Source organism: Rhipicephalus sanguineus, chromosome 7 (assembly GCF_013339695.2).
Source record: "Rhipicephalus sanguineus isolate Rsan-2018 chromosome 7, BIME_Rsan_1.4, whole genome shotgun sequence".
Classification (NCBI taxonomy): domain Eukaryota; kingdom Metazoa; phylum Arthropoda; class Arachnida; order Ixodida; family Ixodidae; genus Rhipicephalus; species Rhipicephalus sanguineus.
This window is the reverse complement of record NC_051182.1, coordinates 31,224,535-31,337,444: the sequence shown is the minus strand read 5'-3', so window position 1 is coordinate 31,337,444 and position 112,910 is coordinate 31,224,535. Positions and strand designations below refer to the sequence as shown.

At 49.0% G+C, this 112,910-nt stretch overlaps 2 protein-coding genes across 2 annotated transcripts; one reads left to right on the top strand and one right to left on the bottom strand.

The window, feature by feature from the left end:
* The first annotated feature begins 16,725 nt into the window (after positions 1–16,725).
* LOC119398591 (sodium-dependent nutrient amino acid transporter 1) lies at positions 16,726–67,229 on the top strand. The gene is made up of 18 exons (XM_037665426.1): positions 16,726–16,755; positions 16,799–16,916; positions 20,155–20,286; positions 22,317–22,492; positions 31,603–31,781; positions 35,142–35,274; positions 35,977–36,111; positions 37,926–38,029; positions 38,143–38,270; positions 39,626–39,738; positions 47,733–47,861; positions 48,466–48,565; positions 51,480–51,580; positions 54,600–54,755; positions 57,755–58,003; positions 62,200–62,361; positions 63,055–63,304; positions 66,970–67,229. Exons 1-18 carry the CDS (start codon positions 16,726–16,728, stop codon positions 67,227–67,229), a joined length of 2,655 nt encoding a protein of 884 aa, XP_037521354.1.
* A 10,712-nt stretch (positions 67,230–77,941) lies between these two features.
* On the bottom strand, positions 77,942–96,920 carry LOC125759093 (uncharacterized). Its single transcript, XM_049417357.1, has 3 exons — positions 96,336–96,920; positions 94,712–96,241; positions 77,942–78,445 (listed from the first exon to the last, which is right to left on the bottom strand). Exons 1-3 carry the CDS (start codon positions 96,918–96,920, stop codon positions 77,942–77,944), a joined length of 2,619 nt encoding a protein of 872 aa, XP_049273314.1.
* Positions 96,921–112,910: the final 15,990 nt, after the last annotated feature.

The following is a 112,910-nucleotide window of genomic DNA, read 5'->3' as shown; positions in this document are numbered from 1 at the left end:
CTTCGCCAGGCTGCCTGAATGGGACCTCCATTTAATGAAAATAGCGCGCTCAGCACGTACGCTATGTTTAGCTCGCGTACATCCGGCCAGCCTTGCTGACGTCTCCGACCCGTGAAAATGCTGTGATCCTGTATTAAAAAATGCAGTGGCAGGTAGATCTGTGGCGAATCGATTTTATGTATTAAATGCGAAGCATTTCTTAGCGAACTTCTGCGACTTTGACCGTATCTATCTATCCATCTATCCATCTATCTATCTATCTATCTATCTATCTATCTATCTATCTATCTATCTATCTATCTATCTATCTATCTATCTATCTATCTATCTATCTATCTATCTATCTATCTATCTATCTATCTATCTATCTATCTATCTATCTATCTATCTATCTATCTATCTATCTATCTATCTATCTATCTATCTATCTATCTATCTATCTATCTATCTATCTATCTATCTATCTATCTATCTATCTATCTATCTATCTATCTAGCCGCCTACGACTTCGTGCTCTCCTGGTCGCTTGGTTAATCGAATGTGCACCAAAATTGGTATGGAAAAACATGACTGTATGACGAACATAAATGACAAGTCATAACATGAAAATCATGACACGAATGTCATCTACAGCATGATTTACATGCTACGCTCATGCTGCGCTGGCGGCCGTTTCGCTAGCTTTATATACACCAAAATTGGCATCTTGCGATGTGACCGTGTGACGAACATAAATTACACGAGTTATCATGAAAACCATGACACGCATGTCATGTACAGCATGACTTACGTGCCACGCTCATGGGGCGCTGGCGGCCGTTTCGCTAGATTGATATGCACCGAAATTGGTATCTTGCGACGTGACCGTGTGACGAACATAAATAACACGAGTTAACATGAAAATCATGACACGCATGTCATGTACAGCATGACTTACGTGCCGCGCTCATGGTGCGCTGGCGGCCGTTTCGCTAGCTTGATATACACCAAAACTGGTATCTTGCGACGTGACAGTGTGACGAACATAACACGAGTTAGCATGAAAGTCATGACACGCATGTCATGTACAGCATGACTTACGTGCCACGGTCATGGTGCCCTGGCGGCCGTTTCTCTAGGTTGATCGACCCCCAAGTTGGTATTGCGCGACGTTACTGTGTGACGAACATAAATAATAGGAGTTAACATGAAAAGCATGACACGCATTTTCCTCAATGACATACAAGACGATGTATGCAGCTCTTTGCTGGCTGCTTCGCATTACATCGATTCCCACAATGCGTGGGATCTGCCGGCTTTTTAAGGTTACGGAGTATATATCAAGGAAAAAATGCAATTCACTCTGTTTCTGTACGACAAAAATGTCCTGGAAGACACTAACTGTTTTAATTGTTTCATACATTACTGCGCTTGGCTGCTGACCCGAAAGTCGTGGGTTTGATCCCGGTCGCGGCGGCCGCATTTCAATGGAGGCGAAATGCAAGAACTCCAAACGGTCGAAATTTACGGAGTGCCCCACTCCGGCATGCCTCATAACCATATCATGGTTTTGGCACGTAAAACCCAAAAATTAATTGTAGCGAGGCCGGCAGTCGGGTGAAGAACAACTTTATTGCCGTTTGGTTAGAGCTATATAAAGAGAAGCGTGACGTAACATGTCACGTGATTACAGGTGTTAGGTGACGGCTGCACACCCAGCCGTGCTACATCTTCCTTCAATAGGGAACAAATTAATTATGCCTTTCCGGCTGCGGGTATCGACAGGGCTGGTGGCGAGTTCTGGTGCTTCGGCGTAGCTCTTGAGGAAAGTGGTCTTCTCTGGGGCCATCGTCGCTGTGCGTCGTCCTCTCCCTCAGGTGTTCTCTTGTGCGCCTGAATTCTCGACCATCTTCTGTTCTTATGATTGCTGACCGGGGCGTGTTTGCTGGCCTTAGAAGTACCGCAGGCGACCACGTTCGCTGGAGGGTGTCGTATGTGGACACTGGCTGGCCTGGAGAAAGGGGCGGTAGATCGTTTGTTCCACGGTTGTAATACACCTTCTGGCTTTGACGGATCTCCCGGAGCCTGCTGTGAACGGCTTTGCTTGGAACTGCCTCTGGTTCCAGGTGGCTGGTTGGTACAGGCAATAGGGTCCTGGTCTGCCGTCCCATGAGTCTCTGCACAGGGGACCTCAGAACATCATCTCTGGGGATGTTGCGCCATTCTAGCAACGCCATATAAAAATCAACCCTGCTGCGTGAACATTTCTTTAGAAGCTTTTTTGCCTCTTGTACGGCTCTTTCAGTCATACCATTGGAGCGGGGATGATAAGGGCTTGTCGTAATATGGGTAACGCCTAGTTGTTGCAGGAACTCTTTGAAAAGCTGGCTTTGAATTGCGGGCCGTTATCACTGCAGAGCTGCAACGGTAAGCCATGTGTGGCGAACAATTCTGTGCACCATAATGTCAGAGCACTAGCAGTGCTCTGCCGGAGTTCACGGATTTCAAAAAAGAAAGAATAGTAGTCTACTATTATGGCAAATTCCCGGCCCTCATGGAAAAACAGGTCCATGCCAACAAATTCCCAGGGAAGCTTTGGGATGTCGTGGCTATGAAGAGGCATTTTGGCATTCCGCGGTTGATACTTCTGACAGACCCTGCAGTTTTTGCAAAATTGCTCTATCTCGCGCGACATATTTGGCCAGTACATGATGTCTCTAGCCCGCGCCTTCATCTTTTCAACTCCCGGGTGCGCAGCATGTAGCAGCAACATAATTCCGTGTTTCTGTGAAGTTGGTATAACTACCTTGTTGCTGCGAAAAACAAGACCATCCTGTGTGTGCAGTTCCTCTTTGTAGGACCAGTACTGACGAACACTTTCGGGCACCTCGCTCTTTTCAGGCCAGCTTGTTTCGGCGTAACCTCGAAGCTTGACCAGGGCAGGATCGTCATTCGTTGCCGCACGAAGGTCCCTCAGGCGCTGCTGCGAAGCTGAAATGTATTGAAGCACATTCACGTGAAATTGCTCCGTTTCTTCTTGCATGAGCTGTTTGCTGGGAAACCTAGATAAGGCGTCAGCTAGAAAAAGCTCTTTCCCTGGCTTGTAGATCAAGTTAATGGGATATCGCTGCAAAGTCAAACGCATGCGCTGCAGGCGAAGTGGACATTGATGAAGTGGTTTGCTGAATATCGGCACCAACGGGCGGTGATCGGTCTCAACAAGCACAGTTTCTTGGCCGAAGATATAATCATGAAACTTGACGCAACCATGCACAATGGCTAATGTTTCCTTTTCAATTTGAGCGTAGCGCTGCTGTGCCTCTGTTAGTGAACGTGACGAGAATGCGACGGGACGGCCGTCTTGAATAAGCACAGCGCCAACGCCCATTTGGCTGGCATCAACTGATAGGACGACTGGCTTATTTGCGTCGAAGAAAGCAAGAACTGGTGCATTTGCTAAGCTTTCACGCAACGTTTCATAACCCCGTTGCTGAGCGTCAGTCCAAACCCACGCAATGTCTTTGTGCAACAATGTTCTTAGGGGGGCAGTCACGTCGGACATGTTAGGAATGAAACGTTGTACATAATTCATCATGCCTAAAAAGACTTGGAGTTCCTTACAATTCTTTGGCTCTTCCATTTCCAGTATGTCCTTCACTCGACCTGGGTCCAGGCGGAGGCCTTCAGTGCTAAGAATGTGCCCGAGGTAGCGGACTTCAGGCTGCAAAAAAGTGCATTTCTTTAGATTAAGCTTGAGGTTGTTTTCGCGACAGCGTAATAACAAAAGTGACAGGTTGTGGTCGTGCTCCTCTTTTGTGCGGCCCCAAAGCAGTATGTCGTCCATTATCACGACTACGCACGGCAAGCCTTCCAGAATGCGATGCATAGCTGCTTGAAAGATTTCTGGAGCTGACGCGATGCCGAAGGGCATTCGAAGAAACCGATAGCGCCCATACGGCGTGCTCATCGTGCAGAGTTTTGAGCTTGATTCTGTTAGCTTAATTTGCCAGAAACCTGACGCTGCGTCGAGTGTTGAGAAGTACCTGGCACCAGATATCTGTGAGGCTGCGTCTTCTAGGGTCGGCATTGGGTAATGTTCCCGCAGCAGCACTTTGTTTAGCGCCGTAGGATCCAGGCAAATTCTAACCTTCTCCTTCTTAACGACTGTAACCATATGGCTAGACCACTCGGTTGGCTCCGTTACCTTTGTTATGACGCCTTGGGTTTCCATGCGCTGCAGCTCGGCCTTGACCTTGTCCTGAAGAGCCACGGGGGCTCTCCTCGCTGGAACGACGACGCCCACTGCGCCTGGCTTGAGCTTCATGTCGTACTCGAAGTCTTTTAGCTGCCCGAGTCCTTCGAAGACGTCTGCAAAAGGTTGCACTGGCGGGTACAGTTCTTGCTGTATGTCTCGCATACGGTAGATGAAGCCAAGACTTTCAGCTGCTGCACCACTCAAAGTGGCAGGGACGTCTTCTTCGACAATAAAAAAACATTTGTTCTTTGGTTCTGGCATTGGCCGAAAGTGTCAAGTGAACTTGCGCATGCGCGGCTGTTGTGTGCCCAAAAAATGCTGTGAGCTTAACATTGCAAGCTTGCTGACGTTTATCTGGCAGTTTTGCAACATCGCTTCTTGAAATGACACAACAGTTGGCGCCAGTATCTAGCTTGCATGTGATGGGATGGCCCTCAATGTACACAGTTGCGCTCCAGTCATCAGTAGCTATTGCACCGACAGTCAACGTTTGTAAAAAAAAATCTGTGTCTTCTGCTCGGAGCTCTCGCATTTGTTGGCTGACGTTCCGCGGTGACCTGCATACTCTAGCGAAATGGTTCAGCCGTCCGCACTTTCGGCAGGTTTTTCCTCTTGCTGGACACATGTCACTGCGATGCATTTGAGCCCCACATTTGTAGCAAACATTTTTTTCTCTTGCGACTGCGTTTACAAAGGTGCCTTCACTGGATCCTGTTGCTCCACTTATCTCTCGAAAATGCTCTTTGCCTTGTTCATGCGCACGGCATATGTCGACAGTCTTTTCGTACGTCGGGTTTTCGGCTATCAGCCTTTGCTGCAGGCTCTTATCCGTTGTGCCCAAAATGATTCGGCTGCGCAACATGCGGTCTTCAAGATTCCCAAATTCAAAGTTCTTCGCTAACACACGCAGTTCTGTTAGCCACTCGTTAAACGTTTCGCCTGCCTTTTGGTTTCTTGAACCAAATAGAAATTCTTGAAATGTTAAGTTGGTTGCGGGCCTGTAGTGCTCCTCAAATTTCTTAATTAGAACTTCAACATCATTTCTGTCTTCCGCCTCCTCGAACTTGAAGGTACTGTATGCCTTTCGAGCTTCTTCGCCTATGGTGACTAGCAACGTGGCTGCTTGAACATCCTTTGGCTGATCGTTCAATCTTGTAGCGGTGGAAAAGAGCAGAAACTCACTTTTCCAAGTTTTCCAGGCAACCCAAGGGTCCTGTGACATCTCCATGGGCTTCGGGGGCGGTAGTAGTGCGGACGCCATCGACGCATCCGCTGGGTTTCGCTGCCACCATGTAGCGAGGCCGGCAGTCGGGTGAAGAACAACTTTATTGCCGTTTGGTTAGAGCTATATAAAGAGAAGCGTGACGTAACATGTCACGTGATTACAGGTGTTAGGTGACGGCTGCACACCCAGCCGTGCTACATTAATATTATTACAATACTGCGGACAAATAGGCTAAGCAGGAGATGTACAAAAATATGAAACAGACACAGAGTGACAGATCACACACACATTAGAGCGTAACAAGGATGAAGTTGGTGGTAATCGATTCCGCGCTGAAAAGTTCTCGCGGAAAAAAATGATTCGTATAAGCTCCCGCGAATACAGGCTCGTTGTGATTGCGTTCGTGACGTGAGACTGGCTTTTCGATGGAGACCAAAATGCTTGAGGCCCGTGTAATTAGATTTAGGTGCACGTTAAGGAACCCCAGGTGGTCGAAATTTCCGAATCCCTCCGCTACGGCGTCCCTATATCCCATATCGTGGTTTTGGGACGTTAAACCCCAACAATTATTGATTAGAATATTGTTTAGACAAGGAACGACCGAGTTGCTGCGGACTCCTGCTGACACCATTAGTAGTAGTTATTGACCGTAGTTGAAGGACGTGCAGAAAGCAAGTTCTTGAAGCTTCTTTTGACCTGAACAACCTCACCTCATCGTCTCCTGTACTGGTGACCCGGTTTCTCTGGCTAGCAATTATTCGTAGAGCTGTATTGACCCACAACATACGTGAAATAACCGAAATATTAAACTTTTCGTTCCGGGATTTTTGCTACGAAGAACATTCAGGCTTCATAATAAGCATGTGAAGGATTACCAGCAGGCCCATGAAGCGGCCGCCAGGTATTCTCTGTCAGTCCCAGGGTTGCCAATGGTGGCTACTTTTCGCCAAATTGGCGAATTTGAGAGGCCCGTGGCGACCTAAAATTATGAATGGCGACATGGCGAATTTTTGGCGATTTTCTGCTTATGTCTCCACTGAGTTATGCAACCTAAGCTCAGTGTCTTCCCAACGATTGAGCGGCAACATTCCCTGTATTTTTCTTGGGTTTAGACCCACCAGTAGTATATGCATATTACGCGTCATTCGGTATGTCCGTCCTGTAACTCGTGTGTATCTCCTCAATTCATCTAGATGCAGGAGGTACTGGAACGTCCTCCAGCGACATTCTAGCAAAATGTAAGTGAGCGGACTGCCTTGCGAGCCGCGAGGGGGCAGTGTTTGATTATAAGTTTATGGCTTTAGGTGCTTTAAGCTTCTCTAAAGTTTCGCTTCTGAAGGGGCTATAGACGACAGGTTGGCCGCATGTTCTGACTATTTGTTCCGCCAAAGCCAAAGTGAAGAGGTTTATTGGTCGTTGAAAGACGTGATGGTCGTCAGCGGCAAGCGAGCGAGAAGAAGCGTCCAGAGGCACAGCGGCGATCCGAAACACGAGCCGAGCGAGCCGAGCGTTGGCGATGCTGCTGGATGGAGGCGCATCTTCTTCTTCACAATCGCCCCCGCTGAAAAAGGAGCCATCCTGGCGACCTAAGAAGTTTCAGGTAGAGGCTCATGGTACGGCTTGAGGCGGGAAACATGGACGATGTCACGTCCACGCCGGCGCATGTCATCCGATCGAGAAACTGGCTCGATAAGAAAATTAACTGGAGAGGTTTTCTCCAAGATGGTGTAAGGGCCCTCGTACCTTGGAACGAGCTTCGAGGAGAGTCCCGGAGTCTGGTATGGGACAGAGAGCCATACGAGAGACCCTGGGGCATAGCTAGGGTCTGGAAGTGAAGTGCTGCGGTTTTCTTTCTGTCGCTGCTGCTCTTGCGAGGTAAACGTGCGGGCGAGCTGGCGGCACTCTTCGGCTTGTCGAGCAGCTTCGGAGACAGGTGGACACTCGGAAGCATCAGGACGGTAGGGAAGTAGGGTGTCAATAGTATGTGAAGGCTCGCGTCCGTAAAGGAGAAAGAAAGGCGAAAATCCGGTAGTTGTTTGTATCGCGGTGTTGTATGCGAATGTTACATAAGGGAGAACACGGTCCCAGTTGCTATGGTCAGATGCGACGTACATCGAGAGCATAGCACCCAGGGTGCGGTTAAACCGTTCCGTGAGCCCGTTAGTCTGCGGGTGGTATGCTGTGGTTGTCCGATGAATGACGTGGCATTCCGAGAGCAGAGCTTCGACGACCTCGGAGAGAAAAGCACGGCCTCTGTCACTAAGGAGCTCTCGAGGGGCGCCATGTCGAAGGATAAAGTGACGTAAAATGAAAGAGGCGACATCCCGAGCGGTAGCGCTAGGCAAAGCGGCAGTTTCGGCGTAGCGTGTCAGGTGGTCGACAGCCACGATAATCCACCGGTTGCCATCTGCGGTCATTGGAAGGGGACCGTAGAGGTCAACGCCGACGCGATCAAATGGCTTGGCAGGGCATGGAAGCGGCTGCAATGCGCCGGGCGCACGTAAAGGTGTCGATTTGCGTCGTTGGCAGTCAGGACAGCACTGCACGAATTTCCGCACAAAATTGTACATGCCGCGCCAGTAATAGCGATGGCGAAGGCGCTCGTATGTCTTGAACACCCCGGCATGGCCACATTGCGGATCGTCGTGAAGAGAGGCGCATACTTGTGATCGCAAGCTGCGTGGAATGACCAGTAGCCATCGGCGGCCATCGGCAGCGTAGTTGCGGCGATGAAGCAGTTGATCGCGGATGGTGAAATGGGAAGCTTGACGACGGAGGGATCGAGATACAGGAATGGTGGATGTTCCACATAGATAATCAAGAAGAGAAGCGATCCACGGGTCACGACGTTGTTCGGTGGCAATGGAGTCGAGATCGAGAGATGACAAGGGGTGGACGCATGTGGTTGCGCACGCTGGATCTGGCGGTAAAGGTGAGCGGGAGAGGGCGTCGGCGTCAGAGTGTTTGCGTCCGCAGCGGTATACGACGCGAATGTCGTACTCCTGGATGCGAAGTGCCCATCGCGCTAGGCGGCCAGAAGGGTCCTTCAACGTGGCGAGCCAGCAAAGCGCGTGGTGATCGGTTACTAGATCGAACGGGCGGCCGTATAAGTACGGCCGGAACTTTCCAAGCGCCCACACCAGAGCCAAACACTCTTTTTCAGTCACGCTGTAATTCGTTTCGGCTTTCGTCAGCGTGCGACTAGCGTAGGCGACGACGTATTCGGAATAGCCGGGCTTTCGTTGAGCGAGGACAGCGCCAAGCCCGACCCCGCTGGCGTCTGTGTGTACTTCGGTAGGAGCCGTCGGATCGAAGTGACGAAGAATAGGTGGGGAGGTGAGCAGGCGGCGCAGTGTAGCGAAGGCTACGTCACATGCAGAGGACCAGGAGGAGAGGTTCACGTCGCCGCGAAGAAGCTGGGTTAACGGTGACATGATGGATGCAAAATTGCGAACAAAGCGCCGGAAATAGGAGCATAGACCTACAAAACTTCGAAGTTCCTTCATGGTCGTGGGCTTAGGGAATTCCGCGACTGCACGAAGTTTTGCAGGGTCAGGTAATACGCCCTGTTTGGACACGATGTGGCCTAAGATGACGAGCTCCCGGGCAGCGAAGCGGCATTTCTTGAGGTTAAGCTGAAGGCCAGCGTTGGTCAGACAAGTCAAAACGTGCCTGAGGCGACGGAGGTGTGTAGGGAAATCATGGGAGAAAACCACGACATCGTCGAGGTAACACAGGCACATAGACCACTTTAGACCACGTAGCGTATTATCCATAAGTCGTTCAAACGTAGCAGGCGCATTACAAAGTCCAAAGGGCATGACGTTAAACTCGTATAGGCCATCAGGTGTAATAAACGCAGTCTTCTGGCGATCGGCTTCAGCCATAGGAACTTGCCAATAGCCAGACCGCAAGTCCAGTGACGAGAAGAATTCTGCTCCGTGAAGGGTGTCAATGGCGTCGTCAATGCGCGGCAAAGGATAGACGTCCTTGCGGGTTATCTTATTCAAACGACGGTAGTCCACGCAAAACCGGATAGATCCATCTTTCTTACGCACGAGTACGACAGGAGACGCCCAGGGACTGTGCGATGGTCGAATAACGTCTCTACGAAGCATGTCTTCGACTTGGTTGTTAATGACGCGGCGCTCTTCAGCGGAGACGCGGTATGGTCTTTGACGCAGCGGCTGGTGTAAACCGGTGTCAACGTAATGTTGTACTTGCGACGTGCGGCCCAGTTGAGGTTGCGACACATCGAAAGAATTCCGGAACTCGTGCAGAAGAGCAAGTAGGTCAGCGTGTTCGGCAGGGGTGAGGGTATCGGCGATGGCACTGGAAAATATATCACTGGATGACTCCCCGAGTGCCGACAGGGCATTTGGTGGGTCGCAGCAGTCATCCGGGACGTCAACCAAAGACGAAGAGTCGAGATCTTCCACGCGGCCGAGACATTCGCCTGCAAGCAGCGTGACAGGTGCAGAGAGCGGATTCAAGACGAGTATATTGCTGCTGCCGGCGGCGATGTCAATCGTTGCGAAAGGTAGCGGCAGAGCTCTACGACTCGTGAAGACATCGGACGGCGTGAAAAAGACTGTAGCGTCGGTGTGGGCGTTGCAGGAAACAGGGACCAGTGCGAAAGTGCCAGGCGGAATGTCGGTATCCTCACGAACGAGCAGCTTGGGCGGCTGATGAAGAGCGTCAAGTAATGGGGCGTCACACAATGGGGAAAACTCAACTTCGGCGCGTGCGCAGTCGATGACGGCATTATGGCGGGATAGGAAGTCCCACCCGAGGATGACGTCATGCGAACAGGCAGAAAGGACAATGAACTCAACGATGTACAGATTGCCTTCAATGACCACTCTTGCAGTGCAGGCTGCGAGAGGCGTCACTTGCTGCGCGCTTGCGGTGTGGAGCGACAGTCCCGAAAGCGGCGTCGTTACCTTTCGTAATACACGGCAGAGATTAGCGGCTATGACAGAAACGGCGGCTCCGGTGTCCACAAGGGCAAAAGTACGAACACCTTCAACAGTTATGGCGACCACGATAGTTGGGGAGGAGTGAGGGCTTGGACAGTTCGGAGATGGCGCAGTTCTTGCCTCTTGAACTGCGGCGTTTAGTTTTCCTGGTCGGAGGGTCCGGGCCGGCGACGCATGGGGGACGGCGATCGCCGCCGAGGAGATGGTGAGCGCTGCGGCTGGAAGTCAGGGCGGTGAGTAGGGGCATCGCGCGGTGATGGGCCAGGAACGTATTGGAGGAAGGGCTGGCTTCCGGCTTGCGACGACCGGGCACGGTCGCCGAAAGTTTGGGGGCGACGGCGGCAATAGCGGGCGACGTGTCCAGGAGTGTAGCAGGCGTAGCAAATCGGTCGATTATCTGGCGTCCTCCATGGATTGGCGATTGTCGGTGCTGCCCAAGTGGAAGGATAGACAGGCGGTTGCGTGGGCTGCGAGTGCGTAGTGTAAGGTGGTTGCGGAAGCCTACGCAGAACGTCAGCATACGTGAGGGGCGCGGCTACAGGCTGCACGGCTTGCGCATAGGCGACAGGAGCGGCCACAGGCTCCGATGCACGCGCGTAGTGAACAGGGTTGGATGGAGGCGGCTCGCGGCGCGCAAGGGGAACAGCGTGGGCAACCTCCTCCGAAATAACAGTGCGGAGCGGGGTGGGCAGACGGGTGGTAGGCTCGTGAGTAAAAGGCATTAAGGAAAGTTGGCGGGCAACTTCCTCGCGGACGAAGTCTCGAACCTGCTGAAGCAACGTCGAATGGTCAGGCATGGTGTCGAGACTGCACAGCGACTCGCCACCCCGTGGAGGCTGCCGAGTCAGAGCGCGCTGCTTCTTCAACTCGTCGTAGCTCTGACACAAGCTGACGACTTCTGAAACTGTGCCCGGATTCCTAGCCAAGAGCATTTGGAATGCGCCATCGTCAATGCCCTTCAGGATGTGTTTGATCCTGTCAGCTTCGGGCATGGTGTCGTTGACACGTCGACAAAGGTCGACGACGTCCTCAATATAACTTGTGAAGCTTTCTCCAGTCTGCTGTGAGCGGACGCGCAAGCGTTGCTCTGCGCGCTGCTTGCGGACAGCTGGTCGACCGAATACTTCAGAGCAGGACGTCTTGAAGACGGTCCATGTGGGGATGTTCTGTTTGTGGTTGTTGTACCACAATTCGGCGACGCCAGTCAGATAAAATATGACGTAGCCTAGCTTGTCGGGGTCATCCCACTTATTATGCGCGCTCACCAATTCGTAGTGGTCAAGCCAGTCTTCCACGTCGGTCTCATCTGCACCGCTGAAGACCTTTGGGTCCCGGAGCCGAGGAAGCCCGGTGCAGGTGACGGACAGGGACGAAGGCGCCGGTGGGTTTGCGTGGTCAGTCATGATCGGCGGTAGCGTCCGGCTACGCAGCTCCAGGGTGTAGCGACGGGGATGAACAGCACCCTCCACCAAATGTGAAGAGGTTTATTGGTCGTTGAAAGACGTGATGGTCGTCAGCGGCAAGCGAGCGAGAAGAAGCGTCCAGAGGCACAGCGGCGATCCGAAACACGAGCCGAGCGAGCCGAGCGTTGGCGATGCTGCTGGATGGAGGCGCATCTTCTTCTTCACAATAAGTTTATGGCTTTAGGTGCTTTAAGCTTCTCTAAAGTTTCGCTTCTGAAGGGGCTATAGACGACAGGTTGGCCGCATGTTCTGACTATTTGTTCCGCCAAAGCCCAAACTGTACTGAATAGCTTGGTGACTTATTCACTGTTGCAGTACCCCCAATTCAGCTCGTAAAGACTGTTTTGGAATAGTGAAGAGAGGCGGATACGCGGCTATTTGTGCAGTTAAAAAATATTTATTGAGGCATTGTCCACTGTTCTCGGTGAGCGTGTGCAATGACAACAATTGCTATATAACATTTTACATTGTCTACCTGTTCATTAATAATGTGTCGGATTGACACGCGTAGATATAAGTGACTATAAAAAAGGGTCGGTGGCGTGCTTTATCATATTACACACTTAAAAGGTGTAAGACTCACTAATGATCGGTTCCTGTGAGAATTCTGTCGTGTTACCTTCAATAGACCTCTTAATACTTTTAATTCATATAAAGGTACGTAAAGCTGTCTACAAACAACGCTTTCACGGTTTTCGCCCAAGGTTTACCACACTTTTACCTTTGAAAACGTGCGGACAGGGATGGAAGGATATAATGAGCCTTTCATTCATCCACCCTTGCGCCACCACGCACATCTTGCGGCTAGTCGGCGAAGTAGCACTATGCACTCCCATGGTGAAGCGGGCGAAACGACTGGCATTGAGAAACGTCAACATAATTTCAGGGTCTTGGATCGTACTGTATTCTACGGGGCTATACGTGAGTGGAAACTTTTATTACTAGGTATGCCGCACATATCGAGAATGGCGACTTCTTTGGCGACATTAGTAAAAAAATGGCGACTTTTGTCGACTTTTTGCTCGTCGTTTGGCGACATTTACTCGAAAGTCAGTGGCAACCCTGGTCAGTCCCTACGTGGGAGACGCCCGCTAAGCGAGTCCTGCAGGGCGTAAATAAAGTTTTTCCAATCCAATCCAGTTACCCATAAGGAGGCTCGAAGTTGCACCGCAGCGCCCCCCTCTCCATCCCCCGTAGATCAAGTCTGAAAGATACCAATCTTGGCAATACAGGCTTGAATGAAGATAAAGCGATGACGTGCTTCTTACAACGGCCTGCCTTTGGACCCCGGCTTTTCGGGGATAAAGGTGGGAATGAAATGGTTCTGAGAACGCAACATCAGGTGTCCTCGGCTGCGATTATAATCGAAAACGTGCATGGCCTAGAATAACAGAGAGATGCGATATAGTTGGTAAGTATTCGTTCTAAAAAGACAGGGCCTGCAAACACGGACCCAACAAAGAAGTCACGACAACACAAACGCCGACTAACAACTGAAGAGACGCACAACGGCTGAAAAGAAAGAAGGCACGAAAAGTTATCTGCGCATGCCCATGCAATATAGGCGAACCTATCAATCCGGCACGCGTGGGGGTGTACGTGGAAGATAACTGTTAGTGCATTTGATTTCAGGTTTATGAAAGTTAATCGACGGTTGGCTCACGCATGTGCTACCACTATTCTCGATATGCCATGCCTCAGTCATCAGGCGCGTTTCTTCATTTCTATGCCGGTACAACACTGCGCATTCATCCAATTTTGGCATGCACTTACACTCTCGACAATGTGAAGATAGATGGTGAGAAGATTAGAAGGTGAGCCTACGGTTAGCGATCTCTTATGTTCCAATAATCTCTAAGTAATGCAGCGGCCCGTGTGTCCTACGTAGAAGCGGCCGCAGCTGAAAGGGACCTTATACACCACACTTGTACGGCAATCAGTGAATATGTTGGTGTGTTTTACGAAACAAATATCGGTCCGCTTCTTGTCTTTTGCTTGCTCATTCTTTCTCTGCACAGCGGCACAAATCTTACCTGGCTTACCTAGCTGCTGCATTAACCAGAGATTATTGGAACATAAGAGATCACTAGCTAGCGGCCCACCATGAAGGAAAATGATTAAGCTGAATTCAGTCCGCCTATATTTCTATACGTGCAATAGCGTCTTTGGCAGGCATCGCGATGTTGCTATTAGAGGACGCAGCAAATAAATTGTCTTTACATTGTCGAGAGTGTAAGTGCACGCCAAAGTCCGAAGAATACGCAGTTTTGTGCCGGCATAGGATTGAAGAAACGTGCCTGATGATTGAGGCATGACATATCGAGAATAGTGGTAGCGCATGCGTGAGTCGACCGTCGATTAACTTGCATAAATATGAAATCAAATGCCTTAACAGTTATCTTCCACGTAGACCCCCAAGCGTGCCGGATTGATAGGTTCGCTTATTGCATGGCTATGCGCAGGTAAGTTTTCGTGCCTTGTTAGCCGGCGTTTGTGGTGTCCTGACTTCTTTCTTGTGTCCGTGTTTGCACGCCCTATCTTTTTGAAATGCATGACCATAACTCTACACTTAAAACAATGACAGGACAAGTCTGACTGAATCAATGTAGTGAGCAGACTCGGCGCTCCCTTAAAATGATTATTGGGCCGACTTGTAGGCATTTATTGCAGCAAGAAAAACCATTTTGGAAACACCTTAATGACCTATTGGAATATATTTGTCTGTGCGTGTCATTTTCTCTTTTGTAGCCTCCATTTCAGGGTTTCGCAACACGAATCCTTGCTTTGCAGTGAGGAATTATATTAAAAAAATCACTCGGTTACCTAGATAAACAGCTTACGCTTATCCTTTTGGTGTATGGATAAGCGTTACCTCTTTGGCTTACCTAGCTAAACAGGTTACGGATATCCACATAAAAAAATTCTGGTATTTCTTTATTTCTCTTTTTTGGTATAAGTGTTATGAAGTTGGTTTCTTCTACATTTTATCACGCACTCAAATGTCGTATTGAAGTCGCAATTTGTAGTCTATAAATTGGTGTACATGAATCTGTAAAACGATCTGATTCTTGGCCAACCCCTGACAGTGGGTATGAGCCATGGTGACTCGGTGAACGAGAGCGAAAACGAACGTGCCTCGTGCGCGGCATAGCTCGCGCCATTTCTTCTTCCAAGCAAAACCGGCACAGAAGAAGGTGACGCCCCTCCGACCACACGGCTTTCTTGATCCTCGCCAGAAAGGTTTTCATCGCCCTAGCTGTTACAGGTGAGAGCTTTGACGCAAACTAGGACGCATTAAGCGAATGACAGGATATGACGTAGATCGTTCAGCAGCCTAGCTGACTGGAGATTGCCTCTGATTAACCTCACTGTGTTTCCTCTGCCTTCATTCTTTTATCCATGATCATTTTGTAAACGTATCTATGAGCAATGTCAGTACTGTGACAGGCCATCAGGCACAGTTCTTGTGGACAAGAGCACACGCGCTCTTATAGACGGTGCGGCAGCCTTCGCTGTTATAGGCTTCCCGACGAAAGCTGGCGAAGATTTACACAGAGCATAGTTATCCTACGCGAACTTCCAGAGGCATTCTGCCGAGCAAGTAATAGAGGAGGTGTGGTCTGAAATCTGAGGAGTCTTTACAGGCGCGTTGCTCTCTGGAGCTACAATATCTTACTGTGGCGACTTCTTTCGCAAAGGGCTATGATGCTGCGGAATCCCGCAAGGTGGCGGAAAGATCAAGAAAGGGAAGCTGACGACCACCCGTCTGTAGCACGAAGCCACAAGGAAATCCATACGGAAACACGTATGGATTTCCTCGTGGCTTCGTGCAACAAACCGGTGGTTGTCAATTTCCCCTTCTTAATGCTCTCACTAGAATACTTGGTACAATACGACCCTTTCACAGCTTTTCTCTTATCTGTTCGACGCCACAGGTTTTAGACATCTCTGCGAAACACCAATAGCGCTAAATTCCGGAAGGTAATTTGGTAGAGTCTAAACGACGTGCGAGCAACAGATGTCGTTAGAAACTGAACGTTAGGCATCGACAATGCCTAACAGTCAGTCTTAGCCACGCTTGTTATCAAGCTTAATGCCGAAATACGGTAAACAGCGAGTAAAGCGAGACGTGAATCTTGCCATCAGTAGGGCTGCCCACTCTCCCGTTATAACTAACTGAAGCGAATGCGTATACTGACATTGTGACATTAGACGTACTGGACTGTTAGTTTGTTTCTGCTGCCACGAAGAGATATCGCGTGGTAAAATATTCCTTAATAGTTGAACGTGCTAACTTAAGCTTTCGTTTTCTAGAATATTACGACAGCATTCAGGAGGCAGCTGTCTCAAGTACTGCGCTACCACCTAGTCTACACCTGTTGCGTTCACTTGGGCTTCCTCATTTCTTGCCCGAATCTGCGTCGTCTGGTTATCTGCAAACGATGTCGCTGGCTGTACATGCAATCAAACTGCGGCGCGTAACTTTGGAATTGGTCAACCAACGCATCCGCCGCAGACTCCTATTCCATAAAGTACAGCACTTAAGGCAGCATGGAAGACTATTGCCCGGAGAAGGTCCCCTCTGTAGTGTAGTAATCTAATGCATTGCATCGTGGGCAGAACTCGCTCTCTCGACATAACCTCACGTAACCTAATTCGACCTAGCCCAACTAGAACTAACCTAACCTAACTGAACCTAATCTATAAGCTTTCCCTGGCACAGTTCTACAACTTTGTGGGTCCCAGTATATCGTAGAGATTGTCGCCTGTACGTCTATTGCCTTTGACAGCACCAGCTCGTTACGCGTTTGTTTTCGCGCAAACATGTATGAAAAGCTCCTTATGATGCATTACGTGAGCAACACAATAACTAATCTTGTTCACTTCGTTCACGCAGATGGAGCGCCGCCTCAAGTGGGATCACAAGGCGGACTTTTTCCTGTCAAGCATCGGACTTTCCGCCGGGATCGGCAACTTGTGGCGGTTTCCGTTCCTCGTGTATGACAATGGAGGAGGTAAGACGCGTCCGTTACCTTGAATATTAATGATTTTCAGGGTTTTACGTCCCAAAACCATGACATGATCATGAGACACGCCGTATATGTAGGGCTCCAGAAATTTCGACCACCTGGGGTTCTTTAGCGCACATAAAGCTAAGTAAGCACACAGGCCTCTACTGTTCTGCTTTCATCGAAATGCGGCCGCCGCGCCAGGGATTCGATCCCGCAACCTTCGGGTCAGCAGTCGAGCACCATAAACATTAGAAAACCGCGGCGGGTAGTTAACTTCGGGTGTAACGCCAGCTCGGTTACCTTCGCATATATACAAGTTGTCTTCGGTAATACCTTGAAAAGGCCGTTATATCTCCTTTCTGAAGGTAAAAATATTCCTTCTCAAACGGGAACCGTCAGATGCGGCAGTCGTCGATAATTTTAATTGCCAACATTACGCTAAATGGTCGGTAAACAATGTTAACGAAATAACTTTTTAATGAATTATCGTAAGGTACATATTGCATCTGAATAAATGTAGAAGGAAAGTTTGCAATGTACTACATTCATTTTGAATGAAATGTGAACATGGCGGGGATCTGAAGATTCGCGCCACCGGACTTGCGGTAAGAGTGAACTGTTGTTCAGTTACTTCTTTAATGGAACGTAAATTTGTTCCTCGAAACAAAAAGGTGATTCGAGCGGCCATACATTCCGTCTCCCACTTTTGGAATTAAAATGTCAGGACTGGTATCACCCGGAAAATGTTCAAAGCGAATCCGCCCTGCAATCTCACAGCCTGCAATCACAAATTTAAACATGTGCTGTATAGTAATATTTAAAAAGCCAATTCGTGAATATTTGTTAATGAGCCGATTATTTATTTTGATCTCCCGCGCCAGTAACGTCCGCCACTTGGAGTAACCAGCTCTAGTGCTATAATGACGCCATCCGTCAAATGCGACTAAAAATTCTTTTTGATTAAACAAAAAGAGAAAAAAAAAACACCCGCCTTATAATGCAATCAGCGGGGCTAGCTTTTTTAAGCCTTCCATATCAGCGGAAATAAATAAGTGTACTGCATGATGTGCATTGAATATAGTATCTCCAATATTATGGGAAAAACGCTCAAGCGACGGCATGATTACTATTCACTTGCCTCAGAGGTAGATGTCTGCATTAACTGCCACACTTTTGTGGGCGTTTTTGTTTTATTCATTAAGACACAATATGCCTATTATGTGAAATTATTCTTAACCGACACAAACCACTATGCACAAACCACTATATGCATAATACGTAATATTGTCGCGTGTGTGCCATTGGTAATGGCCATGAAGCAGCGCGAGCGTTCTTGGTCCAGCACAGGGACAAAGAAGACGTTGCTGTCTTTCCAGCGACTGATAAGGTGTAGTTTGTGGCGTTCTGTGTCCTCGTCGATCTCACGTCGTTGCACTGGTGGAGGTGCGGGGTAAGCTTCAAGTTCACCGATGATCGAGCCCGGAATCGCCATCACCTGCCGAAACACCGGTACACCACTTCAGTCGCCGTCTGCTAGGCCTCTCGCCCGAGCTCAACCCCCAGACCAACGGGCTGACAGAACGTCTCAACAGAACACTGGCTGATATGATAAGCATGTACGTAGATGTAGGGCACAAGAACTCGGACGACATTCTGACCGTGTGTCACATTCACTTAAAACGCGGCTCGTCAGGAGACCACTCGTAAGACACCCTTCAGTCTCGTTTATGGCCGTGTAGTTACGACAACGTCAGACGCAACGCTCCCTAGCGAAAATAATGGCAATGAGATGGACGTTGAAGAATCTACACAACGAGCAGAGAAAGCTAGGAAACTTCCAGCCCGGTTGCGAAACAGCGAGCAACAAACATATGACGCCAGACAGTACAGCTTATAGGGGTTCCTTTATGAAACATGAACACAACAAGCCGCGCGTGCGAACCTGTCCCTCGTTTGGATCGCTATCGGAGTGTCAGTCACTCTCGCTAGTACTACATAGCAGCCCTAACAGTCAGAGCTGTGACCCCCCTATACCGCGGTTCACGTTGAGTCGCGACCGCGGCGGGTTTCAGGCCAGTGGGAACAGAGTCTTTTAACTGAAGGTGTTTATTCACCTCAGATGCATAGAGAGAGAGAGAGAGCTATGCGGTGAAGTCGCACTCCAACGAATGGAGTACACACAAAGTTAACAGAACACCTCAGTGGCGGAGTGTTCCGCACTACTGGGGGAAACAACCGTTAACAAATAGCAAGCACACGTTGAGGGAATGATAAATGTTCATCTCACCTCGTGTGGCTTTTGCACTCCGGTCCGGGGCGGTAGTTCGCTCTCCACGGCCAGAGCGCTGCAGGGGTTGATGGCGGCGGCGGTGCTCACGGCTTGGGTCCGATGTGGTCAGTCACACCTCCCAAGACCGAAGACCCCCGAGGCCCCCGAGAAAGCGATGCGCGTTCCTCGGGTTGAGAGGAGGAATCTCCCCCCAAAAGGGGAAGGAGGGAACGGGGCGTCTCGGCTGCAGAATGAGCGCAATGCGCGAAGGACTGCGGGGGTGGCAAAATGCCCCCGTCCAACGCAACCCCCCTCGCCGCTGCGCGCGTAAACAGATCATGAGCCGAGGCGCCGCGTTGAAGACACTGGGTTGCGCGTGCAACCCCACATGCTCCGGCGCAGACCCGTCACATATAACGTGTGCGACAAAGTGTGGGTCTGGACGCCTATTCGTCCTGCGTGGGCTCTCCGAAAAGCTTTTGCGAAGATCTGGCCTGATGTAGTTCTCCAACGCATCAGTCACGTCAATTTCGAAGCTGTTCCGGACGGCTCTCAGTGTTCAAAGCGCAGAAGGCACTCGCCAGAAAATTGATCCCCTGTCAGAATGTTCCAGCAATCGTCCTTCAACCAACATGGCCACTGCGGCTCCATCGCACGTGACACTGCAAAGTCCTATGATTCCTGAGTGCTTTCATGGTGAAGCCTATGAAGACGCCCACGATTACCTGGACCAAGAACACTCGCGCTATTTCGTGGTCGTCGCGACTGGCGCATACGCGCGGCAATGTGCACTTGCTTATATTTGTCACCCGTCAATAGTCGACTCTATAATGTAATGTAAAAAGTTTTATCATTTGAAAGTAATTGCTACTGTCGATCTGCACAGACGCAGCCAGGGCGCTATACCCTCTTCATAGCTGGCTCAAGGAATGTACGAAAAAATCTGCAAAGCGCCTAAAATCTTCGACGCAGGTGCGTTCCTGTTCGTGTACTTCCTAGTAATTGCGTTGGTGGCAAAGCCGCTGTACTACCTCGAGATGTTCGTGGGACAGTTCAGCAGCTCTGGATCCATGTCCGTCTGGGCTGCCTTCCCGCTGGCAAGAGGTTAGTTGTCGTTTTGCTCATCTTTGCTCTCGCTTGTGCCAGGAAGATAAATAAACAAGACATACTACTTTAGTCCCAAATCATAATCATTTTGAAGCACGCGACATGAGGCCGGGAAAATATACCAATTATTACCGTACGGGCGAAAATGAAATTCACAGTCCCTCTATAGCTAACGCTAAGGAGAGAAGAGGTGAAAGCGCATGCTGTTGCGGCGACTCCTAAAATCAGCCCTTTACACTGAAGCTTTTTGCCGCTGCACCACTTCCGGTATCGGCCCACCTGCAACCAAGTGACAGAGTCATTTTAGGACGCGACGCCTAGACGTCATGATGACGTGACAGATTTAGGCATTTCTGATGTCACGATGATGTCATCATGAGGTCATCTATGATGACGTGATAATTCTTGTACTGTTCGTGTTGACGCCGCGGCCTCAGGCGGTCTTGCGAAATATCGCCAGAGCTCGCCAAATCTGTCTCTTGACTCATGAGACATACGAGGTGCTTCGCCTTAACAAAACGAGGTTAATCAGGCACCAGAAATTTAGGGTTATAGGCTGCCCTAATTACTTTCACGGATGCTTTCACTTTGTCGAGATTTCCGGAAATAAGCGCAGAACGCGTCGGGCAGCACGCGTTATGCACATCTTGTGTATGGTCTGCGCCAAATTGCAGACGCTGGACTCGTTCGGTGTTGCTTTCAGGAAATCTAGCGGACGTGAAATGTCGCCGAAAACTATCAGCAAGGGTGCCACTCCTATCCACAACGCAGCTGATCGTGCTCGACGGCCAGTAAAAATGGCATCTCATGCTATTTACCCCAGCTAACATTTGATGCGGAAAACGGTAACGTCGAGTTGTCGATTTCCCTTCGAACACCTTCGAGGCAATGCGTTTCAAGTGTATATTAACGCGATAGCGTTAGAGAGCTCGTGTCGCAGAAATTCCGCCATCGGCGTCGGCACCGTTGGTTGTGAGCGAAAAATCGACCGTGAGCGAAAAATCGAGAAAGCAAATAAAATAAAGAATAAAAATTTCGGTCCCATTGAGGATCGAACTCGGGCCGTTCGCGTGGCAAGCAGGTGTCCTACAACAAAGCCACGATGTAACTTGCAGCTCCTTCGGAAAAAAATACTGCATAAATGCCATGTAGTGGAAGGAGTCTCCTTAACGCATTTTGTTGGACAGATGTCGCGACGAAAACGAGCCCATTCGGCGATTTGTAGGCGCATTTGGGAGGACATCAAACTATGTGAAAAAGGCCGGGATAGTGCAGCCATCGCCGCTAAAAACACACACGAACTTTCACACAGCTCTAAATATGGACAACTATGTCCATCTAGCGCAAAACATATCAACAAGCAAACAGCAAACGCTAGATAATGTGCTGCCATCTGTGAGGCATTGTGAGATTCTTCATGGCCTCCGAGATGGTAAGCGCGCGGCGTGTATCTGGGACGCCATGCGACTCTTGCTTTAGATCAAATACCTGTAGGATTCGCACGCGCGTGCGTGTGTGTGCAACAATACACATTAATAAGTATGCACTTAGTGATTGAAGTGCGCACTAGGGGCCAGATTTCGCTATTGCGTTCAACTCTTAAATGCGAAGCTTAAGGGTCCCCAATTTTTTTAACGTAACGAACCCGGAAGCAGCTAGGAAACGGCAGTGGCCCCCTTCAAAAGAACAAAAGAACCGACTATTCGATCATTCCAGCAACTATAGGCGACGCCGCGGTAGGTCAAAATGGGGGACGAGACGGCGATGAGGCGATCTCGCAAGCGTGCGCGCCTCGAGGAGCAAAGCTCGTCAGGCCCTATAGTTTTGCTGCAGACGATACTTTCTATCGCTAAAGAAACGCAAAGATGCGTGAATGAAGGCGAAGCGACGTTCAACGCCGGTCACATCACCGTGTACCAGATTCGGAGGAGGGCCGCGTGGCGCCACCTGTGTCGCTAGAATGACCAAATATCGACGAAAGCGGTGAGTAACGCGTCCTTTTCCTTCTTCTCTCGTGCCCCCAACAGGAGTCGGTGCCACCATGACGGTGGGGAGTCTCTGCCTGGCGCTGTACTACAACATGTACCTGTCGTACGCGCTGATGTACATGTACTACGCGCTCGGCTCGCACCTGCCGTGGAGCGGCTGCTACAGCTCCTGGGGCGCCAACACGCACGTCTGCTACATACGCAAGCCGAACGTTGTGAGTCTTGCGTACCCACATTATGTCACCAAGAACGCCGTGGGTGCCCCGCGCAGTGCGCTTCCGGTCAGGTAGCTTCATGACCACAGTTTTATCGCTAGAACGCTGCGCATCAACGGAAAACAGACACATGAATACGAAGCAAGCTACTCGAAGATAACTAACGGCTTAATGCGAATAATAGGCTATATACCCTTCAGTTCTCATACTTAGGAATTGACTTAATTTTTTCATTCGTCAGGGGAAGCCAGCCCATTTTACGAGTTCGGATGATTTATGGGGAAGAGGGGGGGATACCTTAGATGACACGTTGTTATCGTTGCGGTACTGGAGTGGCATACAAATACTGATTTAGACTCTGTAGCCGTGTAACACTTCTGATAACCAGATCCATAGCAGCGAATTAGCGAATATCGCCGGGATGGTTGACGTGTCAGTCTGAAAGGACGAAAGAATATACACGCGAAGATAAACACGTGAAGATAAACACGTCCGGGTCATCAGTAACTGTATAGCACCCTGAAGCACGGTGCAGAAAAAAGAGCGGCTTATTAATACGCCTACGCCATTGCTCGAACTACTTCCTTCCCTTAAGCAAACTCCTCAGTTCATGTCGCAAGTGGAGAAGAAAAGTCTGCCATACCAAGTTGAAGGTGTAGTAACGTCTTCTGACGTCACACATTGCGACAAACATTCTTAGATTTTTTTGCAGTACATAAACAAAACGCCGGTCTCACAAACACACAAAAGCGAATGAGTTGGGAGCGTTTCTATAATTCTTCAGTAAAAATAAGAAAAATCGCGATTTCGTACCACGAAATCGCGATTTTTCTCGCGATTTTGCGAAATCGCGAAATTTGCGAATCCAACCTTACTTCGCATCGTATCTGACACAAATTACTAAAGAACAAAGTTGCAGTGACGTGAGTCCATGAATGCCGGCGACGCCAATGCCGGCGACGACAATGCCAGGATGGCATTGTCGTCCTCAATGTTTGAGGGAGTTCGCGGAGCATGGTATCAGTTTCCACGGGCACGTTCACCCCATTCCGACGAACACCGTTTTGTCCGGTATTGGAAAGAAGCCACCGAATCGGCATCAGCGGTATCCTGGAGGATATCATACGCTACACAAGTCTTGCGCTTGGACAAATGAGAACATGGGTGGCGATACGTACAGCCGTCAGCACGCTTAACACGAACGCTCCGCAGTGTGGCCTGGACTGGTTTGACTGATGCCAGCCGCAAAGTGCTGGGCGCTGTTGCCGAGATAATACCTCTGTATGCTTGGATAGTATGTCGGCATGTATTGGTTAACATCTCGGCAACAGAACCCAAAGCTACGCGACGCTGGCGTCAATCAAACCATTTCAGGCCACGCTGCGGAGCGTTCGTGTTAAGCTTGCTGGCGACTGCACATACTTGAAATAATGTGCTTCAATTCTTGATGGCATAAAACACTTTAATGTTAAAACTCGGAGGACGCGTAAGCTTCACTTTTAAGAGTGGAACACGATAGCGTTATCCGCCTCGTGCATCGGTATGGTGGCGCCACCGCTCGCCTCAGGCGGTTGCACCCTCTCCCAAACCCCATAGGATCCCATGCATTTTGGACGAAGTTTGCGATTCCGTTGCGCAAAAACAAACTAGCGCCATCTCTGGACAATATGCCACACCGACGATGCAAGGTCTCTTCTTGCTTCCACCGATATGCCATGCTCCAAGATGACCCCTCTCTCCACTTTCTTTTATTTCTTTCGGTGGCCGTGAGAGCGCGCGGCCGCACGCTGTGCACTGTGCAGTAGCGCACCCAACAAGACCGGCTGGGCTCGTCGCTTTCGTCGCGTCTTCCTTGAACGTTGCTTAGTAACGTGGCGTTTTGGGCATGTTGGTATGTCATACTGAAGATTATAGCGCACGAAAGACACGGACGAAGGAAGACGTGACACACACAGGCGCTATAGCGCCTGTGTGTGTCACGTCTTCCTTCGTCCGTGTCTTTCGTGCGCTATAATCTTCAGTTTGAACGTTGCAACGTTAATATTGTGTTAAGGCGGTGGCCACACCTCGGACGATGAGCCCTGATTTCGTTCAGCTGCGATCTCATCAACGGAAATGTTTCAGACGCCTCAGTTATGGGCTTTTGTCTGTTGGTTGCTGGACAAGATGGCCTCCTGCAAGACCGCGTTTTTCCAAGTCAGCTTTGTGTGTAGTTCTCGGCGTCGTAGCAGTTCGATGACGCGAGGACGTCAACTGGTGCTACATCGTGGGAACCGCTGAAGTGACTGCAAGCTTGACGACATTGTGCCAGAATATTCTAGCGTAGTGTACGCGCACGATTTTGCTACACTTAAAATACCGCGCTTGGCCTCGGGCGTCAACCTGGTACGCCTGTGTGCAACAAGTGTGTTATCGTTGTTGCGTCGGTTAATATTGAATTGCAATTGGAATACCGTTTTTGCAAAGGTAAGTGAAGCTGTAAGTAGTTGCCCTTCTACATGCTCGCTACTCCACGAACATTACTTCTAGAATCGCATTTTATGTTGAGCTGCACGTACCAAAGAGAATCTATCATACAAGATACATTACACGCGTGCGCATTTCCTATATAAGTCTGAGTAATGCCGTGCTGAATTTAAAGCGCATGTGTTATAGGATTGTGGCTTCAATGGTGAAAGTGATTAGATATTACGAAATATGTGATTGCAATGCAATTACAACTTTCTCATATGTTAACACGGTCTGTGAACAAAAAAAAAAATACGCTGTGTGAATGTTTGTTGGTCATTTGCTAAAGTACTTTCACGCATTATTATGCGGCTGTGTGACAGCTGTTAAAACGTTCAGCAAGTTAGATTTTGGTTTTCTTGGCCTAGTTGAGTGCTACGGGTGTTGGGCGAAGATAAAATCGCGTGTCTTTTGTGCGTTTCTTAAGCAGGCATACAGCCGTAATAGTCATTGTTGTTGTACTGTTTGGGGTGTTCAATAAAACAAGAATGCTGTTTTGTACTGCAACAGTTTTTATTTCATCTGTGTTAACAGATCACGCAAACAACTTGGACACATGCACGTAAGAAACGTACGCAGTGCATCGCGCGCACGCATAAAAAAACGGGCCTGTCATTTTAAAACAAATAATATAGAACAATCGACGTAACAAACGGCATGGTTGTCTAGTGGAGCAGCGTCGGCAGTACAAATATCAAACCAGAATGAAAAATGAATAGAAAAACGGCGAGTAACGGGCGCTTTGCCCACGGCTTCTATGAGCCGCGCGTATCCACCTTTCGCCACCGTTCGCGGTTGATGGCGCCACCAGTACAACTCAAAGCAGCAGCGCACGAGGCGGATAGGGCCCAGTTTCAATCGCTTTCTCATTCGTTTCTCGGTGGGCACCTTAGCCGAGCCGTGACTGGCCGAACGCCCGTACGCGTTGCAAGCTCTCCTAGGGCGCCTATCAGAAAGACAGTTGCGAAACAGCCACTATGCTATTCGCCATTTTTCTAGACAGTAAAGCACCCGCAACCCGTGTGTAATGCAATGCGCGTAACTGTGCAGCTGCACATACTGTTCATGCTGTTGCTGATGATCATTATAAACGGGGCTGAACCCGCTTGTAATGGGTGAGAATCTATAAACCACCGACTCGTTGCAAAATTTAGTCTGTGATGCCTGGTGCGATTCTATCCTTGCGCCACGCAATATTACAGCTGTTAAAGGGGTACTGACACGAAAATTTTCAGTTGTCGTTCTTTTGCGTCAAATGAAAGGCCAACCCCTCAAGAGCCTCTAAAGGGTAGTGCTAAGCGCGAGTGCACCCTGAAAAAGTAATTACAGTATGTTTTAAAAGAGAGTTTCGGTTTCTACTTTACCCTGACGTCACAACACGGTATGAGCTTCATGTCACATGCTCGCACAATATATACTGACATTTCCACGGCCGCCCCGCACCGTGGCTCCGTTGGTTACGCACAAGGGGCCATTTTGAATGTTTTGGTGACGCAGAAGTGGCCATCTTGGAAGTTTTGGTAGCAGACGTCATCACAGCTAGCCAGACTGCTGCGTGAAGTCACCAGAATTACTACTGTAGCCTGACGTCAAGCTAGTGTCGATGTCGGTAGGTGCGCCATGGAAAAATTGACTTTAATATAAAAAAAATATCAGTACTTCCTGAGCTTCACACTTGCTAAGAGCCATCTGTGCATTCAGGAGGTTCTTATGGCAGAGTAAACTCGCCTTCGAAAAAAGGTGTCAGTATCCCTTTAACCATGCTCGTCCGACGTGGCGTCTCTACAGGATCTTTTTAAATGCGAAGCATTTCTTAGCGAACCTCAGGCACTTTGGCCGTTTCTATCTACGTATCTATCTATCTATCTATCTATCTATCTAGCCGCCTACGTCTGGGCGCTCTCCTGGTCGTCTCCATAACTTCTGATATACCAAAATTGGCATGGCAGCGGATCAGTGTATGGTGAACGCGATTCACTGGTCATGACATGAATAACGCAAAATACCTGTCGCGTACGTCATGAAACCCTTTCTCTCAGTCACGTGTGGCACATACCCGCATGCCAGAGTTTAAGTTATGCGGGTATGTGCCACAGGTGATACAAAGTCTCAGCCAACACAGTAAACGCGAACACACACATTTACACGCAAGGAAAGTGATAATAATAATCATTGTCGGGGCTTTATATTTGACCAACTGGTATTATTTAACGTGCACCGAGATCGCACAGAACACGGGCATCTAGCGTTTTGCAGTCATCGCAATGCGACCGCCGTGGCCGGGATCGAACCCGTGACCTTCGGGTCAGCAGCCGAGCACCGTAACCGCTACACCACCGTGGCGGACACAAGGAAAGTGAGGAAGCTGAAGACAGAACACTCCTTGAAGACGCTCAACTACCATGCACTCATTCACGTGGTCCGCAACGTGGACCACGTCGATTACGCAAGAACAGGGGTCAATGCTTCCTACAATAAATCTGCCGAGAAAACCAGGCCCCTCATCATTACCGGTGGCTTCAACATTGACTTATCCAGACCCAACAAGCCCTGGTCTTTATACTGCGTGGAAGACGGCTTGGATGTGAACAGGGCATCAAAATACCTCGCTGCCACGTGCAGGACAGGAGGCGTCATAGATCATTTCATCGTAAGAGGCATCCAGAATTTCCACCAGCTGTGCTATACCTCGCACTTCACTACACTTAGACCCCTCGTAGCCGCGATCACGAACGGAACCGATTAACAGGTCCGGCCCAGCTGCTGGTGCTCACTGATCACGGTGATAATGACCTTGTTCAAGAACTGTCAAGAACCCCTTCTACACAAACACTCGGGTTCGTTAAACGTGCGTGCGTTCCCATAATAACAGATGAGTATAAGCATAACAATTAACTGTAACGCAACTGTAACAAATGCAACTTTGACTGTACCGTACGTGCAGTGCGCCTGCGTGTGCCACTCGGCTGTGTGCATATCCAGGGGACCTTTGCTTAATGAAGATTAGTTGCGTGTAACGACTGTCCTGTGCATTTATATTTCTTCTTTGTGCTCTTCGAATTCGCGCTGTCCAGTATTGAAGAATATAAACACTACATATCAGCTTACCGCGTCTGGTGATGGTAACACCCATGTTGCCTTTGGCATCGTTACGTAACTGTAAACAACTGGTTAAATAATACGTATGCGACTCTTCAGCATATGAGTGTGTTTATACCACTTCCACATTTCTCTGGCGTCATTCCGTAACGTTTCGCTCAACATGAAAAATAATGCCACAGTCGCTATTTCACGCATGCTTCGCGTAACATCGATTCCCAGGGTACGTGGGATCTGCCGAATTTTTTCGAAGCAGTTTCATGTAGTAGCATAACTCCATGCTAGAATACCTGATTGACACTCAGAATGACTGGGTTTGACTTCCAGGTCGGGTAATTCGATAAGTTTTAAATGCGAAGCATTTCTTAGCGAACCTCTGGCACTTTGGGCGCTTCTATCTACGTATCTATCTATCTATCTAGCCGCCTACGTCTGGGCGCACTCCTGGTAGTCTCCATAGGTTGTTATATACCAAAATTTGCTCAGCATAGGATGAGTGTATAACGAACACGATTCACTGGTCATGACGTGAATAACGCAAAATACCTGTCGCGTACGTCATGAAATTCTTTCCCTCAGTCACGTGTGGCACATACCCTTATACCAGAGTTCATGTTATGCGGGTATGTGCCTCAGGTGATAACATAGTCTCAATCAACGCAGTAACCGCGAACATACACACTGACAAGGAACGAACATGATAATAGTAGTGATTGCTGGGGTTCTACGTCCCAAAACCACGATACGATTATGAGAGACGCTGTAGTGAAGGGCTCCGGAAATTTCGACCATCTGGTATTGCTTAACGTGCACTGACATGGCACAGTACACGGGCTTCTAGCATTTCGTCCCCGTCGAAATGTGACCGCTACGGCCGGGATCGAACCCGTGACCTTCGGGTCAACAGCCGAGTACCGTAACCACTACACCACAGCGGCGGACGCAAGAAAAGTTAGGGAACTGAAGAAAGAGCACCCCTGGAAGACAATGGGCTACCATCCACTCGTCCACGTGGTCCGCAACGTCGACCACGTGGATTACGCAAAAACCGGGGTCAATGCTTCCTACAATAAATGGGTGGTGCCATCAAATTTCGAGGCTATAACAAGCCTGTTGTGGGTTTCCTCTGTATGCAAGGACACTCCACACGAAGGGTCGGACACAGAAAACGTTTAGAATATATTTTAATTCACTTCCAAAGTGTAGCAAAATGCCCATTCTCCCGATCGAAACCCATTGCTAGCGCGCCAACTCTGTCGTAGATCTGTAGGATGGGCAACGAAAGTTGTAGTGACGTCACACCAGATCTGCTGCAGTGACCTCCGGACCTCCGCCACCTCTGCAACGTACGTGCCGGCTGTAGTGAACTAGAATATATTCTAGTTCACTATAGTACCGGCAAAGCATCAGTTGCTACATCACTCGCCGAGTTTCGATCGCTTCCTTGCTAAGTGCATCACAGCCTTGTGTGGTCACGTGACCAAGCCTCCTACACTTCTACGTCACTGCCCAACCTCGGCGCCCAGAAACCGAAACCGAAAGTTGTCCACATCAAAAGGCGACTTTAAATTACTTAGCGAGAATACATGAATCTTGGTGCGTGCATCATGCTTCCTGGAGCTATAAGAAACGCTTACAGCAAAGAACGCGCAAGCCATAAACATGGTGGCACCACCCCTTTAACCCTGCCGAGAGGACCATGTCCCTCATGATTACCGGTGACTTCAGCATTGATTTATGAAACCCAACAAGGCCTGGTTCTTAGACGGCATAAAAGACGGCTTGTATGTGGACAGGGCATCACAAGACCTCGGTGCCACGTCCAGGACAGGAGGCATCATAGATCATTTCTTCGCAAGAGCCACATGTGGTTTCAACCAGCTTTACTATACCTCGCATTTCACTACACTTAGACCGTTCGTAGCCGTAATGACGAACGGATCCGATAACAAGTCCTGTCCAGCTGTTTGTGCTCCCTGATCACGGTGACGATGACCTTATTCAAGAACTGCCAAGGACTCCTTCCACACATGCGCACAAGTTCGTGAAACGTGCGTGCGTTCTCCGTCATATCGGATAAGTATAAGCATATAACAACCGTAAAACAACTGTAACAACTACAACTGTGACTGTAACGTACGTGCAGTGTGCCTGCTAGTGCCACTCGGCTGTGTATATATCTAGGGAAACTTTTCTTAATAAAGGTTAGTTGCGAGTAGGGCATGTCCTGTGCATCTGTGTTCCTTCATTGTCCTATTCGAATTTGCGCTGCCGAGTACTGAAGAATGTAAACGCTACATATCAGCTTACTGCGTCAGGTGTTGGTAACACCTATGTTGCTGTTGGCATCGTTAAGCATCTGTAAACAACTGGTTATATAACACATGTTCGACCCTTCAAAATATGTGTGGGCGTATACCATTTGCACATTTCTCGAGCGTCATTCCGCAACGTCTCGCTCAATGTGAAAAATTGCGACACAGCCACTTTCGTGCGCGTGCTTCGCATAACATCGATTGCCACGGTAAGTGGGATCTGCCGAATTTTTTTATTATGGCGTTGCTTTGCGCGGACTCAAACCACGACCCCGATTTAACAGATGGGACAAATACGCTGCGCGTAAAAGTGAAATCGATGAAGTATGGCGTAATGATGCTCCAGCGTGGTTGCTGTTTGCGACTGTGCAACTGTTTCTCGAAACAGTTGGACAAATGCACCCATAGTCGTTCTTGTTTGTCTAACGGCTAAATACCTTCTCTCTCAATGTCTTAAATGAATTGCTTTACATGAGAGCGACCGGCACATGAATTGAAGCCGTACCTGAATTTTTCAATTCAGACCACCTTGCGTAATTCAGGCCACTAATTCTGACCACCTTGTAGCCACCGAAAGATTTCCTACCATCTGTTGGAACTATGTTGTCATTAAAAGGCAGCAAAAATTAGAATAAGGCTGACTTTTTGTCGCAATCAGCGATTACACATTACCGACGAAGCACAAGAGTGTTAACCATATAGGGCAGGCCGAACACGCTCAAGTATTTCAAACTGGGTACACCCGTTGACCGCTTTCTACAATCCAACATAACGTGATGTATCGCTACCACTTCCTTCTACAAATAATAGAAAGGGAATTTTATTTTTGGTATTTTATGAAGTTGTCTAACTTTCCCTATACACTCTAAAAAAAGGTGTCGTTTGACTCTTCTTTGCTACATATCTGACTCTCTAATCTATAACCCTCTTTAGAGAGTCACGTTGACTCTCTGTAGGAGAATGGTGGTCCGCACGACTCGCTAAAAGAGAGCTAGCGTGCCTTTTTTAAGGAGAGTCATAGAGAGTCGTGGCTCTCTAACGTGACTCTCTAAAGAGAGTTATACATGGTAGAGCCACATGTGTAGCAAAGCAGAGTCAAACGACACCTTTCTTCTAGAGCGTAACATGAAATTTATCGCTTTTTATTCTGCAGTTAAACTATATGGCGCTTACTTGCTCTTCGCGCAGAGAACGTGCAAGGCTGCCGCGCAGCGCCTGTACCAGCGGTTCAAGAACACCAACATCACCTTCGGCGTGGTCGTCAACACGACCAACAACAACATTGTGTACGTGCCGCACAGGGCGTACTCCGTCGAGATGGCTGGCTGCGTCAACGCCACCATGTCGGCCGCCGAACATTTCTACTGGTGAGCTTTACGAACCACGGTGACTCGACGGGCGTGGACTCGGTCCCAATTCTTAATGCTTTAGAATAGGAGTGTCACAATACAAATGATGATGATGTGTGTGTGTGTGTGTGTGTGTGTGTGTGTGTGTGTGTGTGTATCCTAGCTAAACTTAAGTTAGGGCAAATGACGGTGATACACACATTCTAACCGGAAGCGTAGAATGGAAGCGGGTTAAGTGTAAACCGGAACTAAGTAGGTCGTCTATAAAGCTACACGTTGTTAATCGCAGAACGTCAAGATAGGAAGTGAACGGCGGGCGCACTTGAATCCGAAGATAAGAAGCGGAACTGTCGCTCGTAAGTGGTAATTGGAACTGTACAGTCAAGTCCAAAGTCGGGCCAACAGAAGCCACATGTGTAGCTGGAACCGCTGTAACGGTGGGTTTGACCCGGAAGCCACGTGACGGATGTGAGAGGTGACGTCAAAAAAGGGAAAGATAAATATAATGTGGCGTAAAAAGGTCTAAAATGACCTGCGAACCTATATAAATAGGTGAGACCCACTGCTAACGCATTTCCCCGCAATTACCTCCGAATCCGCACTCCCCTCTCTTTTTCTTCTTCACTCCCCTCATATGCCATAAACTGTTGCCCAAATCTCTGATGTAGGAGACGCGTAACCAAGCTCGGCTCAGAGACCAGTAACGCCGCAAGGGCGAAGCAATGAATGCGACAGCAGCAAATCGAAGAGTTGTACGAAGTAAGGCCAGCGGCTCACTTCATCATCCGACCAAGCGTCACTCAACAAAACGATGGCGTAAAGAAACGCGGCCGCTGCAGTGACGAAGCTCGCTTCGTGCTGTCGATCGCCCCAACGCAAGCTGATAATAGGGACGCAGCACGTACTACACGGGTATGAGCCGTCTGCTTATCCCTGTGAAGATAGTGCGCTCGAGACCGCGCCTGCCAGCTGAAGGTACGCAGTATCTGCCGGGACTACGCAGCCCACCCTCCGGGAACCTCCATGGGCCTTTCGCGCGATTGAAGACGGCCGGCGCGTTTCCTTTCTGCTCGGGCCGCGACCGTCGGCAGCACTCGCACGATTTCACTCGCACATAAAATATACGACGTGCAGGCCGATGGCATCGGCCTTGGACCTTAAACAAAGCTCCAAGGAGGCCTACCCGCCATGGTAGTCTACTGGTGGTGCTCGATTGCTGACCCGCAGGTCGCGAGATCAAATCCCGGCCGCGGCGGCCGCATTTTCGATGGAGGCGAAAATGTTTCAGGCCCGCGTACTTAGATTTAGGTGCACGTTGAAGAACCCCGGTGGTTGAAATTTACCCAGCCCTCCACTACGGCGTCTTTAATAATCATATCGTGGTTTTGGGACGTTGTAGGCCATCAAATATTATTATTATTATCCAAGGCGCCCGCAAAACTGCTCCTGGAGTGTTCATATAATTGATGTCTCAGTAAAAGAAAAGAAAGAGCAGGAAACGACGGGCTCTCGCAGCTCCAATACTCTATAATAACTAGGGCTCCATGTTTTGAATGTTTTTTTTTTAAATTGGAATTCGGAGCGTTTTTTTGGGGTGTTTTTTTTTGGGGGGGGGGGAATTCTATGTTTACCGAAGTTCAATTCTCCTAAATCCCAATTTTCCGAAATTCGGAGTTTAATTCTGCATTATTTTCAATACTAATCTCGAACTCGGTTACAGCGCAACACCAGACAAGGGCGAAAGAAGGAAACGAACAACACGGCGGCGTGTTGTTCATTTCCTTCTTTTTGTCCTTGTCTAGTGTTGCGCTGTAACCGAGTTCAAGATGAATCCCAACCAAACGGCCCGACTTGCCGTCTTGCTGCAGTTTATTTTCAATACTCCAAGGTTAAAAGATATCTGAACACGAAAATCAGAACACACGAAGCGCATTTTAGTTGTCTGGAAGGTCTGAACGCGCGAACACATACACACACAAGCAGAAATACTTGAATACAAAACACCTACGTTTGTGCGTATTACAACGTCAAAGTTTGTTGCAATGGACGCAAGCATACTTTACTAGGTTCGAGAAAAATGTAGACCCCTAAGCACTACCAGCAGTAGAAAGAGGCACGAGAAAACAGCGTGGTGCTTAGGCGTCCTGGTTTTTCCCGAAGTTATGTACCAACTAGCCCAGCAACAAGTTCTGTTAAGACACTTTACGAGGTTGCTGTCGCTGATGGAAGCGCGCTCCATTAGAGTGATGATTCTCAGCTTTGAATCGGAGCACAACACATATGCTACGTCGCGGCTAAGGACTTTCCAATCTTCTGGAGAGCGGTTTCTATCAACATGTCAATTGATACTGAGTCACACTGCTGAACTACTTGCAAGTCTACCATGAGGGTCCTACGTCCAGGAAGCTCGTCCTTGTAGAAGGCTGCAAGTAAAACCACTGCCGTATGTCCGCAGAGTTCCGGCGACTCGTCGATAGTGATGGAAACGAGGCGGTCTTTCATCGAAGAGCTTATCGTCACAATGTCTTTCGCACACTGATCTCATGTAGGTATTTCCGATATAATTGATCATTACTTGGCGTCGTGCGTGCCGCCGGACACGTGATTCGAAAGAGGCTGCCAAGAGGTCCATCAGCCTGGTGCAGTGGAATCCCAGCATGACAGAGTGAACTTAAAAACTGGTGCGCGAGTTTATATCGGCCAAATCGGCCGGTGTATCGATCCCCGCTTAGAGCACTCCCTTTCGATAAAAAACGAAAAAGAGTCACATACGCCGTTAAAATCGCAGTTTATCGTATAAATCCGAATTACCAAAAAATTTACCGGCGAGTGTTTATTGAATTTTTTTCGGATTTATCCGAAAATACGGAGCCCTAATTATAATGTACATGCCTGCTCGCGCGCTGGAAACAGTTCAATGTATAGGGTGACCAGATATATACCCAAACTCACCTTCAACAAAGTTTCGCTAATTTGCTGCTCTGGAAGTCTGATCTACTTATCTACTGATCATAATTACCTAGGTATGAAAGGTGTTACATGGCTACATACCCTATATGCATTTATTATATGCCGATTTGTCACCTTTAGTGAAAAGGAAATCGAGAATGAAATCTATCAATTTAATGCAATACAACGGTTATCGTGGGTAGTCATATGGGCTTGTGCTCCTCAGTGCCTATAACTTTTTTTTTCTGATTGACTGATTGATACATTAGTCGATTAATTAGAAAGGGGAAAACTAATAACTATTCGGTAAGAGAGACGGCGTTCATGGTAATGTCTAACGCATTCGATTATGCAAATATTTAGGCACGCGTAGCGTGAGCCTAAAACTGTTCGTGCGCGAGCCCTTCCATTTCTCGTTCTTTGTCGCAGGGACAAAGTGCTGAAAGTGAGCCGGGGCCTGCACGACGTTCGGCCGATGAACATCGACCTGACGCTCTGCTACTTCCTCGTCTGGCTCAACATATTCGTCATCATCAGCAAGGGCATCAAGTGGTTCGGAAAGGTGAAGCGCGCCCCTACCATTAGAAAATTACGGCCAGTCATCATTCGAGAATCTCGTATGCACTCATAGTCGTACCCACGGAGCTAAATGTCGGTGGCGCTCGAGCAAAACGGTGCACGTTACGCAAGTCCATATCGAACGCCTCCACAATGTAAATGTCATAAATTACGACCTTTACAATGTAAAGGTCGTAAAGGTAAATCCTGAATTGGTACAAAAACTCCCAGGGACCCTGATGCATCTGCCTCAGTCAACTCGAAGGCGAAAACCGTCTTTTACTCGTAAGTCGATGTATTGAACCTCCCGCGCCCCCCTCCGGAAGCTTTCTGCAACTAACGTGGCTTTGCAATGCCTCCAGGATCGGAGACATTGTAAGCTTTCTGCACCTCGCCTTCTTTTGCACTGCCTCCGGGATCGGCTCACCTTTGGCCAAGCAATGATGTCATGTGATGACGTCAACATGTGACGTCACAGTGACGTCATGATGTCACAAATTATGGCGATCTGTGACGTCATCACGTGATGATTTTTTTTTGCAATACTCGTGTTGACGGCGCCGACTGGGGACGCCGATGACGGATGCCGGTCAATTTTCGCGTTTATGAGGCATCTAAGGCTTCCGCCTTAGTAACGTCAGGCTGTTCGTGCCTTAATGCGCAATGCATTTGCGGACAGACCAATGCATTTCTGTGTTTTGTGCAGATCGTGCTAGTAACGGCAACCGTTCCCTACCTGATGCTGTTCGCACTTCTCATGAAAGGAGTATCCCTGGACGGTGCGAACTCTGGCGTCGGCTTAGTGTTCATTCCGGTTTGGCAGCACATTTTCACCTTTAAGGTAAGCGTGACGGCTAAGGTTCAGCGGGCATCACCTCAACTATACTAAAGCGTCCAGAAAATATAGCGACGGGCGCAATCCATATACTTCTGATTAAGTTCAATAAGATGGCACGCGTGATGAGATTACACGCTTTCTAGTTGCTATCGAATAGATAACTAAGTTCGTGGGCTGCTAATACAGCAAGCCATTCTTAGAAGGTTACAGCATGACAGGCACAAATGTGCGAAATTGATAATCCGCAAAAGTGGAACAGCCGAGGCTTCATGCTCCTCCACGCCCGAATTCGTATCTAAATAATAATTGTTGGATTTAACGTCCCAATATTAAGATATGATTATAAGGGACGCCGTAGTGGAGGGCTCCGGAAATTTCGACCACCAAGGTTTCTTGAACGTGCACCTAAATGTAAGTACACGAGCCTCAATCATTTTCGCTTCCATAAAAAATGCGGCCGCTGCTGCCGGGATTCGATCCCGCGACCTTCGGGTCAGCAGTCGAGCCGAATAACGACTAGACCACCGTGGCGGGTTTCGTATCTAAATCTGAAACAGTCAAACCGACTAAAACAATGCTGCGGATATAATGACAAGCTCAATATTTCCGTCACTGAAGTTATCGGTGTATTTGTTAACACACCCCCCCCCCTCCTCCCCCGTGTCAGTCCCCGCATCACCAGCGCTATCGACGTTTTTTGGTGTGAAACGCAGAATAAACAAAGCTTGTTTCGCGCTATAAAATGGGCGCGGACGAGGCAAAAAAAAATGCGGTGTAAGAAACGACCACAGGTGCATTCAATATAGTCGTGGCATGGTATCAGTCAGGGCTGGGCGAAGATACTTTGTAACTGTATCGCGATACGATACGAGATACTCTGGCAAGAAGTACTTTAGATACAGATACAAGACAATACCGGAATTATTGTATTCGATTACGATAATTTCCGATTGTATCTTACGTAAGCTTTATGATTTGAAAAAAAAAATATGAACTGGGATGCACGTGAAGGCCATCTCTGCACATAAGTAGTGTGGTCAGGGGGACACCAAGTGAGCTGGCCGGTAAGCTACGATATAATGAAATTTGTATCGGCTGCACTAATCAGGCATATATATATATATATATATATATATATATATATATATATATATATATATATATATATATATATACTAGAAAGACGGATATGAAACAATAGCAGTGAATAAGTACAGAACCACGATACAGGAGGCACCCCTAATAGCTAGGACAATTAAGCACAAAGTATGGTCAACGTACATGTAAAGGTTAGACAAAAGAAAATTCAGTGACTATGGAAAATAGCATAAAACAGTTCGAACAGACGCTCATGAGAAAATCGGTGTATTTGGTATAACAATGTTTTGAATCCCCTTCGTAACATCTTTAATGGCTCATGATTTCCATATTGTAATTGAAATTGGATTTCGCGAATGCGTAAGAAAAATTTTCGAAGTAGTAAGCAGAATGTCATTGCCTTTAGTTTATCCAGGTGGTTTAGTTGGCTTAGTGGCGACAGTATCAGCTTCAGGATCTGATTTCAACCAACGTTTATTGTGTTCTACGGTAGTGTTGTGATCGCAGTATCTCGTACCTTAAAATACACGATACATTAAGTATCGGAAATGCAGATACCGATACACGTTTCGCGAGACGTATCGGCAGATACAGGATACCGAACGAATATGTAAGAAAGTATGCAAGATAAATGCATATACGATGCTGCTCAGCACGGGTATCAGCAATGGTTTAACTGCCGATCGTATTACCTTTTTCAACTCCTCTCCAAAAACTAGTGCTGGAGAAACGCAATCGAACAAGCTCTCACGTCCCTCTGCATCGCCACCGGCTGTCTGACAGTTCTGGCCAGCTACAACGACTTCTACAACGACATCTTCCAGTAAGCGATCCGATATTTGGTTTTCGAGATCCCGAAGTGCCACACTTGCTCACTGATAGTTGTTATTGAATAGACCTCGGTGTCATATCTTTTTTTTTCTTGATGGCTGACAGGGACACGTGGTTCTTCGCCATATTGAACTTCATTTGGGGCATGCTGTCAAGCACGGCGTTCTTCTCGGCGCTGGGCAGCGAGTCCTTCATGCTCAACGTCACCCTTCCCGAGCTCGTCTTGGACGAAAGTAAGAACAGCAAAACGGACGCAATGCATTTGACGCCGACTCGTGTTCTGGATGGTGCCGTGTGCAGCTTCACCGCATTCGTGCACGAAACAAAGCGCACACTTGATAATGCGTACTTGGTCATGCCCAATGGCGTACCCAGGGGGGGGGGGGTGTACACAGGGCCCGTGCCCCCCCCCCCCCCCCGTAATTTATTTTTTTATTGCTATTGCGTACAGAGCACAAAATGACGCTCGATCACATATGCCTGCCCGACCCCCACTTCAGATCAAGGAAGTGCCCCCCGGCCCACCACCAAAAAAAATTTCTGGCTACGCCTCTGGGCATGCCATGTCAGAGTCGTAACGCGGGGAAAATGTGTTGCTTGGTTCCAAGGCCAACATCCTTATACTTAAGCGTGTACAATACCATTATTGCATACAGTTTAGCTTAAGCTGTACCTGACGCGAGAAGCTGTGATAGGCTTTGTTGATCCTTATAGCAATTCTGTACACCTGGTGCGTGTCCGCATATCTGGCAGAATAGACAGTGGTAACCATTAAATTTATATCGTCGAGTTTTCGCCATTATTCAGTCCTTACTTATTTTAGGCGCAACGACTTTACCCATTAAAAAAGAAAGGTGAACACTTGCACGTTTGGCGCTGCAACGCGAGAAGCGTGCGATATCCTCCATAATCCGCGTTGTCATAAACAGGGAACACAAACATTCCTAAATTTTAAGCCTGTGAAATCTTTTTCGTCGGAACAATTCTTATCATTATTGGTTTTTTCATTTATAGGCATCCAAGAATCGGGATAACCTGAAAAGTTTCACGCGTCTTGGATATCTAAGGGTTACGATGACTTAATCCAAACGAAAAGCATAATCTCTGCCTGGCTTTTCCGCTCTCAAAGCGCTCTATCACATGCCCGGCGCATGCATTATCGTCTTATAACTGTAGGACCCCCGTTAGGGGAAAAAATGCGGGAAGTTTGCACTAAGTTGCGCAAAGCTTGGCACACCGAGGCTGGTTGATCCTCAGCTCGTCGTGCTGCATCACGGGAATAACAAAGCCAGCGGCGATTGCATCCAGCGTGCTTGGCCGAAGAAACTTCAACCAAGAGATGGCGCCGGGCGGATCCGGTATACGCGCAAAGCTTGCCACTCTCAATGTGTTGAAATCGCTGTCCCTGAGCCACGGTGCAGGAAACTGCGGCGGTTGCCATGGCGACGGCTCGGCGGCGGCTAGGCTATTTTTAGCACAGGTGGCGCAGCAGGGGTTTCTTGTTAACGGACGTCTTACTGCCAGCTTTAAGAGCTTCGCTGTTAAAAGATTCATTGCTCAAGGTTTCTTGCCTCGCTTTCTTTTTCAGTGCAAAGCCTGGCCTTCGTCTCCTACATGGAGGCGCTGAGCAACCTGTCCTTCCCGCAGATGTGGAGCGTGCTGTACCTCCTCTGCATGTTCCTGCTGGGACTGAACTCCTCGGTGAGAAGAACGCTAAATAAACTTCCCGAGTTTTTGGGCGAATACGAGTGCGGGAAGCTACGAGCTGCACACTTGCAGGGTATATTGCCACGGGTGTTTCTTATTATCACTTTTGGTTTATTCGTTTCTCGCCCACAAAGACTGTCAGCAACGCTCAGCGCAAACCGCGCCTCATTGTTCGAGAGGCTTCGCGATCATTGTAGATCGTTTTGTTAAGATTGCGCGCAAGACGCGCACACTCGAGCCTATTCTAGGATTTGCACGACAGCCAGCGATAATGCTGGAATATTCGACGGCACATGTTTAAATGCCGACGCGCTTCACCGCTTGTCAGTTGATCGACGGACGACGCCCTGTTCGCCGCTATCATTGTACAGCGTGTATTGCTGTAGTCCTAGTTCTCATTTTCCGGCCACAAGTTCGGCCAAATAAACAGTTTCATCCTGCAAACGCCGCCCGCTGTCTTCGTCGACGTCACGACCACGTGACATCTGGTGGAGGTGCTGGGTAGACCCGGAAAGCTGGCTCGAAGCCTACGACCGAGTCGCCCTTTTCAACGCCTGGACCAGTGAAGACAAGCTACAGCATGTCTACTTCGCCTTGGAGGACGCAGCTAGAACCTGGTTCGAGAACCAAGAGCGAACCCTGACAACATGGGACGTTTTTCGCACCAGGTTCCTGGCAACATTCACCAGCGTCGTCCGCAAGGAGAGGGCAGAGGCTCTGCTCGAAACCCGCGTGCAGCTGCCTAACGAAAACGTGGCACTCTTCACAGAAGAAATGACGAGACTGTTCCGCCACGCAGACCCCGAGATGCCCGAGGAGAAGAAAGTGCGCTTCCTCATGCGAGGAATCAAGCAGGAGCTGTTCGCGGGACTGATCAGAAACCCACCCAAGACCATCCAAGAATTCCTGGCGGAGGCAACAACAATCGAGAAGACGCTCGAGATGCGCACGAGGCAATACAACCGCCGCATGCCGACGACGAACTACGGGGAAGCACATGCGCTGGGCTCCGACGACTTGCGTGAGACGATAAGGGCGGTCGTGCGCGAAGAGCTCCGAAAGATGTTTCCTGCATCTCAACCCCAGGTGCATTCCATAGCCGACGTCGTTCGCGAGGAACTTCAGCATTCGCTGGGAGTTGCTGCACCGCCGCAACCTGAGCCGGAAGCAATGAGCTATGCTGCCGTTGCACGCCATGCTGTCGCCACTCCGCGCTATCACCAACGCCCCGCGCCGTCGCATTTCCGTCGCCAGACACCGCCGCCACCTCCGACGCTATCCCGCCCGCCTGCAAGCCAAAGCTACACCCCCCGAAAGACCGACGTTTGGCGCGCCTCTGACAACCGCCCGCTCTGCTACCACTGCGGGGAGGCCGGCCACACGTACCGCCGCTGCCAATACCGACAGATGGGGCTACGCGGATTCGCCGTCAACGCGCCGCGCCCGCAGCCAGGCGAACGGCCTCGCGACATCGACGACTATCTCACCGGAGCACAGCGGCAAGAACGACGACCTTCCCGCTCGCCGTCGCCCGGCCGTTACATGTCACCGCCCCGCCGGCAGTACACTGGCCCAATCCGGGGCCGGTCGCCTAGCCCGTATCCGGAAAACTAAGGGCAGCAACCGATGGAGGTGCGGTTGCTGAACGACGAAATGCTGAAGATCCTCCGCCGTCGACGACCACGCCGCGACGAAGTTCCGAGCCCCCGCCGCACGCCGAACGACGCCCTGAAGACGAAACTTTGCGACCGGAAGCAGACCTGACGACGCAACGCGGAAGCAGCGGTGCAAACCGACGTAGCCGTGACCCGACGCCGCGACCTAACCGCAACGCAAGACGGCGGACTAGCGACCTCGACGTTCTGATCGACGGCCACAACGTCACTGCTCTCGTCGATACTGGAGCCGACTATTCCGTCATCAGTGGGCCGTTCGCAGCACAGTTGAAGAAAGTTAGGACTGCTTGGGAAGGCCCCGAGATCCGGACCGCTGGAGGCCATCTGATAACGCCGATTGGTGTCTGCACGGCGCGAGTCACCATCAATAACCGGACTTATCCTGCGAGCTTTGTAATCCTACAAAACTGCTCCAGGGATATGATACTTGGAATGGACTTCTTAAGTGACCACGGCGCCGTCATCGACCTGAGGTCTGAGTCGATAACACTGACCTCAGACAAAGCGCTCCCGCCCCACGCGATGCCAGGCAACCATGCATTGAATGTGATAGAAGAGCAGGTGACCATTCCGCCGCGCTCCAGCGTCATTATTTCCGTCGGCACCGAAAAACCTGCGAACCTTGAAGGCGTCATCGAGGGTGATCAGCACCTACTCCTGAACCGTCAAATTTGCGTCGCACGAGGTATAGCCGAGCTGCGTGACGGTAAAGCAAAGGTGGTGCTGACAAACTTCAGCCACGAATATAGGCACCTCAACTTTGGTACGACGGTTGCCTACATCGACGAATGTCTAGCCGCCAGCGATGCTTTCGCCCTCTTCGATGCTGCCGAACCTGCTTCGACGAATAGAGGTCCCGAACCGGATTTTGACGTCAATCCGAGCCTTCCGAAGGCCAAGCAAGACCAGCTGAAAACCCTGCTCCTGCAATACAGGGACTGTTTCTCGTCGTCATCGCGGGTCCGACAAACGCCCCTTGCGAAGCACCGCATTATAACAGAAGAACATTCTCGACCACTCCGTCAGAGCCCCTACAGAGTTTCTACTCGAGAGCGCGACGCGATAAAGAAACAAGTCGACGAAATGCTACGCGACAACATCATCCAGCCGTCCAAGAGTCCGTGGGCGTCACCCGTGGTGTTAGTGAAGAAGAAGGACGGGACACTGCGTTTCTGCGTTGATTATCGGCGCCTGAACAAAATCACGAAGAAGGACGTGTACCCCCTCCCACGAATAGACGACACCCTGGATCGACTTCACAACGCGACGTACTTTTCGTCGATGGACCTCAAGACCGGCTACTGGCAAATCGAAGTCGACGAGAGAGACCGAGAAAAGACTGCCTTTATAACCCCCGACGGCCTCTTTGAGTTCAAGGTCATGCATTTCGGTCTTTGCTCGGCACCTGCGACGTTCCAGCGTGTCATGGACACCGTACTGGCCGGATTGAAGTGGCAGACGTGCCTTGTGTATTTGGACGACGTCGGTGTTTTCCTCAACCTTCGACGAGCATCTCCGGCGGCTTGAGGCAGTACTTCAAGCAATCAAGGCCTCTGGACTGACCCTGAAGCCAGAAAAGTGCCGATTTGCGTACGACGAGCTCTTGTTTCTGGGTCATGTGATCAGCAAGTCTGGAGTGCGCCCAGACCCGCGGAAAACAGCTGCCATCGCCGACTTCGCGCCACCCACTGACAAGAAGGCCGTGCGCCGATTTCTCGGCTTATGCGCCTATTACAGACGCTTCGTCAAAAACTTTTCACGGATCGCCGAACCACTGACGCTTCTCACGAAGAATAACATGGAATTCAGGTGGGAAACGGCGCAAGTGCAAGCCTTTCAAGAACTTAAACGACGCCTGCAGACGCCACCCATACTCGCGCATTTCGACGATTGCGCCGATACGGAAATACACACCGACGCAAGCAGCGTAGGACTCGGTGCCGTCCTTGTGCAAAAGACTGACGGGCTTGAAAGGGTTATCAGTTATGCTAGCCGGTCACTATCAAAGGCGGAAGCAAACTATTCCACAACAGAAAAGGAATGCCTTGCCATCCTCTGGGCTACGTCAAAGTTTCGCCCCTACCTCTATGGCAGGCCCTTCAAAGTTGTCAGTGACCATCACGCCTTATGCTGGCTAGCTAACTTGAAGGACCCTTCAGGTCGTCTCGCACGATGGAGTCTGAGGCTTCAAGAATTCGATATTACCGTCGTGTACAAGTCCGGACGAAAACACTCTGACGCCGACTGCTTGTCTCGTGCCCCCGTCGACGCACCGCCGCAAGACGACGACGATGACTGCTTCCTCGGAACCATAAGTGCCGACGACTTCGCCGAAAGGCAACGGGCCGACGCGGAACTGGGGGGCCTTATTGAGTACCTCGAGTGCAAGACCGCCGTTGTTCCGAAGGTATTCAAGCGAGGACTGCCGTCGTTTTTCTTACGGAACGGCGTTCTCCTGAAGAAGAACTTCTCGCCACTTCGAACTGACTGCCTTCTCGTCGTGCCCTCATCATTGCGACCAGAAGTCTTCCAGGCCCTACACGACGACCCGACGGCTGGACACCTCGGTGTTTCCCGCACGCTCGCCAGAATACAGGAAAAATACTACTGGCCACGCCTTGCTGCCGACGTAGCCCACTACGTTAAGACTTGCCGAGATTGCCAGCGACGGAAGACACCGCCGACTAGGCCAGCGGGACTTCTGCAGCCAATCGAACCACCTCACCGGCCGTTCCAGCAAATCGGGATGGATCTACTGGGGCCGTTCCCCACGTCGACTTCCGGCAACAAGTGGATCGTCGTAGCAACTGACTACCTCACCCGCTACGCCGAGACAAAGGCCTTGCCCAAAGGCAGTGCCGCCGAGGTAGCCAAGTTCTTCGTGGAGAACATCGTCTTGCGTCATGGCGCCCCAGAGGTCCTCATCACAGACAGAGGTACCGCCTTTACTGCGGACTTAACTCAGGCGATCTTCAAATACAGCGAGACGAGCCACCGCCGCACCACCGCCTACCACCCGCAGACCAATGGCCTCACCGAACGTCTAAATAAGACCATCGCCGACATGCTGGCCATGTACGTCGACGTTGAGCACAAGACGTGGGACGCCGTCCTTCCGTACGTGACCTTCGCTTACAACACGGCCGTCCAAGAAACGACGCAGATGACGCCATACAAGTTGGTCTACGGAAGGAGCCCGGCGACGACGCTGGACGCCATGCTACCCAACGTCACCGACGAAGAAAATGTCGACGCCGCCGCTTACTTACAACGTGCCGAAGAAGCTCGACAGCTGGCCCGCCTGCGCATCAAGACCCAGCAGCGCACCGACAGTCGTCGCTACAATCTTCGACGACGCTTCGTGGAGTACCAGCCCGGCGACCGTGTCTGGGTATGGACGCCAATACGCCGACGGGGACTTAGTGAGAAGCTTCTCCGACGATACTTCGGACCGTACAGGGTACTTCGCCGCCTCGGCGCACTCGACTACGAGGTTGTCCCTGACGGCATTACGAACTCTCAGCGGCGCCGTGCACGACCTGAAGTCGTCCATGTCGTGCGCCTCAAACCATATTACACGCGTTAGCGATTGTGAGGACTGTCATTTTGCTTTACTATTGTACTTTCTTGCTTGTGCTTATTGTTTATTGTACTTTGTTGCTTTATTCTTGTTATTGATTGTTGCATGCATTGGACTGTTCTGTTTTAAGCATCGGGACGATGCTTTTTCAGAGGGGGGCATTGCCACGGGTGTTTCTTATTATCACTTTTGGTTTATTCGTTTCTCGCCCACAAAGACTGTCAGCAACGCTCAGCGCAAACCGCGCCTCATTGTTCGAGAGGCTTCGCGATCATTGTAGATCGTTTTGTTAAGATTGCGCGCAAGACGCGCACACTCGAGCCTATTCTAGGATTTGCACGACAGCCAGCGATAATGCTGGAATATTCGACGGCACATGTTTAAATGCCGACGCGCTTCACCGCTTGTCAGTTGATCGACGGACGACGCCCTGTTCGCCGCTATCATTGTACAGCGTGTATTGCTGTAGTCCTAGTTCTCATTTTCCGGCCACAAGTTCGGCCAAATAAACAGTTTCATCCTGCAAACGCCGCCCGCTGTCTTCGTCGACGTCACGACCACGTGACAATATACTGCGTGCCCGAGACGTCACTCTGCAGAGGAAACGGTGCTCTTAATACTTGAGGTTTTAACTTACGATAGTGTAGCCGACGCTACACGAAAGATGCAGGAAACGTCTACAGCTGGACTGAAGACGTGCGGGCGCGCAACGCCGCACAGTAGCGAACACTCTATGAGTAATTGTTTGGGTTAGGCCTAATATACCGGTAATTGCAGCCCGCTGACCCAGCAATGTGCTAGAAATGTTATGTCTTGTACGCCACTCGTTTTGATTGCACTCGGTAATTATTCAACTGAATAAGCCCATCGTTTTACTCACTCTTTCGCGCACAGTTCCCTTTTGGCCATCCAGTAGTAGAACCGGCCGGGGGTCTTACCTGCGTGAAAAGCAAAAACACGTGAGCGTCGCCAGTAGCATACCTTCCACTGTATGTGATAACTACCAATCCTGTCGGAGAAACATTGGCAATGCACGTCTCCAAACAATATGCCTTGGACTAAATGTTCATTGAATACTTTCTCGTTCACGGCAGAATAGGCCAGTTTCGGGTACTCCAGTAAAAGAATTTTTCTACTGCCACAAAATATTATTGATACTATAATATATAGTATGAATTTGTAGAACAAAGAATGCGTTTTCTAATGGTATTAAGTTTAGGCAAACATTTCTAAAGAATTAAAAAAAAAAAAAACTTTAGTAGGAAAGTTTTTACAATAGCGAGAATACTCTCTAAAAACATCAGTGCTGCTTTGCACCAATTTAACACACACACACAAAATCGAAATATATGTATTTTAACCAAACATTCTATATCCAATGTCCCTGCAAATATAAGCACTGTATCTGCAGTCGTTATTATATACAAAAGAAAACGTTAGCCCTAGTGGCTATCGTGCCACGCGCAATGCAGTTACGTGATGCGGTGAAGCAATGGCTTGCGCAGCGTGTTTCGCAGAAAACATTCATTTTCTGTGTTACTTTTTGCTCAAGAGTGTGCAGCATGCATATTTGTTAGTTGTGCTGCACACCTCCACGCTTATTTATCAGGTAAAGAAGCGCGTATTAAGAAATCGTCGGCTCCGACGAAACGCCGCGCGGCACTGCGCTACACTCCGGGTCGTTTTCTCACGCTAAACTCCACTCGTTCAGCAGCCGCCAGCAAGTGGTCCCGTCCAAACGACGTTGACACACCGCAGATAAGAACTGTGACATATTGAACACACCGGACATCTTTCAAACGGAGCGTGGCCGCGATGAGTCGGTTCGGAGATAAAAGCTAAAGTTGCCGGCGGATACCTGTTGACGTTCCGCGGCTGTTTAATGCAGTTTTGTTGTCTGTGCTGAAGGCTGATAAATCATAATCGTCTTCCGATTCTGCGCTGTTGCCAACATGAAAAAATTCTCACTCTGACTCGCCGGATCCACCGAAATTTGCCGTTTCCGAGAGGCAGGGGCGCGCGATGTCGGCGCCATATTGGAAGCTAGAAAGGCTCGGTGCTCTCGGCTTAAGTGGCACTTCAAAGGTCCCTCCACGCCGGAAACAATAAACAAATAAAGGAAACTGGAAAAATAGCTACTGTTTTATATACGATGGATGACGTTAACTGTCCGTAAGCTCTCCTAGCATGGCAAAATTTGAAGTTGAAAACCATCGATAGCGGGTTATCGATTGGTATAGGCGCGGAGAGAAAAGTGTTAAGGTGATGAACGAAATGAGTGAACCGATGTATACCAGCATGAACAATGCGCGGCTCCGAACAACTTCATCTGTTTTCAAAGCTGGGCTTGTCCGTGAATCTGTTCGAATATCAGAGACGTAATGTCAGTCGTACCGTTGGCAACGCCATCTCGCGACGTCCGCTTCAAGCAGAACGAATAAAGCGGTCATTGCAATAAGCGGTTGCGTGTAAGATAGCTTCTAGTACAAGTACTTGGGAACGAATGTAAACCATGAATATATAATCGCTCTTTTACATCGAATAAGGACAGTCGGAGATCTGAATTACAAACGTGTCGCTGTGTGGTTCAACAAAAAGCTGCAGGATATCGACAATATCGCGGCTGCTGCCGCCTTATCTAAGGCGTGTCATGATGCGTACCTTGCACACGGACAGTCTGAAACTCACTAAAGGGTTCTAAATCATTCTGTTCGCTTGTTACTCCACCGCAGGTGTGCCTTATCCACACAGTGCTGATGTCCATCACCGAGCAATTCCCCGGCCTCAAGGAGTTCAGGGTCGAACTGACGCTCCTGTTCTGCATCGGTGCCTTCTTGGCAGGGCTCCCTCTGTGCACGCCCGTAAGTTCACGTTGACCCACTCACGTCGCTTATGAATCTGCAAAGAGAAGCGGACGCATTGAACAAAATGTAATCGGGCGAAGTACTGACAGAGAGAGCAAAGCACTGCAGACAGTGCTGCAAGGTTTACGTACCTACCGGCTCCACAATAAACATTCGATTACTCATTAATTTGACGAGGCGCACTCACGCACGCACAGGCAAATGTAAACGCATATTACTCGATGGCCGCGAACACTGCCATTCACGAAGCTGGCTTAATCAACAGCCCATGCGTAATGAGTAAACTCATCGCGTTGCCTAGAGCGCAGAGGAAGAGCGCACGAAGTGGTCACCCACCTTGGTTGCCTCGCCGCGATGCAAGTATTTACTCGCACCTGCTTTCGTTCTCAGGCAGCTAACTCGGACTTCAGAATCTTGCATTGCCGTTTCACCATTCTTTTTTTTTTGCCGAACTTGAACAATGCGTCCTTCTTAAATTTTAATCATTGGCATTCACTTATCGGCTTCATTCTTCGCACCTTCTGTACGATGACTCCTAGATTCGCATTTATACTGCTCGTCAACCTGGGCATAATGAGCAGTGCCACTTGTGTTTTCACAGACCGGACCTTTCTTCATGAAGATCCTGGAAACACACCTGGGTGGGTCATTCCTGGTGGTCGTTGCGTTCGTCGAGGTCATCTGCTACTCGTGGGGTTATAGTAAGTCTTACACGTTTACTCCTTTCTTTTAGAGTACCACAAATGAGTGCCGGTTTGTAAAAAAATCATTCATGATAAGCGTGTCGAAGTGAAGCCATTTTCATCGAAGCGTAACTATAATGGAATGACTAACGTCGGGCCTCGCAATGAAATGAAAGCGGGGTGTAGCTTGCACTCGAACATTACGAGCCCAAAACTTTCATATCATAGGTCGCCAAACTCGCACATGATTCGACTCACTCAGACTCAGACTTACGCGCCGATATGAGTCTGAATGAGTCCGGTTGAGTAACATTTTGGTGAGTTTGAGCCCGAGTGAGTCTGGTTCAGGAAATTGTTAGTAAGTCTGAGTCCGAGCGAGTGCGCTTGAGGAAAATATTGGCGAGTCCGAGTGAGCCCTAAGCGCATGATATATTTCTTGAGTCTGAGTGGGCTCCACCTTTTATTGGCGACCTATGGTCCTGTCTACTCATGTTCAGCATTGATGTCAGCCTTATATCGGCTTATGTTTGTACTCGTCTGTTCACACATATCTCAACACACTCACGTTCATGCGCCACCTCAATATTTATTGCTCAGAGACGAGAACTGGGAGGGGTGCCATATGACCTCTCTCCGCACTCTTTCACGGAAAGTTCTTAATAAAAATATCTAGTGTGAGTCGGGTATTTCATAAAAATATTCTTACCATGGATTACTGATAACACGTATTTGATGGTATAAGATCAAAAGGTTTATCGTAGAGCGCCGAATATGTGAGATATTGGCTTAAAGAGCATTGACACCACGATCGAAAAAAGGTAGTTTTACGCTCACGGACTTGTGAGTCGACTCATTCAGGCTCACTCAGACTCAAGTCAAGCTGTGAGTCTGAGTGAGTCCGGCTCAGTAATATGTTGGTGAGTTTGAGTCCGAGTGAGTCCGGTTGAGAAAAATTTAGTTAGTATGAGTCCGAGTGAGTCCGGTTGAAGAAACGTTTGGTAAGTCTGAGTCCGGTGAGCCCTGAGAGCAGAATATATTCGTTGAATGAGCTCCAACGTTTGGAGCTCAACGTTGGAGCTCACTCGTTGAGTGAGCTCCAACGTTTTTGCCGACCTATGGTGCTAATATTGAAGGACCCATACGTAAGCACGCATCAGTAGAATGAAAGGTGTTTTAGTCATTCTGTCAATCCTTGCACTGAAGAACTAGAATTAGCGAGCAGAAGACACTCATGGGAGGCAAGGTTAGAAAGTGCCAGTGCTGATCTTTCAAATTTCAATTCGTGAAGAACTTTCCAAAAACATTTCATATTTCGTTGCTTCAGCTACTATATGCCGTGGTAGCTCAGATGGTGAGCTGTCGCGCTGCTTTAATCTCCAGGAGTCGGGCCAAATTTGAGATCGTGGAGGCGCAGCGATTCAATGGGGTGAAAATTGAAATGCAAGTACACCCGCGTACATAGATTTAGATGGGCGTTAAAGACCGCCCAGGTGGCCTTAGTTAACCCGGAGTCTGTCTCTACGCCGTGACTTCGTATTCGTATCGTTGTTTGGCGTGCTGGAAGTTGTTACTATTGCTTGTGTAGTGGACATTTGTAGCAATCTTTTTTATCTGGTATAAAAGGATCGCGCATCCGTTGTGGCTCATGTAGTCACGCCGTGTGCCCCAACTGCTTCCTTTTTCGATGGCTTTTGTTATAGAACTCATTTTTCGCGCACTATAGAGCAGCGGTCTCAGACTCACCTCAGCTAGAGGGCCGAAGTCACGTGTGCGTGTGTGTGTGTGTGGGGGGGGGGGGTAAGCTTGAAGATGACAGCCAACGTTTTCATTTGCCTTTGCCCATTGCATTTCCCATACCTTATATATGGGTCGTTCCTTGGCGGTAGGACTCGAGCAACATATTGACACCGACCTCCAGAATGACAAAAACATCGAAGCCGATCCTGAAATATCGAGTTCTTGTCCAGTGGTTATGTTTGAACTCGCGGTGACCGCATGGGGTGCCCCGCAAAAAAAAAAGAAAAAAAAGAAAAAGAAAACACAGAAACACTTGCAACCAGTCATGCGCGAGTAGGTCAGAAACATACTTACTGAAAAAAAGACAAAAAAAAAACGATGACACTCATGCGCGGGCTGGACAGCTAGTGAAAGCTCCGCCGTCCGCATGCGTCCCCTGGCCGCGTGCTTGAGACCCCTGGTGTAGATAGTCAGGCTCCTTGGTCGTTGCTTATTGTAGCGTTAGCTACACTGGTTGACCTCGATCAGTTTCGCGTGCACGTCCGAGAGCCGTGCAGCGCATGCGCGAAGGGAAGTGACGTCGCACGGCTGGCGCACCGGAGCCGCCACCGCCGCCGCGCGCGCCTAGCCGATCTGCGCATTCCAGGTGAGTGACGTCATAGCTGTGGCAGACATACTGGCATCGGCGTTGGGCCGGGCGTTGGGACCGTGCACGAGACGCTGCTATAGAGACGCTGCCGTCTCCAACGCCGGCGCTGCGCCGTGCGTTGGAGCCATAGAGACGGCAGCGTGCCACCGAGCCGTCTTTGTGGCAATAGAGAAATGGCGTTGAGCAAAAAATAAATATACACGTGTCACATAATGCGTACACCATGTGTGTGTCATTGAAGCAGCAGTAAGCATGATAATCAAGCTAATCCCAGACAACCAGGAGAGCTAAGAATAATCAGCTGAACCTTAGCTCACGCTACGTATATCCTGGCATAGCCGAGCTAGGCCACTACAATTTTTATACACGCAAAGCGCGAGAAAGACCATACAAAAAGGAGTAGTCTAAAAAATTCGTGACTGGGCCATCAACTACTGCACGTCTTATAGGCGTCATCTTTAGCGTTATCTTTAAAGTAGGAAGTTGAAGTAGCAGCATTGAACAACTTAATTTTTTTCTTCTTTTCTCATCAACTATTTGCTTCAGCGGCAAGACGGTTGCTGTTCGACATCGAGTTCATGTACACAGTGCCGTCGTCTATCCTGTACAAAGTACTCTGGAGCTTCCTGGTTCCGCTCATGCTCCTGGTAAGAATGGAGCCCTAAAGAAAAGGTGCTCGCTGTTCATACTCGCACAGACTCCATCTATCGTACACGGCCATGTGTGATAATGACGCAGGCGATGCAGGCGCAGGACACAAAACAGGCAATACAAGTTCTCATTGTCCACGTGCCGTCTTCATTTTTCTTAAACAGTACGGACACGTGCGTGCGAGATCAGGCGTTCACGGCATCTTCTAGTAACCTAAGAAAGTCGCGCAAACGCACAAGCACTCCTTCCTTAAAGGGGCCCTGCAACACGTTTATGAAATATAATGGGATAGTCTCACTATTAGCGCATCACGCTTCACGAGTCACACGCCGCAAAAATCATTAGAATCCGTCAATACGAGCGGAGTCTCCGATTCGTCGCATGCTCCAAGCGCTTCCTCTCTCCTCTCGTACTAGCAAGCGCGCTGAAATCTACGTAGGGAGGGGGATGACAAGAGGGCAAGAAGATGCGTCCCTTCTTCAGCGCGCGTCATGACCTTGAGCACTTTTCTTTTAGATGTGAAGCATCTTATAGCGGAGTTCAATCCGGTGGTGGTGTGCGGCGTGACCACCCTTACTGCGCATGCGCAAACCCTCTCCACTCTCCCTCTCCACTTCTCTTCCCCTCTCTCTCTCTCTCCACTTTCCCCTCTTACCTCCTCCTCTCCACTTCCCATCTCCACTCCCCGTTTGAAACGCAGGCCCTACATGCCGAAACGCTGCTTCGCATCGCCTCATGGTCCCCTTTAGCGGGAGATTGTGTGATTTTTTTTCTTCGAACGCGCGGCTTACTTTCATGTGATCGCATGCGCGCGCGCGGGCACGTGGCGGCATTCCGCAGCGGCCAAGGTAACTACGCAGCTTACGATATGCTCAAACCTGCCAAACGCCGCGGACTTGGGTGTATGGCGCAGAATTTGAGTATATGGCATCATTTGTAGAGAGAAGAGGGAGCGATTTTTAGTTGACTGAGAATTAATTGTAAATTCCCGGCCGCGTGCAGCGCTATAATATTTGGCTCATGCGTTCTCGGGAGCCTCGACTACTGATCGGCAGCGTTTTCTGACCGTACTCAAAAATTGTTGCAGGGCCCCTTTAAGAATTTATCGTTCCCTTCGTGAGTCATGCGTTAAGGATCAATGTGGGAAGAGTTGTCGCAAATATCTTCAGAGTGCGTGCCTTAGCGCAAGATATGGCAGCAATCAAAGTGGTTTTGGGAAGTCCTTCTTTAGTGTTTCCTGCGACCTAAGCCATTCCCGAAACAAATGAAAAAAAAAGTATTTATGGCTTTAAAACTACATGCCTAGTAACAGCCAGCGAACGAAAATCGTAAGCAATGTTCTTTGCTGTTTCACAGGATACTATGTTGCTATAGGTATCTGCAACACTATTTGAACACAGAAGCTGATGATTTGGAGTCAGGGCTCCTGTGAACATATCAAATCAATTTCAATTCAATTTTTATTTACCAGACAAACAATCTGGAGGGACACCTGGGCAAAAAGCTGTCGCAGCAGCTCGACGAAGGCTCAGGGTCTCTTACATGGCAACAGCACACAGATGACAAGTGTCACAAAGTGATTTTACATAGCATTCACATCGAAAGGTTTTATATATAGCAATCAGCATACATCATACATACACATAAAATGTAACATTGACACTTCGTACAGGAATGAAGGGTAATGGGTTGTTATAAAGATAAAAAGTAGTCGCGCAGATGTTCTTTATTTAATGTGGCTGTGTGTTTGTACCGGTTCAGTATGGTTGGAATATTGTGAGTTAATGATTGCAGGCTGTAGTTGTTTCGGGACCAAGGTACCTTCCATACCAGGCGTTACTGCACTGCGCGCAGTAGGGAACTTACAATTTGTCAAAGACGATCAAAATCGCTTGCTTTCTTCGTCGGCAAACTAAGCAGCAGGCGGGATCAAGTGGGCTTCAGAGGTATTGATCGTGTTCATAGAAGGCGCATACGGGGCAGAAACCTGGAGACGAAAATTATTCAACTTAAGTTGACGTCGACGCGGTCCGCCATGGAAAGAAAAATGATGGGCACAACCTTAAGCGACAAGAAGAGAATAGTGTGCGTTAGGGACCAAACGGGTGTTAAGAAATGTTAAGAAATGGCCATGGGCAGGGCATGAAGCGGGAAGGGAAGGTAACTGCTGGCCATTAAGAGTATCATACTGGATCTTAAGAGAAGGGAAGAGCGTGATGGGGAGGCAGAAAGTTAGGTGGGCAGGTGAGATGAACAAGCTTGCCGGAATAACGCGGCCACAGCAAGCACAGGACACATAGGAGAGGCCTTTGTCCCGCAGTGAGCGTAGTTAGGCTGATGATGAAAGGCGCGCCAGCGTACGATCTCGGAGGCCGAGTGCCGTACCATGGCCTCCGAGATTGCGCACCGAGGCCGCACCGTGTAGGTACAACAGCCGTCCACAGGGTTTTGCAACAAGCCACCGCCGCGCTAAAGCTTACCGCTGCGCATATCTGAAGCAGATGTAGCAGTCAATGTGGTCAAAGGACAAAGAGGAGGAAATGCTCGAGGCCAAGACTCGCGGCAAGGCAGCTTTTGGCAATGATCTTTTGGTGAACGCATCACTTTTTCGACCTGCACCTCCTCCGCTTTTCCTGTGGATCCTTTGGGAACTCAAGCTCGACGAAAAAAGACTGCGCTCACTTCATATGATAACTTCGTGTGTTCTTGACGGATTCGAAAAACATCTTGGCGTATGTGATTCGTGAAGCTAGGGAGTTCAACCGTAAGGTATTCAGTGTTCGCTTAGAAACGAAGTGCATGCCCCCTTAAATATATTCGATAGTGTCAACTAAAGCGCACACACGCGCAAGAAAATCGGAAAGGCCGAGTGCGTGTGCTGCTTACGTAGCGTTTACATCTTTTGCATTGGTGACACGGATCAGTTTGGGATATAAATTACCACTGTAAATCGGAACATAGAGCAGGCACTTAAGTCAGTTTCACGAAAATGGCTTCTCTTGGCGCTCTGTGCAGCTGACCTACTTGTCAGGCCTGTTCAGCTCGACACCAGTGGTGCTCAGGGGCTACACGTTTCCCCTGTACGTGGACATCGCGGGCTACATGCTGCTGCTGTTCATCTTCTGCCAGATCCCGCTCTACGGACTCAGCTGGTTCAAGCAACGGGGATACGTGAGCGCTTTTCATACGTTAGCCGGGTCAAGGCGGAAGAAAAGCTATGTGCGTGTGTCCAAACTAGTAACCGGAAGTGAACGTGAAACCGGAAGCTGGAACCGAAAGTGTTATAGCGTCGGTTAGGTATCAGCCGTAATTCACGTGATGAAGGTGGGAGCTGATGAAAAGGGAGAGGGAAGTTTGAAGTGACGTAGCGGAACTCTCGAGGGTAGAGTGGACACGAAGCTGCAGGTGCCGCCTACGTAATTTTCTCTTACATCTATAAGGCTGAATCCTCCCTGAATTTACGGTTTTAGCTTTTTCCACAACTGACTGATCAAAGTAAAAAGTTTGAGAATATTACAGCCGAGACCATCGGAAATACAAAGATATGGTTTTTAACAGCGCAGCCGTTCTGAATCGACCCTTCGCCGTCCGTTGGCGTAACGCGGGAATGTCCTACACAGCAGCAGCGCTTGCAACGCTGCTTGCGAGCGCAGCCGTGACAGCTATACGCGTTTTGGGCGAGTGGCCGGATGGAATGGGCCACGGCCGCACTGAAACGCCACCGTATCATTCTTGCGCGGCCCTGAATGACCATATCGTCGTCCCATAGCTTAACACGGCGTAAAAAAAAAAGAAAAAAAAAGAGAGCAATGATACAACACAGAAATACCTGGAAAAGAATTACAAACCTTAAAAAAATATTGGCCAAGCTTGCACTACGCCGCGCAAGGCTTGAAACAGCGAAACTGGACGATTCCGAAGATTAATCTGGTTGTTTCTAGGCGGTTGCTAGGCTTTAGCTAGGCGATGCTAGGCTGCTTCTACGTTGATTCTCAGCGCAGAGACGTTCGAGTTAAACCACAGACAGTCAAAGACACGACACGGATGTCCAAACTCCAGAGACCGAACCTCGCGCTGAGACCAAGCGTTCGCACCTCTCATAGATCTACGGACACGTCGTCGTCGGTGTATGCCTTCCATCGCTTCGGGGTCTTCTCGCAGCCGCCGTTGCCTTTCCCGTTCCCTAGTATTCTCTCGTTGTACGTACCCGGAGTCTTCGGCTCGCCGCCGTCGCTTCGCAGCCACTTGTTGGGCTAACTGTTGCCTTCTTAATTTTTAGTGGACCAGTGGTGAGTAGTGGGATTTACTTCTGTGGCACACACGCGTTTATGATATCATAGTCTTTTGGTTCGCCGGACAAGGAACAATTCGATAAACAGCTTCGTTGTTTTAAAAGAAAAATCACGGACGATTACGATACTGCCTAATGCGAATTCTGAGAGCTTCTTTGTGTTGGGGCAATGCCAACTATGTGTGAAGTTCAGGCTTTCCGCAGTCGTAGCAATGTCACAGTCGTTACATATTGCCACAGAAGCTGCCAGCGCTCGAGTGCTACACGTTCACTCTCTTTCGTCCTCCTTTCTAGAGCCCGTTCTAAACTCTCTTAAGGATACTAATACAAGTACAGGGGCAAGGTATCCACTACACAATAAGTCATAATTTTTGTGAAGGACAGCACCCAGCACGCTATTGTTCGTCTTTCTGCGGATAAGCGAGTCACCTGCTACACATCTGTAACGTATTATGTGCACTTTGTTGATGCTGCATGTGGCTGCAGATGACGATGAATAATTATGCCTGAGCACGTTGCAGTGGGTGGGAAGCATTAAAGCACACACTCGTTGTGCAATTAGAATTGTATGACGACTGGTTGTTGGTTTACTCTTCTGCCACGCTATGTTACATAGGTTAACGAGTTTCCTTGCCCGACATGACGCCTATATAGGGTCTTTTTGCCAATGAGGTTCAAGCGCCAGCATGGCTCTGTGGTAGAATACTCGACTGCCACGCAGAGTGGCCGGGTTCAAGTCCCTTTCGGTCTTGGGCATTTTTTTTCTCAAGTGAGTTTTTCATGTCTATCGGTTACGCCACCGACGGCGACGGCGCCGCCGTTCAACGCAGGAACAGGCGCTTAAGAGCTGCGCTCTAATACTTAGACGTGCAAGAAAACATAGAAAGGCAATTCCGGGACGAAGTGCGGCATCAGCTTCGCTCTTTCGACGGCTGTCACGTAGTGAAACTGGCTGCATTTTTTTATATCACTAATTACACAATGTAAAGCAAATGTTTTATAGTTTATGGAGTCTACTCTACCCGGGCGCAATGAATAGCTATTCGCCCACATATTCATATCAAGGACTCAATTAACGCGGCAGGAAAACAAGTGTTCGTGAAGTTCGTTGGAAAACATTCAGCTAATTGCTGCCGACTGCTGCCGTCAACCTTGCGCTGTAGGAACGGGTGGCGCCACTACGGTGAGGTTCGGAAAACCGAGTAGGTGCGAAAAGTGACCGGCTATAAATAAAGTCGATCAAAGACTATTTCTATTCCTCATAATTCAGTGTTTGCATAACTGAAATCGGAAACACATATTTAGCTTAGACTATAGTGTTCTTTGAAAACTTTGGTATTATTTTTGTCGGGTATTCTGTATACATAGAAGAGAAAAGCAAAGCGAATGTACCGATTTAAATTTCGCGCCAAAACTCCGGCGCCTGAAATTCATTGCAACGTCACCGGTGTTTCGTTATTTGGCAACGTTACCGCCATGAATGGTACAGAAACTTGCCATCTTAAGCCTCTGGCTCCCTCAAAACGCTGTAATACTTTTATGACCATACATAACTGCACAGGCCGTAGTAGAAGAAAATCGACATTACAGACAGCGAGCTTTTGCAGGACCTATGAAGCGTCGTTGCCCCAACATTGTTTTCTTGTTGCCCATGAATTTTCTGGCTTACGGAGCGGGACGGTGATGAATGCGGTGGCGTGGGTTTGAATACCACCGCCGCCGCATAACATACCGCAGTGCTCGCATCACTGTAAAAGGCGATCGTTTTCGACGTAACTTTTAACAGTATAGGTACACTTATGATATGGAGCGACCTGACCAGCTATGAATGATTTCCGAAGCAACGTGCTCACCACCTGCGCATGGGTCACACGCGCAGAACTGCGACGACGCCATGCTGCCGTCGTACAAGTGGGGTCCGGAGGAGCCGGCGCTGTTCAACGCCTACCAGGCACGGCTGCGCAACCGCGGGCTGGTGCCCATGAGCTCGCGCTTTCCCGTGCGCTTCATCATACCGCACACCGTGCCGGCCGACGCCGTGCTTCCCGTCATGTTCGCAGCCGAGCCGGTCAAGCCGCCCTCGTGGTCGCCCATCAGCTGGCGGCCTGGTGGGGCCGGGCATCATGAGGTGAATGGTCCTATACCTAAAAGCTTCGTATGTACTAGAGATAATAATTAAAGATTCATTATCAACGACGCGCAGCAGGTAAGAAGATACTGGCGCACGTGCTCGTTTGTTCGATGTGGTGGTTTTCTGCCGGCTGAAAACTGTTTATTGTTACTGTTCAGCGCCAGACTCGTCTTCATGCTTCGGAACTTACTAGAATGTCGTCGTTGGCTCTGCATGTACTGGCCAGATTCACTGACTCTCGCAACGGCGTTTTGAGCTAGAATATGTAACCTTGATCACAGTTATCACACGTTGGCAATGTCAGCACAAGGATGGCAGTAAAGGTGACGCGTAACGCCTAGTGGCGAGTGACCACTGACCGCAACCATGCGACAGGATCACGCCGAGCGCTATCGTGGTTTCACTTTTTCCGCAACAGTTCGCCAAAGATGGCTGCATTTTACCGGCATAGAAAATTCGCGTTTAAAGAATCTTCGTCTAATCAGGATTCGAGCTCACCGGTAGTGCCTTCAACTACTCCGTTCTAAAGGCATGATATATCTGCCTATAGTGCCTTCAACTACTCCGTTCTAAAGGCATGATATATCTGCCCATAGTGCCTTCAACTACTCCGTTCTAAAGGCATGATATATCTGCCCATAGTGCCTTCAACTACTCCGTTCTAAAGGCATGATATATCTGCCCATAGTGCCTTCAACTACTCCGTTCTAAAGGCATGATATATCTGCCCATAGTGCCTTCAACTACTCCGTTCTAAAGGCATGATATATCTGCCCATAGTGCCTTCAACTACTCCGTTCTAAAGGCATGATATATCTGCCCATAGTGCCTTCAACTACTCCGTTCTAAAGGCATGATATATCTGCCCATAGTGCCTTCAACTACTCCGTTCTAAAGGCATGATATATCTGCCCATAGTGCCTTCAACTACTCCGTTCTAAAGGCATGATATATCTGCCCATATTAAGCCTATTGAGGGATACAACTTTAGGAGTTCGCGGCATTTCCTCCTCGAACGTGGATACACACAAGCCTGCACGCACTGCACCAATGGGCGCGCACTCCGTCGTGACGTCGTGAGTCGGACGGCCGCTGACCCCGCCTTCAGTCAATATTGCCAAATGCATGAGCGGGACTACTTATTTAGTCGCGGAGGCGATCGGCTGCCACGCTTCGGTCGTCTGCGTGGGGCCTCTCGGGAATTCGGAAGCTGTACACGATTAAGAAACGGCACAACGAAAGGACACGTGTCAGTGACGATGAAGAAGACCGGAAGATAAGCGCCGGGCTGATAGGCGTGCACAGGGCTCCCCTTCATGGGGGTGAAGGTTCATTCCCCCCCCCCCCCCCCCCCCCCACTCCCCGTGCAGGACTCTCTTTGGCAGTACTCTCAACTAATTTAATTCACTTCGACACACACTTTTATACCCACACGTGGTCACACACAGCACAAAAAAAACATGAAGGAGACAAAAAGATATCAGGTTTACCTATTCAAATACAAACTTTTTTTTTGTTCTGCAGGACGATAGATAGAACGATAGAGATCGGTGGTCCAGAAGATGTGCGGTCATAGAATAAAAGTGTGTTACACGAGTAGGCCGGTTGGTGTGCGCAGGTTTTCTGGAACTTGCAGTGAACCGATCATGTGAGAAGTTACTCAGAGTATTAAAGTCTGAGCGGAACGGGGACAAGAAAAGAAAAAGAAAACCTGGAAAGTAACAAGAAATTTGCTGTCGTAGTGTATCTTCATAAATTGTCTCATGGGTTGAAGAACGTAGCAGGCCAGTTTGGTGTCAAAGTAGTTTTTTCGCCACCTAATCAGCTGGGAGGAATTTCCGCACGCGTCAGCGAGAAGGCAAAAGAAAAGAATGAGAGAAAGAAGGTAGGTTGTGGTTGTGAACCACAGAAGCCCATCCACTGACTGTGTCACAGGGGTAGGGTACAACCTCCCCTTTTCGTGTGACTCTGTATACATAGGGCAGACCAGAAGATGCGTCAACGTTAGATTAAAAGAACACGAGGCAAACACTCGCGCTGGTGGCCTATCGCACAGAGCTACGCATTGCAGGGAGTGTGGGTGCGCTCCCCAATTCAGCAAAACTAACATCATCGCCAGAAATCATGTACAGACAACTCGCGAGCAATTTGAGGCTTGGCACATACATAACAAGAATTCATGTATCAGCGTTCCATCTATCGCCCTGCAGAAAAAAGAAAGTTTGTATTTGAATAGGTAAGTTTGATATCTCTTTGTGTCGTTCGTGTGTTCTTTATACTGTGCGTGACCACGTGTGGGTGTAAAAGTTAGTATCGAAGTGAATAAAGAATATTTGAGAGTCCGGCGCTTGTCTTCGCGTCTTCTTCATCGTCACTGTCGCGTGTTCTTTCGTTGCGCCGTTTGTTAATCATGAATCCTTACCAACTCGCCCAACCATCAGTGCTACTTCAGTTGCATCTGAGTATAGGTAGGTGTGTTTGTGCACGTGCCCCACCAAACGAATTTAAACGTTGATCTACCGCCACACCGCGGACAATCGGCCGGGTATATCTTTTTCGAAAGTCGGCGGCCTGTTCCCCGCTGAAGGACTTGTGAGGCGCCCCATATTTTTGTCCAATCGAGTGAAAATCGTGCGATACGGCAAACATTTTTCGTCACGTCGAACGAGAGTGTCGTGCGAGAATCTGACTAGCGGTCATGTCTGTATGGCCAATGAAGTCGAAGGGTCTGCAGGCCCCGTGCGGCTACAACACGCGCGAGATAGAGCGTCCGACGTCTCAAAACGCTCGACCCCGGTGTGTCCTGGGCAATTAACTAACCGATGGTGGCATGAACTAATCGATGGCGGTAGGCCAAAAAGAACGGACAGTAGTGATGTAGAACTATCGATGGTACTACCCATACTTCGGACAGCGGAGTCCCTATCGAGCTATCAATGGTGAAAAAAAAGGAAAGAAAACTACTGATAGCATTGTTGATATTGAATTCGATAGTACTATCGATAGTATAAAATCAACCATGTTAACTCATTGCGCCATAAACTTGTTTCTCGAGTGCGTGGTATAAGGTGGAGCAGGAGGAGCAGACTGGATTATTTAACTAAATTGCTAAATATTGACTTTAGGCAAGAAATGGGATTTGCAAAGTTCGAGAGCGTTTTCACAAACTCCCATTGCAATAAAGAAAGTGTCACGTGTAAGGTCACGAACAATTACATGCTTGTGTGCCTTCTCCAGAACGCTTGGCTGGCGGATGAGAATGAAGGTTATCTGTTCAGCTGTAGCGGAAAGCAAGCCGTTACATGTTGGCGGAACTGTGCGGCTTCACATTTATACTGCATTTCGTGATTTCGAAATAAGAATATCAAGAACTAAGCTTGTTAATTGTAGGGTGTAACTGGCTGCTTTTGATAATTAGTTTATTGATGAACATATTCCAGAATTTCGTAGCAAAAATAATTTATTGCTTTCGCAAGGTAATTGCTCCCGAATTAAGCGAACTGAGTATTACTGATAGGAGGCTATCCCATATGATTTGGCAATATCGCTGGCAAACAACAGCATAATTATTCACAGCACTATCGATAGTATTATTGGTAGTAATAGTACCGATGGTAATATCGACTGTACTATCGTTAATATTATCGATAGTTTTTCGATAGTTTCTTTACGCTATCAATGCTATCAAATACTATCGATGCTATCGATAGCGAATCTACCCATACTTTTGCATAGTAGGCAGGTCTCCTATGAATCTGATAACTGATGTGGACAAAAAAGAAATACGGCAAGGCATCTTGCTAGGCGGTTTTGAATGTCACCGCGATGGCGGAAAGGTAATCTCTTTAAAGGTAATACGAGGCACCGGCGCAGCTGGCGTCCGGAATGTGCAAGACGGGGTTTTCGCGGTCACACCAACGCCAACGACACTTGTGAGGCAATACCACCTTCGCTTGAAAATCTCGCTACTGGCTACTTTTCCAACAGGAAAGATATGTTGCGCTGATAGCACACACACCTTTAGTGACTTGAAATTACCGGGCACACGGCGCTAGGGCACGGAATAGTATACGTAAGCTACATAACTGTCATTGTTCCGCGACAAGAAGACGCCGAGGGTACCACAAATGTGTTTTTAAAGTAGGCCATAGGATGTAAGATTTGATCATTCCTCGTCACGTTCTCTTGTCCAGGGTCATGTGGAGCGGGTGTGGTCCCTGCCACCCAACCTGCCGGCGCTAGACCTCAACAGCCTGGCGGTATCGATGAACAAAGCGGACGGACCTGCGACAGGGCCAGAAGCACCTCGAAGACTCTCGCACGGGATGCCTCACGTACCTCAGGCGTCGCAGCAGGTAGGCGTTCGTCTAGCCCAGGAGTCTCAAGCACGCGGCCCGCGGGCCACATGCGTATAGGCTTGCGCACGAGGGAGGGGGAGAGGGTGCTCCCCCCCTATTGTGAAGGGGGCGCCAAGTCTTTCCCATAGCTTTACTTAGTCAGACCTGTCCCGTTATTGTTTAGCGGGGCGGTGACACGGTCACACAACAGTTTGCGGTCTTCAGCGAAAAATACAAGTAGAGGGTCAGATGTGCCTGTACATATGTGATAATGGCGGCCGAGGACCACTGATGTACTTGCATTCCGAGAGCTGTTTACTTCGCATTTTTACCTCCGAAAGCCGGGGACCAAAAGCAGGCCGTTATGGTGTGGGATGCACGTCATCACTTCATTTTCATTTTTCTATCCACCGCGAAACTTCTTTTCCTTCGAACTAGACCAACGGGAGGGTGGGGGGGGGGTCATTGCGGCAAATTTGAGACTCGTGCTCTAGTCGTACTCTCACAGGGTCCGTCACTAACCTTGTACATTGCAAACTAAGAATCGGGGCTTGTAAGATCGGCTGGTGTCGGATGTGTCAGCAACACGGGGTAAACCTGCCCGTCCCCGAATCAGTAGAATCTTAAAATGCACGCCCTCGATTCTCTCGAAAAGACGCGGTTGGACAGAGCGTGTCTTCTCTTCAGCGTTCCTTTCGAATCTGTTGGCAGGTTCGCAACTTCTTGCCGACGCTGAACCCGAACAGCCTGGGACCTCAGTTCTCTGATTCGCCGATGCGGTTCGGTCTGCTGGGTCGCCTGTTCATCCGACGCCACGAGGGGCACGAGGACGTGCTGCTGCCGGCCATCCCGACGCAGCCGCCCGAGCAGTATCTGAACCCCAAGCTGCCACCCATGACGTACCCCGTGCAGCCCGGCGGACCCATCGCGCCAGCCGTACATGCCTCGACATCGTCGTCTGGTACGCGAACGACTCTGTTTAATGGCTTAGGCACGAGGACATCCTCATGTGGTTCTTACGGTGAACAATGCAGCAATCAAACCGCTAAAGGCTGCAACTCTCTGTTGGGCAAACTTGTGCCCAGTAACCCAAGTAACAATCGCTGTACAGACAGACACTCGGGGTACAATGACGGCGGCGGGTACGGTCATCGATAATGCGATCTTCGGTAAAACAGCTTTTATACGTTTGTCATCATACATTTCCGCGTTATCGCTTGTGCTCACGTGAGTTCCAGAATGAAGTCAAACGCACGCGTCGGGCGCACAGTCTCCCTATAACATTCAAGGAGGTTCCACTGCATTCAGGTGTGGCCTGTGCCAAGCGATACCTTGCGTGAGAGTTCAGGTCAGCAAAAGTATCATCATCATCATCATCATCATCATCATCAGCCTGTCTACGCCCACTGCAGGGCAAAGGACTTTCCCATGTTCCGCCAATCAACCCATTCCTATGCTTTCTGCTGCCACGTTATACCTACAAACTTCTTAATCTCATCTACCCATCAAATTTTTCGTCTCCCCCTCACGCGTTTGCCATCTCTTGGAATCCAGTCAGTTACCCTTAATGACCAGCGGTTATCCTGCCGACGTGCTACGTACTCGGCCCATATCCATTTCTTCTTCTTGATTTCAACTATGATATCCTTAACCCCCGTTTGTTCCCTGACCCACTCTGAGCAAAAGTCTATCACACTGAAAAGAAAACACAAGAACGCGCGTCCGTATGACGCCTTGGGAAGGACGCGGGCCGTTATTTCGACTATTTACCATTACGTAAGTAGTCCAAATAACTGCCCGCGTCCGGAACAGTACTAATTATGAAATAATCGGAAATCGAACTGTACGACAAAACTTGCCGCCGATGGGGACTGAACGAACAACGTTTCCATTACGCTTGCGAGGCGCTATCGAGTGATCTACAGAAGGTTCTTGCCAAGTTCCCTTGCCATGTTCGTACACGCACCGTTCATTCTGTTGATGCTTGCTTGACACGTGACTGCCTTTACTCTTTCTCTTTGACATTTCACCCACTGCCTACATATATATACCTTTAGTTTCACAAGAAAGTTTAGTTGAAAGTTAGCGCTTGTCGGCGTCCCTTCTCGTCCTTTGTGTTGCTTCCGCGCTATCACGATTCTGATCATGGAGCACCCACTAACCCGATCTGCAAGTTGTTCTCCCGTCTGTTTTTTCTTGGGCGTTTCTTTGTGTGTTAACCTGGGAGTGTACGCTAGCCAGCGCGCAATCCAAAGGTTCTGGATTCGGTCCCTACCGGCGGTCAATTAATTTTCTCGTTCGTTTTGTTTTTACATTGTTCTATAACTACTAGTCTTCAGTTAAAAGCTTCAGATAAGGCACGCTACGCTTCTCTTGGGTTCGACATATGTTGGCTTCGTGTGGTTGTCTAGTAAAAACGGGCGTCTCCGTTCATTACCCTTCATCCGGAAGTTCAGCGGGCTCACAGTGACCCTGGTTTGTATTCGCGAACTTAGTTTTTTTAGAAGGAAAGCTAAAGTGAAACAAAACAGACTTATTAGGCTTTGAGAACTCTGGTCTGTTGCAATTCTGACTAGCATCGCAGACAGTCTATGCTTGATAGCTTAAAGGACATCACCGAGTCCCAGTTGTCTGAGTCAAGTGAACGCGTCTGCATGACGTCGTTGTTGCCTGACGCCACTATGCATCGACAAAAAAAAGTGAGGAAAAGATGCATAATTGTTATTCCCTTAACTTATTTTGTTCACCGTTTCATATAATGTAAAATATCGAGCAAGCACCCCCCCCCCCAGCCCACCCACCCGCCCCACGGTAAAAGATAATCCGACAAAATTTGGAGGGGAGGCGCTTGCTCGGTCACAGATCAAAATTCAAGGTGGTGGCGGAAGAGCCGCAAAGAATCAAGAACGCACACCCGTGCTTCTAATGAAAGGCTTTATTGAATACGCACTTATTGAATACGTTTTTATTCGCCGTCGACCGGCGAATAAAAACATGGGAAATGGCGAGAGGGAAGGGGGTGGGGGCGCTGGCGCGGTCATTGGTGAATATTTGAAATCTCCGGAAAAAGGGAGCGAGGCGCTTGCTCGGATAGGAGCACTTGCTCGGGATTTTACGGTATATGAAAAGCCGAACGTGGCTTACATTAAGCGCGGAAGTAAGAGTTTACTTCTGTGCAAACGACCACACCGGCGAGATCCAAGCATTCCGCTAAGCCTCCGTCTTGTTTGGACAGCAGTGCAGTCTGCATTGTACTCGTGCCTCATGTTCTATTTGCGAAGCTATTTCGCCGGCTACGTCGGAAGTGGAATGAGAGTTAAAATGAGCGCTGTCCTTTAGACCGTCTATTTTGCCGTCTACAGCGAGGTTTGGAACACAGCCAGTGTCTTCAGTTTAGTGATTATAACATTAACGATTAAAGAGAAAATGAAGTCGCGTCTTTATATTAAGGCGAAAGCCTTAGATATCTACGTTTCTTTGCCGCGTGATAGAGAAAATATGGTCCAATTGATCTGGCAGATCCTACGCACTGTGGGACTCGATGCAATGCAAAGCAGTCAGCGAGGAACTGCACACACCGCACTGTTAGGCTGTGAGACAAATCAAGGCATTTACGCCATGACATGTGGTGTGTGGTTGGTTGGGTAGGTAGGCAGGTAGGCAGGCAGGTAGGTAGCGGGTGGGTTGGTGTGCGGTTGGGGTGCATACTACATATCGCCGTGGCATCCGGGTATGCTGCACACGTAATTCAGTTTATATCAACCTAGTAACAGCGGAAATGGACATCGACATTTCATAAGACACTTTGCGTGGGTCAAACAAGAAATATGCGTACCGTTTGTCATGGTCGGTGACATTAATGTAGCAGACAAATGCTGCAAAACGTGCTGCAACGACCCTCAGCCGGCAACAACGCGGTTCAACGTGAAGTGGAGTTGCAATGTAGGCTGCCCACTTCATAACAATGTATTGAACATGACATATGTTCCTACGGTTTACCGAGCCATAATCTAGCATTGCTCGTTCCCGGAGGAATACGCCTACTCACGCTGCTTACACTTCGTTTCTATGTGGTGTAATGTGAGCGCCGATGTTACGTCGGACCATTAGCCACCTATTACACGCCATTTCAGTCGACATGTCTGGCAAGCACACGACATACACGCTACTCAATTGAGAAAATCCACCTCGTAAGACTGTTTATCATGAGCCAACACCAACTCGGCCAACTTTTTACCTTACTCGTAAGACTTGGCTCGAAGGCGAAAAATGCGGCACGGGCAGCTATTGGCTGACTTCGTCGCATGAAATCGATTCGCAGAATAGGTGAGATCTGCCGGACTTTTTCATTTTCAGTCTCTTGCTGACCTCGTGTGCGCCCGCACTGTTTTCTTTTTTGCGCTACTTGACAACTCGCAATCTGTCGCCATCTGACGTCGACTTGTTGTGTTATTGTTGATGGATTATGTTCAAGTTAAACTGTAACTTTCCAATCCGCTGTCTCTGCTGCCCCAGCGAGGTAAGGCCTGGTCAGGTGCTTTAAGTCCTCCTTTTCCTTACCTCGCGGGCAAACCCTGTATGTGTTATGCCAAAATAAAGTTTACTGATTTACTTCATATTGCGCAGCTTCGGGCCATTCCTCCCACCCGGACCACGAGCACGGCGGCCCGCACGGCGGCCCGCACGGGGGCCCTCACGGCGGCCCCCCACGGCGGCCCCCACGGCGGCCCCACGGCGGCCCTCACGGCGGCCCTCATGGCGGCCCTCACGGCGGCTCCCACGGCGGCCCGCACGGTGGCCCTCACGGCGGCCCTCACGGCGGCCCGCACGGCGGCCCCCACGGCGGCCCCCACGGCGGCTCGCACGAAGACACACACCACGGCTAGCATGAAGTCAGGGGAATTTTGCGCAAGTGACGCACCGAGAAGTTAATAAAAAGCTACAGAGGCACTTTAGTCTCCCACATAACGCGAAAACAAGGCCTGTCTGTATTTCGATGACAATATCGATATCCATACCATTCTGGAGCCCATGTCACGTCCCATTATCACACGACGTCATGTGATGTCACTTGTTCAGCTCAGTGTTCTTGCCATCGTGTGACAACGCAAACGCTCCCTGGGTGGACACGGGATTTCGCGCGCAATGTGCCTGGCATATGCTGCTTTTGCTATGAAATTGCGATGCTTGGTTAGGTGCACCGAACTTTGGTTGTATAGTCCTATTCTCAGGCGACGTAGAGTACCGGCGAGGAATTCATTCCCATGATTAGTTCCATGCCCATGATTAATTCCCATCATCCTTGCAATGCGCACACACTGTTCTGATCCACAGGCCAGCAGCAAGATGCTCTGCAAGAAGCGGTTGACAGAACAGAAAGATACCTGGAAGCATGTGGACTGACGTGCGCACCAGAAAAGTCTGAGCTCCTAGTGCTAAGAAAGCGCACAAGAGGCCGACAACCGCAGCAGACACGAGACCCGGAAGTGAAGGTAGGAGGCGTCATAATTCCTCAGGTTTCAACGCTTCGTATCCTGGGACTCCTGATTCAAAAGGATGGGGCCGGGGGAGCAGAGTTGGAAAGGGTTCAGAAAACCGTGCTACAAGTTAGCCATCTGATCAAAAGAGTGACTAGCAAAAGTCACGGACTCAAAGAAGAAGATTGCACGAAAATTATACAAGCGCTGATCACAAGCATTATCACGTACGGGACCCCATACGTAGACATGAAGAACAGTCAACGGATTAAAATAAACACTCTAATCAGAAAAGCCCACAAGATTGCCATGGGCCTGTCGCCCTCCACATCCACGGAAAAGCTGCTTAAAATGGGAGTGCACAACACATGGGAAGAGCTCGTGGAAGCGCACAATGTCAACCAGCTGGAGAGACTGAAGCTGACGAATACGGGTAGAGCCCTACTTCAAGATCTAGGTTATCAAGTCGAAGATGGCATGCACGTTCCTCAGCGTATCCCGCACGAGATCAGAAACAACCTGCACATAAGCAATATACCAAGAAACATGCACCCTGAGTACGACAAGGGAAGAAGACACGCTAGGATACAACTGCTAAAGGAAACACTAAAACGCACCAACAGCAATGAAGAAGACGTGAGGTACACGGACGCAGCGGCTTACATTACAAATGACCGTTTTGCAATCAGCGTGGTCGACGAAAACGGTCAAGAACTGACAGCAACATCCATACGTGCCAAGGATGCAAGCACAGCGGAAGAGTTGGGCATAGCCCTAGCCATCGCTACATGCAAGAAGACGCGGGCTACCGTGATCACGGATTCGCAAGAAGCGTGCAGAAGGTACATGAACGGAAGGATCGGAAAGGCAGCACTCCATGTATTAAAGAGCACGAAGGTGGAAGAAACCACCATCCTCTGGACACCGGGACACGAGTCTCTCGCGGGGAACCAGGCGGCGCACGCTGCGGCTCGAGATCATGCACGCCGAGCCATCTCCGACACGCAGAGAACACGTACCGATGGCTGTCACAACGAGGATGAACGCATACCGAAGAAGTATTCAGACATTTTGGCGCATTACAGGAAGCAGAGGAAGCGGTACCCGCCGGCACACAAGAGTCTGAGTAGAGAGCAAGCGGTAACCTGGAGAAGACTCCAGGCCGGAACTTACCCGCACGGAACATTGATGCACGCAATGTATCCAGGGACTTACAGGCGGGACTGCAAGTTTTGCCCACCGGACACGCGCAACACCCTGCGCCACATGGTGCTGGACTGCTCGAACAATCCAGACGTACCACCGTCATCACCCCCAAGCGGAAACGCAGAGGAAGGAGCACACACAGAGAACGAACTAGAAGACCAGTGGGAGGCTCTGCTGGTGACGCAAGACCCTGACAACCAGCTACGATTGGTGAACAGGGCTCGGGCGGCGGCAGCGAGCCATGGCTACCTGGACTGAGGAGGCCACCCACCTTAGGGCTCAAGTACCAAGAGCCTGGTCAAAAATAAAGTTCATTTCTCTCTCTGTTCTGCATAAAAGGTAAGCACGAAAAACCTTGAACAAACTATTGCTTGTCTTCTTAAAGTATGCATTTGTAAAAAAAAAGCAAGGTTCATCCCTCTGTCATAGGAATCGGTATAACACGAAAGTAAAACGTGTCTTCACAGACGTAGTTGAGCGGTTGTTGCGCATTGTTTCGCTCCGAGGGCGAAGGAATGAATGCCATAGCAACAAGTTGTAATGTCACGCGAAGAACGGCAAGCAGCTCGAAACTTCCAACGCGTTCAAGCAGAAAGGACGCACGGAACGAACATACACAGGATGAGCGCGAACTAACAACTGTCACAGCTCGACAGTTAAAGCGCGCTGGTCAAATACAAAGGAGGATGCACGAAACGAACGCACAAGTATACACAGGATGAGCGCGAACTGTCACAGTTGTAACTTATTTGTTTGTGAGCAGCGCGCTCCTTTCGCAAAAGCGGCCGCTGCAGAGAGCGAAATGACCTTCGTGCTCTCTGTAACTTGAACGCAAACTTACGGTGAGAGCGCAAGACGTACAAGATAAGCGCGCGCGCAGGAGCGACCACGCCCTGTAGAGACGCACGCTCATCTTAACGCGGGGGCGACGACATTTAAAGCGCGCTCTTCGAGCCCTTCGCGACATCTCGCTAGTGATAACGAAAACACGCTGATGTACCCTGATCTTTGGGTACTGCCATGGCAAATGGTGTATATAAATAGCACGCCGTTAGTATGACTAAGAACGTGCCGTTTGTGGCGGAGTCGTTTCGCGCTGCGCGCTGGGGATAGAGAGGTCGCGAGTTCGATTCCAGGTGACAGAACTTTTTCTTCCCCGTTTTATCTTTGCCATATGTTAGTCTTTATATTTTAGAACGTCATATCCGTGACGGAAATGCGTCAGTGGAGCCGTGGTGGACCCCGGCATAAAACACTTTCGTGTTAAAAGCGTAGTGAATTATTTCATTTATAGCTTCATTGGTAGCGCAAATATTTACCTACTAATTAGCCTCTTGAAGAAGATATGGGTGGAACCAAAAATTGCAACGCCTGCGCAGAACACGCAGCACAGACGCAGCGTAAGCTAGAGAAGTGGCTCCCTAAAAGACCACCGTAATACGAAGACGTTTACCGCAAACAATTAGCATGGAAAGTAATGGCTGAATATTCACAAATTTATCGCAATATAGTCGGGATCCGGAAAGCACTTTGCGAAGGACGCTTAGACTGACGCTAAATTGACTGTTTATGAACAGCAGTGTCCAAACAAGATTGTTTCAAGATTATGAAAATCAGAGTCAAACGTTGCTGCGCAAGTGTCACAATGCTGGGCGCCTCCCTCCGCTTCCAGTGCGCATGCGGTAAATAGCTGGCGGACACTCTTAGCGCCCCGCGGAGAGCTGTCGCGCGTTCCCGCTAAAGAGTGGAAGACCTTGTGCGCCTACGTAGCTGAACAACCGACTTCTTTCCGGAGTAGGATTCAAGCTCTAGCTAGCGTGCCTTAATGGAGACTCACGAACATTACCTGGGTTCAATCGTGGTGGGCACCAAGATGTCTTTTAACACGAAAGTGTTTTATGACGGAGTCCACCATAACTCATTTCCGTCACGGAAGTGACGTCAGTAAAAATGCACTGGCTCTAATGACAAATAAAAAGCATAAAGAACTTTGTGGAATTGGATGACCTGGGAGTGGAACCCACAACCCCTCGGTCCGGGACGATAGGTGCTGGACGCTCTACCCACTGCGCTACCGACGCGCATGCTGCAAACTACATAAACGTGCCTCGTATCTCTCGCACCACCTCCCTTACACAATGCTCTTGGATGGTGGGGGCAGTGTCGCCGTCTGAGAGCGGTGAAGTACTGCCTCATGACACGAATGAGCGCCGACAGGGAGCGCTTCGGTAGTTTCAGCGCAACGGAGGCTTTTGGTGTAATATTGCATGAAACTCTACGGTAGGCGAATGCGGAGGAAGCTGTGATTCGGTTTGGTGACAACGCAGTTACGTACGTGCTTTGTTTGGCTTTCGCATTGTTTTAGCGTATGACGCGTCGTCGCCTCAGTAGTGCAGCTTCCACATGCAGCAACGGTGGTTTTCTGCCGCCTACTACTTCGAGTGCAATAGCTGCGACTAATAAAACTCCAGCATTAAGCGCCACAGAAAGGCAACGACATCGTTGTACGAATGTCTCGCGGTGAGTGCTTTGATTCAGAAAGACACGCCAGCGGGAAGCGGGACGCCTTCCTGCGTTCGCGACTCAAGCTACGAACTCTGCCTCTAGCGTTTCTTGAGCGCTGTGTGTTTATGGACGAGCACAGGCTTAGATTACCCTATTACTGGGTACCGCACATTTTAGAGTTTTATCCTCAAATGACGATGCTTTGAATGAATACCTATTGAGTACCAGTGTTTGCTATGTTCTTGTTGATGCTATCTTTGCGCAGAATTCACAATATGCTGTTTCCAATATGCTGAACTACTTCAACCTTCAGCTGCCCTAAAGTTTAATCATGACCATGGACGTTAGTCGTCGGTCTGTAGATGTGCCACTTGGCGTCAACGTGGGTGCATCCATGTCAAACATGTGCGTATTGTATCCGAACAAGTGCGTACAGGACAGCGAAGGTGATCGTCGGGAAGATGAAGTGGACAGCGTGGATTTGAGAGCTGCCGTAAGCCTTTCATGCGCTTAATTTCTTATTTCTTTCTATAAATGTTGTCATTTCAGAGCGTAGCTCCTTGGCGCCTCTTCCTCAGTTGAGCGTCCGTTGTAACCGTGTGAATGAGTGCAGCTAGAGATCCCCTAGCTAGCGCGGATCGACGCCGAGAACAACGAAGAGACCAATGGTGGGGTAGGCAATCTCTGCTTCTTACGGACGCCTCATTAGGCCAGCTGCGCAAAGAAGTGTGTCCGAGCCGTCTGCTGATCCCTGCCGAGACAGCACGCGCGCCAGCGCTCGCGACCGCGCTATTTTAATGAAAGTTCACAGTTGCTGCTCGAGCAACACAGCACCCCTTCCCCGACGCCCCTTCACGCTCCTTCAAGACGGGCGGAGCGTTTCCTCTCTGCTTGAGCAGCATTCGACGGCAGGCCTCGCACGCGGGGTGATGTTATCACATGCGCCCTCTGAGCGACGGAGGTGGCCGGCTCGTTGATCTCTGTTTCAGCCGCGTTGATCGCCCCCGCTAGCGCGCTTTTACCCGCGTGTAGAACATACGATGCGCGGGGCGATTTCTTCAATTTGGTCTTTATACGGAACATGACGGCGGCGACAAAACCCTTCGAGTGTGTTCATATGATTGCTATCGGAATAAAAATGCAGGAGCCATTCCCCCATCGGGGAAATGGGGGCAAGCTAAGGTTGGCTTGGGCGTGCGTGACCTACTGCTTTTCTTTCTTTCTTTCTTTCTTTCTTTCTTTCTTTCTTTCTTTCTTTCTTTCTTTCTTTCTTTCTTTCTTTCTTTCTTTCTTTCTTTCTTTCTTTCTTTCTTTCTTTCTTTCTTTCTTATTGCGCAATTCTCTTTCCTAAGCGTTCACTTTTATTATAGGTAGCGCCCGTCCCGGGAACGCTTCTATCGGCGTGGCGTCTTTTATGTTCTTTCCAGCATTCGTCAGCCTGTAGAGCAGTCCAACGAAAGGACCATCACGCGATCATGGAAACGCCGGTTGGGGATCCAATTTTCTCGAAATCCTTAAATGTGCAATTCTTGATACCGACCCTAGGCGTTGTGCAGGAGATGGCTTTTAGTCCGCCAACACGAAATATTCCGAAGAAGCGACGATAGCAAGTGTACTGCTTCACAATTATTTTGTATCATCGGCAGAACGCATTCGTTTGTTCAGTTCAGTTCACTTAACATTGGGCGCGTGGCCTCACCAAAGGGCTGATGGTGAACTGCTTTGTATATTAGATGCCTTGAAACAGTTAAAAGTGCATAAGTAAATGCAGCCAGCATCACTCATGTTGGTGTGTGATGTGTTCGAACGTATGTGTATATCTTGTTTTAACATTGCAATAAAAAAATGGACGCGTGGCCTAGCCGTCAAGGCACTCGCTTTAGGACCGGATGGACTCGGGTTCAAACACGAGCCATGGAAAGAAACTTAGTTTTATTCATTATTTCTTTGGGCCGCACCAGCTGTGGGTGATGAAAGTTTTTGAATAAGCGCATCATGCGTTTTCTTCGCGGCGGTCAGTTTTTTCGAACACCGCCAGCTTCCAGCTTTTCACAGGTCATTCAATAGAAGCTTCGCTTGAAGAATTATGAAGAGTCTTTAAATGTACGTACGGACGTGACTACTGAAATTTTTTACTTCAATATATCGCCATATGAAGATACGCGCCCAGCTGAGCTCACGTTTCTAATTAGGTTAGGGATTATCGTAAACGCTAATTAGACTTTTAAACTGCGAAGCTGTTATATGCGGCCGTCAAATGTTCGTGGTCACCAGGAAACTATCATCATCATGAACGGGTATGTGCCACAGAAATTGGGCAAATCCCACTACTCACCACTGGGTCCACTAAAAATGAAGAAGGCAACAGTTAGAGAAAGAAATGACTGCGAAGCGACGGCGGGGAGTCGAAGACCCCCAGCACGTACAACCGAAGAATTAAACACAGAGGAAGAGATAAATTCTAGGGGCACAAATTTCTTCGAGTGGCGAGAATCGAACCCGCGTACGCACCATCCGAAGGCGAGCGGCTAGCAGAGCACAGCATAACCATACATAGTACAATATAGCAAGGGGTAGGAAAGGGAAGTGAGGCAGAGGAGGACAGACGTGAGGCTGAGGAGGAGGGAAAGCAGGAGAGGAGAGAGAGTAAAACGTACCATAGAAAGAAAGAGAGAAACAGAGAGAACGAAAGGCAGAAAGAAAAAGATGGTGGGAAGGAGAGAGAGAGAGAGAAATGAACTTTATTTTTGACCAGGCTCTTGGTGCTTGAGCCCTAAGGTGGGTGGCCTCCTCAGTCCAGGTAGCCATGGCTCGCTGCCGCCGCCCGAGCCCTGTTCACCAATCGTAGCTGGTTGTCAGGGTCTTGCGTCACCAGCAGAGCTTCCCACTGGTCTTCTAGTTCTTTCTCCATGTCTGCTCCTTCCTCTGCGTTTCCGCTTGGGGGTGATGACGGTGGTACGTCCGGATTGTTCGAGCAGTCGAGCACCATGTGGCGCAGGGTGTTGCGCGTGTCCGGTGGGCAAAACTTGCAGTCCCGCCTGTAAGTCCCTGGATACATTGCGTGCATCAATGTTCCGTGCGGGTAAGTTCCGGCCTGGAGTCTTCTCCAGGTCACCGCTTGCTCTCTACTCAGACTCTTGTGTGCCGGCGGGTACCGCTTCCTCTGCTTCCTGTAATGCGCCAAAATGTCTGAATACTTCTTCGGTATACGTTCATCCTCGTTGTGACAGCCATCGGTACGTGTTCTCTGCGTGTCGGAGATGGCTCGGCGTGCATGATCTCGAGCCGCAGCGTGCGCCGCCTGGTTCCCCGCGAGAGACTCGTGTCCCGGTGTCCAGAGGATGGTGGTTTCTTCCACCTTCGTGCTCTTTAATACATGGAGTGCTGCCTTTCCGATCCTTCCATTCATGCACCTTCTGCACGCTTCTTGCGAATCCGTGATCACGGTAGCCCGCGTCGTCTTGCATGTAGCGATGGCTAGGGCTATGCCCAGCTCTTCCTCTGTGCTTGCATCCTTGGCACGTATGGATGTTGCTGTCAGTTCTTGACCGTTTTCGTCGACCACGCTGATTGCAAAACGGTCATTTGTAATGTAAGCCGCTGCGTCCGTGTACCTCACGTCTTCTTCATTGCTGTTAGTGCGTTTTAGTGTTTCCTTTAGCAGTTGTATCCTAGCGTGTCTTCTTCCCTTGTCGTACTCAGGATGCATGTTTCTTGTTATATTGCTTATGTATAGGTTGTTTCTGATCTCGTGCGGGATACGCTGAGGAACGTGCATGCCATCTTCGACTTGATAACCTAGATCTTGAAGTAGGGCTCCACCCGTATTCGTCAGCTTCAGTCTCTCCAGCTGGTTGACATTGTGCGCTTCCACGAGCTCTTCCCATGTGTTGTGCACTCCCATTTTAAGCAGCTTTTCCGTGGATGTGGCGGGCGACAGGCCTATGGCAATCTTGTGGGCTTTTCTGATTAGAGTGTTTATTTTAATCCGTTGACTGTTCTTCATGTCTACGTATGGGGTCCCGTACGTGATAATGCTTGTGATCAGCGCTTGTATAATTTTCGTGCAATCTTCTTCTTTGAGTCCGTGACTTTTGCTAGTCACTCTTTTGATCAGATGGCTAACTTGTAGCACGGTTTTCTGGATCCTTTCCAACTCTGCTCCTCCGGCCCCATACTTTTGAATCAGGAGTCCCAGGATACGAAGCGTTGAAACCTGAGGAATTATGACGCCTCCTACCTTCACTTCCGGGTCTCGTGTCTGCTGCGGTTGTCGGCCTCTTGTGCGCTTTCTTAGCACTAGGAGCTCAGACTTTTCTGGTGCGCACGTCAGTCCACATGCTTCCAGGTATCTTTCTGTTCTGTCAACCGCTTCTTGCAGAGCATCTTGCTGTTGGCATGTGGATCCTCCCGTAGTCCAGATGGTGAGGTCGTCAGCATATATTGCATGACCAATCCCTTCTATTTCTTTCAGTTCCTTTGGTAAGGAGCTCATCGCCAGATTGAATAACATCGGAGAGATAACGGAGCCCTGTGGCGTACCCCTCGGCGGTATTTCAAACTTCTCGGAGCGCAAGTCGCCTATTCCCACTGTGGCTGTCCTCTCTTTCAGAAAAGCTCTTATGTAGTTATACACCTTTTCTCCGCAGTTATAGACGTTCAGGTGTTGCAGTATGGCTTCGTGCGACACGTTGTCAAAAGCCCCTTTCACGTCTAGTGCGAGGATGGCTCTCTGGGTGTGCGTGTCCAGTTTGTCGATAACTTTTTCCTTGATCTGCAGTAAGACGTCTTGCGTGGACAGGTGAGCTCTAAATCCGAATATGGTTTTTGGGACATGTCCGCTGTCCTCGAGATATTCGATCAGTCGGTTGTGCACCATGTGCTCGTAGAGTTTTCCAGCACACGAGGTGAGAGAAATAGGTCTTAAGTTCTGAACCGTGATGGGCTTGTTGGGTTTAGGAATCATGATTACGTCAGCATGTTTCCATTCCGGTGGGACTTTACCGCTTTCCCAGCAGTCATTGACATACTTTAAGAGAGCGTCTAGAGATGGTCCATCTAGGTTCCGGAGTGTCTTATTGTTTATTCTGTCGTTGCCCGGTGCCGTGTTGCGGGTGAGCTTGCTGAGGGCCCTCTCTATCTCTGCCACCGTGAAGGGTCGATCCAGTTCTGTGTTTGGGTTACCTCGATATTCATCAAAGTGCGAATGTACATTGATGTTCCGCTGCGTACCAAGGAACTTCTCCTTCACTTCTTTGATGATGTCTTGCGCTTCCTCCGGGTGGTTATGTATAAGTCTGTGTACTTTCTGTTTTGCTGCGCTCTTGGTCTCTTTCTTGGCAAGGAGAGTCTTGAGTATCGCCCAGGTACGCTTGGTGCTTAGGGTTCCTTGAAGCTTATTACATGTGTTGTGCCAGTTCTTTCTTTCCAGTTGTTCCGAGTACTCTTGCGCCTCCTCGACCAGCTTGGAGATCCGAACCTTGAGTTTGCGGTTCCACTTGTGCCGTTGCCAGCGTCTCGCGAGTCCCCTCCGCGCCTCCCACAGGTGCAGTAAGTGGGGGTCGACAACGGGGGTGTCTCTCGACAATTGGATTACCCTCGTGTGCTTCTCCGCTCTTTCCACGACTTTTCGGGTCCACATTTCGATGTCGTCTATCGTAGCATCAACAGCGCTCTCGTCTTTGCGAAAGGCTTGCCAGTCCGTTATCTTGGCCTTTCCGATCTTTGTCGCCGATTTGTGGTGTGGGATGATCGTTTCTACTATGAAATGATCGCTGCCCAAATATTCGTCCATACAGCTCCACTCATAATGTTTTAGGCCTTTTACGAACGTGAGGTCAGGACTGGTGTTTCTTGATACACTGTTGCCAATGCGCGTGGGTGTCTGAGGGTCGTTGAGCAGGGTAAGATGGTGGTGTTGCGCCACGTTGTGCATATCTTCTCCTTTTTACTTTGACGCCGTATAACCCCAGGCCACATGGCGAGCGTTAAAATCACCAACCACTATTATTCCGTTGCCCTTGCTCAGCTTTTTCACCTCTCGCATTAGCTTGTCTAGATCCTTTAGGTGGTGCTTTGGCGGGCTGTACACGTTTAACACGAAGAGGCTTTGCTGGTGTTTTTTCTCGGGCACTATTTCCACGAGGGTGTGCTCGATGCGGTGGTGGATGCAGTGTTGCTGAGCGTTGATTGTCTTTTTGGTCAGGATTGCTGTCCTTTTTTTACCGTCGCTGACGTGAGTGAGGTAACCACTCACCTTGAAGTCTTCAGCTTCGGTTTCTTGTAGGGCTATAACGTCTGGGTCCAAGTGCATGCATAATTGTGAAAGGTTACTCCTCTTACTCCGTATAGAATGACAGTTTCCATTGCCAAATTTGAGCTGTGGGTGTTGCTTGTCGTCGACTTTCTTCTTAGTTGGCCTCGCCATCTTTCTTGCTTAAGGTTTGCAGGATCTCAGCTTCTCTCACTGGGTACTTAGGCTTCTTTCGGGCATTCTCTCTTTCTTCCAGCGTGTGAATGCGCTGACTTAAGCTTTCCCCCGATTGCGTCATTTTGGTCTCTAGTGCCCGAATCTGATTCTCCATTTCGCTCTTGAGAGTTTGGAACCCAGTTTGTAGCAGCTGTGTTACCGTGGTCTCTACAACCTGCGATACCTTGGACATGATGTCGTCCATCACGACTGTCATATTGGCGTTGATGCGGTCTTCAAGTACCCTGAGGTCGTTCTGCGTTACCTTTGTTTGATTCGCCAGTGTTGCTGGCTTTGGTTGTGGAGGTGATGATGGGGGTGGAGATGGCGGACGTGATGGTGGTGTTTGAGAATTTTGAGTCTGTTCTCTTCGTAGCTGTTCTATTTCTCGCATAAGGTATTCGAGCTGCTTTTCCGTGCTAGCTTCCTTCTCTTGCGTCTTCTTCTTTTGCAGGAGAGAGAATCAAAGAAAGAGAAATACATAGAGAGCGAGAGAAAGATAGAAAGAGGAAGCGAGAAATACAGAGATGGAGAGAAAGAAATGGAAGATAGAGGAAGAAATAGGGAGGTGAGGAGGAGGGGAACGCCACCAGCTCCGGCGCTACCTCAGTCTTCGCACGACTAGTGCGGAGCTTCCCTACTTTTTTTCTGGCTAAATGTCTCATTAGTGCTTTTTGGGGTGCTTTTATTAAGCTTAAGTGCACCCGATCCCGTCTGCCCCTCTCTTGAGATTGGGGTATGACTGGAAGCCGACAACCACAACAATGATCAATAAAAATTATGTTCGTATATTGTATGCTTTGCCTCAATGTCAACGTAAATATTATTATTGTAAATTATTCCTAAACGTAGTTCAGATATTCTAATATATCAAAAACAATGAAATGAAATAGACGAGCACACCGACGAGGTCAAGGTATCATTGACGGAGCCGCCGCAATGAACATCAATTTATGACACCGTGAGAACTGTCACGCCGGAAAGCCAGATGAACTACGTTTACAGGTGCACCAAACATATATTAACACGAAAGTGTTTTATGCCGGGGTCCACCAAGAATTAAGTGACGTATTTCCGTCACGGAAATGACGTCGAAAAAATATACACAATCAGATGGCAAAGAAAAAAAGGTACCGTCAACGGGCATCGAACCCGCGACTGCTCGGTCCGCAACAGCAGATGCCGGGCACGCTATCGACTGCGCCACGGTCTTTTTTTTTTCTTTATTGTCTTTTTTTGTCTTTATTGCAGGGCTTCAGTTTTCAACCGTGAGAAGAGAGTACATCCTGTCTACAATTGTTTCATGTGCAACAGCAATTCCATGCGAGGTACCCAATGGGGTACATCACAGACTCTGGAGGCTTTACCAACGCGTCTTTTATATCTACCACTTTCCCGGTCGGCTAGGTGGTGTTGACCTCTGGGAGTGATAAGGTAAAGTAATTCGTCATTGCTGTGGCCTCCGCGACTAGCACCTGCAACGCGTTACGCGTCCGCCCCATTCGGCGCGTTTTCAATAGAAGTTCAGTTTTGTCAATGCCTTAACACACCGCGAGGTGGCGACCTTTGCCCAAGCGTCGTAAAAGCGTCGGCTTCGCTCAGCATCACGCTAATACAAAGCAAAAATAGCTCTGCGACGCGCGCCTGCCCAATGCCACCTATATTCTAGAGGGCGCTGGCCTGCCTCACCTGGCTGTAACACCGCGTTCCATGCTCACGCGCTCGCCCCGAGAAAAATCGCGGCAGGGCTACCGGGGCGGCACGACGCGCTTTGCGTTTCCCTCTAGTCCGGCCGTGCGTCCAATATGCGACGCTCTTCTGGCTATCACACCTAGTTCTCTGATTACGCTTTCACCGCTAACTACTACAGGTACCACAAGGGTTTGTTTAATCATTTAGCAGGGACGTTAGTCATCGGGATGGAGATGTACCACCAATCACCAAAGTGGGTGCATACACGTTAAATGGCGCCATTAGCTGCCAGACATCAATATACATTGTGCAAATTTTCTTATATGAATGTACAGTAAGCATTCAGTTATTTCTGTAAGGGCACGCTTTACTTTCGTGTTATTCCGATTCCTATGACGGAGGGATCAACCGTGTTTTTTGTGCAATCGGAGCACTGGTGTTCGCCCTTATTTTGATAAATAGCAGCACCATAGTGAGACAACGCCCTGCACTGTTACAGGAATGTTTGCCGTAAATAATGATGCGCTGAGAACAACGAAGAGACCAATGGTGGGCTCGGCAATCTCTGCTTCTTACGGATGCCTCATTAGGCCTGCTGAACAAAGAAGCGTTGCCGTCATGTGAGTGGTCGGTTTCTTTACACGAGCTCAGTGTAATATAGATCACCTGACCTTTGGAGCTCTGAAGAGGACCAGCTGTGGTCGGTTAGACCTAGTGTTTGCTGCTTGGAAATGCTAGAACAGGTCAATGCTTAAATAGGGCCCAGAAGATTTCCCTCTGGCGGATGTAGTTTTGTTATGTCATTCAGGATGATGTCGGTAATCGTTCTTTGGGTCGTGGTAGGCGCAGACCATGATGGAGGACGGTTGCAGTTGTGCGGCAAACGGCTCAGTAAGTGTATAGCTTCTATTTCACGTAAACATGGACGCCCATTGTTCATAAAGGGACACTAAAGGCAAATAAAAATTTATGTCAGAGTGAAAGGTCAATGTTTGAGAACGTCTAAAACGTCAATATTAATCAATAGCAGTGCTCTAGTAATCGATGAATTAAGGTAAATGAAGGACGCTATATGCGCCACCAGTGGGGCGTTTTGGAACGAGCCCGATGACGACAAGAGTCCCGAGTACATATTATCACTAGTATTCAAGCTACTTACGATAAAACAAGAACATTCAGAGCATAGCAAGACGTAATAAAATGCTGCTTGTGCGTTTCTGTTTGATTCATGGAAAGAATCACTTGAAGTTACAGTGGAGAACGGCGCGGGTTGTGCAAATGTTCCGTTTTCGCAGGGCGGCGCTCCTCTCGCGCGGTCGCGTCTCAGTAGTAGTTTGCTTATCGCGTACTGCTGCGTGTGCCTTGCACGCTGATCAAAGTCGCGCTAACGGAAAGTTCGAAAAAAAAATGTCGTGTTCATGTGATGTTGCGTAATGTGGCCTTCAGAGCAGAAACCACAGCGTCGGCTGCCGGTCAGTAAAAGCGGGCAACATTGGGCAAGGCAACTGCTACGTCAGGAGGCCTTTTCAGGCGCGCGATTTGAAGCGCGCTAACGTTGTACGGACCACTAAAACGTGATTTTCAATGAAAGTATGCATTTTATTGGCATTAAACAAGCACGGCGAGGTTTCTGGAACGCTATTTCAACCATAAACGTCGACTTAACATTTGCCTTTAGTGTCCCTTTAATTGCAAACCACCCAAGATGTGGTATCTACACTCTTGTCCAAGGCGCTCGCACTGAGAGAAGACAGGAGGGGCTATGACTTTCGTTCATGGGGCCGTAAGGGGCTTAGGTGAGATAAGGGCGCTGATTTGGTCGTGTAACCTTTGTGATTCTGCCAACAGAACAGAGAAGCTCATAAATCTTAGCCAAAATGACGACAAAGATCCCTGCAAAGTCAAGCAAAATTCACAACTGTTACTGCTAACGCACTCTTACCGCGGGGCTTATGTTAAAGCCGATCTTGAGCCTTCCTTCTCCCAGAAGACAATTAAAACAAGACGCCGACCACGATAAAAGACGCTGACCACGATGTCTGTTCCTGACCAGACGGGTTTCCGTCCAACCCTCGACTTCCTTCTCCCTGTTCGCAGCATAGCAAATTAGGTATGTGCCACAGAAATTGGGCACACTCCAGTACTCATGTATAGTATTGGCCTCGAGGCCCACCACTGGAAACGCCGGCGCCACCGTCGGCGTGACGTGCTTGGAAGGATCACGTGGTCTCAGCGGCCGCGTCGGCTGCTTGCGCAGCGCTGCCGCGTGCTTTGAAAACGAGTTTCAAGTACCACATGCGCTGCTGTCTGTTCAAATACGGAAGTTTTCTCTCATTTTCTGCTCAACTGACACCATTGTAATAGAGTGGCTGCCTCCGAAGGCGACGAACATTGGGCTCTACCGCTCGTTGCCGCAGTGCCGCGCTTACGCAACGGAGCCCAGTGTCAGCCTGCACCGGTAACCGCAGGACAAGAAACTGCGTTAAGAATGGGTTGTAAAGCTAAGAACCGGCAAGTAGCCATCGGCTATGAGTCTTGTGTGCAAGAAGCACTTCCGCGACGAATACTTTCGTTACTGCGTCGGGCCTGCGATGTTCGGTGAGTAGCAGACAGCGCGCACTGAGGCGATAGCTCGCGCGCGCTTCCCGCCGGCAAATGATGCTTATCTGCCACAGGATGAAAAATGCGCTACCTTGATCGTCGGCCCGGGGCCGACGATCAAGGTATGCGCAAGTCATTGTTTAGATACGTTGAATGAAAAAACTCACAGGGTCGCTCATGCATTCGACAAAGATGACTAGACGGCGAAAGCGATCTTCTTCTTGTCAGTCGATGTATTGATTCTCCCGCGCCCCCCCTCCAAAAGCGTTCTGCACCTAACGCGGTTTCGCACGGCTTCGGTGACCGATTACGGAGGCAATGCAAAGCGACCATGACGTGTGAATACGTCATCATGTGACGTCACGTTATGTGACGTCATAATGACGCTACATGTGTCGGTGACCTGTGACGTCATTATGACGTCATATGGTCACGCCATCACAGGACAATTATTTTTTGCATCACTCGTGTTCACGCCGCCGACGGGCAATCTTCCCGTTTGATGAGGCATCTAGGGCTTTCGCCTTCATAAGCTACATGACGTTTTGCATTGCCTCCGTGATCGGACCACCGATCACGAAGGCAATGCAAAGGGACCATGTCATGTGAATACGTCATCATGTGACATCACGTTATGTCACGTCATGGTGATGTAATAATGAAGTTACAAATTTAGGTCGGTGATGTCATATGGTGACGTCATCACGTGACGATTATTTTTTGCGTTACTCGTCTTCACGCCACCGACGTTCAACCTTCCCGTTTGAAGAGGCATCTAAGGCCTTCGCCTTCATAAGCTACGCGACGTTTGCTGGTGGACGTACATAACGAAAGAGTGAAATGCTGCGGCTGTGTGCTCCATTTCTGTTGGCAATAACATTTTTTCAGTCAAGCTTGCGTTCCCCTGGCGCAAACACTATGGGCTAAAAAGCCCAAATTTATTTGTGCCACTCTCAAACCCACGTTGGGCCTCTCCAACCCCATGCATTTTCGTGGAGCCTCATTTATTTTCCTGGGAAAGATATGCCACCCTGTTGGCGTTAGACACGACTCTGCTGCCAAAATTATGGGGTACTCGCCAAATAACTACTATCCTGTTTTGCGGCTGCTGGTTGCTGCAATAACTTCTATTTTATTCACCGTTATTTCATGCTAACGTAGGTGCTAGTTCACAGCCGACGTTTGCAGAACAAGTCCGGCGAACGTTACTGTATTTTCTTTCTTTTCCTTGGCGTTGCATTTTACTATACATGCTCGGTCTCGTGGACTGCTTCTCCTTCCACCAGCAATCTCGAAGTAGTGAAGCTTTCGTCTATGGATATGTTGATGACAGAGAGTGGCAAGTTCCCTGAAATTCAAAGGGAACGATAATTAAGGAGCATTAAAAAAAGGAGTCGCATTTGGTCATGTTTTGTGTGAGCACGAAACAAAACGAATGCACTGAATAAAGAAACAGAAGCAGTGGCATTTCCCCATTGAGAGGACCGATCAATACTCAGTGCGAGACAACTTATCAAATGACATTGAAACGCACACAAATTTAGACCGAATAGAAAAACACTGAATCGTCGGGACGGCACATCACAAAGTTGCCATGCGCACCGAAGCCGTAGTTGTAACGAAATTGTTTTTGAACTGCTCTGTCCGCGCAGCAGTAGTTGTTTTTGTACCCACAAATTCTCATATTTTGCGGCCTAAACTTCACAGCGCGGTGCCAAAACGCGCTCGTAGCAAAAGCGAAACGATCAGTACGAACATACATGCAGACGTTAATACATGCAGAGGCACCGCCAGTCGTCGCGAGCCCGTGCGATCGCTGGCTTGAGGCTTCTTTCTGTTATGCTCCATTTGGTTATACAGGCAGTCTACTCTACCGAAATATTTCACATAGTTTGCACTCAGCGAGTGACTACCTTTTACGCTAGAAGCCGGTTCAGGGGTCTCCAACGCGGTGACCGCGTGAAGCGGGTGCTCGGTTTTCTGCAAAGAGACAGCGACTGTAGACTATGTTGTGCTTTCAGTTCGTCGAAAATAATTATTTTGACAGTAAAGAACAAAGTGCCTTTCGAAAGTACTTAGAGAAATGCCCTGGAGGGCTTCCGCGAGGTGTTTTTGTAGAGTGCCGATAGCAAAACGTATGGGGAGCGCGCTGGCGGTATCCTACCTAGCACGCAATCGGGGCGCGTCCGATAGAGGGCGACTCCGTAACTCCTCGCCGCCAATAGTGTAGCAAGGCGGTGGGAAAGGAAGTTAGGGTGGAGAGGATGGTGGTAAGGATGAGTAGGAGGGGACAGGGTAAAGCATAGCCATGTATAGTACAGCACAGCTAGGAGGTGGGTGAATGAAGTGAGGGTGAGTCATGTGGGTGTGAGGAGGGAAGGGAGCGGGAAAGGAGGAGGGGAGAAGGTAAATGATAGCATAGCATGCTAGCCATAGCATAGTATAGTAAGGGGTGGGAAAGGGAAGCAAAGGTAAGGAGGAGGGAGGGTGTAGCATAGTATAGCGGAGGCGAGTGGAGTGTGGAGGCCAGTTGGAGCTTGCAGACATGCAGGTGGTCAAGCGGAGAGGAGGTGGAGGTGAGCGGGGATGAGGAGCAGTGGCGCGGATGGTAGGGCGGAGTCGGGCGTGGTGGAAGGTAATGTGCAGCCTTGCCGAGCGCAGGTGGTGTGACGTTAGTGATGGAAGAATAGCTGGCTGTGCGTGTTGGTTCAGCATATTTTGAAATGAAAGGCGTGACGACGACAACGGACAAGAGGGAGAGTCATACACACACGCTCGGAGCACCACTTCCAACAATATGTGTGTGTATGACTGTCCCTTTCGTCCGCTGTCGTCGTCGCTCCTTTCATTAAAAAAAAACAAGTGAGGGATGGCACATAGCTTTGCATTGTTTTGCACCCCTCGCTGATGCTTCCCCTCAGCTCCGCTTCCCTTGGTGTTTACGACGTTAAGTTCCCTTGGTATTTACGACATTAGGTCAGTTAAAAGCACGCATAATTTTTGGATGTTTTTTATAAAAGTGCGCGTCTATCCAAATGCGTTACATACATACCAACTGCAGACAGCGCTTGGATAAACTTTTGTCGGCATTGCAAACGTAGTTGAAGTCCAGGTTGCGCTACAAATAAATTCTGCGCAGCTTCTTTTGTAAAGACGCCACAGGGGAGGGGCAAGTGCCAAGCTATGAGCTCTCGAGCTCCCCACCCCCGGAGACTCCCAATCCTAACGCGAGACACTGAGGACGCTTGCATGCCCTTGTTTGAAACGGTCTTCCAGTTACCGAGGCTGAGGGAAGCGCATCTACGTCAAGTGCAGTGTTTCAAGTAACGCAATGATACCTTCTGTAAGCTCCTTTTATCACGTCCAGATTGCGGCGTATCATCTCCAACCAATCTGATTTAACGGTGCTGTTTCATGATTTCATCTACTCTTGATTACATGAGAGCAAGACATTTTGTTTTACAAATTCGATGTACTGCTTGTAAAGTACACTTGGGCTTAAGGAGCAGTGTTTGGATTCACCTAATAAATGTTTTTCAGGGTTAGGGTCGGAAAAAAATTGCAGCAGCTCAGTAAAGTAGAACATAAAAGCAACAGGAAAATACATAATCGAAACGACAAAAATAGCATAAAATTAATTGTTTTGGAACATTAACTTCATTAGAAGTGCATTAAAAACTAAGTGAGGAATAAGGGCCCCCGACTGCGTAATTCTAGCAATTTTTAATGCTTTCCGGGACCGATTAATCCTGACTATTGCTGGCTAACACGTTCGATAATGTTCGATAGTATTGTCGTAGAGCAGCAAGTCGGGCTAGTTGGTTCAAAGTCATTTTAAAGCTTATTAATTCCGCTAGTAAACACGCACAAAATACAAGGAAAGACAGGTTTCTCTAGTCTTTTGTGCGCGTTTACTAGCGCAGTTAATGGGCTTTAAAGTGAATAGCATTGTCGGTTCCCGCTGTCATAACGTGCTGCTTCCCACGCATGGCAGTTTCCTTCGAAAAAATTTAGTGAGCTATTTATATGCACCATTTACCGCGGCGGTACGCAGTACTCGGAGCTGCTGCAGCGTGTTCACTATCACCCGCCAGATGGCGCGAAGGGCGCGCTTGAAAAGTCGTCGCCCCGCTTGTGTTTCGTCGGAGGCAGGACGTCCGCGCGCCTCCTACCCGTACTTTGACCTACAGGGCGTGGTCGCCTGTTCTCGCGCGCTTATCTCGTGAGGGGGGAGGTTTTTACGTCCTGTGATTTCACCGAAAACTTTGCGTTGAAGCTATAGACCGCACGAAGGTTACTTCGCTCACTGCAGCGGCCGCGCTTGCGAAAGCAGTGAGCTGCTAATTAGAAGAGCCAAAGTAGGGACTAGCTGGTTGTGCATAGTCGATACTTGCAGCGCGCTGCTCAAGCACAAAGAAATAGCAACTGCAACGGTTCTTAGTTCAAACTTGACCTGTTTATACCTGTGTGTTCTTTTCGTGCGTCCTTTGTGTTTGAGGAGCGCGATGCAAGTGTCGAGCTGTGACAGTTGCTGCATCGCGCTCGTCCTGTGTGTGTTCTTTTCGTGCGTCCTTTGTACTTGAGCAGCGCGCTCCGAGTTTCGAGCTGCTTGCCGTTCTTCGTGTGGCATTCCAGTTTGTTGCTATTGCATTCATTGGTTCGCCCTTGCGTCGAAAGTGTGACTTTTTCTACGCATATACGCAAAAACATTGCGAAGCAATTCAGTGTGTAGTAGACATGTGCGCCGGTGTTTCCACCTCCGGCTGCAGCGCGTGAACGGCGCGGGGTTCATCGGACCGGTGGTGGCGTGGCGCGGGGGGGGGGGAGGAAGGGGGGCGAAGCAGTGAATGCGATAAGTACACGCCGTAATGTTACATGAACGAGGGCTAGAAGCCAATGCTTTTTGCTCCGATCTCACTTAACTCTACAAAACGCTGGTGTATGGCAATACGGCCGCTCCCGGGAGAGAAGCGGTTTTCGGTCAGTTTGTCGTATCAGTGGGCCTTCGCGAAGCAGTGAGATCACAGCGTGTAGAAGGTATACGAGCCGTTCGCTGGGGGATGTCTGCCTAAATAGCGCGCGTGCCAGCGCTCTTGACCGCGCCCTTGTCAAATATCACAGTTGCTGCTCGAGTTACGCAGTCCCTCTCGCCAGACACAGGGAGTTTTAGCTTGTACATATACTTCTTTACGTTACCGTGTTACCGGATACCGGATGGACTCCGCGCATGCGCGAACATTTACGGAACGTAAACTACTCGCCTGTTAGGCTTTACGTTTACGGCCATATCTCGCAAATCCACCTTCGTTCGTGGCTACTCGCGATATCCACTTTGCGGAGACTCCAGCCGCCGAGTCAAAATAGGCCGAAGTGCGAGTGCCACTTACGATCACCTTGTTTCAACCGGATTACCGAGGCTATAGGCCTAGTGCGCAGCAGTTTTGACTGAACAAGTGGCGCCGCCCGCGGCGCGGTGCGTTTCTAGTCAGTCGCGGCTGAGAGCGGGTGCGTACGGGCGGAACCATACCAACTCGAAAGGACGAAGCTAATTCGCGGTCAAACAGGAGTGTATCGCTGTCGCAACAGCTACAGAAACGCTGTCGGTAAGCTGCCAAAAATAAAATTATATGGATTTATATGGAAGGCTCACGAGAACGAGCGATGACAGCGTCGTATAAAGGCGGTGCGACCTGCGAGATAAACAGACGCTCTTAATTTTTTAATGCTTTCCTTGTTATAGATGGCTTGCACCGACGTCACGGAAACCCCGTATGTTGGAGCACCAGCATGTTGAGACGCGACGCTATAGCGATGCCACATTAATGCTATCAAAACATCACATGCAAGTTATTTCATTACGCACGCGCAGAAGCGCTCCTGCCACGTCGTTTTCACATTGTCGCAATTTGTTTGTCATCAAAACCAATATCATACCGAATTGTTTGTCATCAAAACCACCATCAAAACCACCTAGAATACCGAAGCCGAAAACGTGAGAGGCCTAAGGCCTCTGACAGGCTGGACATGTGGCGCCATCTAGCGGGGCTTGGGTGAACCAGGCAAGCACAAAATTGTTATTGCACGAACATCGGACATTCTACTCCCAATGTAAATGCCTCGCAGCGGCATAATTACGAATGAGTTGCCTTTTTCACAATTTTTTTCCCTCAAGAACACTAAGCGAAAACAAACGTGGTCATGACTGTGGTTACACGAAGCGTCACAAGATGTCGACACCATCGTCCGGTAACCCGGTATTGATACACCCCTTTGCGTATACCGGGATACTGCAAACGCTAAAAACCTCTTTTATGATTTCGCCACAATAGTAATTCAATATTATCTAAATTAAATGTAGTTGAAATGCAGTTATCATCACCATTTAGTGGTCTGCGCAAACTCAAACGTTTACGTACCGACGTGAAGGTTTACGTTTTTGGTAGCTAAAAACGTTACTAAAACTCGAGTTCCGGTAACACAGTAAACGTAATCCGGTAACACGGTAACGTAAAGAAATATACGTTCAAGCTAAAACTCCCTATCTATTTCTGCTCCTTCGCCTAGCAAATGACGGGTGGGGCGTTTCCTTCTGCTTGAGGAGCAATCGACAGCAGGCCTCGCACACGGGTTGATGTTATTCCGTGTGACAGAGATGGCCATTTTGTTTCATCTCTGCTTTAGCCATGTTTCTTGCCAAAGTTCGCGAGCTTTTACCCGCGGGTAGAACATACAATGCGCGGAGCGATGTTATCGATTTAGAGTTTATACGGAACATGACGGCGTCGGTGAAAATCTGTCCTGAGTGTCCATACAATTGCTGACGCAATAAAAAATATACAAAAAACTGTCGAAGCGGGCTCGCCATTTTCCTGGAAAGCTGCATCGTCTCCGCTGTAAAGAGTGCGTCCGTTGGAAGAATCATATAATCCGACGCCTTTCCCATTGGTTTCGTTCTCGCCTTCGATACCCTTCTTATAGGGACATCTCCTCGCCACTTACTTCTTTATAAAGCACGCGTACAATGTCAGCACTAAGCGTTGAATCTATCATGATTTCGCGCTTGTCGGCTGCAGTCTGTTATCTCTGCATCCGAGGTCGCATACGCACAAAATGGAGCGAAATCAGTTAATCGCACACGATAGTCGTGCGAGAGAAGCAAGAGTGGGTGGGCGGCTGCATAGCAAAGCAGTATGGGAGACAATTCACAACTCGAGAGTATGTACCCTGATGATGTCACGTGAATCACTGTCCTGGCATCACGAAGTGCACCAAAAGACAAGAAACGCCAAGTGAGAGTAACGCGCTCGTTGTTTTTGTTTTTTTGTTGTATTTTCAGTCTGTTAGGGGCCCTTATAAAAACAGGGCGTGCAAACACGGACACAGGAGAGTAGTCAAGACACCAGAAACGCCGCTAACAACTGAAAAATCACATAGCGGCGGAACCGAAGGTAGACACAAATATTTATCTGCGCATTTCCACGTAACAGACCATACCTATCAATCAAGTGCGAGTACTGGTCTACGTGAGAGATAGCTGTTCACTCCCACGAGTTTTCTGTTATGTCCGTGTTTCCACGTCATGTAGTCTTAACATGAATACCTACCAACTAGCTCAGCTATATTCGAAGTTTGCCATTCTCTTTACGTCTGTATTTATTTATCGATTTACTCGAGTACGAATGAAAGGTCAAAGTGTACTAACGCACATATATATATATATATATATATATATATATATATATATATATATATATATATATATATATATATATATATATATCTTACTTATCTATTTTATTTATTTATTCACAGTGTACTACGTCCAAAACTCAAAGAATATGCTATCCAGCGAATTGTGTCGTCGCCCTTTAAGGCTGGAAGACGCGGCAGCGTTAAGGTCAGGCAATACTCGAGATATTTCTGGAGAAGAAAAAGATACTACAACTTCTGGGGAGCTATTCTCGATGCGTTCATCCAAAGGAGGTGTCCACAGTCCATTTCGGCACAGCGCATTAAGTGATTAGAAAAAGCGGTGAGCCGTGATGTCACCTCGCTCTTGACCACGTCGCCGCACCGAACCCGCCAGCACATTCCTAGTGTAAGAAGAGAGTGGACGAAATGCACAATAACAGGAACTTGTCAAGTCTGAATTGGCATATGAATGTGTGTCCCAGATGTTTGAGAACGATGCAGGGAACGCGTACCGACCTTAGTGCTGCGTTAAACGAGGGCCCGCATTTAACCTAAACCAATGGCTAACGCTATCAAAAGAAATGCACCGAAAGTCGGATCTCTGAGGGCTGCGTTCGTTGCATTGAAGTGCATTCCATCCCTATGATGTGTGTCGAGAGTGTTTGAAAGCTTCGTGATGTCATGATGGCGCTGCAGAACAAGAACCGGAAACATGGGGCGCGCTTCTCGCCGAGCTCCCGCTATTCAGCGGACGCTGAGATGGACAGTTCATTAAATGGACACATCGAGAAGAGGTCATCCGGCGAAGTACTGTATTTTATTTCCAGATTCCCCATTCGAATTAAAAGAAAAGAGTAACAGCGGCGCGCCGCAATTATTGCGCGGCGGCGGTGGCGGCGTGGTCTCTCTTGGGACTTCGGCGGCAGCGCAAGCGGCGTGACCATAAACAGGCGGCCGTGGCGGCGGCGCAGCGGCGCACACCTCTGTAGTAATCGAATTAGGAGCTGAAAGAGTATCCCGCAAGTAATTCTGCAGTACGTATCCTGTTCCCTCGCCTCGTCTTCCTCTACTCTGCCTCTTTAGCCGTGAGCACAAGTCACAATGAAATTATTTATTTGCCTGACTTAAATAAATCATTCGTCCTACTGGAGCTATAGTCCCCGTTATCATCAGACCTTGATGATGTCGTACACAACAGCTCGACTAACAAAGGAACTTTGTTCTCATGCTGATCATCTGCTGGAATACGCCCACTGCAGGGCAAGGCTTCTGCTATGATTCTCTGACGAACCCAGTCCAGTGCTTGCTGTGGCGACGTTATCCCCATAAACTTCTTAACCTCATCTGCCCGCCAAACTTTCTGGCTCCACCACGCGGAATCCAGTCTGTTACTCTTGATAACCAGCGGCTATCTTGCCTGATCGCTACATGCCATGCACATGCCCACTTCTTAATTTCGACTAAGATGCCCTGAGCACCCGTTTCTTCTCTGACCCACTCTGCTCTTTTCTTCTCCCTTAAGGTTACACCTATCATTTGTATCTCCATGGAACGCTGCAACCTCGTCAATTATTACCCGGCAACAATTTTAGTGCAACAAAACTGTGTTGTAAAACACAGCTGCCTGTGATATGAAGGGAATGGCAATGAAATGCTTCTTATCTGATTTTTTTATTTAGAAATACAGTGCCCCAGTGTCTACTTTCAGCGTTCTTGTGTATAGAAAATACTATCTGAAATGCATGTGCCATAAATTCGTACGCTTTAGCAAAGAAGTCGAAAAACTATTGTCAGCAGGTTCTTGTTCTTTCGTATTGTTTAGTATCTTCGTATTGTTTAGTACCTTCGTATCTTTGAGCACAATAAATGTAGATATGCGGCCCCATAGCCACAAATGGTGGGGGAGGGGGGGCGGGTAAAATAAAATTTTACGTACACAATAAGTGAGCATCTATTACGTGGACAGTAAAAATGTCTTTCACCCGTTCGTAGAATGGAGCTGCAGAGGAGCCCCCACGCCCCAGACGACTTATTTTTTCGAAAAGAGGCCATATTCCTTGAAGCATAAGTTGTCCTCCTCAGGATATCTGAAAAGAATATATGACGCACCGATGTTCCTCGCAGATGCAAGAGAGTTTTCTCGTGCGATGAGGATCGCCACTGATATGATGCTTGCGTGCAAGGACTACATCATTGCGATTAATCTTAGTCCACTAGTGATCAAGGTAAGTTCACATTTTTATGACTCCTATGAAACGAGCATGACGAAGCAGAAATTATCCAAAGTGCAAGATCAACAAGTGCTCTTTTACCAGAAAGATATACCATAATCCACCCTTCGAAGTGGGAGAAAATATGGGCAGCTTGGGCTAGTGGTGAGAAGTTGGACTAACAGCGGAGCATGTGGCCGACCTCGATTATTAGTAAGGTCTTAATATGAAATGTCTTAATTAGAAGGTCCTCATTAGCGCGGTATTAATTAGGAAGGTTGGGAATAGCATGATCCTAATTAGCAAGGTCCTTTCTCTGTTCCTGTCTGTTTCATTCTCTCTGTGTTTGTATCCTTTCTCTTCCGTTTATCTGTTCTCTGCTTCTCTTTCGTTCTGTTCACAATGCGCGCGCATTGAAAAAGCGCCTACGGTGCACATCCCTCGAGTCAACCTCATGATCTTAATTAGCAAGGTCCTCCCTCTGTTCCTGTTTGTTTCTTTCTCTCTCTGTGTTTCTATCCTTTCTCTTCCGTTTATCTGTTCTGTGCTTCTCTTTTGTTCTGTTCACAATGCGCGCGCATAGAAGAAGAGCCTACGATGCACATCCCTCGAGTCAACCTCATGATCTTAATTACCAAGGTCCTCCCTCTGTTCCTCTCTGTCTCTTTCTCTCTCTGAGTTTGTATCCTTTCTCTTCCGTTTATCTGTTTTCTGGTTCTCTTTCGTTCTGTTCACAATGCGCGGGCATTGAAGAAGCGCCTACGATGCACATCCCTCGAGTCAACCTCATGACCCTAATTAGCAAGGTCCTCCCTCTGTTCCTGTTTGTTTCTTTCTCTCAGCAGCGATCGCAGTTGTTCGGAACAGCTGAGGAACGTCCTGGCGTTATCCGAGTAAACTGTAGATGGAATGCCACGCCTGGAGGTAAACCGACGAAAGGCAAGGATGAATGCGCATGCTGTCATGTCCGAGGTTAATTCTAGGTGCACCGCCCGTGTCACCGCACAGGAGAAGACGGCAATATAAAGCTTCGCAGACTGTCGAGTAGACCGATAATAAAGAGGGCCGCAAAAGTCGACTCCCACGACGTCGAACGGTGACGTCTCCATTATGCGGTCTTTCGGTAGTGGTGCCACTGGGACTGACGCTGGATGCAAACGTAGGCGGCGACATGCCAAGCACGACTGAAGCACTTTCTTAACGGTTGGTCTTCCCTTTAAAATCCAAAATCTTGATCGGAGGTCCAGAAGCGTAACGAGAACTCCGGCGTGTAGAAGACGGACATGTGTAGCGGGTATCAAGAGCCGTGAAAACACGTGGTCACTTGGTAATAGGATGGGTTTTTTAAGTTCCTCTGGCCCCTGAAGTTCCTGTAAGCGGCTTCCAACTCTGAGCAACCCATCCTGGTCAATATCCGGCCGCAGTGCTAGGACACTTGAACGTGCTGGCAACGGCTGGCCCGCGTGACGTGCAGCGACCTCTGCTGGGAATGCGGTTTTCTGAACAAACTTAATCCAGTATCTCTCCGCGTGATCTATTTCCAGGGACGTCAGCGACCCAGACAATGATGCCTGCCTTCGGGAGGCGTTGCAGGAAAACCTCAAACTCCAGGCGGTTACTCTGAGAAGCCTGGAGAGTGAGCTGTACTTCTCGAGGTCCAGTAGCGGTGTGTGTGGATGTATAGCTTGCGGTGAGACTGCTGTTGGGCACACGGACGCAAGTTCGCTGTTCAGGTCATAAACCGTCAGCGCAGAGAAAGGACTCAAAGGCCAGCTGCCCTCGGGTTTGGTCAACCAAGGAGGTCCCGTCCACCACTTCGTCTCTCGTGTTAAAACCGCTGCCGATACTCCGCGGGTCAGAAGGTCTGCTGGGTTGTCTGCGCTCACGCAGTGCCGCCATTTGTAGCGTCGAGTCAAAGTCTGAATCTCTTGCACACGGTTCCTTACGAATGTCTCCAAACGGTGAGCATCGCCAGAGATCCAATGTAGCGCTATCGTTGAATCCGTCCAGAAGGAGGCGACACATGACGAGAACTCGGTTAATTTCTGAATGTAATGCCATAATCTCGCCGCTAGAAGACAGGCAAGAAGTTCTAAGCGTGGTAGAGACATCGGCTTCAGTGGTGCAAGGCGAGATTTGCTAATGAGGAGTCGGACGGTAACACGGCCATCGTCTAGTGGTTGGCGTACGAACACTGCGACTCCATACGCATGAGGACTGGCGTCAGCAAGTAAATGTATTGTAGCGCGTCTCTGATCTTGCGATGCCCATGTGAGGCAACGTGGAATACGAACGGTAGATAGAACAGGCAGTTCCGACACCCACTTCTTCCATAATTCCTCAGTGTCAGGTGGAAGAGGCTCGTCCCAATCGATGCCTTGTCGCCATAACCGCTGAAACAGGATACGAGCTGGCACGTGAAATGGAGCGACGAAGCCCAGTGGGTCGAATAGCCTGGCATATGCTTGCAAAACGGTTCGCTTCGTTGACGGTTGACTGGAAACGAACGTGATTACGCCTTGCGTAGTGATAATGATGTCATCTGATGAGCGGTCCCACAGCAGACCAAGCACCTTGGACTTAGAGCTCTGCTCGGTGACATTCTCTAGTGAGAGGCCGTCGTTCAAGAACTGGTCGCAGAGAAGGCGGGAGTTTGAGCACCATTTTCTCAATTCCATTCCCGCATCGGTAATGATAGCATTCGCTTCTCGGTAAATCTCCAATGCCTCCTCTTCGGAAGACGCGCCGATAACTAAGTCGTCCACGTAGAATGACCGTTGTAGGCGGGCGACGATGTCCGGGTGCTTCGTCTTCCATGTTTCGAGGTGGTGCTGTAGGGTTGCTGACAACAAGAACGGGCTGGAAGATGCTCCGAAAGGAACCCTGGTCATGCGCCACTCGATGATTGTTGGGACGGGATGCTCATGTGTCGGTAATTGGTCGATCCACAAGAAGCGAAGAGCATCTCTGTCTTCCGATCGGATCCATATCTGGAGGAAGGCCTTTCGGATGTCCGCGGTGAGAACAAATTTGCTGCTCCTAAACTGCAAGAGTAGCTGCAAGAGTTCAGGACCCAGCTTGATGCCTTTATCGAGCATGTCGTTCAAAGACGGTTCACCGTATTCATGCGATGAGGCATCGAACACGACGCGGACCTTTGTAGTCACGGCCTCACGTCGGACTACCGCATGGTGAGGCAGGTAGTAGACGGTCTGTCCAAGGGGTGCCGATGGCACTACTCTTTCCGCATGGCCTTCTTTGAAGTACTCGCTGATGGTGGCATGGTACTCCTTCAGAACTTCGGGATGATGCTCGAACCGCTGAAGCTGACGCTTGAGCCTGGTTTCAGCCACACTTCGGCTGGTACAAGACGTGATACCTGGCGTCTTGATCATGAGCGGCACGACGTAGCGTCCTGCGCTCTTGTGTATTGCGCTACGAAGGTGGACGAGCGCTGGGTGCTGGCTGACGTCGTCTTCTTGGCCGTCAGTTATACCGATGGCGTCCAAGCGCCACATCTCTGATACGTCTACAGGTCGGACTTCAGTGCGCCAGTCGTCGGAACAAGCCAGGAATAAGGCAGTTGCAGTGATGTTACGCGGTGTCGAAGGATGGTAGACGTTAGCGCACATTCCTTGAATGACCCAGCCAAATATGGTCTCAACTGCACAGAGATTGTCGGTGAAGCGCTCGACGCGTCCGGTCACTACCCTCCAGTAGTGGTCTGAACCGATCAAAACGCTTATCGTAGAGTCTTGAGGTTGGTGCCCTTGAACTTCGTCAGCCAAGGTCAGATTGCGGTCACGCATCATATTGATGACGTTTGGCTCTAAAGCTGGACCCTTTACGGTGCAGACCTCTGGCACCTCCAGAGCTTCAACATCGACGACGATCGGCTCAATACGTCCACAGAGCGTGACGTTCACCCTTCGGCACTGATAATGTCGTGGGTGCTTTGACCCGCCGAATGTATAGACATCCATCTCTTCATATCCAGTGGAAGGCAGGCAAAGCTGCTGCGACAAGTCCTTTCGGATGAACGTTCTCTGGCACAGAGCCACGGGTTCCAGATGCCCACACTGTGGTTGTTTGCAGCAACACCGATGACGAACGCGTGCTGCTAGCAGGAGCCGTTGTTACGCGCTTTTCTCGCTGTGTGGCCACCTCTCGGTTTTCATCTCCAGTCGGTTGTGGACTGTCGGATCCTCGTCGGCCCCAGATGTCGCACAGAGCAGAAATATGGCGTCCTGAGCATCGGTCGCACTTAAGCCAGGCTGCGGTTCGGCAATTGCGAGAAATGTGCCCTGGTTTCCCGCACCTGAAGCAGCAGCTATTGCTGGAAAGGCGCTGGTGCTTTTCTTCTGCGGATAGCGCGGCCCGGCAATCACGCGTCAAGTGGCCTGAGATGCCGCAGAGGGGACATATTGTCTGTGCAGGCCTTGAAGTGGCACCTGGCGCTGATGACCGTGCTGTCAGGGCTAGAGCGGACGGTAGATGTGGCGGTGATGAGGCGTCCGCAGACTTGCGGTTCGTCGACGGTCTCCCTGAAGTGGCCTTCTCGCGTGACGCTCGACTCTCCTCTCTACTTTCGACGTCCACTTGAAGGAACTTCAAGATTGCCTTGACTTGCTCGTCTCCCGATTGGACTGCAGAGTCCGCGGCGTCTGTGCCGGTCTTTGTGCGCTTTCGGTACTGGATCGCCAAGTCCTCTGGCAATGAGCGCATCAGCACCCGGTGCAAAACAACCGCGTACTCTGAAGACGGCATGCCAAGACTTTCCAAACAGCCGGTCCTGAACTGTATTTGTTTGTACAGGTCACGCAGCCTTGCTACTTGCGACGATGTCTCGATTGGTTCGATGGCAAGGATGCTGTCGATGTGGTCGTCGATGAGAAGGTCCTTTCGCCCGAACCTTTCGGTGAGCACCTTGACGGCGATGTTGTAGTTCGCTTCGGTAAGGCTTATTCCTTCAATGGCCCGCTTCGCAGCGCCGGCCAAGTACGTCTTCAAGTACTTGAACTTCTCGATACCGGTGAGATCGGGATGCGTGTGAATGGTCGCCTCGTAGTGCTCCCAGAACCCCTGCCACTCACGGTTCTCGCCGTTGAAGACGGGCACTTGAAGTTTCGGCAACGCGACTCGCAAACCCGGTGCTCGTGGTCTAGTGGGATCGGCGAGGTCTTGGCCGATGGTCTCCGAGTGGGCAGCTCCCATGGAGCTGCTGGCGCCGTCAACTGTACCCGCATGCCTCGGCTGGTTGGTTTCGGTGACGGTAGAACCAACCGCTGCACGCACGTTCATCGCGGACCGAAGCCTACTGATGGATTTCACGATCTTCTCGTGGTAATCCAGAGCGCCCATAATTTCCTCGTCGAACTCCTCACCGTCAAGGGCGTCGGCGATCTGCTTGTCCAGTTCGGCAAGAGCTGTGTCTTTGTCACGAAGCCCGTCGATGAGCTCCTGCAAGTCGGCGGAAGACGGTACTGTGCCTTGCAGGAGGATCTCGGTGGCCTCAGACAGGAGTCGGGTAGTGGCACCGCGAAGGGCGCCTCGATGCCTACGTAGCTTGTCCATCCTCGGTACGGTACGTAGGATGTCGGCCTTCTCCCGGGTCTCGGCACCAATAATATAGCGACAGAGAAGAGGCCGACACCCGTGTTGCCCTGGTTCAACACTTCTTCCTTCTTTTTTCCGTGCTCTCGAGCAGCCCCGCCTTACATCGCTTCTTCGCGCGTCTTGTGCGTGGCATGGCGTTTCCCTCCAACGTTTTGCAGCGGTAAACTCAACAACCCTAATTAGCAAGGTCCTCCCTCTGTTCCTGTTTGTTTCTTTCTCTCTCTGTGTTTCTATCCTTTCTCTTCCGTTTATCTGTTCCCTGCTTCTCTTTTGTTCTGTTCACAATGCGCGCGCATTAAAGAAGCGCCTACGATGCACATCCCTCGAGTCAACCTCATGACCCTAAATAGCAAGGTCCTCCCTCTGTTCCTGTTTGTTTCTTTCTCTCTCTGTGTTTCTATCCTTTCTCTTCCGTTTATCTGTTCTCTGCTTCTCTTTTGTTTTGTTCACAATGCGCGGGCATTGAAGAAGCGCCTACGATGCACATCCCTCGAGGCAACCTCATGACCCTAATTAGCAAGGTCCTCCCTCTGTTCCTGTTTTTTTGTTTCTCTCTGTGTTTCTATCCTTTCTCTTCCGTTTATCTGTTCTCTGCTTCTCTTTTGTTCTGTTCACAATGCGCGCGCATTAAAGAAGCGCCTACGATGCACATCCCTCGAGTCAACATCATGACCCTAATTAGCAAGGTCCTCCCTCTGTTCCTGTTTGTTTCTTTCTCTCTCTGTGTTTCTATCCTTTCTCTTCCGTTTATCTGTTCTCTGCTTCTCTTTTGTTTTGTTCACAATGCGCGGGCATTGAAGAAGCGCCTACGATGCACATCCCTCGAGGCAACCTCATGACCCTAATTAGCAAGGTCCTCCCTCTGTTCCTGTTTGTTTGTTTCTCTCTCTGTGTTTCTATCCTTTCTCTTCCGTTTATCTGTTCTCTGCTTCTCTTTTGTTCTGTTCACCATGCGCGCGCAGTGAAGAAGCGCCTACGATGCACATCCCTCGAGGCAACATCATGACCCTAATTAGCAAGGTCCTCCCTCTGTTCCTGTTTGTTTCTTTCTCTCTCTGTGTTTCTATCCTTTCTCTTCCGTTTATCTGTTCTCTGCTTCTCTTTTGTTTTGTTCACAATGCGCGGGCATTGAAGAAGCGCCTACGATGCACATCCCTCGAGGCAACATCATGACCCTAATTAGCAAGGTCCTCCCTCTGTTCCTGTTTGTTTCTTTCTCTCTCTGTGTTTCTATCCTTTCTCTTCCGTTTATCTGTTCTCTGCTTCTCTTTTGTTTTGTTCACAATGCGCGGGCATTGAAGAAGCGCCTACGATGCACATCCCTCGAGGCAACCTCATGACCCTAATTAGCAAGGTCCTCCCTCTGTCCCTGTTTGTTTCTTTCTCTCTCTGTGTTTCTATCCTTTCTCTTCCGTTTATCTGTTCTCTGCTTCTCTTTTGTTCTGTTCACCATGCGCGGGCATTGAAGAAGCGCCTACGATGCACATCCCTCGAGTCAACCTCATGACCCTAATTAGCAAGGTCCTCCCTCTGTTCCTGTTTGTTTCTTTCTCTCTCTGTGTTTCTAGCCTTTCTCTTCCGTTTATCTGTTCTCTGCTTCTCTTTTGTTTTGTTCACAATGCGCGCGCATTGAAGAAGCGCCTACGATGCACATCCCTCGAGGCAACCTCATGACCCTAATTAGCAAGGTCCTCCCTCTGTTCCTGTTTGTTTCTTTCTCTCTCTGTGTTTCTATCCTTTCTCTTCCGTTTATCTGTTCTCTGCTTCTCTTTTGTTTTGTTCACAATGCGCGGGCATTGAAGAAGCGCCTACGATGCACATCCCTCGAGTCAACGTCATGATCCTAATTAGCAAGGTCCTCCCTCTGTTCCTGTTTGTTTCTTTCTCTCTCTGTGTTTCTATCCTTTCTCTTCCGTTTATCTGTTCTCTGCTTCTCTTTTGTTCTGTTCACAATGCACGCGCTTTGAAGAAGCGCCTACGATGCACATCCCTCGAGTCAACCTCATGATCCTAATTAGCAAGGTCCTCCCTCTGTTCCTGTTTGTTTCTTTCTCTCTCTGTGTTTGTATCCTTTCTCTTCCGTTTATCTGTTCTCTGCTTCTCTTTTGTTCTGTTCACAATGCACGCGCTTTGAAGAAGCGCCTACGATGCACATCCCTCGAGTCAACCTCATGATCCTAATTAGCAAGGTCCTCCCTCTGTTCCTGTTTGTTTCTTTCTCTCTCTGTGTTTGTATCCTTTCTCTTCCGTTTATCTGTTCTCTGCTTCTCTTTTGTTCTGTTCACAATGCGCGGGCATTGAAGAAGCGCCTACGATGCACATCCCTCGAGTCAACCTCATGATCCTAATTAGCAAGGTCCTCCCTCTGTTCCTGTTTGTTTCTTTCTCTCTCTGTGTTTGTATCCTTTCTCTTCCGTTTATCTCTTCTCTGCTTCTCTTTTGTTCTGTTCACAATGCACGCGCTTTGAAGAAGCGCCTACGATGCACATCGCTCGAGTCAACCTCATGATCCTAATTAGCAAGGTCCTCCCTCTGTTCCTGTTTGTTTCTTTCTCTCTCTGTGTTTGTATCCTTTCTCTTCCGTTTATCTGTTCTCTGCTTCTCTTTTGTTCTGTTCACAATGCGCGGGCATTGAAGAAGCGCCTACGATGCACATCCCTCGAGTCAACCTCATGATCCTAATTAGCAAGGTCCTCCCTCTGTTCCTGTTTGTTTCTTTCTCTCTCTGTGTTTGTATCCTTTCTCTTCCGTTTATCTGTTCTCTGCTTCTCTTTTGTTCTGTTCACAATGCACGCGCTTTGAAGAAGCGCCTACGATGCACATCCCTCGAGTCAACCTCATGATCCTAAATAGCAAGGTCCTTCCTCTGTTCCTGTTTGTTTCTTTCTCTTTCTGTGTTTCTATCCTTTCTCTTCCGTTTATCTGTTCTCTACTTCTCTTTTGTTCTGTTCACAATGCACGCGCTTTGAAGAAGCGCCTACGATGCACATCCCTCGAGTCAACCTCATGATCCTAATTAGCAAGGTCCTCCCTCTGTTCCTGTTTGTTTCTTTCTCTCTCTGTGTTTGTATCCTTTCTCTTCCGTTTATCTGTTCTCTGCTTCTATTTTGTTTTGTTCACAATGCACGGGCATTGAAGAAGCGCCTACGATGCACATCCCTCGAGTCAACCTCATGATCCTAATTAGCAAGGTCCTCCCTCTGTTCCTGTTTGTTTCTTTCTCTCTCTCTGTGTTTCTATCCTCTCTCTTCCGTTTATCTGTTCTCTGCTTCTCTTTTGTTCTGTTCACAATGCACGCGCTTTGAAGAAGCGCCTACGATGCACATCCCTCGAGTCAACCTCATGATCCTAATTAGCAAGGTCCTCCCTCTGTTCCTGTTTGTTTCTTTCTCTCTCTGTGTTTCTATCCTTTCTCTTCCGTTTATCTCTTCTCTGCTTCTCTTTTGTTCTGTTCACAATGCGCGCGCATTGAAGAAGCGCCTACGATGCACATCCCTCGAGTCAACCTCATGATCCTAATTAGCAAGGTCCTCCCTCTGTTCCTGTTTGTTTCTTTCTCTCTCTGTGTTTCTATCCTTTCTCTTCCGTTTATCTGTTCTCTGCTTCTCTTTTGTTTTGTTCACAATGCGAGGGCATTGAAGAAGCGCCTACGATGCACATCCCTCGAGTCAACCTCATGATCCTAATTAGCAAGGTCCTCCCTCTGTTCCTGTTTGTTTCTTTCTCTCTCTGTGTTTGTATCCTTTCTCTTCCGTTTATCTCTTCTCTGCTTCTCTTTTGTTCTGTTCACAATGCGCGGGCATTGAAGAAGCGCCTACGATGCACATCCCTCGAGTCAACCTCATGATCCTAATTAGCAAGGTCCTCCCTCTGTTCCTGTTTGTTTCTTTCTCTCTCTGTGTTTCTATCCTTTCTCTTCCGTTTATCTGTTCTCTGCTTCTCTTTTGTTCTGTTCACAATGCGCGGGAATTGAAGAAGCGCCTACGATGCACATCCCTCGAGTCAACCTCATGATCCTAATTAGCAAGGTCCTCCCTCTGTTGCTGTTTGTTTCTTTCTCTCTCTGTGTTTCTATCCTTTCTCTTCCGTTTATCTGTTCTCTGCTTCTCTTTTGTTCTGTTCACAATGCGCGGGCATTGAAGAAGCGCCTACGATGCACATCCCTCGAGTCAACCTCATGATCCTAATTAGCAAGGTCCTCCCTCTGTTCCTGTTTGTTTCTTTCTCTCTCTGTGTTTGTATCCTTTCTCTTCCGTTTATCTCTTCTCTGCTTCTCTTTTGTTCTGTTCACAATGCGCGGGAATTGAAGAAGCGCCTACGATGCACATCCCTCGAGTCAACCTCATGATCCTAATTAGCAAGGTCCTCCCTCTGTTCCTGTTTGTTTCTTTCTCTCTCTGTGTTTCTATCCTTTCTCTTCCGTTTATCTGTTCTCTGCTTCTCTTTTGTTCTGTTCACAATGCGCGGGCATTGAAGAAGCGCCTACGATGCACATCCCTCGAGTCAACCTCATGATCCTAATTAGCAAGGTCCTCCCTCTGTTCCTGTTTGTTTCTTTCTCTCTCTGTGTTTGTATCCTTTCTCTTCCGTTTATCTCTTCTCTGCTTCTCTTTTGTTCTGTTCACAATGCACGCGCTTTGAAGAAGCGCCTACGATGCACATCCCTCGAGTCAACCTCATGATCCTAATTAGCAAGGTCCTCCCTCTGTTCCTGTTTGTTTCTTTCTCTCTCTGTGTTTCTATCCTTTCTCTTCCGTTTATCTGTTCTCTGCTTCTCTTTTGTTTTGTTCACAATGCGCGGGCTTTGAAGAAGCGCCTACGATGCACATCCCTCGAGTCAACCTCATGATCCTAATTAGCAAGGTCCTCCCTCTGTTCCTGTTTGTTTCTTTCTCTCTCTGTGTTTGTATCCTTTCTCTTCCGTTTATCTGTTCTCTGCTTCTCTTTTGTTTTGTTCACAATGCGCGGGCATTGAAGAAGCGCCTACGATGCATATCCCTCGAGTCAACCTCATGATCCTAATTAGCAAGGTCGTCCCTCTGTTCCTGTTTGTTTCTTTCTCTCTCTGTGTTTCTATCCTTTCTCTTCCGTTTATCTCTTCTCTGCTTCTCTTTTGTTCTGTTCACAATGCGCGCGCATTGAAGAAGCGCCTACGATGCACATCCCTCGAGTCAACCTCATGATCCTAATTAGCAAGGTCCTCCCTCTGTTCCTGTTTGTTTCTTTCTCTCTCTGTGTTTCTATCCTTTCTCTTCCGTTTATCTGTTCTCTGCTTCTCTTTTGTTTTGTTCACAATGCGAGGGCATTGAAGAAGCGCCTACGATGCACATCCCTCGAGTCAACCTCATGATCCTAATTAGCAAGGTCCTCCCTCTGTTCCTGTTTGTTTCTTTCTCTCTCTGTGTTTGTATCCTTTCTCTTCCGTTTATCTCTTCTCTGCTTCTCTTTTGTTCTGTTCACAATGCGCGGGCATTGAAGAAGCGCCTACGATGCACATCCCTCGAGTCAACCTCATGATCCTAATTAGCAAGGTCCTCCCTCTGTTCCTGTTTGTTTCTTTCTCTCTCTGTGTTTCTATCCTTTCTCTTCCGTTTATCTGTTCTCTGCTTCTCTTTTGTTCTGTTCACAATGCGCGGGAATTGAAGAAGCGCCTACGATGCACATCCCTCGAGTCAACCTCATGATCCTAATTAGCAAGGTCCTCCCTCTGTTGCTGTTTGTTTCTTTCTCTCTCTGTGTTTCTATCCTTTCTCTTCCGTTTATCTGTTCTCTGCTTCTCTTTTGTTCTGTTCACAATGCGCGGGCATTGAAGAAGCGCCTACGATGCACATCCCTCGAGTCAACCTCATGATCCTAATTAGCAAGGTCCTCCCTCTGTTCCTGTTTGTTTCTTTCTCTCTCTGTGTTTGTATCCTTTCTCTTCCGTTTATCTCTTCTCTGCTTCTCTTTTGTTCTGTTCACAATGCGCGGGAATTGAAGAAGCGCCTACGATGCACATCCCTCGAGTCAACCTCATGATCCTAATTAGCAAGGTCCTCCCTCTGTTCCTGTTTGTTTCTTTCTCTCTCTGTGTTTCTATCCTTTCTCTTCCGTTTATCTGTTCTCTGCTTCTCTTTTGTTCTGTTCACAATGCGCGGGCATTGAAGAAGCGCCTACGATGCACATCCCTCGAGTCAACCTCATGATCCTAATTAGCAAGGTCCTCCCTCTGTTCCTGTTTGTTCTTTCTCTCTCTGTGTTTGTATCCTTTCTCTTCCGTTTATCTCTTCTCTGCTTCTCTTTTGTTCTGTTCACAATGCACGCGCTTTGAAGAAGCGCCTACGATGCACATCCCTCGAGTCAACCTCATGATCCTAATTAGCAAGGTCCTCCCTCTGTTCCTGTTTGTTTCTTTCTCTCTCTGTGTTTCTATCCTTTCTCTTCCGTTTATCTGTTCTCTGCTTCTCTTTTGTTTTGTTCACAATGCGCGGGCTTTGAAGAAGCGCCTACGATGCACATCCCTCGAGTCAACCTCATGATCCTAATTAGCAAGGTCCTCCCTCTGTTCCTGTTTGTTTCTTTCTCTCTCTGTGTTTGTATCCTTTCTCTTCCGTTTATCTGTTCTCTGCTTCTCTTTTGTTTTGTTCACAATGCGCGGGCATTGAAGAAGCGCCTACGATGCATATCCCTCGAGTCAACCTCATGATCCTAATTAGCAAGGTCGTCCCTCTGTTCCTGTTTGTTTCTTTCTCTCTCTGTGTTTCTATCCTTTCTCTTCCGTTTATCTGTTCTCTGCTTCTCTTTTGTTTTGTTCACAATGCGCGGGCATTGAAGAAGCGCCTACGATGCACATCCCTCGAGTCAACCTCATGATCCTAATTAGCAAGGTCCTCCCTCTGTTCCTGTTTGTTTCTTTCTCTCTCTGTGTTTGTATCCTTTCTCTTCCGTTTATCTGTTCTCTGCTTCTCTTTTGTTCTGTTCACAATGCACGCGCTTTGAAGAAGCGCCTACGATGCACATCCCTCGAGTCAACCTCATGATCCTAATTAGCAAGGTCCTCCCTCTGTTCCTGTTTGTTTCTTTCTCTCTCTGTGTTTCTATCCTTTCTCTTCCGTTTATCTGTTCTCTGCTTCTCTTTTGTTCTGTTCACAATGCACGCGCTTTGAAGAAGCGCCTACGATGCACATCCCTCGAGCCAACCTCATGATCCTAATTAGCAAGGTCCTCCCTCTGTTCCTGTTTGTTTCTTTCTCTCTCTGTGTTTCTATCCTTTCTCTTCCGTTTATCTGTTCTCTGCTTCTCTTTTGTTCTGTTCACAATGCACGCGCTTTGAAGAAGCGCCTACGATGCACATCCCTCGAGTCAACCTCATGATCCTAATTAGCAAGGTCCTCCCTCTGTTCCTGTTTGTTTCTTTCTCTCTCTGTGTTTGTATCCTTTCTCTTCCGTTTATCTGTTCTCTGCTTCTCTTTTGTTTTGTTCACAATGCGCGGGCATTGAAGAAGCGCCTACGATGCACATCCCTCGAGTCAACCTCATGACCCTAATTAGCAAGGTCCTCCCTCTGTTCCTGTTTGTTTCTTTCTCTCTCTGTGTTTCTATCCTTTCTCTTCCGTTTATCTGTTCTCTGCTTCTCTTTTGTTCTGTTCACAATGCACGCGCATTGAAGAAGCGCCTACGATGCACATCCCTCGAGTCAACCTCATGATCCTAATTAGCAAGGTCCTCCCTCTGTTCCTGTTTGTTTCTTTCTCTCTCTGTGTTTGTATCCTTTCTCTACCATTTATCTGTTCTCTGCTTCTCTTTTGTTCTGTTTTGCACGCGCATTGAAGAAGCGCCTACGATGCACATCCCTCGAGGCAACCTCATGACCCTAATTAGCAAGGTCCTCCCTCGGTTCCTGTTTGTTTCTTTTTCTCTTTGTGTTTCTATCCTTTCTCTTCCGTTTATCTGTTCTCTGCTTCTCTTTCATTCTGTTCACAATGTGCGCACATTGAAGAAGCGCCTACGGTGCACATCCCTCGAGGCAACCTCAACGGATGTCCTTGCCACAGACCTTATTATCCTCGAAATTACTAGGCGATACTGAAAAAACATGGCTGATCTCTCTGTGATAGGAATCGGTATAACACGAAAGTGAAACGTGTCTTCACTGACGTAGTTGAGCGTTTGTTGTGCATTCTTTCGCGCCAAGGGCGAAGGAATGAATGCTACAGCAACAAATTGTAATGTCACTCGAAGAACGGCAAGCAGCTCGAAACTTGCAACGCGCTGCTCAAGCAGAAAGGACGCACGGAACGAACATACACAGGATGGGAGCGAACTGTCACATTTGTAACTTATTTCTGCGTGAGCACTGCGCTCCTTTCGCAAAAGCGGCCGCTGCAGTGGGCCAAGTGACCTCCGTGCTCTCAACGCGACGTACGAACCACGGCGATCACGAGATAAGCGCACGCACGAGCGACCACGCCCTGTAGAGGCGGGCGCTCGTCGCAACGTCGGCGACTTTTAAAGCGCGCTTTTCGAGCCCTTCGCGCCATCTCGCTACTGATAACGAAAACATGCTGTAACACGGATCTCTGAGTATCGCCACCGGCAAATGGTGTATATAAACAGCTCGCCGGTAGCATTGTGAAGAGCGTGCCGCCCGTGGTCGAATCGTTTCACGCTGCGCGCTGCGGAGCGAGGGGTCGGAAGTTCGATCCCGGTGACGGAACTTTTTCTTCTGGTTTTTTTCTTTGCCTACTGCTATTCTTTATATTGTACAACGTCATATCCGTGACGGAAATACGTCAGTGTAGCCGTGGTGGACTCCGGCATAAAACACTTTCGTGTTAAAATGCAGTTTAACAATCCTCATTTCTCGAATGTACGTCGCCAAGAGCAAAACTGTGTTTATTTAGTCAATCCTAAGACGACGACGAGGAGGAAGGGAGAGCGCGCCGGCCGAGTTATTGTGATGCACGCGCTAGGCGCAGCTGATTTTCCTGGTCGCGCGAAACGGCGGGATGAAAAGCCAAAACAGCTCCGCTGCTAAAAAAACTTGTCACACAATTCAATCACTGTGCTGAGAATGAAGACACAGTTGCCACGTGTTAGCTGTTTACAGCGAAGATGTAAAAACCTAAAGCGTCGTCCGATCACAGAGATAGTGCAACCCCAGTCCAAGCTGTGGCGTAGTTGGAGCAGACTGAACTACTCTGCCCCTAATAATAATAGTAACAATGGATATTAATGGCGCAATAAAGAAATAATGATGTACGCTTCAGACTGCCTCCAGCACTGCCTCTGCGATCACCGTAGAATTTTCGGAACCAAGTTATCGCGTTTTTAAATGCGAAGCATTTCTTAGCGAACCTCTGGCACTTTGAGCGTTTCTATCTACGTATCTATCTATCTATCTATCTATCTATCTAGCCGCCTACGTCTGGGTGCTCTCATGATCGCCTCCTTAACTTGATGTAGACCAAACTTGGCATGGGAGGGTAAAAGGATTTGGCGAATATGACTGTCGGGTCATGACATGAATAACGCGAAAATCCTGTCGCGTACGTCGTCAAACCCTTTCCTCCAGACACGTGTGGCTCATACCCGTTTACAACGGGCCGTGATGTACGGGTATGCGCCACAGGTGATTGACAGTTTATATCTACCCAGGAACGGCGAGAACCGAGATTGGTAGCTTAAATGCGAGAGCGTCAAGAAAAACCGACATCGGCAGCATTGACCCGACTAATGGAAAGAATTAAAATTAGGATCCCAGCAGGAATCGAACCCAAGCCTTCTGCGTGGCAATCAGATATTCTACCACAGAGCCACGCCAGGTATATAAACTGGTTTAGAAAAACAGCCTTTGCAGGCCGAACGTCATTGCGACGTCAATTGTGGTTATGGTTCTGGCTATATAATTTTGTAAAAAAGCAATACACACTACATGATACTCCTACGATGTGTACTCCTATGATACAGGCGTCATATGAGATTAACATCTGTGGTTCCAGTGTTAGCTCCGCTTTTATAGCAGTCTAATAAACACTACATTTGTTTTCCAATGATTTCGCAAGTTATATCGAAGCATTGCTCGACACCGGAGGAATACATTAACGAACGTTACGTATGATATTCACATCATCGCACCGTAAAGTGCACTTAGTCCGCCATAGCGACGCAGTGTCCTCTTCATTTCTTACGAGGCTGGGTGATGGCCTCATGCTGACCGAGTATGGTGCCAGATTGATTGCCGGCCTCTTTGTAGACTAGGCTACGTATGCCACATGCCCCCAGGTTATTCTACGAATACGACAAGCGCCATCCACTGATTTGGTCTACGTAGCACTATTCACGCCTACCAGCCTCGACGGCCTATATGTCACCAATGCGACGGGTAACTTCAGGTTCCGACATTTCGCCGGCTCTATCGACAAACGATTTATCGACGAAATGACCGAGGCATCCACGATTTCCAACAGCTGTAGTATACTTCATACTTCGCTACACATGGATCCCTCATCACCACGATCACGACCGGATCCAATAACAAGTCATGACCAGCAGCTGGTGCTCACTGACCACGGTGATGATGACCTTGTTCAAGAACTGTCAAAAACCTCTTCCACACATGCACACGGGTTCGTGAAACTTGCGTGCGTTCTACATCATAAGAGACAAATATAAGCACTACGTATCAGCTAACCGCTTCTGGTGTTCGTAATACCCACGTTGCCGTTGGCAGCGTTACCCAACTGTAATCAGCTGGTTATATAGCACATATTCAGCTCTTCAACATATATGTGTGCGTATAAAATTCATACAAATCTTTAGCGTCACTGAGTAAAAAAAATTACGCCACAGTCAGTTTCTCACCGCATGCTTCGCATAACATCGACTCCCACGGTACGTGGGATCTGCCGAATTTTTTATACACAGTTCGCAAACACTGAAATGACCCATGACCATAGGATAGTTGGGATGGATGGATGGATGAATAAACTTTATTTCGGTCCCTCGGAACGCGCCCTAGCACGTTGCGGGCCGCTCCCACGTCGGAACAGAAAGACCAAGTCTCTCTGCTGCGTCGCGGGCCCGTTGGACTGCCCATAGTTGTGCTTCGAGTCCGGAGCTTGTAATAGCATCTTCCCATTTTGACGGCGTGATGACTTCGCCGCCGTGTAACGCGGGGCACCGCCAGAGAATATGTACGAGATTAGCAATATCTGCGCATAATGAACATGCATTAGTTGGCTGTATTTCAGGATAGATCTTGTGCAATAGCGCGGGGTTAGGGTACGCCCCGACCTGAAGTAGCCTGAGTGTCAGAGCCTGTGGTCTGCTTAATGTTCTGTGTGGTGGAGGGTACTGTGTCCGCCCCAGGTAAAATACTTTGTGATTTCTTTATACGAGGTGGGAGGGTCCCGATTCTCGAAAACCTCAGCGCGCCCTCCGGTGGCTACGCGGTCTACTAGTCCTCGCGCAGCTATGTGGGCCGACTCATTGAGATAGGGTGGGGCTCCCTCGATCTGTCCCATGTGAGCTGGGAACCAGACGAGTTTGTGTGGCTCGATGTTCATATCCCGGAGGACCCGCAAAGCCGGTTCCGAGATGGTGCCCTTGGCAAATGCTCTGATCGCCGATCTCGAGTCGCTGTAAATCTTGGACCTCCTGTTGTCCAGCAAGGCCAACGCAATCGCAGATTGCTCCGCTATTTCGGCTGCCGTCGTCCGGACCATCGTCTAGTTTGTGATTATCCCCTCGTGGTTGATGCTCACTGCCACATACGCCTTCCCCTCGGGATACCGGGCAGCGTCGACGAAGCAACAGTGCCAGGCCTGATCGTGAGCCCTTTCTAAAAGAGCCTTGCAGAATTGCATGCAGAATTAATTAGGTTTTAATATGTCAAATATACGTACGAACAAGTAGTAAAGAAACAATTTCAGCGGATGACTAAACACATGGACAATAACAAAGCGACAAAATATGTTTTAAGCAGAAAAAAAAACAAAGTTAAGGCAGCTTCGTACTAGTGGTGCCAAGCCTGGAGGAAGTGCGAAGCTGGGCGGCCTGTCTTGTTTCCCTTTATTCTTCTCCCTCTTTCTTCCTCTCTTTCCTTCTCTTTTTTGTCGCTGTTCATTTCTATTTCTTTCTTTCTCTATATACCGATTTCTCTCTCTTTCTCGCGCTTTCTATCTATCCTTCTCTTTCTTCCCTTTCTCTCTGTCTCCATTTTCTCGCTTCTTTTTTACTTCTATCTGCTTGTCTATTTCTCTGTATTTCTTGCTCTTTCTCTTTCTTTTATTCTCTCTCTTTCTATCTTGCTTTGTCTGTTTCTTCGATCCTTTTTGTGTCCATTTGTTTCTCTCTCTTTCTCTGTCTTCCTATTTTTTTGCCTTTCTTCACTGTCTTTCTCTTTATTTCTCTCTTTCTTTCTATCTCTCTGCACTTGTTCTATCGGCCATCAGAGTAGCTGCATGCCACGGCGTACAAATGGGCGCACGTGTTCTGGGAGAGAAGCAGAAGATGAAGAAGAGGACGAAGACAACGAAGAGCGCGCGTGCCGGTTCATGATGATGATAGTTTTGCGTGAGCTCTGCACAGCATAACGCAGAGCCCAACAGCTGCGCCGTAAAAATTCACCCCCCTCCCCCCTGGCCCATTCCACTCTGTGAAGGTGGTTGACCATCGAAGCTGCGTCGCACTCAATGCAGAGGTGACGCAGAATTTTGATGGAAGGTACACACGTATTTCACTGCCTTGAGCGGCGGCGGTGGTCATCACCTCGAAAAGCAAACAAGCGCGCGCGCGCACACGAACGCACACTCACAAACACAGACATACTCAGTGTCTAGCATGATTGAAGACTTCGTGGGCCGCTGTACACATATTGGGCAACATAAGGCCATCCCAGAAACTCTTGTTCGGTCGTCAACGAACCTGACGAGTGCACGAAGTGCACGGTAACTCATCTCGGCGAGGCATGCAGACTTAGAATGGGCGATCCGGCGATCGTTTGTAACGAATGGCAAAAGGCCGGTAGACCCCGATCCCAGCCAACGGGACAAGAATTGGGTCCTATTTTACGAGAGCCGACAACTCGCATGACAGCCACAACGGGCTATAGGTAATGAACTTCACAATGGTGGTTAAGCGGATGTTGTGGGTACGTATATAGACATAATTTTTCAAACAGCGCAGAAACGGGACACCAAGAATAGACCCCACAACACAGCGCCTATGTTGTGTGCTCTGTACCTGGTGTCCCGTCTCTGCGCTGTTTGAAAAACTATGGCTATAGGTAGTTTAGAAGGTGCGCGCACTGGAAGGGGACGCAGCGAACTATAGTGAATTCCATTGAGAGCACAGGAGTAGAAGCGTCTTGCAGTGAGGAGTGGGGCGCAGGGCACTGAGAGCAGGGCCACTCGATCTGGTCACTCGAATGCGGAACGCATCCGGAGAGCAGGTGAGAGGGTGACGAGTGTGGAGCAATACATCATATGTGATCAAAACATTCGAAACACCGGCATTCTCTGCGGGACAACAGCAAAATAAGCATGAAATATGTCGGTCACATGTGCGCCATTATCCCCATTTGCAATTATGTACACCTGTGAATAAAAGTATACGGACCACGGGAGCGCGTGCCGAAATTGCCGTTTGCGCCGTCTAATGGCGAACCGTCTGCCGTCGAGAGCACTGTTGTGGCCGCGCAACGGCGCATCCAGAGCCGTGGATATACGGCTCTGGACGCATCCAGCATACATAGCCGCGTGCACTTCATAGCCGTCATCGTCGCTACTGTAGCGAAGCCTTTGAGATGAGTAATGGGTTGCGCTCTCTATAGCCTTCTAGTGGGTCGTCCTCTTTGGCTCTTCCCGCTCGCGCTCTGAACCCGTGTTCAGGTGTTCTTCCTTGACTTTCGCCATTGAGCATCGTCGGCGACTGCCGTCTAATAAACACCTCAGGTCGTTGTTGGAGGAGGCGTTTGCTGAGCAGCGTCTTGAGGCATGGTAGTTGATAGGGTATACGGGATCTAAGCACCAGGGGCATCGAATGGGAGCACAGCACTCTCCACCAATTTGTTGAGGTGTTTATTAGACGGCAGTCGGCGACGATGCTCAATGGCGACAGTCAAGGAAGAACACGGGCTCAGAGCGCGAGCGGGAAGAGCCAAAGAGGACGACCCACACTTACAGCGGCGAGAGAGTGCTAGCAACTCTCTTTGCGAGAATAAACGCTTGTCCCATATTTCACTCCCTTTTCAGGAGTGCTGGGAACTCTCTGCTGCACAGAGTGGGCACACTCTCTCGACACAGTTCTGGTACTCTGGCTGAACGAGAGTGAACAAGCTCCCTTGCCAGAGTAAAGTCACGCTTTTGAATTGAGGTACATACACTCTTGACTGGAATTGCGCTACTCCCTCGCAGAGTTTTACAATGCTGGTTGGGCTAGAGTGCATGAACTCCCTCCAAGACTAGAATCACTCTTGCTGCTAGGACTAACGTTTTAAAAAAGGAAAAAAAAAGTAATCCCTCGTACGTTTTCTACAATGCAACAGTCAACCTGGCTGAAATTCCTCAAGCTTACCTCACACATACAGGGTTGCCAGGTTTGGCTACTTTGCGCCAACTTGGCTACTTTTTTAGGCTGGTGGCGGGAGAAAAATAGTCTTGGCTACTTGGCTCCTTTTTGGCTACTTTCTTGTCCCCTTGATTTGATAAAAATTATCAATATCTGGTGATGTCGCAGCCGCTCGTGTTCGAGTATATGGTGCCAAAACATGGCAGTCAGAGCGTACTTCCAGCTCCGAAAGTTGAATTTTGCCCTTTGATTGCGCAGATAATGACTTTTAATAACAGGTATGGCGCAGTGGTCTAATCGGCCAAAGGGTCAGTGGTGGCGATCATAGCATAAATATAACAAACTACACGTTTATAACCTGCCAGTCAAGCAGGCCTCTCGCGCACACACGAAAAAAATGCTTTTGGATACCTGGCTTTGACTCAGCGAGAACTGTTGCATGGAGCCACATTTTACAGATCACCCGTTGCTCAACGCGACTTTTAACTACACTTGCAAATGAACAGGAATCGAAAGCGCTCCACATTCAGGGCACTCTGTGGAATTTGA

What these genes read in the sequence shown, in the direction of transcription:
- LOC125759093 (XM_049417357.1), bottom strand. Translation starts at nt 96,920, where the DNA reads ATGCGCTCATTGCCAGAGGACTTGGCGATCCAGTACCGAAAGCGCACA. An exon ending in CCACACAGCGAGAAAAGCGC is followed by an intron (nt 96,242 to 96,335) that starts GTAACAACGGCT and finishes GCTCTGTGCCAG; the next exon opens with AGAACGTTCATCCGAAAGGA. An exon ending in TCATTATCACTACGCAAGGC is followed by an intron (nt 78,446 to 94,711) that starts GTAATCACGTTC and finishes CTCCTGCAAAAG; the next exon opens with AAGAAGACGCAAGAGAAGGA.
- LOC119398591 (XM_037665426.1), top strand. Translation starts at nt 16,726, where the DNA reads ATGTATGAAAAGCTCCTTATGATGCATTAC. An exon ending in TGCCTTCCCGCTGGCAAGAG is followed by an intron (nt 20,287 to 22,316) that starts GTTAGTTGTCGT and finishes TGCCCCCAACAG; the next exon opens with GAGTCGGTGCCACCATGACG. An exon ending in TGCTGGGACTGAACTCCTCG is followed by an intron (nt 39,739 to 47,732) that starts GTGAGAAGAACG and finishes ACTCCACCGCAG; the next exon opens with GTGTGCCTTATCCACACAGT.